Source organism: Candoia aspera, chromosome 5 (assembly GCF_035149785.1).
Source record: "Candoia aspera isolate rCanAsp1 chromosome 5, rCanAsp1.hap2, whole genome shotgun sequence".
Lineage (NCBI taxonomy): Eukaryota > Metazoa > Chordata > Lepidosauria > Squamata > Boidae > Candoia > Candoia aspera.
Window position 1 is genome coordinate 104,379,346 of NC_086157.1, and position 141,707 is coordinate 104,521,052.

The 141,707-nt window shown below is 41.4% G+C and overlaps 4 protein-coding genes across 4 annotated transcripts; 1 reads left to right on the top strand and 3 right to left on the bottom strand.

The window, feature by feature from the left end:
• Positions 1 to 7,361: 7,361 nt before the first annotated feature.
• On the bottom strand, positions 7,362 to 28,355 carry PANX1 (pannexin 1). The gene is made up of 5 exons (XM_063305878.1): positions 28,062 to 28,355; positions 15,526 to 15,665; positions 12,990 to 13,210; positions 10,250 to 10,920; positions 7,362 to 8,655 (listed from the first exon to the last, which is right to left on the bottom strand). Exons 1-5 carry the CDS (start codon positions 28,240 to 28,242, stop codon positions 8,567 to 8,569), a joined length of 1,302 nt encoding a protein of 433 aa, XP_063161948.1. The 5' UTR covers positions 28,243 to 28,355; the 3' UTR covers positions 7,362 to 8,566.
• Positions 28,313 to 57,641, bottom strand: HEPHL1 (hephaestin like 1). The gene is made up of 13 exons (XM_063304738.1): positions 57,472 to 57,641; positions 54,128 to 54,372; positions 51,770 to 51,982; positions 48,763 to 48,942; positions 47,539 to 47,793; positions 46,724 to 46,895; positions 44,261 to 44,400; positions 39,921 to 40,052; positions 38,450 to 38,556; positions 37,590 to 37,812; positions 36,275 to 36,414; positions 30,482 to 30,540; positions 28,313 to 28,775 (listed from the first exon to the last, which is right to left on the bottom strand). Exons 1-13 carry the CDS (start codon positions 57,639 to 57,641, stop codon positions 28,313 to 28,315), a joined length of 2,499 nt encoding a protein of 832 aa, XP_063160808.1.
• A 46,869-nt stretch (positions 57,642 to 104,510) lies between these two features.
• On the top strand, positions 104,511 to 114,377 carry VSTM5 (V-set and transmembrane domain containing 5). The gene is made up of 4 exons (XM_063305885.1): positions 104,511 to 104,826; positions 110,373 to 110,705; positions 111,535 to 111,672; positions 114,053 to 114,377. Exons 1-4 carry the CDS (start codon positions 104,736 to 104,738, stop codon positions 114,079 to 114,081), a joined length of 591 nt encoding a protein of 196 aa, XP_063161955.1. The 5' UTR covers positions 104,511 to 104,735; the 3' UTR covers positions 114,082 to 114,377.
• Positions 114,378 to 114,454: 77 nt separating this feature from the next.
• On the bottom strand, positions 114,455 to 130,346 carry LOC134499245 (mediator of RNA polymerase II transcription subunit 17). The gene is made up of 13 exons (XM_063305887.1): positions 130,072 to 130,346; positions 128,818 to 128,984; positions 128,007 to 128,226; positions 127,454 to 127,590; positions 127,274 to 127,358; positions 124,851 to 125,003; positions 124,381 to 124,511; positions 122,051 to 122,235; positions 121,361 to 121,498; positions 119,657 to 119,774; positions 118,725 to 118,884; positions 115,610 to 115,974; positions 114,455 to 115,489 (listed from the first exon to the last, which is right to left on the bottom strand). The coding sequence occupies exons 1-12, from the start codon at positions 130,307 to 130,309 to the stop codon at positions 115,766 to 115,768; spliced, it is 1,941 nt and encodes a 646-aa protein (XP_063161957.1). The 5' UTR covers positions 130,310 to 130,346; the 3' UTR covers positions 114,455 to 115,489; positions 115,610 to 115,765.
• Between the last annotated feature and the right edge of the window lie 11,361 nt (positions 130,347 to 141,707).

The window sequence follows — 141,707 nt, forward strand, 5'->3', positions numbered from 1 at the left end:
GAAGAAGCAAGATACGTACTGTGCTAGTTAGAAGTTTGTGAGCCCTTTTGAATTTTCAATATTTCTGTATAAATATGACCTAAAACGTGATCTATTCTCTATACAAGTCCCAAATAAACTAATGAATGAAAAACATTATACTTACTCATTTGTATTGAGGAAAATGATCCAAAGCTACATATTTGTGTGTGGCAAAAATATGTAAACCTTTGTTTTCAGTAACTGGTATACCCCCTTCGTCCCCCCCAGCAGCAATAATTGCAACTAAACATTTCCGATAACTGTTGATCAGTCCTGCACATCGGCTTGGAGGAATTTTAGCCCATTCCTCCTTACAGAACAGCTTCAACTCAGGGATGTTAATGGGCTTCCTCACATGAACTAGCCACTGCAGGTCCTTCCACAACATTTCTATAGGATTAAGGTCAGGACTTTGACTTGGCTATTCCAAAACATTAATTTTCTTCTATTTTAACCATTCCTTGGTCATACAACTTGTTTATTTTGGGTCATTGTCTTGCTGCATGACCCGCTTTCTCTTGAGCTTCAGTGCACAGACAGATACTCTGACATTTTCTGTAGAATTTGTTAGTACAGGTCAAAATTCATAGTTTCATCAATGATGGCAAGCTCTCCTGGTCCAGTAGCAGCAAAGCAGGCCCAAACCATGATACTGCCGCCATGTTTCACAGATGGGATAAGGATGCAGTGTTTGCCTTTCGCCAAACAAAATGCTTTTCTTGCAAGCCAAAAAGTTCTATTTTGGTCTCATCCATCCACAGAACATTCTTCCAATAGACTTATCCACATGATCTTTCACAAAGTAGATGGGCAGCAGTATTCTTTTTGGACAGTAGTGGCTTTTCCCTTGCAACCCTGCATTGCACACCGTTGATGTTCAGTGTTGTCCTGATGATGGTCTCATGAACACTGACATTCACCAATGCAAGACAGGAATTTAGTTCCTTAGACGTTACTGTGGGTTTCTTTGAGACTTCCCAGAGTATTACACGCCTTGCTCTAGGTGCGATCTTGGTTGGCTAACAAATGGTGTGGAATTGCCTCCATTTGTACATGATCTGCCTGCATTCAAACTCTTTGGAAATGGGTTTGTAACTTTTTCCAGCATGGTGGGCATCAACAACTGTTTTTCAGAGGTCATCAGAAATCTTTATTCAAGCCATGACACACTTCTACATTCCTATGTTGTGAAGATCAGACTTCAATAGTGAATACCCAGGATTCTGTTCTTTAAATAAGGCAGGACCTCCCACACCTGATTATTACCCCTTCCATTGAAACACCTGAGTCTAATTTCCCCTTCAGATGAACTGCTAATCCTAGAGGTTCACACACTTTGCCACACACAAATATGTAGCTTTGGATCAGTTTCTCAATAAATAATGTTTTTGACTCATTTGTTTAACTGGGTTCTCTTTATCTAGTTTTAGGACTTGTGTGGAGAACAGATCACATTTTAGGTCATATTTATGCAGAAATACTAAAAATTCAAAAGAGTTCACAAACTTCAAAGCACCATGATATAGCTGAGATCAAGGTGTTGGCAGAAAAGGATAATTGGGGGGTGGGGTAGGGGGAACAAATCATCAGTTCGTAAAAGAGAACTTGTACATTTTTCCTGCTAAATCTAACTTCTAAACCTTCTTCAGCTTGAGAGCAGTCTGGAGGTTGAAATCATGATTTGCAGTTACAAAGCTCTCCTTGTGTATTGCCATCACTTGATTCTTGGGCTGCAAAATGTCTTGACATCATGTGTATGTTCCTTCCGATAAACACTATAAATATTTCTGCACCCAGGTTCAACATCAGTGATTTCCTCTGCAGGAACCATTTGTCAGGGTGGTTTTCAAATGGGTATTTCGTTATATAAAGACAAAGTTTTAGTCGGTGCGCATCAGCCGTTTATGGACTGTTCATAAAGCCCAACCCTGTGTTGTGTTATAAATTAAAATCGAAACAATTGCAAGACCACCCTGATTTACTGGTGTACACAGTACAGCATTTGGGCCAGGAGCTACTTTGAGGATTGTTTGTGCCTGGATGAATGAGTGGAAATAGACATGTACCTTTCTTCAGAAAGGCTTATTTTTAGAAGCAGACCTTTTTGTTTTTCCTATCTGCCCCTTTCTTAGTCGGCAATCTGTCAAGAAAAGTGAGTTGTCTGGCTATTAGAATCACTTGCATTAGCTCTCAGCTTCTGTGTGCTGGTTTCCAGTGTTTTTTTCTGCTTCTCCCCCATATATATTATAGGAGACCTTCTGTGGTCGGAGATAGGCAACTTCTCCCTTGGAACCCACATGATCCCCAGAGCATCCTATGCTGTTGCCACCTTTGGTGGCTAATTTCAGAGTATGTGGCAAATTAAAAGGTCAACACTGATGTTTTAAGTTTCTGCAGGGCTTATTGCTTGCATTTCCACTTCTTAAAGGGCTCAAGTCCCTTACACAGACTAAGTGAATTATGTGTGAAGTGATCCACATTGAGGTTGGGTAGGGGAGGATAAAATCTCTAGGACAGTATCAATCACCTCTGGCCTATTTGCTAGTCATTACCACAATAACTCAGATTCCACACTGAGAAAGCAAAATATGTAATTTTTAGAATGTGAGAACTGGGCTAGTGGTGGACTTTCCATTTGTAGGACAGTAGCAAGTCAAACGATGCTGTTTGCTCACTTTTCGTGCACTCTGGACTTTACCAGCTACTTGCTAACATAGTCTGCTTAATTTAGACCAATGTAATCAGCGTATAGGATGCTTGGAGCATTTTCATTTTGTTGGAACAGTTCTGCCACACCTTTTTCTTCAAAGGAATTTGCATGATTCTTTTCCTCTTTAGTTTTATCTTCAAAACAACCCTGCAGGTATGAGAGGCTGAGAGAAAGTGACCTGGGCTCTCTGGGTTCCAAATACAAAGACGCTTGAGCTGGATCTTCCTGCCTTCCTGCAAAACCAACCGGCACAGGATCTCCTCCTGCTTGCTTCACCATCTTCTCTCCAAGTTAGGCATTTAGTTATGTCAGGGGAAGAAAGATTAACAGCGTTTTGGATGAATTGCCCCCCCATTATTATGGTCAGCATGCTTGTTCCATGTTTCCCCATTTTGTCCTTTCTGAAGGCAGAATAAGGCTCTGATTTCTACAATCATTTTCTTACTATAGAAAGAACAACAACTATTGCATTTCTGCTATTAGAAAGGCAGGCCAATTCCTCATATTACGTTTTTTCCCATCACCTGGAAAGGTAGCTGAAAGATTGGGAGCATTATTCTGCATTCAAATTATCATGAAAAGCCCTGGGCCGTCTAATTCCTTTTCTAAAATTATTATTAAAGAGCTGTCCAAAATGTAGAGAAGTACAAAAATGTAAAGTTGACTAAGTTTCAGTTTGCATTTTAGGTACATTTTAGTTTGGAATGTGTCAAATGGGACAGCTTGTGTTAAAATGTAGACTGATTTTTTTTTTCAGCCTTAGAAATGCCTGAATGGAAATTGATTGGGTCACCAATGGATTTCTGTCTTATTCCCCATAATTATTTCCCATTAAAAAAAATGCAAATACTCTTACAGAGAAGCAACATTTATTCATAAAAATATATTTGTTTTAGGCTCAATTCGGTTATAAATGTGATAAATTGAAAAGGCGTATCTTTAGGTTTTTGCCACTAACCTTTAGCAATGAATCCCATTAAAAAAAAAAAAAGGATAGCATATTCCACATCTTTTCTCAAACTGGATCGTTCTGTCCCTTTGCTGGTAAAGACTGTCCATCATCTCCAAGTTGCTTCAAGTTGGAAAAAACTGGTTTAGTGACCCTTGTTCCTCAAATCCTGATGAATCAATCAATAACTATATAAACCATGATCAGTTGTTTTCAGCTGTAACATTCTGACTTGTTTTAATAGTTTTCAGGCTGATCCATCATGGCAAGGAGCCCACATTGAGTGGTCTTTGGGTAGAAAAGTAGTATGAAGATTAGGAAGCACTGGATAGATTTATCAAGGCCCAGACATGAATGGGAAGTTAAAAACCATCCCCAAAAAGAGTGGTCGCAAACCATTTTTTTCCAAGAAAAGTGCATGGGCATGGCCATAAAGTCATTGAGAATCAAGCTTCCCTTGAAGGAGACCTTATTCCAGAAAGATAGCTGTCTACCCCCCACCCCATCTTTCCCTGCTATGCACTGCCATCTGGGAAGGCTGGACATAGCCTAGGACTTGTCCTTACTTCAGCAACGAAAGTATGGCATAAGAGAACTGACTACATTGTGTGATCTGAGATTGTGCCCACTGGTTGTGAGCAGGTCTGTGGTAGAAATGGGAGTGCCTCAGTGGGAGCATAGGGTCAGTTCATTCGTTCAAGAATGATCTCCTTTAGTGTGGTTCTCCAATGGTTTCAGACAAAGGTATTTCACAACATTTGCCTGAATCTATTAAGGGGGCAGAAAGGTACCAAGAGAATGCTGTCTTTTTACAGGAAGCCACCTCGCCCTCCCATGAAGTGTGGGTCTTTTCCCCTAGTTGCATGGATTGGGGAATTGAGCCGAAAACCTCTTAATGTTATGCCCTGAAGCTAATAATCACAGCTGCTTAAATATTTCTTGGAGGTTAGAGTAAATGCTGTGCGCAATGATACGAGAATGATGCCAATACAACTCAAATATTGTGAGGAGTTGTACTGAGCCAGTCAGAATAATTAAAACATCTTGGTATTATATAACAAGTTTATTACAGCCATGCTACACAGTTACGCTATTTCATCATTACCACATTATTACTCCCAAGTTCTCCTATCTCGCCCTACTTGGCCTGTCTTCCTGCAGGTATTCCATGCAAACCTCATCTGCTAAAATGAACATAACCCCATCATGCAGGAACAAACAAAACTACTTAACTGAACCTTTAGTCAAGTGCTTCCCAAGCTTTTTCCTTCACTGCCCAAACTGCTTATCCGAAAGTCTTGTTTACCCAATGTAGGTAAAACACTTCAATTTAATGTCCCTGTTGTGACTGGGTAATGAGTTCATGTGTCATTACCCAAAGAAAAACCACTTTTACCCAATTTTGGGTAATGTACCCAGGCTTGGGAAGCACTGCTTTAGTCTCTGTCAATCCTGCCAATTGCTGGTGCCATCTCTCCAAGTTAAACCAAGGTTCTCTTCAGGCACCTACAGACTTTTTAAACTGAATATATGGATACCGGAGTCAAATCTGTCTTTCCCCGTACAAAGCACTATTTCTCAACCATGGCATCTTGAAGATGTGTGGACTTCAACTCCCAGAATTCCCTACCTAGCATGGACTTCAACTCCCAGAATTGAAGCATGCTGGCTAGGGAATTCTGGGAGTTGAAGTCCACACACCTTCAAGTTGCCACAGTTGATAAACACTGGTTTACAGTAAGCTGTTTCCATCTTATATTATGTAAAGGAGAAGAAATGCAAAGACATTGTGCACTTTCTTTTAGTACTTTGTTTTTAATTAATATCACCCCTGAATGCTGAACAACTAGCAGAGTCAATTTTAATTCTATCATAGATTTCTGTCCAGTTCTGATAGAATCACTGACTTGAAAGGGCCGTGAAAAACCAGCAGCAGCTATTTTTCCAGAATGGTTTCTTTAATCTTCACAACCCTTTGAAATCTCTAGTTACTGGCAGCCTTGATAATAAAGAGCTGTTTTTAAAATTCTTTGCCAATAACTTCACACTTGCTCCTGATAATTATTGTGAGTATTCCTCCTCATGCTATATTACATCAAAGACATACACTATGATTTCAAGGCTAGTAATTGTGGTTATTTCTGCATAGATATGGAGAAGGCTATGATTTTGTACTGTCCATGTTTACTTCTGTACAAGTTCTGATTTTTGCCACTGTTTCTCTGAGAAGAAATGCAGATACAGGATTGCACCTGCTTTGAGTAGATGTGCAGAGACAGAGATAATGAACAGCTGTAGTTTTCTGTTTACAATTCTGCTAATAGGAGTTACCCACAATTTGTTCTTGAACTGAGATAATACAGCGCATTATCATGGCAGTCTCCAAGAAAATGGGATGTAGATGTTTTGACGATTTTGAAGTTATTTTGAAGTCTCATAAAACAATCCACATCACCCACCATCTGCAGGTGTCCCTCAGAATTATTCCTCTATTTGAATTCAGTCCTTGGTGGGAAGGGAAAAAACACTCTGATTCAGCCTGATCATCTCTTACGGAAAACTGACCTGTGACATCCTTGATTCATTCAGCCTCTGCCTTAAAAAGCAGAATTGATTACTTCCAAGGCATTTTTTTCTACTGTGAAACATGTTTTCCCTCTGACATTTTGTTGATAATCCCGTTTCTTGTAATATCAGCTTTGGCTAGGTCTATCCTCTAGACAAAGAGAACAATTTTGCTCCATCATTTATGGGATGGCCCTTTAAATATTTGAAAATGGGCATGATACATCTCAATCACTTCTTTTTTTATAAGGATACAAAAGTCCTTCAACCTTACCTTATAAGATTTGATCTCTGGGCCAGATCTCTTCACTGCTCCCCTGATGGAGTTAATAGTACTGTTGAAATTTCAAAAGATCAGCCTCAGAATACAATTTTCTTCAGAATATTGCAAGTTTAGGTAGATAGAATCTACTTGAGCACAGTGCATCCCTTCAATTAAGCTCTCAAAAAAAGCAGTATAATGGTGGTACTTTTATCCAGAAATGAGTTTGCCTTTGAAACAAAGGTGTGAAGTTATTCCACCCAAACAGCAGCCTGGGAAAGTTGGACAATATTTTCCCAGGGCAGAAAGGTGATATTGAAGGCTGCCTTTACAGGATCCTTTGAGAAGTACACTGAAATACCCTTTCCAGAAACAGATGGACAGTTCTTTGGCTTTTACATTTTCAACACTAAAGAATCTAGATAGTCGAAGGACTTTTTATCTGAGATACTTCATGTATGGATCCTATTCCTGCTTGTAGTACCTTCACAGCTCCTTTACATGAGTGGTCGCAGGGTTGTAAAGGAGGAATGGCTAGATTATACTGTATTTATCTGAAAGGCAGATTTGTTCCTATCCTTAATTTATCTTTAAAATGTTAGATCATCTTGGAATAGCTGACAATGCAGTAATAGAGCTTCCTTTTGCTGTGGAGGGCAAACTGGAGTGCAGGGGATCATCTGAAATTTGGAGTCATCTCCTTTTTGGCCACAAGAGATGACCTAGCCGATCTTGAAAAAGCTAAGCAGGGTTGCAGCTGGCTAGTACTTGCATGGGAGTATCAGATGGCTGTGTGCTTGATCTAGAAGTTAGAAAAACATCCCAGAAGGCAAACCACTTTGATCTTGTCAAGAAAACTGTTCATGGATTCATTAAGAATCAAGGAGACTTCTACCTTCTGCATATTTCATTCAGATAAAGACAGCATTTTGCTGGTGCATAAGTTGGTCTCCATAAGCCATTGAAAGAGCAACTTTTTGTAGGTTTTCTTGCAAAAATCAACCTACACTGTAGAAGAGTACAAAGCTGGTATTACTCCATTTGATTAGGCTACTCTCTACATGTCTTGGTCCAAGCTGCAAATATAGTCCTGCCAGTTCTAGCTGTTTAATAGTTTGGTTTCAAGAATATAGCAGTGAAGTATAGAAAAACCAGGCAGGCGCATACAGTATATCTGGAGATAAGGGAGCATTTCCATTTCTTTTGTATTCCATTCCACTATCCTGAAGCTACTAACTTTAAGATAGTTCTGTAAAGGGTGGTATTATCAGAATATATTGTATTGCATGTTGCATGGAAGCTGTGGGTTTTCAAAGGTTGTTGAAGTACCACTCCCAGCTTCTGATCCCAGCATGGTTAACAGCCGAGATAGTAGGAGTTCAGCCAGCTGTAGATAGTCACCGTTCTCCATCTCATGGATTGAACTGTACAATCTCATGGAAGATTGACACAACTGAGAAGTGTAACTGACACCTTTATCCATGGAGCTGCTTGTGGAGAATCTTGTTTGCTTCCGTAGTTTTATTCAAAGTGGTACAGGCCAAGGAACATAATATAAGGTATTTGACTTATTTACACAATGGGTATTTGTAATGACATTATTAGGTTTTCAACTGTTGTACTGATTGCTGTTCAATGGGTCAGTTATTTGGGGACCCAATCTGGATACTCTGTTATGGCTGAAGATACTGGATAATAATGAGCTGAGAAGAGATCAAATGACATCTGCACACTTGTGAAACCGATATGAAGTAGTCTACTTTGCTACTGCTTTTTCCTTCAAATTGACTACTCCCTCGATAGTCAGCATGTGAACTCCAGCCTTTCCCCCCTCACAGAATTGACATAGTTCATCCCATCAATGTACCTCTAGGCACAATATGCATGTAAACTGTAGACATGTAAACACAGACAGCTCAAATATTTTCAAATGATTATTTGCCCTTCCGTCCCAGTCCTTGTAAACTCAATGGGAAGGCCATGTGGTGTAATAGATATGGCTTTATGCCTGGGCAGTTAAGAACAGCTTTCGGCACTTGTCAACCATGAACTGAATCCATCAGCAAGGAGTATCTAGAAGCCTCTGGTGAAGTTTGCCATCTTTACTTGTTCCTTCTGAGTCATCAGGCAATTGTGGGTCAGCCAGATCTGTAGAAATGCCAAAAAGAGACTTTATATCCTTTTAATATAAGCACTAGCACAGAGTAGTCTGCTTTTATTTTATTTCAGAGCTCTGTAAGTATGACTAAAGAAAATCGAGTCCAGCTGAGATGTAATATCAATCCTGGAATATGTATGACTTGAGAAAGAAAGAGGACAGGTGACTAAGACCAATGTCAAGGTTGCTGATTAAATTGTAAGATATTTGATCCAGATTAAGTCAAGGTTAAGAGACAAAGAGGTAAATCTGTGTTTTTCAAACTTGGCAATTTTAAGATGTGTGGACATGCTGGCTGGGGAATTCTGGGAATTGAAGTCCACACATCTTAAAGTTGCCAAGTTTGAAAAACATTGATGTAAATCAATGGGTCTCAATTCATTCAATTAAATTAAGACACATTAATTTAAACCCACTAGAGTTGCCTTTGAACTCAGCAGGGTTTACTTCCACAAATTGTACAAAAGATTAGGCTTTCAATTAGGATATTTTTTATACATAAAGAAATATTTTATATTGTTTGTGCTTCTCCTAACACCACTGTATTCCATATGAATAAATGGTTAAGGGCATCTAAAAATATTAAAAAATAGTGCCCCCTTTTTAAAATATTGGATACTCACTAGTTAGAAATATTAGCAGATTGTAAAACATGTACCATTTGAAACCAAATTGGGAACCTGTCATGAGAACTATTGTCATTAGGAAAAGTTTATATCACACAATCATCACATCATATTTGTTTTTAATGAATAACCATCTGAAAAGTACAGATATGATCACAGACTTACATGAGATTTGTAAATATAAAAGCAGCCGAAATGTTCTATTATTAGAAAAGTGATCTTGTGGGAATCAAAAATAGAATATGCTTTTTAACAAAAATTTTCAACAAGCCATCATTTTTATTTTCCATTGTCTTGGTATTACATCAAAAGGATAGTCTGGGGCTAATTCAACATCAAAAAGGAAAGATGTTTGATCCAGAGCTTTAAATCCCAAACACTCTCATAAGCTACATTAATAAGTAGTGGTTCCTCTGTGAACTTGCTGACCTTTTGTCTTGTTGGAATTGTTTTATTCTTAGTATTTTTATTTATCTAATTTATCCCCGCCCATCTCCTCCCATTGGGGGACTCTGGGCGGTTTACAACAATCGATTTAAAACCATAACCATAAATACACAGAATAAAATACAGTAATAAATAATATAAATAGAGGTAAAAATAAAGAATCCAAGTGGTGAAGAATCTAAAACAGTCCAAGTGTGGGAGGAGTGGTCTATAGCAACCATCCCCATGTAGATCTATTCCCCTCTCCACCCCAAGCGAGGCGGCAGAGCCAGGTCTTCAGACTCCGCCGAAAGGCCAGGAGCGATGGGGCCAATCTCACCTCCGGGGGCAGCATGTTCCACAGGGCGGGAGCTACTGCGGAGAAGGCATGCTTCCTGGACCCCGCCAGATGAAATTATAGTATTTTAGTATAGTATTTTAACATTTATAAACCACTTGAGTATAGTTTACATGTAGCAACAAGTTGCAACCTACCCAAACAAAGAGACATACAAGCAAAGGGAGACATTACCTTTTAATTCTGCTGCATCGTTAGACATTTCCACTTCAGCCTTTTTTCTATACTCCTTGGGGATGGTGTTTGGCTTGGCATCCACAGCGTCCATTTTAATTGAGCCAAGGTTCCTCAGGAGCTGCAGTGCATCAAACCTCTCCCCACTGCCTTTGAGGCTCTCCAGAACCTTGAGGCACTTGTAAGATTTCAGCTCGCTCACATTTTCCTCAAGAAAGAGCAGGTAGAGGCTCATATCATTGTAGTGCTTTGCTTTGACTTTGAGGACGTCAAACGTCGGCAGAAGCTCATACACTTGCAGAATGTCTGAGCTCTGCCTGAATGGAATGAAGAAGGCGTAGATCACCAGTGGTGTGATGAGCACATACACAATGAAGTTGATATAGCTCAGCAGCTGGAAGATACCAACAGCAACCATTTTGCATTGAAATCGTTCTGGAATACTTGTGTCATTTTTTAGTATCCCAGTTTTGACATTGCAAACAAACTCATCCGTCATCGAGGAAAGACTGATATAATAACCCAGGAAGAGGCAAGCAAAGAGGATAATAATCAGTGTTAGCAAACGGCAAACAATGTACTTGATGATTAAGGTCTTGGAGCCCTTCTTGGTCTTCAGATACTGTTCCACAATAGGGTACTTAAAGTGGCTGTCAGAGATCTCCCATAAACTGGAAAACAAAAAGCCAGTTTCCAGGAGTGTTATATCAGGATTTCACTTGCTTTAGAAATGACGTAAACCAATACCCCAACATCCCCAGGTACCAGTCTTTCCCTCCTCCTCTTCCCTCCCGTTTCAACACATTTTTCAAAATTTGAAAAGAAAACTAAAAGTGGGGAATAATCAGCAATTCCTCATAACTTAAACACGATTAAAATAGTAATTCAGTGTAAAAGAAAATACTCAGAATAGTGCTTCTACAGTCATAAACTGTCATGAGTAAGGATGGAGAGCAGGGGGCTCCCTTCCAGGCTGTAAAGTGCATGCGTAGTACTGAGGAATTAGGTGGCCATTCAAAGAGACACAGATCGGGACCGCCTTAACCTTTGGGGTTTATATGTCTGAGTTTTTCCCACGCTTCTTCAGTTTGTTAGGATTCTCTGTTAAGTAGCAGCAATAAAACACTAGAGACCTACTCCTTGTCTCAGCATGGTTCCTGGCTGTTAGGACATAAACAGCTTGATAACTATTGTATATTACATGACTGGATCAAATCAGAAAACACAGCAACAGCAGTTTAGCTGAACCTCTGGATAAACAAATGTTTAAGTTGTGTGAGTCTGCTGTGGCACGCCTGACAGAGTTTTATGCCATCTGAAAGTTTAGCTCATTATGATGGCGTACACTTCTATAGGAGTGCTTATAATGAGGACTACTCAGAAATAGTTAGCATTCTGCTGTCAGCTGCCTTGGATTTAATTTGATCAAGGGATTAAAGAACATCAATCACTCTTTCTTATCCTCAAATACAGATACACCCCAAATGAGTAGGGAGGAGTGTTTTGAAACGGAAGATTAAAAATGTTCATAGAATGCACAAAGAAAATAGAGTCATTATCCACTTGGTAATTAACTGAAGTCAATGCGTGGAAGTCTCACTAAGGTTTTCTATTTCATACCTAAAGTAACACATGCTGACCTCAACACGAAGTTCCCTGAATGCATGGCCACTTCCCTTGTAGGGCAGAGGGCCAGTTTGTTGTGGCTGAAAAGTTGCAGTTCCTTAAAAAGGGAATGTAAGAGCAGAGTCCTCCTTTGTGGGGAGATGGGCAGTGGCAAAATTTAATAAATGTATGTATGTATGTATGTATGTGGTGGATTTTTTGTTTGTTTTGAGGCATACAGGTGATAAGGCTGGTGACATCATCAGAGTGGGTAGGCTTAACATTTGGGGGCAGCTGTGTGGTTTAAAGTAACAACCAAAGGGCCTGAAGCTGGGGGTGGTGGTGGTGGTCTGGTCTGTTTGATTTGGGGGAAGGGGCTAATGGGGCCAACAGATACTAAGACCCTCTGCAAGACTCAAGGCACTTGTTTTCTCCTTGGAATCCCTAAAAGTCCACCAACAATCTTAAAAAATATTGAAAACTTTGGCTTCACCCACTCCTTGCTGTTCTGAGGGGGATACAAAAGGGATGCCCATGACTCCCAGACTTATGACAGGACAAGTGGTCCTTGAGGTGGTAGCACACAGGATACATGGCACCTAAAAGAGCCATGATGGAGTCAGTCACAAAGCTTCTAGATCAGGGTTTCTCAACCAGGGTTCCGTGGAACCCTAGGATTCTGCAAGAGGTCCCTAGGGGTTCCCTGGGAGATAACAATTTATTTTTAAAAATATTTCAATTTTGGGCAACTTCATATTGAAAAGTTTCATTCTTTAGTTCAAGAACACTGTAAATGCATATATACAGGCCTACACATGAAATGAATATAATAATTTTGTAACGTCTGGCCTATATTTGAACCTGAATGTGCAGGGGTCCCCTGAGGCCTGAAAAATATTTCAAGGGTTCCTCCAGGGTCAAATAGTTGAGAAAGGCTGTTCTAGACGATACAGTATGTCCAATTCTATCCTTTTCTTCCAGGGCTAGTCCAAGACCTACTCAGCTACTTTACCATACTTGAAGCAAAAGTCTGATCCGGCTGGGTGATGATACATTAGCTTGTCCTCCAACAGAGGAGACAATGGTGGGTGGAGGTGGGTCTGAAGAAAACTGGAAAAGTGGCAAGAGATGTTACCTCTGTGCAATATTTTCAATGGCAGGCGGGGAGCTGGCTGTGTCTCTGGCATCACAGTTACGACAACTGTTTGCAGCTTTGATGGCTCTGTTATAAGCCTTGTCAAGTTCTTCCAAGATAAATTTCAGATCCGAAGACAGATGGGGTGCTGCGGTGAAACGCCAAAAGAGCCATGGCAGGTACAGCAAGATTGCAAGCAGCAGAAGGATGTATGGGAAAAACTGAAGGAGAAAATCAGGAGAGAGAATCTTAAATCAGGACTCAAATTCAGTCTGATACCATAAGAAACCCAAAATGTTCTGATGTCTTCAAGTTTGGAATGTACGCACGGACCATGATTTGGCCTCGAATTCTGGATACTGCAATCACAACATATCTGAACAACAGCAGACTAACTATCAAGTCGATATAACATGGTTGGTTTTTAGGGGTGAAGCTTATATGCAGTATACAGTATATTACAGAGTATATCTATCAGGAACTTAGAGTCTTCAGTCACTTTATGCAACTTGGCACCCTGTGTGTATATTTCATTTCCAAGAAAGGTGGCAGTTCAGACATGAAATTATAGGAGTTGCAGTCTAACTCATCTGGAGCTGCTAGATCAGGAAAATTTACTTTATAATCATCCTCCAGGGTAAGCATTAATATTTATGTACATTTTGTTAGATCTTTATCTTGCCCTGCATTCAGGAGCAAAAGCTGGTGTACATTCCTTTCTTCTCTCCATCTATTTTGCAATGAATTTTTATTTTGCAGTCATCAACAGTCTTGAGTGGCTAAGGTTCAATATTTATATTTAACCAGTTGCAACCTCTTCTGGACCAGGAGCCTTTGCTCACAGTCATTCATGCCTTAGTCACCTCTCCACTGGATTACTACAATGCGCTCTACATGGGGCTGGCCTTGAAGAATATTCAGAAATGATAACTGGTCTGGAATGCAGATGTTTAAGGAGTCTTGGGTGCTCCTTGTTGCACCAATAGAACACTGCTATTTTGGGAGCTGTACTGGTTAATAGCTGGCTTCTGGGTACAATTCAATATGCTGGCTATCATCTTTAAAGTCTAGCATGGTTCAACGTTTTCTCCCAATGACATCTATTCACCTAACAAGGCCAAATAGAGTGGGGCTCCCTTTGTGTCCCCTTGCTTAGCAATTGCCATCTACAGAGGCCACAGAAGCACACCTTCTCTATTACTGTCCCCTCCTTCGGAACAGCATCCTCTGGCCATTTGAACGTCTCCTTCCTCGTTGGCATTTAGAAAGTCTATAAAGTCTTCGAACAACCCTGGGAGCTTGAAAGAGGTGTTCATCCCTCCAGTAATGTTGTAAACTGTCCAGAGTCCCTCCAGTGGGAGGAGATGGGCAGTGACAAATTTGATTGGATGGATGGATGGATGGATGGATGGATGGAAGTGGTTTTAATGAGAGTGAACTGGAACTAGCGCCAAGGCCTTATGTTGCAATTTTATGGTTTTGATTTTTTTTTTTTAAAAATCTCTTTTATTTTAATCCAAGCTAAGGAGGGGGCATTGTGCACTGCTCAGAGTCCATTATGATTGGGCACGCTGTATGTGCTGTAAAATAAATAAAAATGTTTAAAATAAATGAAGTTTAATAATACCATTTTAAATACATTTTTAAAAGTGCATGTGAACAAAATGGGAATTAACTATTTATATTTATTTATATTTATATGCAGAGAGGCCTCAACAACAGTCCAACACATAGTGGCAGGATGTAAGATGCAAGCAGGAACAGCAAACACTGAATGGCTCAACCAAGTAGCTGGCATTGTGTACAGGAACATCTGCACAGCGTATGGGCTAGACCCTCCCAAGTCCAGATGGGAGATTCCACAGAAGGTCATGGAGAATGACAGGGCTAAGATCCTGTGGGACTTCCAGATCTAGACGGATAGGCAGGTACTGGCCAATCAACCAGACATCGTGGTAGAAGACAAGGACCAGAAGACAGCGGTGGTGATAGAGGTAGCAGTGCCAAGTGACAGCAACATCAGGAAGAAGAGTGTGAGAAGCTGGAGAAGTACCAGGGCCTGAAGGAGGAACTGGATAGGATGTGGAAAGTGAAGGCCAAAGTGGCCCCAGTGGTGGTAGGGTCCCTTGGGACTGACTCCCAAGCTGGGAGAGTGGATCCAACAGATCCCAGAAGCAACCTCAGAGCTCTCTGTCCAGAAGAGTGCAGTGCTAGGAACAGCCAAGATACTGTGCAGAACCCTCAAACTCCCAGGCCTCTGGTAGAGGACCCAAGGTTGAAGAAGACACATACCACCTATGGGGGTGAGAAGGGAATTTTTTAATTATATATAATAATAATACAGGAAATTAATATAGGATAGAGCAGTGTTTCTCAACCTTGACAACTCTAAGATGTGTAGACTTCAACTCCCAGAATTCCCCAGCCAGCATGGGATAGAGCATGTTTTGCTTCTCAGATTTTGGTTTCCAATAAGGAGAAAAAAGCAAAAGAGAGGAGAAGAAAATGAAACAGAGAATTATCTGGCTATACAAACTTTATGAAGCCAGAGTGGAAGATGCCCAGATTCGCTCTGGGACAACTGCTTTTGTTGAACTGCAGCCCAGCAGTAGGAATCCACATATGCAGCCTGACGCCAGGAAAATGCGCTTGGAGAAAAACAGCTCATCTGGGTACCTAGGAAACAAAGCAGAACGCATTGCCAAAAAAGAAGGTCACACAAGGCATAAAGTAAAGAATAAATATTTAGAATAATGTATATACGCAACAGAATCAATAGAAACATAGAATAGAATATGGCACATGGATATCATGTGCGCCTGAATTCTGGAATAATTCCTCATGGGGGCAGGGGGAGCGAATGCTCATGGGAATGCAGGATGCCTTGTCTTGCCCCCCCCAACTGTTTTTTATCCATTCAATCATGTCTGATTCTTGGAGACTGCCTGGACAAGTCCCAGCAGTTTTCTTGGCAAGGTTTTTCAGAAGTGGTTTGCCATTGTCTGCTTCCTAGGGCTGAGCGGGAGTGACTGGCCCAAGGTCACCAGCTGGCTTTGTGCCTAAGGCGGGACTAGAACTTACAGTCTCCCGGTTCCTAGCCTGATGCCTTAACCACTACACCAAACTGGCTCTCGTCTTGCCCCTAGCAGGCTTTTATTCTGGGTGGAGAATTCAATGCTATTAACCATGTATACGCTTATTCACCCAGGATCTGAAATCTACTACAGTCTGGTTATCACAAAGGTCAAAAAACTGGGTATGACACAGCAGATATTACTTTTATGGATGTACACCACCTAGCACCTTTCAAGGAAGCCATGTATCCAAAGGGGTGTGTGTGTGTATGTGTGTGTGTGTAAACTGAAGGAGAACCCATATGAAAGGAATGCAGACTCTCTCAGCCCAACAAGGTAAACCAGACTAGGAAACCAACACCATGTAGGTCAGGACTTTTATTGTACAAGCTATAGGAACAGAGCCTTGCAAGTCTGAATGTGCTTCCCCCTCCCTTACTTTATCTTCCTGTGAGGGGCTTGTCTGAAAAGTTTTCTCACATTATTTTCTTGGGCCGGGTTCACGCCCCTCTTATCTGTTGCCTTGGTAACGGCTCTTTCTCCTGTCCTTCAAGGCCATTCCCTATACAGATTCTTGAACTTGCCTCCTAAGCTGTTTGAGAAACAACAGGGATCCAGCATCACAGCTTCCTTACTTAAATCATGTTATTTTGCTTTCTATTTTCCTACTGTTCAAAGACCCAGCTAACTGGGAATTATGGGAATTGTAATCCAACACATCTGGAGACTTCCTGGATAGGGAAACACTTACATGTTTTAAAAAGATTAAATAATCACCAGTAAGCATTGTTTTTTCTCTACAATCCCTCCTTCTGCAGTACATAGTATTTCTGAGTTTACTAGGGTTGGCTGAATTCACATACATGCAGATTTGTTTACACATGAGAACTTCCATTTATCACTGTAAAGAGCAAATCGTAGCCTGCAATTTTAAATTGCAGTAAATAGCCAAGGGATGAATATTACATATTGCTACAGTGAGCAAAAAAGGAAGTTTAGAGGTTCTGTTGCAAACGATTAAAAGCAATTAATGAGTCACGTGAGTTGCCTTTCATTGCAAAGACAACTGTCGCGCTATAATCCAAATGGTCATGGATTGATCACAGACAACAGTAACTTTTTGCCTGAGCCCACAGGGGGTTAAAATAGACCTTGTCAAAATGGCACAGACCCAAGAGTTCCCTTCTTCCAAAAAGGCCGCATGGGGAAGGAGAAGAGAAGGGGGGCGTGTTATAGAGATGCGCTATAAAAGCTATGCTGTCATTCCAGGCATCAGCCCAAGAACTGAATGTGTGAGATGCCAAATACACAGCAATGCTCTTGCTCTATTAGGAAGAGGCGTAACATTTGAAAAACAACACTGAAATTGTGTACATGTAAGGGCGTAGCTTTCACGATTACTTCTGAGTCGCTACTCATCATGCATACACAATTTTAGAACAGCGCCAGTCATTCAGTTCAGCTGGTATTTCAAAAGACGGGTATCCCTTCTTTTTATTTTTCTGCAACATGGTTATGTTCAACCATCTTCTTATTTAGGACTGCAACGCAATTATAACCAAGCAGCATCACAGGTGAAGTGCAGGGTAAGTCAACAGAGATAGTTCCTTAATAAGAGGGGTTTTATTTAATTGTCTGGTGAGCTTATATATATAAGAGCAGTCCATGGCCAGTGCTGCTGCTGGAAAAAATAAGCCTTTTTTTGTTATTAAACTGAACACCTTTGTTAAAGAGGCACCAGAAGAAGGGCTACAACAGAAAACCTGAAGGCAAGGGTAGACTGAAACAAAAATAAGGTTCACCTTCAGGTATTTGTAACCCAAAGTGTTTATTATTTGAAAATTAAGAACTGATTCCTTGAATTGGGCCTGAATTCAATTCAGTGACAATGAAGTTTAAAATTGATGCAATATTCACAAATGTGGCTGTATCTGTGAGTATTTTGCTCACTCTATTTTGAATCCTTTGAAGCATTTATTTATTTATTACTTTGATTTATATAGCTGTCCATCCCAACCACATGACTCTGGGTGGCTTACAACAATTTTAAAAAAGAGACAAAAAGCAAATACAATCATAAACACACAAAAATGTTTACAAGCAATACAAATGAATTACCAAAATCCACAGCCAAAGCCTAAAAAACAATCTACATTCAACATAAACTACACATCCAGATCCCCACACCAGGTGGCACAGTGATGTCTTTAAAGCCTTGTGAAAGGGCAGTAGGTTCTTCCAATGGTCTTCAAGGGCAGCTCCAGATGAAGGATATTGTAGCAATCCAAGCAAAATATAAAGCATCATGGCTAGAGCATCTTTCTGACCTGAAACGGTCACAGCTATATGAAATATTCTTGGGTATTCAACATCACTAGGTCTCTTATGACCCTGATGGATGTATTAGTACCTCAGAAGATTTACCATCATCACCACATCTTTCACAATAAGAAACGAGATCTTTCATCCAGTCCATTGTTTTACTTCCTTACCAACTATAAGATTTGTGGACTTCAAATCCCAGAATTGTAGGCTAAACCAGTGTTTCTCAACCATGGCAATTTTAAGATGGGTGGACTGCAACTTCCAGAATTCCCCAGCCAGCATGACTGGCTGGGGAATTTTGGGAGACTCATCTTATAGTTGATAAGGTTGAGAAACACTGAGCAGACTTTTGATCTGAGCACCTGATTAAATGAAAAAGGAACCAATCAACTAAACAAGTTGGTCCATTCTTTTTAAAGCAATAACTTTATTACCTCAGTAACAACAAAGATTCTGACTTCCTCTTACCCTCAATAATCAGATCGTACCTTAAATAAGTTGGTTTACTCAAGAGTTAATCCCCCTAAATTTAGTGGGGCTTGCTTCTGAGCAAATGCGCCCAAGACTTTTGTGAATATCTAGCTTACCATCCTAAACTTATTAATAATCAAAAATTAATCATGAAGAGGAAAGAAGGGAAAACATTGGTTAACCAATATTTTTCCTTCTTCAAAACTATTATTTTTTAATTTTTTTAATACATCAGGGACCAGTCCCATAGGAGTTTCACAAAGGGAGGAATGACTTGATACCTAAAACAGGAAGATGCTGTCATAGTTAATCCTAGGCAATTACCTTTGTCATGAAGGTGTTTCTGTAGTTATTTTATAGTCGGATGAGGAACAGCTACCCTCTTAGCTTTGTCTCATACCTACAGGTGAGGTCACACAACCTTACTGAACTGGTTATTGACTCTCCCTTCTGCATGACCACCAGGATCATGTCCTCACTGCACCTGAAGACAGCAGTTTATCTTAGTGTGCATAGGCATTATGGCACACTGTTTTCACCTTAGATCTCTTAAGAATTTGCTGCCTCTGGGCATCTGTTCCCTTTGCTTAATGATAGAGCTGGCCCTGCCAAGAAACCATCACTCATTATAATCAATACAGAATAATGAAATGTAAAAGGAAGCTGCCACCTAAACAGTGATGTCTTTGCATATTATGCTTGAGCTACATCTACACATAACCCAAAAACTGGATGTAAACCATAATTTATCAAACAAACCTTAGGGGCCTAGTTCACACATAATACTACACCAAAAACAAGCAAACCACAGTATGGTTTAATATAATATGCAGACCCAATCTCTATGCATCTACCAAGACAAGCTACTGACCAACAATCCATTAGTACCACTTTTCCTGTTCTCATGTACAACATCTGTACTCTCAGAGAGTCCTCAGATGTTAACTCAGCAGAGCTATGCTGTATCTGACCAAAATATGATCCAATAATGGTCAACCAATGGCCAACTAGATGCCTCTTGGAAATGTGAATATGGTGGTTATATTTTGCATAATGGGATATATCAGAATTAGTATATCACAATAATACCCTCTAAGATACAATATGAAGTGTGGAACCTACAGATATGAAATGCAGAAAAGCTTCTAGTCACACAGCACGCAAAGGAAGAATGAATGCTAAAGAACTTGCTCAGAGATTGAATCAGAAATGAGGTAATTTGATGACAGACTAATTTCAAAGATGTCATAAAAATAGCACTAAAATGGAAATACACATGGGCAGAGCACATTGTACGTTTACCTGACAATAGATAGACATCGGTTGAAGTCATCACTTCAGATATCATAGTTTGTGATTTAAGTATGTTGTGAGAACCCAGCCATTGTCTTAGTATGTTGTGTGAACTATTCCACTAGAGTCATTAACTTTGTTGACTTGTCTGGGCAGAATATTTTATGTGACACACAGCAATTGTGCTTTGTTAAATCCTGTTCAGGGTGTTGTAGGAACACAGTCAAATGGTGTACAATGTACAATCTTCCATTTATCTCTGAATTGCAATTCCTAGCAACTCCAGACAGCAATCAATAGGAGAAATGCTGACAAACATCTGGAGGGCCATCTCATACCACCCACAGAATCATGCTGTACACCTTCCATGGTATTAAGTACCTATGTCACATCTGATAAGCTCTACTGACATCTAAGCCAATGCCAATTTGCAACACACACACACACACACACACACACACAATATGATAAACAAATACATCTCTATGGGCCATAAAACTGATAACCTAATTCCCCAAAGAGGTGGGATAATACAATCTATTGCATCCTCTGAGGATTCAGATGCTAAATAAAAACCAGAATGTCAAGCTCCAAAAAGTATGAGAATTAGGACAGGAAAAAGTAGGGGCAACATAACCCATTCAGGAGGACCAAGGCAGCTTTAGGGAGCTGGACTGTTGGAAAAAAAGTGGCATGTATAGCATTGCATAGCTGGAGAGCAACTTGATCTTTGTATTTCCCAGGATCTGGAATTTCAATCCTCCCTAGTGAAATATGAACTTCATCAGCTGTGAAAATTCATCATTCCCAATTCATGGAAAGTCCCAGTGCCTATTCTTAGTAGAGTTAAAGAAAGATCAGCTGCAGCTCCAAAAGAAATGCTGGACAGTTCTAGGGAGTTTCCACATTTCCACTATGCTTTGGCATGCGCATATATATACTGTATATAAATAATATGCTTCAATAGTGTTAGCAAAAGGTTTGCTAAGAGTTTTCAGCTGTGGAGACACACCCACTGGATCATCCATCGGCCAATCCATAACATGGTTTGTTTTCAGCTTGGCGTGATGTGTGAACCCCAAGAGGTAGATATGGAGTCCAGTTAAAAGTATATACTCATGGAAATAACATGCAAAGGTGTATAGATTAAGGACAATTGTTTCCAAATTAGGCAACATTACAAGCTGAAATGCATATATTAAGAATTGCAGTTCAGATGCATGCTAGCTTTAGTGCAAAATTAAAATAAAATTAACCCAACAGAGTCACAGAAATCAAGATATTTGGCCAGGATTACTATGGAGTGTTCCTTTTCAGAATTTCAGCTAGACAGCCATAGTTTTTCTAGATATTCCATATATATATATATATATATATATATTCCCTTTCCTTTTCGATTTTCTAATTAATTTAACAGCTTGCAGTGTTCTGTGACCACTGAGTATTCTCAAGTATCAATGAATTACTGGGCTAGTTTTCGTCCATTTTAAATGCCTCTCATTCAAGTTGCTGTTCTCCTGTAAAATTGGAACTGCTGGGACTTCATAATATTCCATATTTCTGAATGACTTTGCTCTATAAGATGAATATGATACATTTTCAACAGCGAAGTGATAGTTTTTCATATATCAAAAATCTAATGGGCAAATAAGTTACACCAGAAGACAAATCTTGAAAAACTAAGCAGAGTCAGATCTATTTAGTAGATAGACTGGAGACCACCAGGAAATACTAGAGGTATAGGTAGACTGGGAAGCTGAAGACAACTTCCCAGAAAGCAATCCAAGTTTGTCTTGTTTCCAGGAAAACTACAAGGATTATGTCCATGAAGTCACCAGGAGTGACTTACTTTAAACCAGAGTATTTAGAATGGACCTAAAAATCACATTAACTCAGAAGCTGAGTTTAAATCACTAGGTTAGGGATTTGCAAAGAACTGAATAAAAGAAGGAATTTCAGTGCTATACAAACAGGCCACTTTTCAAACCTTCACAGCAGTGTTTCTCAGCCTTGGCAGCTTGAAGATGTGTGAGCTTCAACTCTCAGAATTCCCCAGCCAGCTGGCTGGGGAATTCTGGGAGTTGAAGCCCACACATCTTCAAGCTGCCAAGGCTGAGAAACACTGCTCTACAGCTTAGCAGCTTCCTTTTTGTCCCCTGCAGCTCTTAAAATTATAGATGCTCCTCAAAATCAGAGACCAGCTTGCCTCTTTTAGAAACACCTGCTGCCTTCACGTCTTGGCCCAAAAATGACAATCCTGAGGGTACTGTGAGAAACACTTAAATACAGTGAAATCGCCCTTGGCGTGCATTTATACTTGCTTACTCATAAGCGGGCTGCTGGAGTCCTGGGATGGCTGAGATATTTACGTCCCCATGACATTTAGGGGAGGAGGGAGGATAGTGTCCTGGGTCTCGGTCAAATATTTTTGAATTTGGACAGCCAAGTGATGAGAACGGAAATGGGAGAAACTGAAATAGAGGGAACTAAGACTGATTCAGCATCTGATAATGAGCCTGCATATGAAAACATGTGTCATGGGCCTGCATATGAGAATGTGTGTATTTGTGCTGAAACCTGTGTTCAATGTCCTTGCCAGAAGTGATATACTTTTACTCAATGACATGTTCTTGTAATTTTTGAAAATAGCTGTATGCTTTATGATGCTTTCTTTGCTTGCTTTTGTAATCTCTGAACACAACTATACGTCTTGTGATTGATTTCCATGTATCCTTGAAGATAACTGTATGATTTGTGATTTGCTTGTATGAGCTTGACCTGGAGTAGGGATGCAGGAGACCAGCTGTGGCCAGTCTGATAAGGTGGGTCATGGCTTGGGCAGCTGACAGGACATACAAGATTGATACGTTATGGTAAGTTGGTTCTTGATCTGTTCCCAAAATTGCTGAAATTGCAAGAAACCAGCTGTGAGCTGACTGTATTTCTTTTGTCTCAAGATAGTATAAAACCAGGGGTCTGTGGCTTGCTTTGGGCACTTCCTCTTAGTGGAGAGTCTCCACGTATCTCAGAGCTCTGAAATGAAGTGGATATAAAAAGTCTGATTTTCGTCTTGGTGTTTTGTTCGCTTCGCACCAAGTCCCGAACCTGGCACCTTGGGTCTATTGGCTTGACCCAAACTCAAGTTACTGGTTTTTTCCTGGCTCCCCAGATCCGCTGACTAGAATATGGGCAAAAGTGAAGCATTTAGAATCCTGACATTTGTTTTGGGGATCAGAATGGAGCTCAAACCACTCTACTAAAACAAGCAAATCCTTCCTTCCTTCCTTTTCCCCAATATTTCTTCATTTCCACAGTATAATTTAGGGTATTTTATTGCTGCTGTTAACCGAACAATTAGCACCCAGAAATTCTTGAAAGTCACCCAGCAGTGAATATTTCTGCATAAATATGGCCTAAAATGTGATCTGTCCTCCACACAAGTCCTAAAACAAGATACAGAGAAACTCAGTGAAACAAATGAGTCAAAAATATAGTACTTGTTCATTTATTTATTGAGGAAAATGATCTGAAGCTACATATTTGTGGCCATATTTATGCAGAAATATTGAACATTCAAAAGGGTTCACAAATTTTAAGTACCACTGTATTTATGAAGCTCAGGATTTTTATCTGTTATTTTAAATTCTAGCCTTTCAGAACTGAAACATTCTTTTTTCTACTTTTCTTTTTCTTTTTTGCACTTTTAGTTTTTTCTTTTATTTCTCCCTTTCTTCTTTCTTGTTCTATTTTAGTATTCGTTCTTACTGTTGTTAAAACTTTCAAATGTGTGTGTGTATGTATATGTGTATGTGTGTGTGTGTGTGTGTGTGTGTATGTATGTATGTATGTGTATGTATGTATGTATATATATAAAAATAAAAGAATGGACCCTAAATTACTATAATTACAAGGAGAGTTCCACCCCATATCCACAGTGTAAAGCTCTTGGAAGAAAAATGAGACAAATAAATTTCAGTCTGTGAGCAGGTCTGGTTTATCAAAAGTCCCAAACTGAACTTCCCCACTTCTCTAAACAAGTCTGGAAAAATACTTGCTTGAAATTCTGTACCATTTCATCTCAGTCAATGTGGATAATTTTGAGGCAGATGAGCTCAGCATACAGGAGTTGTGTCTATTTCCAACCATAATAGCATAAACGCGTTGCACACCCTTAAAACCGAGCATCAAGTGGTAGTTCAGCAGCAATTAATAACAAGAAGACAGAAATAAATATTTTTCTCTTAAAAGTTTTCAAAGATGGAGCTACTCATACTTCTGGGAGGAAAGCATTCTATAAGTTAGACCAGTGTTTCTCAACCTTGGCAACTTTAAGAAGTGGGGACTTCACCTCCCAGAAGTCTCCAGCCAACATGCTGGCTAGGGAATTCTGGGAGTTGAAGCCCACGGATCTGAAGGCCAGATAATCATGTACAAATGCAGGTGATGTTTCTTGCATCCCCAAGCCATTTAACTCATAAAAACACTTTAACTTGGCCTTCAAAATGAACAAAATGCCTATGTAACAGCCTGTTTCTGAGTTGCTATATTTCTACAAGCTGCAGTTCTAAACCAGCTATTGTTCCTAAACCTCTTGTTTTGGGGCTACATTTGATCCCCGAATTCCTTTATTGAGGCCCTCACAGCCTATATCATGATGCTTGTCAAATGTAGTGGTGCGGTTTTTAAACAACTAGATACAGTAGAAAGCATATTAAAACTGCAGTGAAATTCTTAATTAGACTTAACTCGGAATAGGTTCGTGTATTGTGTTGTGCCACAATGGAGTCTGCTGCTTGTAACTTAGTGTGCAATGCACTGTGGCTTATAAACCATGGTTTATGACTTAGCACAGGGGTCAGCAACCTGCAACCTCAGGGCTACACGCAGTTTGTTCCTGAGGTGCTTATATCTCTTCTACAGTGACTGTTGAAACTGACGGTGAGTTCCTCTGATTTTGAAGTAGGAAACACATTTAAAGTTCACTGTGTGGCTCAAAGTAGAAACAATCAGATGATAATAAAAAACCTGCCCAAACTCTTTTCCCCAAATCCAGCCCAGTGTGATACGGTCCCAAATGCTTTGTGGCCCTCCATAGCCACAAATGTTAAGTGCAGCCCTTGTTCACCAAAAGATTTTCCACTCTTGCATTGTTTTAAACCAGCCAAATGTGGTTTTATGGTATGCAATTGAATTAAATTATTCAATTTAAAAATATGGTTGAACGAACCCTGATTTTTACACTTTGCAGCATTAGAGTCAGTCCTCCACCAACCCAAAAAATCTTACCCCTCCCTGGGCTCACCCATTTTGCATAATATTGTATTTATGACTTTTTAAAACAAATTTATCTGGCCACCCATCTACCTAAAGGCACTAAAAACCTGGCTTTGCCATTGAGCCTGGGGCTCTGGTAGGCGAGCCATGTGACAGCTAGCTTGAGTGGTTGTGAGCCTTCTCGGATGCTATTTTTATGTTATTTTTGTTGTTTTTAACTCTGGTTGTCTTTTACTGTTTTTATTCTGTTTTAATTGTGAGCCTCCCAGAGTCATATATATGACATGGACAGCGAAGGAAGGGAGGAAGGGAGGAAGGGAGGAAGGAAGGAATCAAAATATAACCAAACTCTATGAATACCTTACGAAAGAAAACAGAGTCAAGGCTAAAAATAACATCTGCAACATATAAACCACATCCACACTAGAAATCTATCAACACCCCAGCCCTAGTCCTTGGGTCACTGTTCCTTGCCCTTTTTTGTTGTTGTTAATTCTGTTCCTTGGCTTCTCCAAAAACGGTGGCCTCTAGTCATCCTAATATTCTATTCAACGTAAATTTCTAATATTCTATCTGATGTAAAGTATGCTCAAGTAACCCAGCCTGATCCAGGCTAAACCTGGATATAATCATACCATGTGTCAAGGGTGATGTTCACCTCCTCAAGACAGGATAACTGTAAGGCAGGCAGGCCCCTGACAGATGCCCCTGACTGATAATTTCTTTAATGCAGGAAGCATTTTTGCAAAAAGGCCTCCCCCTACAACAACAATTAGAATCAGCAGTAATAGTAAGAACAAAAACATCCTGCTTATCAAAGTCCAACACACAATTACAGGTAACTTATCAGCAGTCTAATAAAACCCCTCTTATGGGAAAACCACAAATTGGAAGGAGACCTTAAAGAATCTGTGCAAGCTTGTAAATATGACATCTGGTATACTTTGGTATCAATAGAAAAGTGGGGCCACTGCTAAAAAGGCCTGTCCCACTAATCCAGCTGCCTGTTCTCACAGGCAATGCGTAAGAAGGTGGCTCCACATTGAGCATCTTAGAGTCACTGAGTTTCAACATTAGAATTGCACAGATCAGGGTTTCTCAACCTCAGCAACTTTAAGATGTGTGGACTTCAACTCCCAGAATTCCCCAGCCAGCCATACTCATGCTAGCTGGGGAATTCTGCGGGTTGAAGTCCACACATCTTAAAGTTGCTGAGGTTGAGAAACACTAGCATAGATAATGAAGGTGACATTATGAATGTATGCTAGTAAATGCAAACCATGCACCATTTATTTATTTAGATGTATGGGCAGAAGGAAAGACTCTAGGTGGCTTACACAGTCTAAACAGCATAAAAAATACAATATAAATTCCATTTTTTTCACGGTATTAGGACTCTTCTTCCTCTGCTCACAAAGAAGGGAGAGTCTATTCTCAAATCACTCCTGCTACAACTTAGCTTTGTGCCATCTCAGAGAGAGCTAAGCTTTTCTTCTCAAAACATGTCTGATTAGCTTACACTAATTAACCCAAAGTAATCACCTCATTATCCGCAAGCAAGTCTCCCTGTTTATAATGGGACTTCTGTCTTAACAAACCTGCTTAAGACTGCAAGGTTTGGCTACCATCCTCTGCTCTAGAGATTTATTTATTTATCTATCTATTTACTTAATCCCAACAGACCCTAGCAGGTCTTCAGGCAAGTATTAGACTTAATATTAAGTTAGCATAGCTTTACATTCTTACAGTGTTTTATAAATTTTAATATTACTTATGTCCTTCCATAGTTCGCTCCTAGTTATTTGTAGCAGCTAGATTATACATTGTAAAATTAATTGTAATTTTTTTGGATTCTCTTGCATTTTAATTCCTGTACTCTGTAATTTTACCTTAATAATTTTAACTTTACCTTTTCTTATTCTATCAACATAATTTTTTATTTTTTATTTCTACTTTAGAGGAACTGCTACCTGATTAGTTCTATGCTGGTCTAGGACAGAAATGAAACCGATTGATTGATACTGACTTAATCAGTTTAAATAGCCACCCATCTCACATCCGTGGCTCTAGGCGGCTTACCATAAAAAGGAATAAAAACGGAATAAAATACATACAGTACAAAAAATAAAGACACGCGGCAGCAGCCGAGTAGCCTAAATGGGAAACGGGTTTCGACCGAAGGGCCAGAATGAGTCCTACCGATCCGGCTGGGTGTCACAGTCCGCCCTCCCCCCCCCCACCCCAAGAACTGGGGCTGAGGGTGACCAAGGCTCAGAATGGAGTCAGCAGCAGCCCGGGGGGGGGGGGGGGAGACGGAGGGGACTCTGCGGGACGCAACCCCAAACGCCTCTTGCTCCCCGCGGGCTCTAAGGCAGGCCTGTTGAACCGAAGTGGGGACCACCGGAACGCTCCGGGCTCTGCTGAATGGGTGGCGGCCCCTTCCCGCGGGGAGAGAGCGCTCGCCCGTCCTCAAAGGCATGCCACCGCCGCCGCCGCCGCCGCCGCCGCCAACAAAGCGGGGAGCGGTCAGGCCCCCGCTGCCCAGCCCGGCCTTTCCAGCGAAGCGGGCGTCGTGCCCCCGCCCAGGTCGAGCCTCGCGGGAGGGCAGACGCGCCCCGCGGCCGCCGCCGCTTACCGATGGAGATCTCCTGCGCGAAGGCGAGCGAGATGAGGAGGAGCGGCAGCCCGACGGCGATGCAGGTGACCAGCTTGTCGAGGGCCAGCTCCAGCCGCAGCCCCTTGTACCTGGTCTCCGACGGCTCCTTCAGCAAGAAGTCCGAGAAGACGTACTCGGTGGCGATGTGCGCGATGGCCATGGTCGCAGCGGCGAGGACGGCGACCCGCCGGGGGCACCTCGCGCGCAGGCTGGCCCGCTCGTCCCGCCGCTCAGCCGGGCAGCATCTCTAACTCCGGCCGCCGCGTCCCGGCCCCTGGCCAGGGGGTGGCCGCCTGCCGCCACGGAGTCCCCGCCCGCCAAGAAAGCCAGACTGGCCGGCCGGGAGGGGCGCCGCGGGCAGTCTTTGTTTGGCGCCCTCTCCGAAGGCGGCAGAGCATTGGCGGGGAGGGAGAGACACCCCCGCCTCCTCCCTGCCGGCCTTTGTCACGGAGAGGCGGGGCCTGGCGAGGTGGGGGCGGGGCCGTGGGGTTCCGAGAAGCGGAGGCGGGGAAGGGGAAGCTGGGGCCTGAGCTCGCGGGGGGGGGGGGGAGGCCACGCCCCTGAAGCCCGCAGGGGGCCCTCGGACCTTTTCCGCGGGCGATACTGAACGCACTCTCGGCCGTCGGACCTTTCGCGGGATGTCTTCGAGCAGCTGGGGGCCGGCGTTTGTCCAGCAGGCTGCAGTTCAGGTTCCTGCACGGGGCGAGTGCGTGCGTGCGTGTGGACTCTGTGACCTAAGTGGCTCCTTCCAACTGTATGGTTGTGTTCACCAAGTAAGAGACACCGGGGATGCATTTGTCCGACCTGCGAAATTGGGCTAGTGCACCATCTGGGCGATCTTGGCAGAGCAAGGTCGCTCCTGGTTGGATGGGAGACCACCAGGAAATCCCGGGGGACTAAACTAGATTGGGAGATTAAAAAAAACCCCACATCCTAGAGGAAGAAGGCATGCTAGTTGTGTACTGTAGTCTGGCCAAGAAAACTACCAAAACCTGCCCATTAGGTCACGAGCAGCTGAGTTTAGGAGCCATTACCTACCGACTGGCTTAGTTTGTGGTTCAGGGCAAAGCCAGGAAATGGATTAATTCAATATCCCAATGTTAGATGGCATTTGTGTTTTTGAAACATGGGCTGCAAAACTTGTTTGCCCAAAGACCATTCAATCCAGAGTGTATTGTTGATGCTATATTAGTAAATATGGTATTTTTATTTATTTATTTATTTATTAATCAAATTTATCACCGCCCATCTCCCAAAAGGGACTCTGGGCAGTTTACAATAAAACATAAATAAAAATATAAAACTGTAAAACACTATAATACATAATACAATAAATATAATAAAAACCTCGATGGCTAAAAGTTCTTTATGATTTGCAGGCAGAGCTGGGTCCTTCTAAGAAACTAACCATCCCCAGAATGGCTACTTGTGATATATCCAATTGTTTTGTCTTATTTAATCTAATTTAATGCACAAGTGAGAGCCCCTAGTTCAAGTGTGGATAAGAGTGATTTATTTTTTTTAAGACTCCCTAGTTACTTTCCCTAGATCTTCAAATTTAGCAAGACTTTCATTCTCCAGGCACTGTAAAATCTACTTGAAACGTTTTTTCCCCCCCTCCCTTTTGGTCACTTTTTTATCCTGTTTCTGTTTCTATTTTAAATGATTTAAATTTTGTGCTGGGTTCAAATGCTCTTGGGTGCCATCTGTGATGCAAACACACTAAAAGGGTGGGACATAAACGTTTATATTAACAAACCAATAAAATTATATTATGCAGTCAGGTAATGCCGCAAAAAAGTATTAAGCAATATGCAGTAGGTTAATAACTGCAACAATGACAGGAAATCTAGTCTGAAACTTAATTCAGAGTATAATGCCTATAGCTTGAAATAGTCCCGCCCTCGGCCCCTACTATGTGGGGTGCCGCAGGGTTCGGTGCTCTCCCCTTTCCTATTTAATACCTACAAGAGGCTGCTGGGTGAGCTCATCCGTTGCCACAGGGTGGGGTACCATCAGTATGCTGATGATACCCAGTTGTACATCTCTGCCCCTGGCAAATTAAGCAATGCCGTGGACGCCTTATCCTGGTGCCTGGGGGCTGTGCGGGTTTGGATAGGGAACAACAGGCTTCAGCTGAACCCTGGCAAGACTGAGTGGCTGTGATTGTTGGGGTCTATGGGCTACAAGGTTATGCCATCCTTGGTGCTGGATGGGGTGGCATTGCCCCAGACAGACCCGGTGCGCATAGGGGGTCCTCCTAGACTCACGACTCCTCCTTGAAGAGTGGGGGGGGCAGTCATGGCTGGGAGGGCCTTCGCACAGCTTCGTGTTGTGCGCCAGCTGCGTCCCTTCCTGGATCGGGAGGCTCTGCGTACTGTCGCTCATGCCTTATTCACCTCCAGATTGTAACACGCGCTACATGGAGCCGTCCTTGAAGAGTATCCGGAAGCTTCAGCTGGTGCGGAATACAGCGGCACGGGCAATTATGCGTGCTCCTAGAAGAGAACATATTACATCTCTGCTTCGCGAGCTGCACTGGCTGCCAGTTTGCTTCCAGGTCCAATTCAAGCTGCTGGTTTTGACCTTCAGAGCCCTTCGTGGCATGGGGCTGGGCTGTCTGAGGGACCGCCTCTCCCCGATTACATCAGCCTGTCCCATTAGATCTGGCAGGGAAGGCATGTTGTGGGTTCCACCCGCCAGGGACTTGCATTTGGTGGGTCCCAGGAGGCGGGCCTGCTCTGCGGTGGCTCCCTCCTTGTGGAACATTCTCCCCGCTGAAGTTAGGCTCGCTCCTTCCCTGCTATCGTTTAGGACGTCCCACAAGACCTGGTTATGTCGTCAGGCCTGGGGGTCGTTGGGAACAGGAGACAGTCTTAGATGGCTCTGCTGTGATTGATATTCTTGCTCTATCCGCAGGGTTGGAGTATTTTAATACACACGCACACACACACACACTTCTTTAAATAATTACTTTTATCTTTTTATAACAATTGCTTTTTACTTATTGCTGTTTTCATTTAATTGTTAGATGCCACCCAGAGTTTTATTTTATTTTATTGTTATATGCTACTCACCTTGTGTGAGATGGGCAGCCATATAGATGTGAGCAATAAATTTTAAAAAATACATTAAACTGCTTGAAGATACTAACTGCAGTGTAAAGAATTGTCTGATGCCTTACGAATATCAGTCTCTTTTTCTCTCCCCTCCTGAAGGTAAAATCAAGGCCATATGCCTGAGTTCAGCTCAGAACTTAATCTATAACTTCTCAAACCCTGGCTGTAAGGGTGCGATTTTAGCATAACCCCCTTATACTTAGTTATTTCAATTTTAGATCAAGTTAGTTTCAGTAGCCTGTTTACTGTTATCCATGACCTCAAGCCCTAATTGTTGCCATGCTAAGCCATAATTTGTTTGAACCATGGTCTGTTGAATAAGAAATAATAATTCGTTCACAGATAATGCTGATTTGCTGAGTCATATAAACTATGAATTACAAGCCCCGAGTGGCTTGGCTTTTACATCACACTAAGCCAAGTAACCAAGTAACCAAGTAACCAAGTAACCATAGTGTGATGTGTAAATCTAACCAAAGTCTGAACTGGAACAACTAGATATGATTAAGAAATCACAATAATCTCAGCAGTTTGGAAACCTTGTTAACATTTCTAATCACAGCAGCAAAGCAGGATAGAGAATTACTCTCTGTTTACACAACATACAAAGCCAACATCAAACAAAGTAAATTATGGCTTAAGGTAAAGTATGAACCAAAATTTAGATTGCCAAAAGCTTTTAGTAGATGCAAATACTGGATTAAATCCAACATTGGCTGGAAAAGACCTTTAGATTTAACCCCAAACCCATCCATATTTCCTAATAAATGTAAGGGAATGAATTAGGGCTATGTAGAGCTTCAATCTGGAGGTTAAATTTGAAGCTGATTCAGTCAGATCTTTGAATTACATCCACTTTCTGAAGTGGTCCAGGAAGTCACATCCAACTGGTAAATCAAAGCAGATGCATTGTTCCTGACATATTCAGAAAAATCAAGTTGGCTGAGTTTTCCAAATTACTGAGTTGGGCTATCAGTGCAGTTCAAATCAGCTTCTCAGTTTGCAGTTGATCCAAGTGCTTTTTAATTAATCAGTTTTAAATAATAACATTAAAACTCTATCATTTTTGGTATTATGTTTGATCATTATAACATTTTAGGGTTGTGGCAGGCATCTATCTGTAGAAGCCTAGCTGAAGTAATACAAGCTTTAGAAACAATGTACTTTGTTGTGGTAGTTTTCAGTGCTATGATAACATGTTGCACATTTCAACAGTTATAGATTCATCCAAAGTCTTGTAACAATGAGCGCATCTCTTTGCCCTGCTATATTTTAACAGCTCTGTGGATTTATGATGAAGGGGTAGGGGGACCTATAGCAGCCTGGTTGCTACACTTCGCAGAATGAAGATTTTGGGGGGTCCAGAGGTGGCCCTCTTGGACGGGACTTTGTCAAGAGCTTTCTGTGGGAAATGAGAAACGATCTGACTCTCTCAAGCCTGCCACCTGTAGCATATACTGTACAGCAACTCCTTGAGATATCAAAAAGCTGCTCACACATAAGATAGTATACATATTCACTGGGTTCAAAGAACATGCCAAGCCATTGCTCATTGAATCATTTGTGGAACGACCTACAATGTCTTGTTTCACATACCAAGGCTAGTGAGAAGCCATAGTTTACAGATCACAGTAGCTGAGTTTACATAATGTAGGAAGCCAAAGACTAACTCAACTACTATCGAGGTTTCAAGATTATGTTGTTATACCCTATAACAGCAGAGCTGCAGTAGTTCATGTAGTGTTTGTTTCCAGAACTTGGTTTACCTTCAAGGGCTGACATCAGTCTTGGAAGACTCAACACAACAGATGCCTGTGCCCCACAATTTCACACACCAGGTTCACCTGAAATTCCTGCACAAGCCCCATTCCCCATGATGTGCCACCAGTAGGAATAGACAGGAGGAAGAGTATAGTGATGGGAAGCAGAGTCCTCTTCCTCCTGGGATTCACTGACTCTTCAGTACCAGTCTCACGCAACTGGAAGGAAGGGGGGACTCTGTGTGGCAAGGCTTGTCCAATAACCCAGGGAGCTGCCACATGAGGGTGTGTGCCTGAGTCTGGAGTTGGTTCCCACAAAGCCTTTTCAGTATTTATTTGCATATGGGAGGGGAGAGAGAGTCTGATGCGGAGGTGGTCTGATGGAGATGGCCTTGAAGAAGGAACTCAACAACCATTATGTGAGCATCAGCTTAGCCCAGAAGGACAGGATGGGGTTAAGAAAAAAATCAAGATTGCCTCACCTTGATTCTCTTTAGTATAAAAGGGGATGGAAAGAATCTGTGCTAGGCTTTCAAGATTCTGTTAATATACCCCACAGCAATAAAGTTCCAGTAGTTCAGGCAGTTTCCTGGCCTGGTCTCCCTCAAAAGGCTGACAACTGCATTGCAGCTTAGCACGATCTATGAACTTAGCTACTGATTTTGTTCTTCTTGCTATCATCCTTAGTCAAATAAGATTTTGGAACATTACCAAAGTTTTCAAAAGTTGCTTACTACTAGAAATATTGCAGTAAATATATACATCCAAGATAAGGTATTCTTATACCAATTGGTCTCTCCCCAGCCATTATACAGTGTTCATAATCATTGTTACTTATCTTCTTTTAAAGAAATCAAGATGATAGTGGCACATGTGAAAATTGCAGACATTGGTTTGTCTTTATGAGAATGACTCTGTATAAATCTCAGGTTTATCCCCCCCTCACATCCCTGTTTATAAGAGCCTGTTTTCATTTTTGAAGTAATCATAGTTCCCTGTTCCATCAAATGTTATCGAAATTGTGTTCTCATTTTAGATGTGGTTAACTCAACAAACCATGATTCATCTTTAATTTCTGATCCTATTAACTAACAGCATTTTGAACAATAAATCATAATTTTCTGAAATGAAATATAGCAGAAACTGCCTGAAAAAATGGAAGTGGAAGCTTTTAGTCAGTTCCTCTGTTGAATAAGGGAAGAACCTGGGAACCCAAATCTTTTGTAGGCTCATCCCTATACTGGCCAAATATAATTTATTATGACATCTGAGCTGACTCATGGATATACTAACCAAGATTTGAAAAAATAGAAAGTTAAATTACATTGGGAAAATTACTGCTTTCTTTGGTAATTGACAAAATTCAGTTGGTAGCCAGTTCTTTTACTTGTCCCATGTATTCCTTCTACCTTCTTCCAAGGAAATCAGGAGGCAGCACATCTTTGCAGAATCCCAAACAAACCATCTTATGGCCAAGAATGTTAGGCCATTATATAAGAATACTGGTTTATTTCTGGCTTGTTTATATGCAGTAGGCCATGAAATCAAGGGCCTTAATGGGTTGCTGTGTTGGAACAGAACAAATCTCTTTCTTGCAGTCTTCTTGCAGAAAATGTTGAAAATGTGTAAATACATTTATGCTTCCAGGTTAAATGACTAAGACCAGTAGGCTTGGATTTGTACTTGTAAATAACATAAAGAGGTCATATTCAAATAACATTCTTCAGGTGTTTTCTACCTGCATGAACAATTATTTTGGATTCTGAGTTGAGTCTGAATCTTCTCCAGTCCTATTTACATCCAGTCCTATTTACATACTGTTTGGACTAGAAATAGTCTCTAGATGGGTTTGCAAACTCCCCTAAGTTAGCAGCTTAGTTTCACCCCAACCAAAATTCTGCTCAGAATTCGGTAGTAGCAGTTTGAGGGCTGTTTCTCACTTGTCTCTAATCACAGCATGAACATGCTCTAACTATCTCTTTTTTCTACTATGTCCTTGTGAGGTTGCCTTCATATCATCCCCAACCCACTCCTTAGACAACTTAAAGTCATCTTTAGCTGTTCCACTTTTAAGTTGTATTTTTCCATTTATTCCAACACAGTTTTGGCCATAGAAACCATCTAGCCTGCTTTATGAATGATATGCTAAGTGATGCAGTCAGAGGTTGGGATCGGCCTAGACTCTATTAGCCACTTTAGAGTATTGTGGGCAGCCCCCTCCACTCTGATCCCACTCCAGGTCTTTTGGCTTGAGCTGCAGAAGAGACCAGACACCTGGCTTCTGCAAAGGCATTGCCCAGCACTTGGGTGACCAGTGCTTTCCACAGCACTTCTTAGCTTTTACAGACTAGACTTATTTTTTGAACGTGGGTTTAGTGTTATTCAGAAAGAGCACTAGTCCTGTGCGAAGGTCAGTTTAAACCAGGAAAAAGAACTGAGTTCTTGACAGGGCAGGACTGGCTGCCATTTTGCCCCGGCTATTCTGGTTTTGGTGGCACTGGGTATCATGACGATTGGGCCTATGTAACAATAGCAATCACAACTTTGGGATTCCGTAAGTCTGCTCTAGCAGGCATGTTCTCCATGGCCATTTCATAGCTATTTCTGGATGCTGTGAGCCATGAAGTCAGAACTGGACTCCTTGGTTGCTTCTGCCAGTAGCACCAGACCCATGTTCAGAAACGGCTGCAAGGAACCAGGCACTGAGGAGGGGGTGTGAGGACTTCCGGGATTGCTCTCTCTCATTTTACCCCATGTCTTTTGCTGCACTTCTTACCGGTAGGTCAGATAAACATGTTTAGTGCTCCTTCAGAAGAACATTGTACCTTGATTTGAAAATAAGCCAACTCATAGCCATAGAGAGGGGTTGTGAAAAGCATCAGCTTCACCCTCCTTAGTGCCTGTCACCTGTTAGACAGCTTGACAGGTGGCTTAATCTGCTGTTTGTCTAAACTGTCCCTTCCCATATTAGGAAGAGAGCTTGGTGGTGGTTTTCCCAGTGGTAAGTGATGCCTGATAGGAATGGAAATGAAGGCAGGAGACTCCGTCAATCCCTTTTCTTTAGTTGGCTCACAATAAGTAAGGGCAACACCCTTTACCAGCCTTGATATTGTGGCTGAATAGGTAACAGCAGTGGGGACAGTCTGATTTATGCAATGATTAAAATTAAATATAAATGTTTTTATTTTATTTTATTTTATTTTGTCCTGGATCCACCAACTACTTTTGGGAGTATTGCCCTGAATATGTCACTTAAGCCAAAGGTGGCCCACCTTAGCATAGAAAAAATGACACAGCCCCGATTAACACCAACCTTGAAAATAAAGGTTTCTCCATGAAAATGGACAGTATGGACATCAGCTTCATTTCCCATTCCTATCAGGTACCAATTTGTGTTTTCTCCTTCATTCATTATAAGCCCGTGGAGATTATCAAAGATTTTTCCATTGATTGCTGAAAAAACATGTAAGGGACAGATTTGAAAGGAATGAATCACAGATTAAGATGTTCCTCTGTCACTTGAAACAAGGACATGCTATTCCAAAGGCCTGGCCTTGTTGAAATGATTGGTTTGGATTCAGAGAATCCTTTGCATGAGTAGAATTTCCAGTCTTCCCTGATTTCTCCATCCTTCCATGTATGGCCCCCAATATATTCTTGACCATTGCAAAAGATTCTTTGAGCACCTTTGGGGGATACACAGATGACCTCAGCTCCAATGGAAAATAGTGTTTCCCAAGGAGAAATTTAATTGTATGTCTTTGAAAAACCAAGCCTTCATTTCTAAGACCTAACTGCTAAGACAGCTCACTTATCAATGCATTTTGAAAGAAAGTAAAATGGGATTCATGGAGATCTTGCTTATGTGAATGTTTTCCAACTGAAACTGTTCCTGCCTATAGTGACTGAGGTGTTACACCATGGTTGCTTAATCATAGTTAATAAACCAGAGTTGGTTAGTATACATGGAGCCATAACTCACAGGAATGGGCTAGCTGAGGCCAAGCATTTGTTTGTGGCTCCAGGAGCTATCACATCACATCAGTTCCCATCATGTTAGAAACACAGGGAAATTGTAATATAAGCCCTGAAACAGACTACAGTTTAAAGGTAAAGAAAAAAAACCCAACACGATAAAAATTCCTCTGAAAAACCTACTGATGCTCACTTCCCTGGCTGAAAATCCTGGCCTTGCCAACTCTGCATGGTGATCCTTCTACTCAAATACTGTGTGGCTCCCAACCAAAAAAACAAAAAAATGACTCCTGCCATTCATCCTAGTTTGCAACCAGAGCAGCTACATTCACACAGCCTGTTCAGCCAAACCGAAGCAAAGCCCACAATAGTTTAGTGCAATCTATGAACTCATTAGTATATTAGGCTAGACCAGAAACTCTTTTCTCAAGCTTATTCTAAAGGACAGGGAACCCTTTTTAAATTCTCCTAAAGTTTATAGCAGTATAGTGGACCAACAAGCTACTAACACATTATTATTTTGAAAGCCTAAGTTGGCTTTTGCTTTCTGGAAATTGCACTGTCAGCTTATATGATGCAAAAACCTAAATAATTTATGAAGCATTATATTCTTTAAAAAGTAATTCTCTTACTCTGTATACTAAATCACATACCATGCATTTTGTTCCCTTCCATGAAATTACTGGTGCGGTTAAATTCTTCAGGATTTTTGCCCAGATAGCTTACAATGTTGTCATTTAAATACCAAGATTCATTTTTATCAAAAATGAAAAACAGAAGGATAAATTCGCGATCAACATCACTCCTCGAGCCCTCCTCATTTAATATCCCCTTCCTGCAAATTACAAGTGGTCCAATCAAACCACTATACAAATCCTGGAAATAACAGAAAAAAGAAAATAGGACAAAGAATGGGTTCCTTTACTAGATAGCAATATATATGTACACACACACACACACACACACAATCAAATGCAAGACTTTTAAAATAAGTATGAGCATGATCTCTTGCCAAAAAATGAATTTGGGATATGTTCACACGTGCAAGTTTTACATTGATGCTAAAAGTTGCTAAATCTCATGCTTTGCTGACCTTGATGAGAAAAGCTGGAGGGTAGCTACTGTAAAAACTCTTTCTATACCTGATGCATATCTTCCTGAAAATAGTTCAGTACCAATACATTCAGAAAATACGGAAATCTGTAGTGGGAACCATGGAGGGACATGGATGGAGAGGAATAAAAAATATCAAAATGGCAGCTGCAACCATATACAGTAATTAAAGCCCCACCTTTTCTTTTACATACATTATGCATGGGCCCACCATCTTTTTAAACATATCTTCTCTCCCCCCACTCCCACTCAATGGACACTCTTGAATCCATAACTTTTCCCTTAATCATTCAAGGTTATCCTAAGAAATATGATCTTTCCCCAACTTCTTAGATGTTAGACAAACTCAGAGAAAGAACAGATAACCCCATACACATGCAATTTATGGTATTTCATTTACCTTTACAAAATGCACTGTTGAATAATAAGCCCAGGAAATACAGTTAGGATCAGAAACACCAGGACCTGATCTTTCTGGAATTCTCCATTGGTAAATGCTTATTTCTCCTGCATGCAAACATTTATGTTTAAGAAAAAGGAGTTTGAGGAGAAAAGGAAGTTAAAATAAAGTTTGTCAGCATCCAAAATTTGATGAAAATGGATCCAACTTGGTAAGTTGGTAGAATACCTACTACTTTTTTAAAAAGTGTGACTTGCCTCTAATTCCCAAGATTAGAAATATTTGATAAAATCTGCAAAGTGCCAAAATTCCACTTTAAAGCACAGATACTCAAAGTATAGGCAATTTAAGGTATGGCTAGCAATCCACTAAAGACTTTTTAATTGATTTTTAAGTGACTCAAAGTTGTTTTCAGACCAAACTAAATTGCTTCAGCGTGGTTTGTTGAACAGGCTACAATTGGATGGGTTCACATCACACTAACCCAAGATCAGTCAAGTCACATTATAGTTTTTCATGATATGTAAGTCCATTTAATAGTGCAATCCTATGCATTTGGAAGGAAGCTCAATGGATTCTGATAGGAGTTACTCTCTTAAATGGAATTGGATAAAGAGTGCCAATTCAGTTGAAACAATTTTGCATTACAATTATACTGGGAGGTATTGATTTGAGAACTGTTGTGTTTTCAGATTAACTCCACTAGTTTTAGATAGTTCAGTGCTTCTGATGATAATATACCTGCACGTAGTACAGTTTCACTGTGATCTTTGCACTTGGCTGAATTGCCACCAGAATGTTTACTAAGGTGCTGGAACAATGAAGGTTCACTATTTTGCTTGTAGCTCAGGAGCTGCACAGTAGTACCAATCACATTCTAAAATGCCTTATATTAAAAAGCTTTCAAGTAATTAATAACATTCTGAATTAAGAGTTAAGGATTTCTTAACATCCAGCTAGGTAGCAACACCTAACAACTTTGGTTGATCTCAAAAAGCTAAGTAGGATCAAACCTTAGGGCTGTGCAATCCTTTGGATTTGGTCTCCAAATCAGACTTTGGAGTGTGCAAGAGCATGAACACAGCACCTGCTTGCAACATCTTAAAGCAGCCATGCATTGCCCTGGGTTTTGCATGGCAACCCTCCTCTCCTGCTGCATCAGCTTGGGAAAAGTCAAAGCTGCAGAGCTGGTGCTATAGGCTCCTCTGCAGTTTTGGGAGAATAAATTCAAAGCACTGTAGAGCTGTACTAGTTAATACTTGGATGAAAGACAGGAAGGAAATCCCCAGTTTGTATGTTGGATAGGAAAGTTGAAAAAACTTCTGGGAAGAAGGCGGTGAGAAACCTCTTCCATTCTGTGGCTAAAGGAACTAGAAAGACACGGACATGGAATCATGGAGTCAAATCCAACTCAAAGGACTTGCTTGAAAGTAGGCAGGATTGTGTCTCCGACTCTGATCCATCACTGTACCTGGCATGGTAATGTGAGCGTTAATTCCAGCATCTTCTTGTACCCCATGTGCTGATACTGAATAGGGCCTATTGGCTTTGTTCTTAAATATAATTACTACTAAGTCACCAACTTCTGCATGAATGAAAGGCCCTAAGGCAAAACAAGAAAAACAGTGAGTATTTTTTGAGAAATATACAATGCTAAAATGCAGGGAATGGCAAGTACTCTCATCTCATTCTAAAGAATGTAGTAAGAAATTAATTGCCCAATAATAAAAAAAAATCACAATAATCCATGCACCAGTATCCTGTTCTATGGGTTTTTTAGTGGGGAAGGTGTTAAAATAAAAGCTGCTGTCAATCTCTCATGAATGTTCTATTAGGCTACAAAACAGATCCTTCGCTCTAAAGGCTGACTCTGCATAAAGATACTTCAGTTAATGTCAACAGCATATTTAAAATAATGAAACACTGTGTTAAAAATCAACGGGACATCCAGCCTGATCTGCCAGAATTTCCCCATGTCAAAGGGTGCTGACATGCTGCTCCATCTCCTGGTGAGATGCATAATTTGCTAATTTCTTCATATGGGACAAAACTCATGCAGAGAAGATGCCTGTAGGTGGCAGTTTGGAAAGGAGATAACTATGAATTTTGAGAGTATCTGTTCCCATAATTGACCTTCATTGGTTGCTGCCTGTGCTGCATCCCTCACTGAACAGGAGGAAATTTATAGGACCCAAAAAAGGGAAGTAATTTGTTATAGAAAAAAATGTTAGACAAATTTACTGTTACCAGATGTGGCAGATGGCTTTAAAAGGGGAGGATAGGAAGAGCATTGATGCTTTTGAACTTTGGTGTTGGAGAAGACTTCTGAGAATACCATGGACAGTCAGGGAAACAAACAAATGGATCATCAAACAAATTAAGCCAGAGTCTCACTAGATGTACAAATAACAAGGCTCAAATTAACCTACTTTGGACACATTATGCTCTCTAGAGAAGACTCTAATGCTGGGAAAGGTTGAAGAGAAGAAGACAACCAGCAGCAAGTTGGATGGACTCAGTTACAGTAGAAATGAGTGCATTGTTGGAAGACCTGAAAGACCAGGTTAGGAACAGATAATCAGGGAGAAAATCTATGTGGTTGCTAAGAGTCGACACTGACTTGATAGCACATAATCAGACAAATTCACAGATGAGAAAACTATCAATGCTCATTAATTTTGATTACTGTATACTGCTTCTAGAATCAGAGATAGCATGTTCTAAATATCAGATGTAGGAAGCAACAGTAAAAGAATTTCATAGTGTCTTCTTATAACAACCCTGGATACATTTGCATCACGTTGGTCTAAGGTCTAATTAAGACCTGATCAGACAGCAATTCTATATTCTGCCTGCTACTTTACATCTCAGGTTGAACAAAGTAGAGATTGATCTAATAATACTTAACATACCCCTAAAGCTTTCAAGGTTTCAAAGATTTCATCTGCATTGTCTAGCTGCAATCTATACGGCAACAAGGAATGGAAAATAGGGATTATGTGGCACTGACGTTAAGAGCCAACAGTTTGCCCAGGGATAGAGTCAAGATTTGAACTGAGGGACCTTTCAGATTTGTAGTCTCCTAGCCACTGCACCACATCAAGTCTACAAATGCTTGCTTGTTTAAATAAGCTATACTCCTACCATTTTTGCTGCCTACATGATAGATAGATAGATAGATAGATAGATAGATAGATAGATAGATAGATAGATAGATAGATAGATAAGGACAAAGTAGTATACAGTAAAGTCCTTGTTGCTCTCGGGAGCAATGCTGAAAAATCTATCTCTAAGTCTTAAAAGTTGCTGTTCAGAAACAGCCATGGCTGGTCCATCAGATGGAACATAAATTAGGACTGGGATTCTCAACCAGGGTTCCGTGGAACCCTAGGGTCCTGTGAGAGATCACTAAGGGTTCCCTGGGAGATCACAATTTATTTAAAAAATTATTTCAAATTCCGGCAACTTCACATTAAAGAGGTAAGTTTCATTCTTTATTTTTAGTTTAAGAACACTGTTAATGCAGATATACAGGCCTACCCATGAAACAAATATAATAATTTTGTAACTTCTGGCCTGTATTTGAGCCTGAATGTGCAGGGTTTCCCCAAGGCCTGAAAAATGTTTCAAGGGTTCCTCCAGGGTCAAAAGGTTGAGAAAGGCTGGACTAGGAGGTGCTGAAAACAGTGACACTTGCCCGTGTCTTCTCCTTGACAAACTACTGAAATTCACTCTACTTGGGGCTGCCCTTGAAGAAAGTTGACTGGTTGATATTTCTTTATTACTTGGATTTTAACACTGATCTGCAGTTTTTAAAATGATGTACGATACTTCACTTATGTAAAACCAATGAAATACTGAAAAATTTTGTTGCATTTTGTCCTATTTAATTCTATTATTTTTGTAAATTCCCTGTTTATTCACTTTGGGGAAGGAATTGCTTCCTTTTTTTCCTTTTTGTCTTCTTTTTTTTTCCTTTCTCAAAGTATTCTCTTATGTCGCTTGGTCGCCATTTTATATTTATATATTTTATATTTTTAAAGTATATGGTGGGTTTTGTTTTTGTTTACTGTTCGTTTTTTATGCTGCACGTTGGCCAGAAGCACATTGTTTGACTCAGGCAGCCTTATAAATCTAAAAAATAAATAATAAAAATGTAATTTTAAAATTTGACGACTGGGAGGGAATCAGGGTAGTAGAATAACACCAAGGTTGGGGGAGCTGCACTGTTTGCTGGTCGGCTTCTAGGCCCTACTCAAGGTGCTGGCCATTACTTATAAAACCCTTTAGGGCTCAGTTCCTCGCTATCTTTTGGACTCTTTACTTAGGTGGAATCTGTCCACTCAATATATGCCAACTAGGGCAGATCTCTGCAGTTTCCCATCCCCCAAGAAGTTGGGATGGGAGCCTGGAGGATGGTCTTCTTGGTAGCAGTCACTCACACTGGAACAGCTTGTCCCCCAAGGTCAAGATGACCTCAGTTTGCTCAGGAAGGTGATGAAAACTGTGCTGTTCCACAGAGCCTTTGATGAGGAGAATTCTCATTAGGCAAACAGGCTGATTGTATAAACAGAAAAGATACACACAGACACATACAGTGCAGCCAGTATAGCCAGAGTTGTATCACTGAACAGTTAGCATTTACCTTTGATCACTAGGTTTTTCCATTTTCCTTCTTTCTCTATTTATATGCCAAGTCAGGTGACACATGTTGTTATAAATAAGGGAGTGTCAATCATATCACCGCCCAGGATAAGACAGGTGGCTGCTCTAAACTTTCCAAAGGAAGAATGTGATCATTCATTCATTCATTCATTCACTGCATTTCTGTCTAGCATCTCTCTGGTTGCTCACGATGGTTTATGTGGGAAGGATGTTTTCTCCTCGTTTTTATTTATTTATTTATTTGATTTTTATCCTGCCTTTATTATTTTTATAAGTAACTCAAGGCGGGGAACATACCTAATACTCCCTCCTCCTCCTATTTTCTCCTAAAGCAACAATTTTACAGGGTAGGTGGAACTGAGAGGGAATGGCCCAGGCTCTTCAAGCAAATGGGAACTTGAACCTGCTCTGGGTTGCATACAATACAATAATTATCTTATTAATGGGTACGTTGAGCTTCAAGAAGAGAAGGCTGAGAGGAGACATGATGGCCATCTTCCAGTATATGAAAGGCTGTCATAGGCAAGAGGGTGTGGATTTATTTTCCATAGTGCCTGAGGTTAGAAGAAGAATCAGTGGGTAGAAGTTCTACAAGGAAGGTTCAAACTTAAAAGAAGGAAGGATTTCCTGAAGGTGAGAGCTATTAAGCAGAAGAACATGTTATCTCCTGAAATCATGGAGGCTCTATCACTGGAGCTTTTGAAGCAAAAGTTGGTTACCCATTTTTCTGGGATGTTTTGAGGATTCTGCCTTGGGCAGAGGCTTGGACCAGAAAAGTCCAAAGTACTTTCCAGACTTATGATTCTATGATAATGGCATTGCAGGGTTACTTCTTTCAGGACAGTAAATGGGACACCTGAACTGCAGAACACTGGTGGGGAATGCTGCCCTGCAGAAAGAGGAGCTATGAGACAGACAAAATAGGAAGGAAATGGAAGCTGTTTGGAGTGGAGGGCCAAGACAATTTGGAGTGGAGGACCAAGCCATTTCCCACCCTTTTACATTGATGTTATACTCCTAAGCACACATACCTAGGAATAAATGTATCTGAAATCAGAAGGGATTTCCTTGGCAAGGTGAAGGTTTTGCAATTGTTTTAAAATCATGTATCAAAAATATGCCTCGTGGTTTATCCAAGTTCCTCACCTAGAATTTGTAGGTGTTCTTCTTTTAAGGTTCTTTTTTTGTGCTCCATAAATTTTTCATTTTTGTGTTCTCTATAAACTACCTTCTTGTACTTCGAACCTATCATATCTTCACTTTGGCTCACAAATATATGTCCATAACTTGAAAACAAGAAAAAAGTATAACAATGTTCATAACTCTGGACCCATACCATGTTTTATAAAGAAGCTGTCCAGAATTAGTCATCTATTTGTATCCCTTCTCTGTGTCCCCACTATTTCTTTCATTTATTTCCTTACCCAAAAATCAGTTTGGTGGGGAAAGACATAATAGATATAAAAAGTCATTTGACTGGCTCTGGAAGATTCCTCGGTCTTGGATAGTAAAGGACATCATCTCTGAGTCCCATCAAATCCAAGAGGTAATTCTGCTCATTTTCAAAACCATCCCAGTTCAAACTGAACCTGTCCTCAATCTCGCTGCAATTCCTTACCTATCCCTTAACCATTCAAAAGCAATTCCACAACTCCCTCCCCATTTACGAGAGAAAAAAAAGCAGCAACAGCATTTTGGCCACCTTCCATGATCAAGAGAGGGAAGGAAGGAGTAATTCTACCCTCTTTTCAGTTCATGGCATTCCAGTGATGGAGGAAATTATTTTATTCTCCTCAAGATGGATGGCAAACAGTAGCATAAACTCATATACAGTCCTATGCTTCTCCCACAGCATCTAATTCTACCCTAAGTTTTTACATCATGATGAAAACCTCTCTTGCATTACTCTCCAGATGTGTATTTTTCATACCATGCATACTTTTCTAAACCCAGCTTGTACATCTGGCAATTCTCGCTCCATGAACTGCTGAAGTCTACCTTGCAGGATCTTGAGCATTACCTTACTGACATGTGAAATGAGTGCCACTGTTCGATAGTTTGAACATTCTTTAGTGTTTCCCTTTTTTGGTATGGGGATATAAGTTGATTTTTTCCAGTCTGATGGCCATTCTTGTGTTTTCCAAATTTGCTGGCATATAGCATGCATGACCTTGACAGCATCATCTTGCAAGATTTTGAACAGTTCAGCTGGGATGCCGTCGTCTCCTGCTGCCTTGCTATTAGCAATGCTTCTTAAGGCCCACTCGACCTCACTCTTCAGGATGTCTGGCTCTAGCTCACTGACCACATCGTCAAAGCTATCCCCAATATTGTTATCCTTCCTATACAGGTCTTCTGTATATTCTTGCCACCTTTTCTTGATCTCTTCTTCTTCTGTTAGGTCCTTGCCATCTTTGTTTTTGATCATATCCATTTTTGCCTGGAATTTACCTCCGATGGTTCTAATTTTCTGGAAGAGGTCTCTTGTCCTTCCTATTCTATTGTCTTCTTCCACTTCCGCACATTGCTTGTTTAAAAATAATTCCTTATCTCTTCTGGCTAACCTCTGGAATTTTGCATTTAATTGGGCATATCTCCCCCTATCACTGTTGCCTTTTGCTTTCCTTCTTTCTTGGGCTACTTCTAGTGTCTCAGCAGACAGCCATTTTGCCTTCTTGGTTTTCTCTTTCTTTGGGATGTATTTTGTTGCCACCTCCTGAACAATGCTGCCAACTTCTGTCCATAGTTCTTCCGAGACCCTATCTCCTAAGTCCAGTCCCTTAAATCTATTCTTCACCTCCACTGCATATTCCTTAGGAATATTAGTGAGCTCATATCTAGCTGATCTGTGGGTCTTCCCTAATCTCTTTAGTCTGATCCTAAATTGTGCAAGAAGAAGTTCGTGATCTGAACTACAGTCAGCTCCAGGCCTTGTTTTTACCGACTGTATAGATGTCCGCCACCTTTGGCTGCAAAGGATGTAATCAATCTGATTTCGGTGTTGTCCATCTGGTGAAGTCCATGTATAAAGCCGTCTCTTAGGTTGTTGGAAGAGAGTGTTTGTTATGCAGAGTGAATTGTCTTGGCAAAATTCTATCAGCCTATGTCCTGCTTCATTTTGTTCTCCCAGGCCATGCTTACCTGTAATTCCAGGTGTCATTTGACTGCCCACCTTAGCATTCCAGTCTCCCGTGATGAAAATAACATCTCTTTTAGGCATGTTGTCCAGTAGGTGCTGCAGATCCTCATAGAACTGCTCTACTTCAGCTTCTTCAGCATTTGTGGTTGGGGCGTATATTTGGTATAACCTGGTGTACTTGATTATTAACCCCCCAACTAACCAAATAGGTTATGTCCTAGGTTTGCAGGACATAGTAAACCATTAAAATAATCTGAAGTTAAAACTAATCAAATATTGCACGTTATGAAAATGCAGCTAGCTCGCTCTGTGAGTTCTGCCAACACAGTTATGTGGACTAAGTAAATTAACATGAAAGTTCCAGGCTCTTACGAAGTGACTTGCAACTTATGCTAATGAGAGGGGGGAAACATATTAATAAAAGATGAGGGGAAAGGGGGGGATTGAATAAATTAATAAATGATGCTGACCTGTCAGTGGCATTTAAAGGTTGTCCAGTGAATGCATTAATACCACCAGGCCCATAATCCCACATAATTCTTTCAGCAGCAATAAAATATTTTCTTTTCTGACCATTCCAGGAAGAGTGGCCCATAATGTTTTGACCACAGGACTTGATGCTATATAATCCTGCCATACCTCCTGCAGTGCAAAAAGGAAACATGAGAAGCTTTTAATCTCTTTTGGTCTAATCCCACAAAAGCTGTCTTTGTCCAAGATATTTATCACAGTCCGTTCAAGGCACATGTACACTGTTATCAGTTCCACTCCTGGGTCTCTCAAAACCAGTTCGTAAATGAACTGTGATCTTTTTTCAAATGTGCAGCCCTTGACATGCTGAGAATAAGGAGCAAAAATCACTACCTTGTCCTGAGCTGCCATTTGGCCTGCAGTAACAAAATTGGTTCTTCCCCCATGCACCCAAAAGGCTTCCCTACCAGTCCTTCCGTCATTATCCTTGTCTAAGAAACCACCTTAAGAAGAAAATTACTGGTAGAATTTGAGACTCTCCAACTGGAACCATGACAGAGATTTCTTCTTCTAACGGTCTTTCCTCCAGCATCTTCTAAGCACAAATCTCCAAGTGGACCCAAACACACTGATACAGGACTCAGGGTTGTTTAGCGATAGAGGTAAGGGTTAGAGCCTGGTTAGATTCAGGTCTGCCATGGATTTAGGATCTGCTTTGGCCCAGATGTGAAACCGAGAAAAGTTTCCACACTGCCTTATAACATGGCATGCATTTCTGAATACCTAGCATGCTGCTGTTTGTTGCATTGTATACCTTGCATGTGACGATCGGCTTGACAGTTTAAAAGCCATTTCCCAACATTCTCTGCAATCATTTCTGCTGTGATGAAGGTAGCAGGAAAGAGGCCAATGACATCTGTCCTATATCCTCTGTCAATTAGGGTGTGATCAAAGAAGTGCACAGAGTGAACTTCCAACTCACTCCCCATTCCAATCAAGAACCAAGACACCAAATCACCAGCACACATTTCCAGGCCAGGGATGTTTCCAAACATATATCCATTAATTGCTATAAATATATAATACAAAGAAAACGATCAATGGGTAGGAGAAATGGGAATGCAACAAAGCATTTGCTTTCCAAAACAAATCCTGAGAACATGCATGTAGCAATTTGTGTTTAAAAAAACACAGCATTTTGCAATGTTAGGTTAAAAGTCTAAAGGAAATGCCAATTTCCAGTGTGAAACTGATTGCCTTCTCTGGAATTAACTAATCAGAGGTTGGATGGCCATCTGTCTGGAATTCCATAGGTGCCTCTTGTGTTATTTGTTCAGTAAGTGGGAGACTGGATTGTAGCAGACAATGTCTGAGGTCCATTTCACCTCTTTTATTCCACCCTTGTGCACCACCTCATTCTTGGGAAGAGCAACAGGGGATTTCAAAGTATTATGTCTTCTAGACTAAAATACTATTCCTGCTGTTTAGTTATGTTAATCAAAGCAAAATTCTAAGGCCATAAACTGACTCTGCCCACATATACTGGTTATTGAATTAATTGAACCTTATCTGACATCAAAGTTCTCCTTAGTTCTGATATAGTCCTGTCATCTTTCACTCCCTTTGCTCTTGACCTCTGGTTCACTTCTTGGTCCTTTATGCATCCATGCGTGTTTGTATGACATCACACTAAGCTGCAGTTGATGAACATGGAGTTCTTAATAAACTATAAATGAATCTTACAGGCTTGAAAACCACCCTCCCCTAGTTTACCTAATCTCTCTTTTCCAGAGAAGATGCTGAAATGTCACCATTTGACTCAAGGTCAAGTATCAAGTGAGAAGCACAGCTTGAAATGAAACTCTGTTTCAACCTGTAAGCAATCTAAGCAGAAGGCCCTAATAATATTACTGAAATGTAACTTACCATTTCCAGGTTCTTACTTAAGAGAAGCTATAGCAGCCAGAAGTCACACTCCAAGCTAGTTATGGCTGTAAAAAAACAACTTACAATGGCAACAGTTATGGCAACGACTTACAAAGCATCATATTGCTCAACTGAAAATCTTCACCCTCTTTATCGACTGTGCTAGGATCTAAGCAAAAAGTGATTATATTCTCATCCAGGTACCAGCTGAGGTTTTCATCTATAATGCTGAACATCAGGGCAAAGCCTTTAGAGTGGACTGCTACTGAAGCTGAAGTATTGTCTAATAATCCTTTAAAACGAAATAGAGAAAATTATCTTAAGGAAATTTACTCGGAGAAGGAAATGAAAAAGTTATAAAGAAGCTGCTTCTGATCTTCTTAACAGCAGTAACAAGTACATTTATATTTTACCCCCTCTCTCTACAGTTGCAACATAATTTCCTTCTTTCCATAGTCTACCATTTCTAATCGTCAAACCCATAAGTCACAAGTTCATTTTTTTATTTTTTTTCAGCAAAAAGTCCATAAGGGGTTTCCAGTCACTAATAAATGTGGTTATTGTCCTATCTCTAATCAGACAAGTCAATTTTGCCATCTCTGCTAATTCTTTCATCTTCACCAGCCATTCCTCTGTTCTGGGTATTTCAGAGTGTTTCCATTTTTGTGCATATAACAATCTCACAGCATTTATCATATATAAAAACGATATTATCATAACACCCTTTTTAAAACTTTTCTTTAAAAATGCTCTGTAACACCTTGAAAGCCAGTGGGGTGTAGCAGTTAAGGCATCAGTCTAGAAACTGGGAGACCGGGAGTTCTAGTCCTGCCTTGGGCATGATGCCAGATGAGTAATCTTGGGCCAGTCACTCTTTCTCAGCCCTAGAAAGGAGACAATGGCAAAACACCTCTGAAAAATCTTGCCAGGAAAACTGCAGGGACTTGTCCAGGCAGTCTCCAAGAGAATGGATTAAAAAAAAAAACACCCTACATTTTATACAAAGAGCAGAAACATCTCAGTATTAAATTTTTAAAAAATGGTTAGTATTGGAAGGTGAGGAATAAAAACAGCTTCAAAGTGACAGGTGGAAGACATCAGGGAGGACAAAAGGAGATGCTACCTTTATAGGAAGTTCCATGCTTGGTGTTGACCTTTGAAGGAGGACCTTTCCATACTTACTCCTAACCATGAGACAAACATGCCTTGGCAACTTCCTTTTTCCACTGTGACCCCAGGATGCCTGCATCTTGTCCCCAGCCCATGAGTGAGACAGCCTTAAGTTGTCTTTAGCTGTATGGGTATTAAAATAATACTCCTCCCCTTATTCCAACACCATCCAATGGCAGAGTCAAAAAAAAATCTGCTAGGCTTTCTCAGGTTATATTTTGTTGAAGTATAGTCAGGTGGTGAGCAGTGGTGGGTACACAGGGACAAGACTTGAGGTGGGATCAGGATCAGCACCGAGGACAACACATGCTGGTTTAGTTTCTGGCCATCTTGAGCATAGGTGAAAAGCACTGCAACTCAGCAGAGGGAAAAGGTCCTGAAGTTGGTCTCTTCACATCTCACTGCCCACTTGTTGCTAATGAATTTGTTTGTTTGTTAAATTTATATGCTGCCTGACTCCCTGCGACTTTGGGCGATTTACAAAAATGTTTAAAAAAAGTAAACAAGAAAACAACATAAAACAATAAAGAGCAAAGATGGCAAAGATAACTAACCCAGATGGAAACAATGCAAAAGAAGAAAAGGAGGCTTTGAGCACACTTGTCAAAGGCCTGGGCAAAAATCCAGGACTTCAGGGCCTTTTAAAACACCAGTAGGATGTGAGTTGTTTGAATCTTGGAGGAAACCTCATTACAGAGGGCAGGTGCTGGTACAGAGAAGGTGCAGAGAAGGTCTCAATGGATGGCATTGTTTAACTGAAGGAACCCGGAGCACACCAATCCTGCCAGATCGGATTGGTTGGGCAGATCCTATGGGAGACAGGCAGTCCCTCAACTAACCAGGCCCTACGCCACATAGGGCTTTATCTGTAGCAACTGGCACCTTGAATAGCACCTGAAAGCAAACTGGCATCCACTGCAGCTCATGAAACAGAGACTTTACATGGGCATACCAAGGCTGCTGCATTCTGGGCCAGTTGAAGCTTCCAAATGGTCTTCAAGGACAGCACCATATAGAGTACATTGCAGTGAGTCCAGGAAGAACTCCAAATTGCGCACCATCCTTGAATGGGGAAGGGCCACCCCACTCAAAGTCATAGATGGAATATCCCCAGATCTGAGCAGTCCAAACACCCACAGCCACTCGGTCTTGTTAGGACTGAGTCGGGGATGGTTCATCCCCATCCAAACCTGCACAGCCTCCGGGCACTTGGCAGAACCTTGACAGCCTCACCTGGCCAGCCCAGGGTCAAAAGATATAATTAGGTGTCATCAATGTACTGTTGATACCCAACCCCAAACTTGCAGATGAACTCACCTGTGATGGACTTCAGTAACTTGGCTGGTTATCAGCAGTGGGTTAATTGGACCCACTGCTGGGGCACTTTCCAAGGAGGTGAGCAAGATAAGAGAAAACACAGTCTGGGACTGGAATGCAGGAAGAATAAAAGGTTCAGACAAGCACTGCCCTACCAAGTTATTTCCCCTGAGGTTAGGTAGAGTAGCTTTAGTCTGGCAAGATTCTGCCTATATGGTGTGAACAAATAAAGAACTGAAATTTGGCTGGATTGATCCTTTGTCATTCTTGGGCTGGGCCTGGCATCACCCAGCGGTTTCATGTAGATGTTGAAAAGCGGGGGAGAGAGAATAGAACCCTGTGGCATACCACAGAGGAAGGCCCTGAGGAACGATCTCTCCCTGCCTACCGACACCAACTGGAACCAGCCCTGGAGACAGGAAGAGAACCACAGTAAGACAGTGCCCCCAGTCCCCAACCCACAGCTCAAGCCAGCTCACAAGGACCCTATGGTTGGCAGTATCGAAAGCTGCCAAGAGATCAAGGAGCACAAGGATGGATACGTTTGCATGGCAGTTAGAACAGCGTCAAGTATTCTGATACTAAGCCATTTAGAGCCTCAGTAACCAAAGACAGTATTCTAAACGCTGTACCTTTCTTACAAACCAGCAATGGTCCAATTAACCCACTGCTGATATCTTTTGGGGTGTCAATATGTGAATGGTAAATCCAGGTCAGACATGGTGGATCAGCTGGAGTAGGTGCAAAATCATCAGTAACTGGCCACGTGTATGTGTAATTGGTCCCAGGGAGAACAAAGTCATCTACTTTGCTCTTTCCGCTTGTTCCATCACGATAAAGTGCCCCTGAAGCAGAGACAGAAAGAAGACAGTCTGAATCCACGATATTTTCCTTTAATGCCATAATAGCATTTCTTCTGTTTCCAAAGTTCAAAAGTACACCTGGATTCTTATGCCATTTAAAAAGGAGAGTGGTAGGATGTGGGAAAAAAAAATCTGGAAATACAGGTAGTCCTTGTTTATCAACAGTAATTGGGACCGGGAGTTCCGGTGCTAAGCAACATGGTTGTAAGGTGTGATGTCACATGACTATGCCAACTTATGACAGTACTTCCAGCATTCCCAGTTGCTATCGTTAGGCAAATCCCATGCAGTCTAAGGGTCCCACAGTCATATGGTTGCCATTTGCAATCTCCTGCCAGCTTCCCCATTGACTTTGCTTGTCAGAAGCCGGCAGTGAAGGTCGCCGGTGATCATGTGACCGCGGGACACTGCAATGTCATAATTGTGGGCTGGTTGCCAAATGCCCAAATCGTGATCACATGACCACAGGGACACTGACACGGCTGCAACTTCAAGGGCCAGTTGTAAGTAACCCTCATTCAGCACTGTTGTAACTTCAAATGGTCACTGAATGAGTGGACATTAAGCGAGGACCACCTGTAAAGCAATGGCCAAACATTTCTGTAATTCTGCCAAGAAAACAGCAGTCACAGCTCAATTCATCTTTCTTGTGGGTCAGTTGACTTGGGAGAACATTGCAGGTTCCAGAGATTAAAGGTGTTAAGATTGCAGAGATGAATACCCTGACAAAAAGAGGTCCATCTGGTTCCTTACATCCCTTTTAGTAGCTGCAAGGTCACTGCTTCACCCACCTCTTTCACAGAACTTGTTAAAGGTGCACAGACTATCACACATACAGTACACCTGTGATACATTGGGTTGGATGCTCTAATTCCCACAAGGGAGCTCTCTAAATCCTTCCCTTGCAATCCCTACTGTAATGTCCCACAATTTCCGGGGACAGCCTATTTGATTAATGTTGCTACCATCCACTGTTCTCCAGAGAAATCCTCTTTCAAAGCTGTAACTCTGAATGGGGTCATGCTGCTCAAGTGTTGGTTCATGACTTTAGGGTTCTCCCGGACTTTTGGCTCCTGCTGAAACAGCAAGTAGAAGCTATGGCCAGGGGAGCATTTGCTCAGTATTGGCTAATGCTCCAGATAATGACCCTATGTGGACCAAGATGTCCTGGCTTATGCCTTGATCACCATTCAGTTGGATTACTGAATTATATTCTATGTAGGGCTGGATTTGAGATGATTTTCAAGCTGCTGCTGATACAAAAGGCAGCAGCTAGACCCCTGATGGGACAACCCAATCAGGGTGGAATAACAACAGTTTAGAAGTTAACTGTATTGATTGCCAGTAGGCTTCCAGGCCCAATTCAAAGTGCTGGTGCATTGCCTTTAAATACCTTGCCAGAATCAAATCTGCCCATATGGTCCGGTCATAAAAGGAGAGCCTGTTGTGGGTCCCCCTCCTTGGGCAGTACAAGAGATGTAGACCAGGTGATAGGACTCCTCAGTTGTCCCCATTCTTTAGACTAACCTATCCCCAGAAGTACAGATGGTCCTTACCCTACAGATGTTTTGTAAACTATCCAAAGTAGTGGTTCCCTGACAAGGATTGATAGCCCATCCATGGCAATTGACTGTGATGGCTATATGGAACCCCCAAGCTCAGAAGCAATATTTGGGACAGCAAAAGCAGGAGAGGGCCATTGCCTTCATGCCCTGCTTGCTGAGAGAAGCAAGATGTTAGATTTTCCACATGATCTAGTTTTATCAAAGACTATTAGTCAGACTATTGAAAGCTTAATGCTCTGAAATAGTCTACAGTAGCTCTGAATCCCAAATGTCAGCAGCTATGAATGACTGATTTGTTTTTATGTTCTTTTAATGAACTCCTTGGAAGTACCTGGGTACTCATTGTGAGAATCAGAACGTTGGACGGGTCAAGAATACGGTCCAACACAGCAGGGATACTTTTATATATCTCAGCAGACTAACTGATGGGAGGGGCAGCCTTGAACCCAGGTCACTTCAGCCTAGTTCTATCACACTATTCCAACCACCTTAGTCACTCTAATAGTAATATTGGAAAATAACATCTGAAACAGTAAGACTGAAAAGAAATCATTTGTTTTACCTTCAGAGTCTTTCTTGTAAAAGACTCCATGCGGATGTACAGAATATGGCCAGGAACCAAAGTTTTTTAAATGAATAATAAAGGTGTCCCTTTCTTCAGCTATCAGCACTGGACCAAGAAAACCCAGCCAAGATGGTTTTGCAATCTCCTGAGAGTAGCACTCATCTGTGAACTGTCTGAAAATTGCCTTCTTGTAAACTTGTCCAATTCTGCCAGGTCCTCTTTTCATGGTCTTATTTGCTTCTCTACAATGAAAAGCAGGAAAACCAATTTTCAACCCATATTTCAATCATTATGGAAGATCAAAGTTCAAATGCTGTATCACTTCCACTCTCCAGAATATGGGGATTTTTAAAAAAATTCAACAAATTTGTATACCAATTTCAGCTTCATTAAAACAAAACAAAAAATCTAGGAATCTGAAATTCAGGTGTTACAGACCTGAAATCTAGGAATCTTGAATTCAGGTGTTACAGACCCCCTAACAAATAACCAGCAAAGAGAGAAGCAATATGCCACTTAATATAAATATGGGAGAAATGTGGGATGTGGATGAGTGTGACATGAATAGAGAGCTGGGGACAAAGTACCCCATGATGGAAAGTACCCAACGATGCTTTCACTTGAATGACCAGGGGCTCAGTTTGTTTCCAGAACAGATTGGGAGCTGCAACTGATAATACCCAATGGGAGAAAGAAGATATGTAGAACCTTGGAGCCATAAATTTAAGAAACAAATTAGTTGGATCTTGAATATGGACTCCCAATCTCATTTTTCTTCTGGTACAAGGTAGTTTCTCATCTACTTACATATAAGATTATAAATTTGATATTGGCAAGCATCCAAGTTGAGATTTAGAAGGGCTTAACCCACTTGACCTTCTAGAAGTCTGTTAAGACTTGGCTTTTTCCTCAGACATTAGGGCCAGGATTTAAGGTAGCCCAATATAGGTGTGTCTGTTGTGCAAGTATAGATTCTTTTTTCTCTGTTTCAATTATTTTCATTCTGTCTGCTTATGGGACTCTTTTGTACTATTTTTTTTGCAAATTGTCTGCCATCTAGAGTTATGTATTTAAGATCATATACATTTCCTAAATAAATAAACTTATTTGTCCACTGAATGTAAATTTGTCTATGCTAAACTAAAGGTACTGAAGAAAGCTAATAATAAAAAAGACAAACCAGAATTATTATTAAAATAAGCCACAAATAAATAAAAGTATATGATTCCATGAACAATAAACATCAGTGAAAAGCAGCTAGATTTGGTAAGCTTAATGGCTTTCAGTTGCACTGTTTTACAGTCTTTGTTAAGTCTTACCATGGGTTGTTGAAGTTAGCTGCTAGGAGAAACAAACCACCATTGTAAATTTAATGGTGGAAAAAAATAAACTTGGCAAGCCATTAGCTAAGGTATTGTTTACTGCTTGATTTTTCATCTAGTGTTAATCTTTGCTTATCTGGGTGTTGATTGCTGGTAAGAGGGTGTTCTGGTCATTTTGTTTTCTTTTTAGCTTTTTATCTTCTCTTTTGAGTGGTATGTAAATGTTGTTTACTTCTATGTGCCTGTGGATGGCTGACTTGTCTGAGTGCCAGGCTTCCAGGAATTCCCTTGTGGTTTTGGATTTGACTTTGTCTAGGATGCTCAGTTTTCCAGTTAAAACTACGGTTGAGTCTGTCCCTGTGTTGTGAGATTGAGGAGTTTCCATTGCGTCTTCTGACTGCTAGTTGGTGTTTGTGGGTGCGCTCTGCTAGTCTTCTGCCTGTCTGTCCTACATAGTGGCTGTCACAGTTCTTACGCTGTATGTTGTAGATGATGTATATGTCTCTATATATATCTGTATGTCTCTATATATGACAAGATAGAGATAGAGATGATACAGATAGAGATAGATATATTACATTTGTCCTTTAAAACCAAAGTCTCTTCTTAAGTTGTGCTTTACAGTGATTTTTTTTCCATTAAGGTAATCCACATTCAGGAGCATGTAAAATATCAAGGTTTCACAATGAAATCTGAAAATCCTAACAGATGCCACATAGAGAATCCTGCTTTTCCTACATTCTTCTGAAGAGAATTCTCCATGCAAGCATGGACTTATTCAGACTTCTGAACAAACTTGAGGTGGAAACTGCTACTATGACCATGCTTCTTCTGGGTAGGTGCATTATAGACAATTAGCTATCCATAAAGGATATTTTGCTTAGAAAAAAATCGAAGCAGGAATTTGTGTGGCTTCCTGTACATAATAGAATTGAATATTTATTTATCTATTTAACCTTTTTATATAGCTGCCCATCTACCAAAGGTACTCGTGGTGGTGAACAAATAATGTGAAAAGGTGCCTAAGAAGACCATTTAAAAGAAATTTTAAAAGCCTCTAATTATGAATGCAACACAGTGTCCATCTTAGCTGATTTTGAAAAACTAAGTAGTATCAAATCTGGTTAATGACTTGGATGAGGGACCACAAGGAAATCCTAAGGCTGTAGTAGACTAGACTGGGGAATCAAAACACATTCCAGAAGAAAATAATGGAAAACCCCACCTGTGTTCACACAGTCACCCGGAGTTGAGCACAAATTGAAAGAATCTTTAAAAGCGGTTTGCTTTATTATGCATTGATTAAAAGGCAAAATTAAGCCTCTCAAAAACTTTTCCAGCTGCACGGGGAGAAACATCCTATGTGTAATATGTTTTTCTTAGATATTCTCTGGGTAGATAGATAGCAAGGTCCTCAACACTGCAGACACAGAGAGCAACCAAACTGCTACAAAACAAGGCACTTAGACATTATGTTTTATGCACAGCACAGTCATGAGCATTTTTATTTAGAAAGAAAATTTTACTAATTAAAGTGGGCATAATAAATAGGCTTAGTCTACAGCCCTTTTGCTTATGATATAAACCCTTAATCTAGCTAGGTCCGCAGGGCAGTGGACATGCATTGAGTTTAATTTGGGGACTTACGTTGGGGTTCATACAGTTAGTATAACATCAACATTTATCTAATCTTGACTTACAAAACATTACATGTAGGAAATTCCTCCCATCTTTCAATCCTTTCTCAGGGAAATTTGCAACTTGTGTGTCATGGATCTGACTGACTGAAATCCAATATCACATTTCACAATTCCCCCACCCCAAAAACCAATCTCAGGATGAATGTTAAGGCTGCTTTAAAAATTGCCCGGGCACACTTTTGAAAGGATAGAAAGCCAAGAACTTGGAAGCTGGTAAGTCAACAGCTACATTTGGGTGATGAACACAATATATCCAAAGTGATGAAATAACTTTAAACAAAATCTTTGCCTCGCAACAGGAAACCCTGATTTGACTTACTTATCCTCAGAGAGGTTCTGTCCTGTGATCTGATTCTTCCTGGTTGGTGCATAATCCCAATTTTCTTCCACAATTCCAATATAGTAGATTCTGGTAGCTCCTTGGGCTAAAACTATAAACCACAGGATAATACAGATTAAAATGCTGGTGAGTGGTTTTACAGAAGGCATGTGTGTGCAGTTCAAGCGCATGCAGTTCAAGCCAGAGGGAGCAAAAGCACTTTCGCCTCTCCTGCTTACAAAAATTCCAGCTACTGGAGTCAAGCAGGGAAAAATGGGCAAAGCAACGCTCCTCCCATCCAATAATTTGGGTCTGATGAAGGACAGACCAGAAAACTTGAGCAAGCAGAGAGAGGCCTGGTGGTGTAGGGTTGCTATAGCAATGGGTTCCTTGCCAGGACTTGCAGGCCTCCTGTCCAAAATGGACTGGCTAAAATGAAGAAGTTTCCTGTCTGGATTTCCAGGTGTTTTGCCAGTCCTCAGTCCTTGATGAGAAGGCTAATGCTACAGTATTAGAATAATAAGACCAGTATTTGGTCTTACATTTGGCTCAGAGGTTGGGTACCCAAGAAATCCTTTCCCAACTGGGGGCCCTCCGTGCTAATTAGAAATTATGGTCCATTCCACCTGGAGAACACCAGCTGGAAAAAAAACTAAACTATGAGAACAAACAAATCCGTTTTAGAAGAAATGCAACCAGAATGTTCCCTAGAGGTGAAGATAACTAGGCTCAGACTCTCATATTTTGGGCACATCGTCAGGAAAGACCGATTGCTTGAAATGGACATCATATTTGGTAAAGTCGAGGGCCAGCAGAAAAGAGGAAGACCTTCAATGCGATGGATTGATACAATTACCGCAAAAATGGATGAAAACACTGGAACAGTCAGGCATATGGTGCAAGACTGAACAGCATTTTGTTCTGTTATACATAGGGTCGTCATGAGTCATAAACGACTCAATGGCAACTAACAACAACAACAACAATAACAACATGTTTTAGGATGCAGGTGGCCTTGTCTGTTTGCACTGAACATGGTGTCAGATTGTGAATTCTAAAACTATCAGGGCAAAATGGTCTCCTGCATTTTTTCCTATCAGTTCACAATCAATTTGATGTAAGAGAATTTGCTTTTGAAATTCTCATGGTGTACGGTGATGTTAGCCTTTTAATTGAGGTACAAGGTGGATTTGTGTATCTTTCATCATACAATCAGTTCTCCAGTGGCACAATATTCTTGGCTCCCCTCATTTCAATTAAATCCGAAGAAAATATACTTATTCTGGGAGATGTGGGTCAAGAGTCTTTGGAGTGGTGGAAAAATGTTTCACAGAAACCATCACAATTATTTGCATTCTCTCCCTCACCCAGCAATAAAGTAAGCACAAAAACAGCATTAAAAGAAGTTTAAAAGAATATCTTGTTAGGCATCAAGAGTCTTGTGATTGAGGCAGCATACACATTTGATAAGTAGATAAATCATTCTCAAGCACCCTGAGAGTAAGGAAGAAAAACAGAAGGTTCTTTTGGAAGAACACTTCTCAGAAAATGCAAAGACAGATTTTGCAATATATCAGTATATCAAAATCAGTTACATGTACAGTGAGGCCTCCAGTTAATGGCCTCCAGTTAATGGACTTCAAATATAATAGACCAAATTTTCATTTGGGCCTCACTCCCCAAATAATGGGCAAGTCCATTGTTTCAAAGTCAATCTGGACAACCAGTGTAATTTACATAATTAGCTTCAAGATTAATCAATATCTTTAGTTCAATTGCCTCAACTTTTTCATATTGACACAAATTACATTTAAAAAATGTCAACAATACCATGAGGCCAATGACATAAGTTGTGTCCGTTATGTAAATTTGGATATAACAGGCACTTGGGTTTAATGGAACTCCTTTAATGGTCTTAATTTAATTTAATTTAATTTTCACAGATGAAGATATTCTGATATGCACATAATGAAAGAACATTTCTGATTTGCTTCCTTGTATGAAATTAGATGTGCTTTACACACAGATCTTCATGTGAGTCATGAGACACAGTTTCACTCCATTCTTTTTCCTTCATTCCACTGGTTTCAGGTTCTCCTCCCCACCTCAAGCCAGTATCCCTAGTCCTCACTGACTTTTTTTTGGATCCAATCCTCTTAAGACTGTCCAGAATTCTGCAACTTTAGTTCCTTCTGCTCCTGGAAAACAAAATGATAATCCTTTCTTGTGCGTAAATGATGTCACTTTGCTATATAAGCAACAATGCTCATGGACTGAACACTGCTCAGGTCAGCCATATTAAAATAAAAGAGAGAAGCACCAAACGGTAAATCACTGTATGTAATATGGTAACTGTATCATCATTTATTGCCAGTAGTAAAACTTGTCAATGTAATTTTGTATTTTATACTATAATCTTTATGAGTGGGGTGAATGCTATATCAGCAATAACTACCTGCTAATTCAGCCCAATAATTCCAGCCTTAACGTTACCTAGGCTATGTTAATTGGTATTCATAAAAGTGTCTGCATACATATTTTAGTGCTAGTTGCCCAGTAGGATAATATTGCATCAATGCATATGGCAGAAAGATCCAAAAAATTTTTTAATGCAGCAAAAGATCTGTATTTTTTTTCCAGATGCTACCATATTAATGGTAAGCCACCCAAAGTCAAGAATGTGAGATGGGCAGCTATATATATTGAATGAATGAATGAATGAATGAATGAATGAATGAATGAATGAATGACAATAAATGAAGAATGGGATTCTATTCTAACAGCAAAACTGGATCCTTCCACTTAAGTGACTCACTTGATTGTCTGAAGTCATGCTATCTACATTTATGTACTTGCTACTACATTTATATTCTACTTTCAAATAAAGAAACAACTGGAGCAACTTATACAACATTCAGATAGAAGACTAATTAAAATACAGTCAATAATGCAAAAAATGGGGTTAAATATTTATTTTAAAAACCTGGGGAAATAAAAAAAAGTCAGCAATGGACAGCTAATCACCTCAAGAGATTTTCTTCCTTGTGGGCACTTGTTACATCTATATTGGAAAGATAATTATACTTATTTTTTGGCCACTAGACTTCATCATAATTCTGGGCAGTATGCAATATAAAACAAAGCAATACAAGCAGTACAAAAAGGAACGCACTATAGCCTCACAGGAAGTTAACTTTGTGGCCCATCCCAAAGTTTTTCTTCACTTATTTTATTTTACAGGGCTTATAATATGCCCCAGTCCCAAGGGACACTTGCAACTATCTATGGCAACCTCTTTTTTTTCTTATGTCCTCATAACATTGTCTTCATCTGTTCCTCAGCCCATACCTGAGGCAGCCTGCCTGCCTGCCTGCCTGCCTTCCTTATTTATTTCTCAAATTTCTGTCACCACCCATCTCTCCCGAAAAGGGACTCTTAAGTCATCCTTAACTATACAGGTGTTTAAATAACATTTTCCCCTGTTCCCTTCAAAGGTTTTACCATGGATGTGCTTCACAGACAAATTTTGTTAGTGACACAATAACCTGACCCCCTAAGGCAGTGTTTCTCAACCTTGGCAGCTTGAAGATGTGTGGACTTCAACTCCAGCATGGCTGGCTGGCTGGGGAATTCTGGGAGTTGAAGTCCACACATCTTCAAGCTGCCAAGGTTGAGAAACACTGCCCTAAGGGATGGGATGAGCTCTGAATTTACGGATCTCTTTATATTACTGCAGGCATATCCCATCCTCCACCCCTCCATAGTGAAGCAAAAGAGAGCAAGCCAGCTCTCTTTCTGCTATTTCATGGCACAGCTCCTCATGCCTGTCAGCTGTTGTTTGAGCTGCTTTTGAACACGGGTTTAGGGTTCCTTTAGAATAGCACTAAACCAATTTTCAGCCCCCTTTCAATACAGGTTTAGTACTCTTCTGGAATAGTTGGTATTTGCTGATAGCTGGGTTCCCTTGAACACACCTACAGAGGTGCTTATGCAAAACCAAAACTAGTTTTGACAGATGGCTGACACGAGAAAAGAATTATTGCAGCAGTGGAAATAAAGATTAATGGGACTGTAGATTAATTAAAGAGGGAGCTGAAAATTCTGGGGCCTGTAATCTCAACACATCTATATACTGTCAGGTTGTAGAAAACTGAGGTAAACATTAATCTCCAAAGTGTAATTGTGATAATCAAACTAGCTGACATGAGAAAAAAAAACCACTGGTTTCTTTCATTTTTCCCTCCCAATGAAGGAAAACTCCTAAAACTCGGCTTCTCCCACACCCCAGATCCAGCCCATAATAGGGAGAATAAATGGGGCATGTTTTCCTACTGGTTGGAGCCATTTGGTGGGAAGTGGGGGAAACAAAGCCAAGAGAAGCCACCAGTCCTTGTCCATAATGTGCCTTGTGCAATGTAAACATGAGCTGTTGTGCTTATGGCAGGACTGAGGGCATCAATGGGGCAGCAAATTTTCATACCCATTTTCTGGGCCTGGACTGGTGGAAACTCACCTATGAGGAGAGCTCCAAGCCAACGCTACAAGCATTTACTAATAGTAGCTCAAATAGCTATTTCCAGGATTAACTGATGAAGTTTAGAATTCATTCTCAAGCCTTTTGTATAAAAAAATCAGTGATGCTACCTGGTTTCTTCCATACTGCTGAAATGTAGTTTATAAACACCTTGAGGCAGGGATCTTGATGAGCTTCCACCTCCTGCTATTCTGTATCATGGTAATACAAACCTAACAAGTATTAATAATTGCATTTTTAATATAGATAAGCCAGCTCATACACTATGGAGCTACTTCCTTTGGTCAAACTTGTCTCTTTAGCTACAGTTATTCATGGCAAGTCTCAAATTTAGTAATTTTCTGACCCAAACTCCACACCTTCATCTTCCTGAAAGTCGTCTTTGTCTATTTAAGTATTTTCTTTTAATTTGCTCCACTGAATGACCACAACTTTTCCCAGTTTCAGCTAGTTCAGTCAAGGATAAAAAATGATGTTGATACTGTCTGAAATACAAGCTCTTCCATCATCAGTAGACTGTTGAAGATAATGGAGGGAGCTAGCTGACTAAATAGCCTACATACATCCCCCACACACAAACCTCCCCAAAAAACCTCTGCCTTCCAAAAGAGGGGAGGGACCTCTTGTCAAAAAAAGGAAACATCTTCTGTGGATGTGGTTCCAGGTTTGCAATTTGCTTACTTGGTGCCTCCAGATACTTTGTATGGCATAGCCAAAATATTTGGACAATCCCTACTGTGCTAGTTAAACGAACAGCTTAATTCACAGAGAAATTGTGTATATCAGATTAAAGCCACAGTCTTTTCTTCCTAGCATGCTAGTTAGCTTTGTAAATATAAGAATTATACATGTATATGTGTGTATATATGATCTCAGTTAGAATTCAGGGCAAGCCATCTAACATCACAGTGATCCAAATAGACGCCCCAACCACAGATGCTGAAGAAGCTGAAGTAGAGCAGTTCTATGAGGATCTGCAGCACCTGCTGGACAACATGACTAAAAGAGATGTTATTTTCATCACAGGAGACTGGAATGCTAAGGTGGGCAGTCAAATGACACCTGGAATTACAGGTAAGCATGGCCTGGGAGAACAAAACGAAGCAGGACATAGGCTGATAGAATTTTGCCAAGACAACTCACTCTGCATAACAAACACTCTCTTCCAACAACCTAAGAGATGGCTTTATACATGGACTTCACCAGATGGACAACACCGAAATCAGATTGACTACATCCTTTGCAGCCAAAGGTGGTGGACATCTATACAGTCGGTAAAAATAAGACCCAGAGCTGACTGTAGTTCAGATCACGAACTTCTTCTTGCACAATTTAGGATCAGACTAAAGAGATTAGGGAAGACCCACAGATCAGCTAGATATGAGCTCACTAATATTCCTAAGGAATATGCAGTGGAGGTGAAGAATAGATTTAAGGGACTGGACTTAGGAGATAGGGTCCCAGAAGAACTATGGACAGACGTCCGCAACCTTGTTCAGGAGGCGGCAACAAAATACATCCCAAAGAAAGAGAAAACCAAGAAGGCAAAATGGCTGTCTGCTGAGACACTAGAAGTAGCCCAAGAAAGAAGGAAAGCAAAAGGCAACAGTGGTAGGGGGAGATATGCCCAATTAAATGCAAAATTCCAGAGGTTAGCTAGAAGAGATAAGGAATTATTTTTAAACAAGCAATGCGCAGAAGTGGAAGAAGACAATAGAATAGGAAGGACAAGAGACCTCTTCCAGAAAATTAGAACCATCGGAGGTAAATTCCAGGCCAAAATGGGTATGATCAAAAACAAAGATGGCAAGGACCTAACAGAAGAAGAAGAGATCAAGAAAAGGTGGCAAGAATATACGGAAGACCTGTATAGGAAGGATAACAGTATCAGGGATAGCTTTGACAGTGTGGTCAGTGAGCTAGAGCCAGACATCCTGAAGAGTGAGGTTGAGTGGGCCTTAAGAAGCATTGCTAATAACAAGGCAGCAGGAGACGACGGCATCCCAGCTGAACTGTTCAAAATCTTGCAAGATGATGCTGTCAAGATCATGCATGCTATATGCCAGCAAATTTGGAAAACACAAGAATGGCCATCAGATTGGAAAAAATCAACTTATATCCCCATACCAAAAAAGGGAAACACTAAAGAATGTTCAAACTATCGAACAGTGGCACTCATTTCACATGCCAGTAAGGTAATGCTCAAGATCCTGCAAGGTAGACTTCAGCTATTCATGGAGCAAGAATTGCCAGATGTACAAGCTGGGTTTAGAAAAGGCAAAGGAACTCGGGACCAAATTGCCAATATCCGCTGGATAATGGAAAAAGCCAGGGAGTTTCAGAAAAACAGCTATTTCTGTTTTATTGACTATTCTAAAGCTCTTGATTGTGTGGACCATAACAAATTGTGGCAAGTTCTTAGTGGTATGGGGATACCAAGTCATCTTGTCTGCCTCCTGAGGAATCTGTATAATGACCAAGTAGCAACAGTAAGAACAGACCACGGAACAGCAGACTGGTTTAAGATTGGGAAAGGAGTACGGCAGGGTTGTATACTCTCACCCTACCTATTCAACTTGTATGCAGAACACATCATGCGACATGCTGGGCTTGAGGAATCCAAGGCTGGAGTTAAAATCACTGGAAGAAACATTAACAATCTCAGATATGCAGATGATACCACTTTGATGGCTGAAAGCAAAGAGGAACTGAGGAGCCTTATGATGAAGGTGAAAGAAGAAAGTGCAAAAGCTGGCTTGCAGCTAAACCTCAAAAAAACCAAGATTATGGCAACCAGCTTGATTGATTACTGGCAAATAGAGGGAGAAAGACTTTGTATTTCTAGGTGCAAAGATTACTGCAGATGCTGACTGCAGTCAGGAAATCAGAAGACGCTTAATCCTTGGGAGAAGAGCAATGACAAATCTCGGTAAAATAGTTAAGAGCAGAGACATCACACCGACAACAAAGGTCCGCATAGTTAAAGCAATGGTATTCCCTGTAGTAACATATGGCTGCAAGAGCTGGACCATAAGGAAGGCTGAGAGGAGGATCGATGCTTTGGAACTGTGGTGCTGTAGGAAAATTCTGAGAGTGCCTTGGACTGCAAGAAGATCCAACCAGTCCATCCTCCAGGAAATAAAGCCAGATTGCTCACTTGAGGGAATGATATTAAAGGCAAAACTGAAATACTTTGGCCACATAATGAGAAGACAGGACACCCTGGAGAAGATGCTGATGCTAGGGAGAGTGGAAGGCAAAAGGAAGAGGGGCCGACCAAGGGCAAGATGGATAGATGATATTCTAGAGGTGATGGACTCGTCCCTGGGGGAGCTGGGGGTGTTGACGACCGACAGGAAGCTCTGGCGTGGGCTGGTCCATGAAGTCACAAAGAGTCAGAAGTGACTGAACAAATAAACAACAAAAATGTGCGTACATGTATATGTTTGGAGTCCTTGGTGCTCTCTGAGCTTGGTTATTTGCTTGCAGATGTTTCATTATCTGACTCGGTAACATCATCAGTGGTTTTCTCCTTGGTAGTTCCTTGATTAGGGTATTGTTTTCTGCTTGACTGTTTGTCTGGTGTTAATCCCTGCTTAGCTGGGTGTTGGCTGCTGGAGGGGATGTGTTCTGGTCTTTTTGTTTCCTTCTTATTTTTTTGTTGTCTCATTTGAATGATGTGTAAATATGGCTTATTTCTATGTAATTTCTATTGTAATTTATGTAATTATGTAATTTATATCAGTGGCTGATTGATGTATGTTTATGTAAATTATTATGTAATTTATATTGATGGCTTATTTGTCTGAGTGCCAAGCTTCCAGGAATTCTCTAGCATTGTTGGATTTGGCTTGGTCTAGGATGCTCAGTTTCCCAGCTGAAACTATGGCTGAGTCTGTCCATGTGTGGTGAGATTAAGGAGTTTCCATCATGTCTTCTGACTGCCAGTTGGTGTTCGTGGATGTGTTCTGCTAGCCTTCTGCCTGTCTGCCATACACAGTGGCTGTCACAGTCCTTACCCTGCATGTTGTAGATGACTCCTGTTTTTTCTTCTTGGGCCACTGGGTCTTTTGGTTTACTTAGGATGTTTTGGAGGACTTTTGTTGGTTTGTGTGCTATGCTGATGCCGTGTGATTGTAATTGTCTGTTGGTTGTTTCTGAGATGTTTCTGATGTATGGCAGTGTTATCCTTTTCATAGCTTGTGTTGGTTGTGTGTAGTGGGTTGAGTGGTCAGGCACTTTTTGATAGAGTTGAGGGGGTATCCATTTTGCTGGAAGATGTTGTATCGGTGGTCTGTTTCCTTTTTCTGGTGTTCTGGGTTGCTGCAGTGTGTTTGTGCTCATCTGAATAAAGTTCTTATACAGCTCCTCTTGTGGGAGGTTGGGTTGTTGCTTTGGTTGTGGGGCATTTGGTTAGTGTGGGTTGTTTTTCATTAGACTTGTATTTCTAATTTGCCACCGTCACCAGTTCATACACTATTCTGTGCCATGGTAATACAAAACTAACAACTACAGTAGGTCCCTGGTTTAAGAACATCCTGGTTTACGGACAACTCCTAGTTAAGAACTTTATAATGCCATAAAGGCTATTATATTAGTAGTCTATAACATCAACCCGTCCCACCTGATCATGCAGAGAGGGCATGTTGCGGACCCCGTCTGTAAGAGAATTTCATCTGGCGGGGTCCAGGAGGCGGGCCTTCTCTGCAGTGGCGCCCGCCCTGTGGAACATTCTACCCTCTGAGGTGAGGCAGGCCCCTTCACTCCCGACCTTCCGGAGGGGCTTGAAGACCTGCCGCCTCGCCTGGGATGGGAAGGGCAATAGCTCTTCCTGGGGGTGGCTGGTGAGGTAGAGTTCTCCTGACGGAATGGAAATCTCCCACTTGGATTTTATATTTATATTTTTATTATTTTAATGTTGGTGATTTTATGATGTTAGGTTTTAAGGTGAATTTTATTGTAAACCACCCAGAGTCCCCCTTTTAGGGGGAGATGGGCGGTGATAGAAATGTGAATAATAAATAAATAAATATTAAAAATTCGAGTTAAGTACAATGTTTCAGGTTAAATACACAATACTACTTTGTGTATTATTATGTTTAAGATGTTTTAGTGTATTTGGAAGTATTTCTTAATTTTATATGCATAGAAATGTTAAATATATACTACATATTAGGACAAACATTTGACTAACTGATGCTAAAAAACTGTTCTGACTTACATAGAAATGTGACTTAAGGAACCCATTCTTAAACTGGGGACCTGCTGTATTAATAATTGCATTTTTAACATAAATAAGCCAAACTCCACACCTTAGTCTTCTTGAAAGTCATCTTTGTCCATTTAAGTATTTTCTTTTAATTTGCTCCATGAATAAGAGCTTTGTTTTGTCTGTTAGCACTGTTTCAGACTAACCAAAAGCTTATGCCTTTTAATAAAATTTGTCAGTTTGAAAAGATGACAGCAGACTCTTTTTGATCATTGTCATATGCTTATGGTTTTCATATTGACTTTGTTTGACGTATCACATCAAGCTATGGTCCATCAAGTAATTTTATTCAAGATTATAATAACAATAGTAAAAACTAATACAAACTAAAAGAAAGATAGAAAAATCAAAAGAGTAAAAGGTGCAAAGGGAAAAGAAAAAAAGAAAAGACATAAAAATAGAAAAAAGAAAGAAAAGTAAGAATATAATAAAGAAAAAAAAGTATATAAAGAAATGACTTCTAATCTTCATCACAACAAGTATAAATGATTTTAGTAACTTTTCACCTCTTCTGAAATTACAAGTGATCTCTTCTTCCCATATCCCATCTCTTATCTATAAACAAATCCATAAAGCATCATCATTTCAGTCCCTGTGTCAGCAAAAGTCCATTAAGGGTTACCAGAAATATCTATTTTATCCTTGATCAAATAAATCAACTTTATATTTCTTCATTTTACTTCTAACAATTTTAATCTTTAGTCCATTCAAATAATGTTGTAGAACTTGATTTCTTTTCATTTCTTCTTCATCCCTTCTCATGAGATTCTTCAAAGCTTTAACAAGTTTCTTTTGTAAGTCCAGTTTAGAAAAATTATGCACTCTCTTGGTTAATTGTTTGCATGTCCTTTTAAATTATTAAAACATCAGCTGGTTTCTCCTGTATGTCCAGTGTAACATCTTTTTCCATGTTATTACTGTAGCCTGTCATTTGTAAATCCACTTTCAATTCAATCTCTGTCTTTTCAAGTAAAACTTGTTCCTCTTCCATAACATCTTTTAGACAAAGTCTATCCACAGAGGCAGATATCACTGTTGACGTTGTAAATATTAACTTCTGACTCCACCTTTCAAAAGCGTATTTCAATATTTCCAGTGTTAGAATGTTTTGCTCCATTCTGTAACAGTCAGCTTTATGGGTTCTTGTCCTTTAATTGAAATCTTCAGTTCCCTCTAGTGTCCAATTTTTAAAACCTTGTGTTTTTTTAAAAAATTCAAAACAATTTGACTTTCCCACAGGAAAGATTCTTTATAATTAATTCCAAAATCTTATTTCAAATTTATCTGGACCCTTAATCCACGTATAACTTTCTAAAATCAAGGTCTTCATTCGCTTTTGCTGTTTACTTTTAATTTTTTTTTTTAAACAGTTGATTTTTTCTTTCATTAAGGATTGAAGACAGACTCACCTGGTGTTTTCAAACTTGTCAGTCTAAGGTTTATAATAGCTGAAAAGTAGTTAATAAGCAAACTATGAAAGTGATTAGAAAAGGAAGGATGCGAACTTAGTGTCCTTTCAAAGGCACCGACCACAGTTTGAGTAAGATGGCTATTCCCTCATCACCCAGTGCTGAAAACCTGTTGGAGACCACTGTCTCACAGTCTCTTCATGAGGAGCAACTGTCTGCAGCATTTGTGGGCAATCTCCCATCCTCTCCTTTGTCCAGAGAGGTTCGAAGAGCCAGTCTGCTCACCAGCAATTCATTCTTCCCCGCAGTTGTCATCTTCAGTCCATCATTTCTTCCTCTGGAAGTCTATAGTCAAACAAGCTATGGTTTGTTTAGTCATAATTGATTCAACAAACCTCAGAAGGCTTGCTTTGCACAAATTGTGGTTTGTTCAATAAACCACAGCTTAGAATAATGTGTAAACTGAGTCAATATTTCTTCCATCATAAGCTGCCCAGTAAAATGTGTTCAAAACTTACAGTACGGAACAATATTGAAATACAGACAGAATATAGCACAATCATTGAGTTGCAATCATCCTCAGCGATTATAATAAACACATTACTTAACACGGCAGTAGTAAAATAAAACTAGCAGAAAAGACTGTAACTGTTATGAGTACAGATGGTGAACAGGAGGGGGCCCCTATCCAGGGGGGAAAACGCATGCGTAGTTTAGAGGCTTTGAACTGTCCTTCAAAGAAACTCAGAGCAGATCTGCCTTGAGTTTTGGGGTTTATCTGTCAGGGGTTCCCATGCTCCTTCAGTTTGGTAGGATTTTCTGTTTACTTTTGTTGTTGTTTATTCATTCAGTCGCTTCCGACTCTTCGTGACTTCATGGACCAGCCCACGCCAGAGCTTCCTGTTGGTCGTCAACACCCCCAGCTCCCCCAGGGACGGGTCCGTCACCTCTAGAATATCATCCATCCACCTTGCCCTTGGTCGGTCCCTCTTCCTTTTGCCTTCCACTCTCCCTAGCATCAGCATCTTCTCCAGGGTGTCCTGTCTTCTCATTATGTGGCCAAAGTATTTCAGTTTTGCCTTTAATACCATTCCCTCAAGTGAGCAGTCTGGCTTTATTTCCTGGAGGATGGACTGGTTTGATCTTCTTGCAGTCCAAGGCACTCTCAGAATTTTCCTCCAACACCACAGTTCAAAAGCATCGATCTTCCTTCGCTCAGCCTTCCTTATGGTCCAGCTCTCGCAGCCTTATGTTACTACGGGGAACACCAATGCTTTAACAATGCGGACCTTTGTTGTCAGTGTGATGTCTCTGCTCTTAACTATTTTATCGAGATTTGTCATTGCTCTTCTCCCAAGGATTTAGCGTCTTCTGATTTCCTGACTGCAGTCAGCATCTGCAGTAATCTTCGCACCTAGAAATACAAAGTCTTTCACTGCTTCTACATTTTCTCCCTCTATGTGCCAGTTATCAATCAAGCTGGTTGCCATAACCTTGGCTTTTTTGAGGTTTAGCTGCAAGCCAGCTTTTGCACTTTCTTCTTTCACCTTCATCATAAGGCTCCTCAGTTCCTCTTCGCTTTCAGCCATCAAAGTGGTATCATCTGCATATCTGAGATTGTTAATGTTTCTTCCAGTGATAAAGTGTTTACATTAGCAGTTAATAAACACTAGAGACTAATTTCTTGTCTCAGTGTAGTTTTTTGCTGAAGTCAGGAGAGTAACATAGTCTTTAGACATGGTAGAGCAGAACCATTTTGGTCTCCCTCTCAGAAACCATTCAAAGTTGACCCATGGTTGTTCTCAATGCAACCGTGCTCAATATATGGAGAGCATCACATGATGCCATTCATGCACCTCCAACAGGAGGGTGCATTCAACCACTAGCTCCCCATCCATGCTCTGTGTTTAAAGCAACTCAACGTTTGCCATGGAGAAAGCTGCTGAAGTGGCCAAATGCCCAAGGACCTTAAAACAGCTGAGATATGATAGCATGAAACTACTGCGGATGAACCTCTGCAGGGCTAGGAGAAAGCTCAAGACCTAGGAGACAAGATGTGACAAGAGTTCTTCTCCACCACAAGCACTGCAATACTCATGTTAGAAAACCAGAGTCAATGCATTTCCTGTTGATTTACAAATAAACCACCTCAGCTGCTAAACAGAGAGAGTATTCACATGGGTGCAGAGCTGATTGGGTGCAGATATTTAAATAGTGCAGTCCCAACAGATTGTGGGAGTATTAAACCAGTTGGTATTAAGCAAGCAGATTGCTTAGTCTCCACTTAGAATAGCGTGGAGTATCTTCCTAGCCATATAAACTAGAGTTAACAACATGACATTTGCTCTGTACTATGATGGCTAGGAAACGTTTTAGAACTGGTATGATTCTCTGGCTTTGCTGTACCAACATAAAACAGAGCCCATGTGATCCTCTCTGAGGAGAGAACCACTAAAAGGACCTTTCTCTGTTTCACTTTTGTTTGAGGATTTAAAAAAAAGTGATGGCAAAATTTGTATGCAAGCCAGAAACTCTTCTGTGAAAGGGCAGATGGGGGATGAAAGGATAATAAACAATCTAAACCAGCTTAGCTTACTTAAGCACATGTGTAAATGATGAAGTGGTGGATCATGGACAAGCAACTTTTGGTAGTTTGAAATGATGTAACTTTTAAAAACAACACTACTTTAATGGCCACTATCATTAAAAGTGCATGAACCAGGATTTTTATACTGCCCATAGACTTCAGCAAGGCTGACATAATTTATAATTGTCTGGTGCCTTTCTCCAACATGATCCTCCTCTATCATTAAACCTCTATGAGACTGTTCAAAAATACTATAATTATATAATTCTTGTAAGTGGTTTAACAAACAATTGGTTAACCCACTTCTCAAGATGATCAAGTAATCGCTCTTCAGACAGGAACAGGGGACCCATGGACCTTCTAATATGATGGACTACTTCTCCTTTCATTGCTGACAGTTGGCCAAGTTGGCCAAGGTTGAGTCCAACAACTGGTGTCCAACAAAATTTAGATAGTCTAACTTCTTATCTTTATGATAGAGAATCATGGGTAAAAAACTGTGACCTTCCAGGTGTTACTGAACTACAAATCTTAGCATCTGTCATCATCACCTATACTGTTGGGAGTTGTAGTTCAAAAAGACCTGAAGAAGCATAAGTTTTCATAATTTAAATATATGAAAGCATAAAAGAAGTTGAACTTCAGCAATTAATTGGCTGAGTTGAAAGCTCATGCTCTTCCAGGTCAGTTACAGCCTACCTATGCTAAGCCTGACTAGCATTAACCTTTAAACTCTCTATTTTTAGACAGTGTATACTGTATCCTCTGTGGTATTTTTTAGTTACATTGACCACCAGGAGGCACTGACCACCAGGAGGCACCAGATAACACCTCAGGAGCAGGTGGCCAGATGGTATTGTATGGGTTGAGATTCAAACTTTCTACAGTGTTGGGAATTGAACTCACAGACCTTCACACTTTCAATGATTATTGTATATACAGTGCATTAGCTTTAGGAGCTATCCAGGTCCTGGTACTCAGTGGTTGCAGGAAGGAATATCTAGAAGTTCTATCTGAATGGAATATACAGTCCTTCTTCTCTTAAGCAATCAGAGCACAGAGGTGCAGATGTTATATGTCAACACCCCACCACAGGGTTTTGCATGACTTCCCCCCTTCCCCCCTTGGAGGGGGGGAATTTCTCTATTTTTTACACAATATATATCCTGTATGGTATTTTCCAGCATCACATGACCAGTTTCATCCTCATAACTTGATATGATATGAGTCCCAATAAGGACAAAATCAGTCTTGTGGTGCCTCCTGGTGGCAAATAGAATTGGTTTACAAAGAATTCCTATGGTCTTTAGATCATACATTTTCTCAGGCTTTGTTTTTATGTTCTAATTCCTTTCCAAAGAGTGATAGTACTGGGTCTTTACCCACTACTGAGTTATAATGCTTTCCACTCATCCTTCCATCAGAAGGAGTCTGGTGGCCCCTTTTCAGACTAACACATTTTGTTAAAAAGCATAAGCACACTTCATCAGATGCAATGGAGTGTTAGTCTGAAAAGGGGCCACCAGCTTCCTTCTGATTTTTGGCTAACATGGCTCTCCTCCTACAAGGACCACTCATCCTTGAATCAACAGACAACTATATTGAGATGACATTTTGTGCCCCCACTGCATTCTGCCTCAGTTGCCCCTATATCTGTCATAATCACTTTCCTGACTTCTCTCTAAGATTACAGGTGACAAAGCCTAACAGATTTTATATGCCTTAAGGCTGCTATTGGATGGTAACTGAATAAAGGGGAAAAGATTATATTACTATAAAAAAAGTCAAGCAAAGGATATCTGTTATAGGCTGAGGCTGAGATGAAAGGCAATGTCACGAAGAGCTTGGTAGGGAATGTGTCTGCAATGAGTAGGTACAAGTAGGTGGAAAAGAGATCCATAATGTGAACTGGAAAAATATTCCAAGTATCCTGGGGTCATTCTCTTGCCACCTACTCTCTGTCCTATTTTCTCCCAACTTCCATGTCTGCTTCCCCAATGGAGAAATTCTATTCTATTCTATTCTATTCTATTCTATTCTATTCTATTCTATTCTATTCTATTCTATTCTATTCATTCACAGAACCTATGGCCACTCCATTCTGCTACAACTCTGTGGCATACAAAATACAATTTTTAAAAAATGGAAGATTGAAACAAAGAAGGTCCAGGACAAAAAAACAACCACTATTCAAAAGCCCAGAACTCACACAAGAGGTCCATCACCCATTCAAACTGGGCTGGGGTTAGAGCCAAACTTTCTGGACTTGTTTAAATAGGGCCAGGGTGGAAGCTGTACAAATCCAGATGCTGGTGCCAATCTAGCCTGTTTTTGGTTTCTTTTTTGGTCTCATGGTATTCTGGGTGCTTGAATATTGGTTTTAAAAAAACATTGGTTGAAATATCAGTCTCACAATCTAGTGCTTTTAAGATGTGTCAGATGACAACCCCCATCATGCCTAGACAGCATAGCTTGGAATGATGGATGTTATAGTCCAATACCTCTGGAGAGTGCTAAGTTTAATAGCTGGCAATATAGATTTCTGCATTTTATAAGAGGTTACATAAGGTATGCCTATCAAACAGAAACTCTCTGTTGGTTTTGCTACCTTCATTTCTGAGAATCCTTCCTTTGTCTTGGACCCTCCAAATGGGTTAAGACTACAAATCCCAGAAATCCCAGCAGCATGCCAACAGGGAATTCTGGGAGTTATACTCCAACACATCTGAAGGTTGCCAGGTAGGTGAAGGCTATGATACAGATTCACAGGATTATAATTCTCAGCATTTCTTGAGAGAGGGAGATACTACCACAATTATCTTCCTGCTGAAACTTGGCAGTGTGGCAGATGGGTTTGAAGACATGTCTTATGTTCTTAAAGTCAATAAATGCACAGTTTAAAATTACCTATTTGCAAATATTATATAGCACTATTCATAAAAGAAGCCTATGTTCTCATCTCATTCATAATAGACCTTCTTGAGAAAAATCCAAATTGAAAGAGGATGTTGATTGGCATCATCCACAGGTCTTCCAAACAATGACAAAATGAGAGATGCTGGGAATAAGTACTGACCACCAATAATTACAGTGGCTTTTGTTTTTTTCTCCTTTGAAATGGCATAGGTATTTGCACTAGTGCTTTACCGCTGCTTTATTCCTGCAAATCTATTGTAATGACGAAACTTGAATGCTGCCAGTTCAAAATTCAATAATTGCTAATAATCTACCACAGTATCTCTCCTGGGAATCTTAAGATCTACATTCTCCAGATTCCCAGCACAAGCTTCTCAGTTCATGGGTACCTAAGTAGAACAAAGAATAAATTGCAATCTGTTAGCAGGTATGAACAGTCTGTACAAATCTTGGTACAAATTGTCGCCAAAAGTTTTGGACTTGAAGTCCAATGACTAATAGGGATGGTTGATGTTTATACACTTTGGGTCACAATGTGTCACTTCTGACACATTATTACAATAAAAAATATGCCCTCAAGTTGAATATGATTCTTAGGGGCTGCATCAATCAGCTTTCTTGACACTGTGGCAAGTATGTTTGTTTTCTTCCCAGTCCTGGACTTTGCAGATGGTCCCTCATCCAAGTACTAGCCAGGACCAACCCTGCTTAGCATCTGCGATCAGCCAAACTTCATTAGGTGCTACCCCTAACTCCACGGAGAAACCTTATTACATTTGAAGACTTTAAACCACCAAGACACTTCAGTAGCCTGTAATGTATAAAATCTAGTATGTAGCAATATTATAATAATGAAAGAGAAATATTGAAGAAAACCCTTCTACCTCCTATGATATAGTGAGAGATGATTTATTCTATTAGATAATATGTGTTGATTTAATATTTTAAACACTTAACTTTATCCATAGTAATTTTTGCCTTACAACAAAATTATAATGCTAAATATATTAAGGGCAAAAAGGCAATAGGTGGGTATAACCATGATTATACAATAGACATAAGTTGTTAAGTTCTTATGCAATAAGTATAACAATTATTACATTGCTTGCAAATGTGGCTGATTTAACTGACAAGTTCCTTCATTTGAATAAATATCTTCAAAAGAAACCATGAAAATTTGATGGTAAGGCTCAACAATTCAGTCAGGTCACAAAATTTGTAAAGCTATGCTACCTAATCATGTGAGTTGTTTAAAAGCAGCTGATTAATAGGCGCAAACTCTTTAAATGATTTAAATGCTTGACACCCTGTAGGCATGGTTGGAAAGCTTAAGAACATTTACCATTACAACACATCATCCAGAATATGTAGAAAATAACCCCTACAGTAATTTGTGTGTAAAATGTCCAAAATGGAAAGGTGATTCACATCATTGTCGATGGGGGTATCCAAAAAAAAAGTCAAGATGATGTCCACAATGATGCAATTCAAGCTTGAAACAGATGGAGCTTTGATAGCACTGTCACAGTTATTATCTTGATTTTTTGACCAAACCCTGCAGATATTCCTGATTGTTAGGGTGATTTTAGTAAGTACTTCCAATTCAGGTCAGTACAGAAGCTGGACCCAACCTTCTAAACTTCTACAAACTTCCCATCCCACTAATGCCAGTGTCCTGGCAAAATTCCATTTCAACCATAAAGGATGGGGAGTTGCCAGCACATTCGAATGTGGAAGACAAAACAGGCAAGGCACAACCTTCACGGCCAACCAAAACCCTCAGGATGCAGCAGGGCGCACAAGAAGAAGGCTACCAGAGTGTCTTGTGTTCACTCATTTGGACAAAAAAGGAGAAAATAAGCTTTTTTTTTAACGGTTATTTTCCTCCCATTCTTTATGCACATTATGCAACAGTGAGAAACAGAAATTGTGAAGAATCGCTCTTGGTTTGTGTATAATTCTTTTTATCATTTGTCACTTTCACTTACTGTTTATCAGTTATTATTGTTTTCTGTGGTTTTGTGCTCTCATCAGGAGAGATGATATTTCCTCATGTTTGGGCTTAATGTTGTCTTTTTACTATAGTACTGTTCAAAAATGCTTCTGTCCATTAACTAGACTTGATTTAAAGCTTCAGTGTATAGCTCCTGGTTATGGCCTGAAATTCACATCCAAAAGATGGTAAAACTTGGCAATTGCGCCTTTCCTTCACTTGTGTATAACGAAACTTACCCCCTAACATGAATAGCATGATGAGCATGTTTATAGGCATTATATATTGCATGCTACAATAATCACAGCAGTAGGAAACAGGTTGTTTTTTCTTTTCTATGTTCCTCTGTAAGTCCATGGACATTTTGTCAGAAAGAATAATTGTTTAGCTTCAGAGGAGCAAAATAGCAACATGGCAATTTAAAGATACTGAAAATGGGAGAGGGGAGGGGAGGGAAGGGTCTGCATTAGAATCAACATAGATATGTGGGAAGGGAGAATGAAAGCATCCATGTGTACAAACATAAGGGAAGTGCATGAAAGGTCAAGGGGCTAGTGAAGGGGGAACAGTCCCTCTATCTCCGTGTTTCTCAACCTTGGCAACTTTAAGCTGTGTGGACTTCAATTCCCAGAATTCCCCAGCCAGCGCATGCTGGCTGGGGAATCCTGGGAGTTGAAGTCCACACAGCTTAAAGTTGCCAAGGTTGAGAAACACTGCTCAATCTTCTGGTAGACTGGTCCACACAGGAGCCAACCAGCAAGGGTTGCCAACCCTGCATGGATGGGAAGGGCAAGAAGCAGAAGAACCAATCAGGTCTTGCAGTGGCCATAGTCCAGGCCGAGCATCAGTCCAGCTCCATTGCCAACCTGCTGCAATCTAGACTGAAATTTCTGGTGTTGGCTTAAAGAACAGCTGAAAGCAGCCCAGGAGACAAGCAGCTTAGTCTGCAGGGTGGCATTGCCCTAAGAATGAGGCAGGGTGCCACCCCTACTGATTAGTGGGAGGAGGGGAGACCTTCCACTGTGGGAAGTCATCTCTGACTGTGGTTCTTGCAGGAGCTGGCTGTTGTCTAGCTGTAATGGTCTGTGGGAATGACCTTGGGAGACAGGAGGGAGAGCCGCAGGCTGGACACTGGGTGTGTAAAAGATATCTCAGTCCACAGAAGGAGGCAGGGAAGCATTTCAGGAGGGACCTTCCCTAGTTTTCCAGAGAGTAAAAGAAATACTTTCAGTCTTGCAAGATTCTGTTAATGTAACCTTCTTGTACTTCTTGTCTGAACTACCTTGCTGTTTAGATAACAGCTATCTAAACTAGAGGCAAAAATCAAGATGGCACGCTCTCTCCAATCTACACTATGCTTACACTAACTGGACGGGCACTTGACCAACTGAATTCTCATCAGGGATAGGATATTTTCCTCTAATTTACCTGTGTTTTCTGCTTTTTCTTCTTCCTCTTCCTGTTTGGCTTCCTCTTCTCCACGTATTCACCAGGAATCAGGCTTATTTCAAGGAAAGGAAACTGGACGTTTGCTTTGCAGCATGCCAGCTTATCTCACCCTGCCCCCAATTAAAGAAATTTAAAAATGGAATACAAAACCACTGGATCTGGCCTGGTTTTTGTTGTTTATTCGTTTAGTCGCTTCCGACTCTTCGTGACTTCATGGACCAGCCCACGCCAGAGCTTCCTGTCAGTCGTCAACACCCCCAGCTCCCCCAGGGACGAGTCCGTCACCTCTAGAATATCATCCATCCATCTTGCCCTTGGTCGGCCCCTCTTCCTTTTGCCTTCCACTCTCCCTAGCATCAGCATCTTCTCCAGGGTGTCCTGTCTTCTCATTATGTGGCCAAAGTATTTCAGTTTTGCCTTTAATATCATTCCCTCAAGTGAGCAGTCTGGCTTTATTTCCTGGAGGATGGACTGGTTGGATCTTCTTGCAGTCCAAGGCACTCTCAGAAGTTTCCTCCAACACCACAGTTCAAAAGCATCGATCTTCCTTCGCTCAGCCTTCCTTATGGTCCAGCTCTCGCAGCCATATGTTACTACAGGGAACACCATTGCTTTAACTATGCGGACCTTTGTTGTCAGTCTGATGTCTCTGCTCTTAACTATTTTATCGAGATTTGTCATTGCTCTTCTCCCAAGGATTAAGCGTCTTCTGATTTCCTGACTGCAGTCAGCATCTGCAGTAATCTTTGCACCTAGGAATACAAAGTCTTTCACTGCTTCTACATTTTCTCCCTCTATTTGCCAGTTATCAATGAAGCTGGTTGCCATAATCTTGGTTTTTTTGAGGTTTAGCTGCAAGCCAGCTTTTGCAGTTTCTTCTTTCACCTTCATCATAAGGCTCCTCAGTTCCTTTTCGCTTTCAGCCATCAAAGTGGTATCATCTGCATATCTGAGATTGTTAATGTTTCTTCCAGAGATTTTAACTCCAGCCTTGGATTCCTCAAGGCCAGCTTGTTGCATGATGTGTTCTGCATACAAGTTGAATAGGTAGGGTGAGAGTATACAGCCCTGCCGTACTCCTTTCCCAATCTTAAACCAGTCTGTTGTTCCGTGGTCTGTTCTTACTGTTGCTACTTGGTCGTTATACAGATTCTTCAGGAGGCATACAAGATGACTTGGTATCCCCATACCGCTAAGAACTTGCCACAATTTGTTATGGTCCACACAGTCAAAGGCTTTAGAATAGTCAATAAAACAGAAATAGATGTTTTTCTGAAACTCCCTGGCTTTTTCCATTATCCAGCGGATATTGGCAATTTGGTCTCTAGTTCCTCTGCCTTTTCTAAACCCAGCTTGTACATCTGGCAATTCTTGCTCCATGAACTGCTGAAGTCTACCTTGCAGGATCTTGAGCATTACCTTACTGGCATGTGAAATGAGTGCCACTGTTCGATAGTTTGAACATTCTTTAGTGTTTCCCTTTTTTGGTATGGGGATATAAGTTGATTTTTTCCAGTCTGATGGCCATTCTTGTGTTTTCCAAATTTGCTGGCATATAGCATGCATTACCTTGACAGCATCATCTTGCAAGATTTTGAACAGTTCAGCTGGGATGCCGTCGTCTCCTGTTGCCTTGTTATTAGCAATGCTTCTTAAGGCCCACTCAACCTCACTCTTCAGGATGTCTGGCTCTAGCTCACCGACCACACCGTCAAAGCTATCCCCGATATTGTTATCCTTCCTATACAGGTCTTCTGTATATTCTTGCCACCTTTTCTTGATCTCTTCTTCTTCTGTTAGGTCCTTGCCATCTTTGTTTTTGATCATACCCATTTTGGCCTGGAATTTACCTCCAATGTTTCTAATTTTCTGGAAGAGGTCTCTTGTCCTTCCTATTCTATTGTCTTCTTCCACTTCCGCGCATTGCTTGTTTAAAAATAATTCCTTATCTCTTCTGGCTAACCTCTGGAATTTTGCATTTAATTGGGCATATCTCCCCCTATCACTGTTGCCTTTTGCTTTCCTTCTTTCTTGGGCTACTTCTAGTGTCTCAGCAGACAGCCATTTTGCCTTCTTGGTTTTCTCTTTCTTTGGGATGTATTTTGTTGCCGCCTCCTGAACAATGCTGCCAACTTCTGTCCAGAGTTCTTCCGGGACCCTATCTACTAAGTCCAGTCCCTTAAATCTATTCTTCACCTCCACTGCATATTCCTTAGGAATATTAGTGAGCTCATATCTAGCTGATCTGTGGGTCTTCCCTAATCTCTTTAGTCTGATCCTAAATCGTGCAAGAAGAAGTTCGTGATCTGAACTACAGTCAGCTCCAGGCCTTGTTTTTACCGACTGTACAGATGTCCGCCACCTTTGGCTGCAAAGGATGTAATCAATCTGATTTCGGTGTTGTCCATCTGGTGAAGTCCATGTATAAAGCCGTCTCTTAGGTTGTTGGAAGAGAGTGTTTGTTATGCAGAGTGAATTGTCTTGGCAAAATTCTATCAGCCTGTGTCCTGCTTCGTTTTGTTCTCCCAGGCCATACTTACCTGTAATTCGAGGTGTCATTTGACTGCCTACCTTAGCATTCCAGTCTCCTGTGATGAAAATAACATCTCTTTTAGGCGTGTTGTCCAGTAGGTGCTGCAGATCCTCATAGAACTGCTCTACTTCAGCTTCTTCAGCATTTGTGGTTGGGGCATATATTTGGATCACTGTGATGTTAGATGGCTTGCCCTGAATTCGAATTGAGATCATTCTGTCGTTTTTTGGGTTGTATCCAAGCACTGCTTTAGCCACTTTACGATTAATTATGAAGGCTACTCCATTTCTTCTGTGGTCCTCTTGTCCGCAGTAGTAGATCTGGTGGTCATTTGATGTGAAGTGGCCCATTCCAGTCCATTTCAGTTCACTGACGCCCAGAATGTCTATCTTTAATCTTGACATCTCACCAATAACCACATCCAATTTGCCCTGGCTCATAGATCTTACATTCCAGGTTCCGATGGTGTGTTGATCCTTAGAACATCGGATTCGCCGTTCACCACCAGCACCGTCGGCCGCTAGCCGTCCTTTCGGCTTTGAGCTAGCTGCGTCATCACGTCTGGGGCTAGTTGAGCTCATCCTCTGTTCCTCCCCAGTAGCATTTTGACCATCTTCCGACCTGGGTGTCTCATCTTCCGATGGTATACCGACATATCTCTGGTTGTACTGATCCATTTAGTTTTCACGGCAAGAATACGGAGGTGGGTTGCCATTACCTTCCCCAGGGATCGCATTTAGTCTGACCTCTCTGTCATGACCTTCCCGTCTTGGGTGGCCCTTCATGGTTTAGCTCATGGCATCATTGAGGTGCTCAAGCTCCAGCACCACGACAAGGTAACGATCCTTTGCTGAAGTCTGGCCTGGTAGGTGTCAAGAATTTGCTTGAATCTTGGGAAGTTAACTTCTACAATATAGTCATGAGTTAAGAGATTTCGCAAAATTTTCTTGATTTCTAAATTTTTCCAACCCTTCCCTCATTAAAATCTTCCTTTCCATACAAAAGAGTTTAAGCTTTTGTTTTTTTGGTTTAATCTTCATAGTTGTTGACATTCTTGGAAATATCTTAACCATAAGTCTCTCTCTGTAGTCATAGTGTCCTAAATTAATTTGTCTATTTCCACATGCCCTTGGATATGGTTGGACAAATTAGAAGGAAATAAATCTAATTCTCTTACGGTAACTCAACACTTCTTTGAATGTAATATGGTAGAACTGGGGAGGTATTAAAACTCAGTGGCTCATCTGAAAATGTATCTATCTACTTAGAAAAAAACAGAAAGTATGGTGTAATGAGCAATCTGTTTGCCTTCTTAAAATATTAAATATTGTAAAATTAGCCATTGCTGAAAGTTTTGTGGTTGTCTCTATTTCTCCCCCTATTTCTTAGTGCTGTTATTTCTAACAGAATGACACATGCTAAGTCATTCAGTAATCTGGTCAATAGTCTACAGAAACACAGAGTTTGAAGGAACCAATACAAGATCAAAGATCCACAACACAATGGGCAGCTGCAGCATCTCTGATGGATGGCCATCCAGCAATTACTTAAATAATTTCAACAAAGAAGAGTCTACCAGTTGCTGAGATGATCAATTGCAACATGATCAATCAAAAGTCATTGTCCCACTATGGATGGATGTATCAGTAAGAAAATGCAGGAGTTTTCCAAAAGGGAGGCAACTTTTTCGTTGCTATTGTTGTTAAGGAAAAGTTCCTGGGCCAAATGTAGCCCCTGAACCCATTTTTCTAGTCCCCAGAATGTCAACTGTACTGCCAGATTTCAGTTTCCTGCCATTCTAAGGTAGAAAAGGCATGAAAACTCTAAGTGTAAACCTTGAACATGTTTAACTGCAGCTCAATCCACAGGAAAGGTCACACAAGTCAAGATAGCAGTTGCGGTAGCAGGATCAAAGCCTTAGCATTGACTCATGTACAAAAGGAGTAAGGGCTATCCCCTGCCACAACACCATGTTGATTTTTTGGACCCTAATCCTGCAGACACCCTGCTTAGCAGAGTTTAAATAGCAAAACAAAACAAAAACCATAAACCATAAACACTTCTCACTGGAAAAACACAGTAAATCACAGTCCTTTCTCATAGTAAATCACAGGAAGTCTCTGCCAGGTTTATGTAAAATGGGCCCGGGTTCAACAGGGGGGTCACAGATGCCATCTTGACAATTTTTACTCCCCCAGTTGCCCCCATCATAGTCATTACAACTTCTCTGTCTTCCAAGAAAATGTATGTATGCAGAATTAGTATAAATCTAGAGTTTTCCTTCAAACAGGGTTGGATGGTTTCCCATTTCATTCTTAATTCTCAGTTTGTTGAGTAACAGGGAAAAACAAGGAAATGGAAGCCTAAATATTTGCACTGACCTTCTGCTTTAGACTGTCGTTTTGTGTGCAATCATTTCATGATCGACAGGGCGCGGTCAAAAAAGCAAGGAACATAAAAACAGGCTGAGATTCTATTGCACCATTGTGGCTGCCATCTTGACTTTCTTCATCCCATCCTGCAGACACCACTGTTGTAGAAGATAAATGGAGTGATGAGAACTCATCTAGTATTTTCCAAATGGAGAAATTTAGGAAATGGATCTTTCCTAACTCAAGCCATTGGTCCTTCTTCTTGTCTAGTGGTTACCTTACCCAGATCTTCTCCCCTTGCTCTCAGCCAGGGCTTTTCTCATCACCTGCTGAAGTTGCCAAAGATGGGCCTTCTGAAGGCAACAAGTATTCTATCCCTTTGCTGATGCACTTCTCCAGCATCGGGATTAAAAGCAAAGCTCTCCTGTTTCAAATTCATCACCATATCCTCTCTATGCTGATCCAAGATCTCTTAATGACATCACTCTTTTTAATTTCAAAAAGTGTCGTTGATTAAATGAAATGATTGCACACAAAACAGTCTAAAGCAGAAGGTCAGTGCAAATATTTAGGCTTCCATTTCCTTATTTTTCATCATTATTTAATATTTAAAGACACGAGAGATTGTTTTGTCCGAGGAAATCGGTGCCTTGACCACAAGGTTGTAGCTCTTCTGCATGGTTTGTACCAGTTCAGTGAGTCACTGCATTCAGTTGGATTCTTCTGGCAGGCTATGATCACTTGTTCACTCACTAGATCCATTTTCAGTCCATTCCTGAGATTATAAGAAAATGGCTTTGAATATCAGTGGCTTGGTAGCTTTGCTTTTATTTTATGCCCTGACTATAGCTACTGGAATATGAGCTTCCCAGAAAACCAAACAGAAGGAGCACCAGAAGCCCAATGAAATAGCCATAGTGGGAGGCAGGAACATGAACCTTTGGATTGGATTGTCCACAGCAACTGCTAAGTACAAAGGTTTCAGAATGATAGATAGCATCCATCACTCTTAAAATAAATGCAGGGCTGGTATGCCAACAGAAAACGAGCCAAAGCAAGGTTAGTCAAAACCCAGGGACTGGGACCAGCATACTTCTAATCATGAATGAACTAATCCTCCCCAGCTAACTTAAAGAACAACCTAAGTGGGCTTCAGTATGCTTAATCGCCATGGAATTTTGAAAAAAAAAACCCACGGGAAATCAAAGAATGTGCAATGGCTTTCTTGATCTCTTAAGGAAGGTAAGAATGGCTTGGCAAGCAGGAACAATGCAGTAAGAAAGAGGGAGAGAAATAGACGCAACCACAAAACTTACAGCAATTGCTAGTTTAATATTTTACAAATATTAATATTTAATATTTTAAGAAGGCAAACAGATTGCTCATTACATCTTAGCCTGCTGGGATGCTTTCCATCAATTTACCACACTTTCTGTTTTTTTTCTAAGTAGATAGATACATTTTCAGATGAACCACTGAGTTTTATACCTCCCCAACTCTACCATATAACACTCAAAGAAGTGTCTGAGTTGAGTTCCCCTAAGAGAATTAGATTTATTTCCTTCTCATAAGGTGGCAGGAGACACCATTACAATATTTTGTTGTAAATCACACTTCTTATTTGCAATGTTTGATCAGTCATCAAACACTGCAAACTTGGTTTGCTTTAGTAAAAGTAAATAGACCAAAGTAAAAAGATATCCCTGCCTACAGTCTTTTAGAAGAAATAAGGCAAGCGAAGAAGGATCTTGGCTAGAAAGGTTGAAGCAAATAAAGTCAAGAGGTATATTATATAAAAGTTAATGAATAAATAGGGAAGGATGGAAAATACACCAACAGAATTATGGTAGGCATCGTTCCCTGGACTTAATTGTTCCTGCAATTAATGTCCCATAAATTTTGATAATATCTTAATAAATCTCCTCCATTTCCAAGAACCAGTTAAAAGAGTTGGTGTTGCACTTTAAAGTCCTATAGGTTGTCTGATCTCTCTTCCATGGGCCATTTGTGGTCCTCGTACCCAGCTTTGCAAATCTCAGACTCAATAGCGATGGTGCTGCTACTTAAATTTGGCAGCAAACCACCACATCTTGACTATTTAAATGAGAATACTAAAATGGAAGCTATAAAATATAAGATTGGCATTACACCCCTATTTTTCTTTTTTTTAAAAAAAGCCTACCTCCTCCCCCAAATCCTTGCAAACCTAGCTTACTTCTGTGATATCATGGTGTCAGCAGCCCATCCCTATGGCTTCTGGCTTCAAAAATTAGTTTATAGAAGTATTTGCTCTATCCTTTTATGCTTTAGGATTATGTTCCAAAGCCCAATCTACAATCAATAAAATCAGGTATTAAAGAGAAGGTCTTTCATTCAATGACTCCTTCTGTATAAAACATACACACATAGCTGCCAAACCTAGAGGCCAATGCCATATGTGTTTATTTGGAAGGCTTTTACCACTTCCTTATGTTAACAAGATTTTATAGCATCTGCTGCTGATGTATGCTTGAAATTGTATTTAATTTCAGCTGGATTGTTTTTAAAATATACAATAGAACACTTTGGGAAGGCCATAGCTTTGAAAGGGAGCTAAGAATATTAAGTAAACAATTGGTGATTTAATAAATTGAAGGTTTACTGCTTCATAAGTAGGTTTAAAGCCGTATCCTAAGAATTTATGAAGCACATTTTTCTCTCTCTTGCTGCATGAAACATTACAAAACAGGTATTATCATATGCAGTGTTGCCCAGATCTTAATTAACCTTTACAGATCATAATTAAGAATTACTTCATAGTTATTTTCTAACTAATCCAGTTCCTCTGGTTGATGACCAAATAAGTAGCATTTTCCTAGTGTCCATATTGTTCATTCAATTGTCTAAAAAGAACTACACAGAAAATTACCAGTGACAGGAAAAACAACAGAATCAATAGAGATAATATATCCAAACACAGTCTGCTGAAGTAAGATTCTGATTTCAGAAACACGAATCGTTGTGGATGACAAAAATTGCATCACTTGAATGTAGGGCCATCCAACATATGCCAAAGAATTCTCAGCAGCAGCCATGTCCAGTGAAAATTTCCATGATTCTTGGTGGGAAGTCAAATCCATTAAAACAATATGTTTGCCTTATAATTATCCATCTATCTTTTATTCACCTCATTTCCCCTTTTCGTGGTTTCTTTCAGCAGCATGGGTTGGAGGAGCCTATATCAATGGCACGGCTGAAATTGTCTACCTTCCCTCAAGAGGACTGGCATGGGTTCAAGCTCCAGCAGGCTTTGCTTTGTCTCTCCTTGTTGGTAAAGGTTTTAAAATATTTGTTAATTAGCCGTGGGGGGACAGTTGAATGGACACCAGGTTAAAAAATCTCTGTCCAAGAGTTCCATGTTTAATTTCACCTCCACTTACCTGCCCCAGTTTGTGCTGTTATCAATGATCAGAAGCACAATTCCATTTAGTTGGAAAGTACATGAATTACTGCTCCCTCCAGTGGCTTACACCCTTAGCTCAGAATGATGGGATGTCTCCTTTGTTAATAAGTAAGGCTCATCCTGAGACCTTCCTCTTGCTCATCCTGAGACCTTCCTCTTGCTCATCCTGAGACCTTCCTCTTGCTCATCCTGAGACCTTCCTCTTGTGGTGTCCATGTCAATAATTCCCTTTCCCAGAACAGTTTTATAACCCGTATTGATGAGATAGTCTGATACTTTCTCCTCTGAGATTCCTTCCTCTGGTCTTACCATATACTGCTGAAAAAGGCATTATCCATTATCTGCATGTCAGAATCAAGACAGGCAGTTTCAGATCTCCTTTCCTCTCCGGTATCTCACTACACTCTCTCCTGTCAAGCACCGCACACTTATCAGATGTGTAGAAATTCAACTCACTTAATATCTCATGCTGGGCACAAACTCTTCTGTTCGTAGGTTACATAGGATTGTTAATACCTTTCTGTGTCTTAGAGCTTTTCCTGCACTGTTTCTCTGATATTGTTGTTGTTTATTCGTTTAGTCGCTTCTGACTCTTCATGACTTCATGGACAAGCCCACGCCAGAGCTTCCTGTCGGTCATCAACACCCCCAGCTCCCCCAGGGACGGGTCCATCACCTCTAGAATATCATCCATCCACCTGGCCCTTGGTCGGCCCCTCTTCCTTTTGCCTTCCACTCTCCCTAGCATCAGCATCTTCTCCAGGGTGTCCTGTCTTCTCATTATGTGGCCAAAGTATTTCAGTTTTGCCTTTAATATCATTCCCTCAAGTGAGCAGTCTGGCTTTATTTCCTGGAGGATGGACTGGTTTGATCTTCCTGCAGTCCAAGGCACTCTCAGAATTTTCCTCCAACACCACAGTTCAAAAGCATCGATCTTCCTTCTCTCAGCCTTCCTTAAGGTCCAGCTCTCGCAGCCATATGTTACTACGGGGAACCCCATTGCTTTAACTATGCGGACCTTTGTTGTCAGTGTGATGTCTCTGCTCTTAACTATTTTATCGAGATTTGTCATTGCTCTTCTCCCAAGGATTAAGCGTCTCCTGATTTCCTGACTGCAGTCAGCATCTGCACTAATCTTCGCACCTAGGAATACAAAGTCTTTCACTGCTTCTACATTTTCTCCCTCTATTTGCCAGTTATCAATCAAGCTGGTTGCCATAATCTTGGTTTTTTTGAGGTTTAGCTGCAAGCCAGCTTTTGCACTTTCTTCTTTCACCTTCATCATAAGGCTCCTCAGTTCCTCTTCACTTTCAGCCATCAAAGTGGTATCATCTGCATATCTGAGATTGTTAATGTTTCTTCCAGAGATTTTAACTCCAGCCTTGGATTCCTCAAGCCCAGCATATGGCATGATGTGTTCTGCATACAAGTTGAATAGGTAGGGTGAGAGTATACAGCCCTGCCGTACTCCTTTCCGAATATTAAACCAGTCCGTTGTTCCGTGGTGTGTTCTTACTGTTGCTACTTGGTCGTTATACAGATTCTTCAGGAGGCATACAAGATGACTTGGTATCCCCATACCACTAAGAACTTGCCACAATTTGTTATGGTCCACACAGTCAAAGGCTTTAGAATAGTCAATAAAACAGAAATAGATGTTTTTCTGAAACTCCCTGGCTTTTTCCATTATCCATCGGATATTGGCAATTTGGTCTCTAGTTCCTCTGCCTTTTCTACACCCAGCTTGTACATCTGGCAATTCTCGCTCCATGAACTGCTGAAGTCTACCTTGCAGGATCTTGAGCATTACCTTACTGGCATGTGAAATGAGTGCCACTGTTCGATAGTTTGAACATTCTTTAGTGTTTCCCTTTTTTGGTATGGGGATATAAGTTGATTTTTTCCAATCTGATGGCCATTCTTGTGTTTTCCAAATTTGCTGGCATATAGCATGCATTACCTTGACAGCATCATCTTGCAAGATTTTGAACAGTTCAGCTGGGATGCCGTCGTCTCCTGCTGCCTTGTTATTAGCAATGCTTCTTAAGGCCCACTCAACCTCACTCTTCAGGATGTCTGGCTCTAGCTCACTGACCACACCGTCAAAGCTATCCCCGATATTGTTGTCCTTCCTATACAGGCCTTCCGTATATTCTTGCCACCTTTCTTGATCTCTTCTTCTTCTGTTAGGTCCTTGCCATCTTTGTTTTTGATCATACCCATTTTTGCCTGGAATTTACCTCCCATGTTTCTAATTTTCTGGAAGAGGTCTCTTGTCCTTCCTATTCTATTGTCTTCTTCCACTTCCGCGCATTGCTTGTTTAAAAATAATTCCTTATCTCTTCTGGCTAGCCTCTGGAATTTTGCATTTAATTGGGCATATCTCCCCCTATCACTGTTGCCTTTTGCTTTCCTTCTTTCTTGGGCTACTTCTAGTGTCTCAGCAGACAGCCATTTTGCCTTCTTGGTTTTCTCTTTCTTTGGGATGTATTTTGTTGCCGCCTCCTGAACAATGTTGCGAACTTCTGTCCATAGTTCTTCCGGGACCCTATCTCCTAAGTCCAGTCCCTTAAATCTATTCTTCACCTCCACTGCATATTCCTTAGGAATATTAGTGAGCTCATATCTAGCTGATCTGTGGGTCTTCCCTAGTCTCTTTAGTCTGATCCTAAATTGTGCAAGAAGAAGTTCGTGATCTGAACTACAGTCAGCTCCGGGTCTTGTTTTTACCAACTGTATAGATGTCCGCCACCTTTGGCTGCAAAGGATGTAATCAATCTGATTTCGGTGTTGTCCATCTGGTGAAGTCCATGTATAAAGCTGTCTCTTAGGTTGTTGGAAGAGAGTGTTTGTTATGCAGAGTGACTTGTCTTTTCAAAATTCTATCGGCCTATGTCCTGCTTCATTTTGTTCTCCCAGGCCATGCTTACCTGTAATTCCAGGTGTCATTTGACTGCCCACCTTAGCATTCCAGTCTCCTGTGATGAAAATAACATCTCTTTTAGGCGTGTTGTCCAGTAGGTGCTGCAGATCCTCATAGAACTGCTCTACTTCAGCTTCTTCAGCATCTGTGGTTGGGGCGTCTATTTGGATCACTGTGATGTTAGATGGCTTGCCCTGAATTCAAATTGAGATCATTCTATCATTTTTTGGATTGTATCCAAGCACTGCTTTAGCCACTTTACTATTAATTATGAAGGCTACTCCATTTCTTCTGTGGTCCTCTTGTCCACAGTAGTAGATCTGGTGGTCATTTGATGTGAAGTGGCCCATTCCAGTCCATTTCAGTTCACTGACGTCCAGAATGTCTATCTTTAATCTTGGCATCTCACCAGTAACCACATCCAATTTGCCCTGGCTCATAGATCTTACATTCCAGGTTCCAGTGGTGTGTTGATCCTTAGAACATCGGATTCACCGTTTACCACCAGCACCATCGGCCGCTAGCTGTCCTTTTGGCTTTAGCTGCATCATCACGTCTGGGGCTAGTTGAACTCATCCTCTGTTCCTCCCCAGCAGCACTTTGACCATCTTCCGACCTGGGGGTCTCATCTTCCAATGGTATACCGACATATCTCTGGTTGTACTGATCCATTTAGTCTTCACGGCAAGAATACTGGGGTGGGTTGCCATTACCTTCCCCAGGGATCGCATTTAGTCTGACCTCTCTGTCATGACCTTCCCGTCTTGGGTGGCCCTTCACAGTTTAGCTCATGGCATCATTGAGGTGCTCAAGCTCCAGCACCACGACAAAGTAACAATCCTTTGCTGAAGATATACTCTGATATACTCTTAATTTTTGTTTTTACTCTTCTTTGTCTTGATTCTGTTCTGTTATTATTTGCATTTCCCATCATCAGTTACACTCCTGTTTTTGAAGAAATGTTGACAAAATGTATGTTCACCTCTTCCTATCAGTTCCTGAAAGGAAAAGGCAGGCAGTCGTAGACTGGTCCACAGAGTATCCAGCCAGCTGCCACAGAGACTTTCCTTAAATCAAGGATCACTACAGTATGACTTTTCTAGTATCTGCTGCAAGCTATGGGGCTTTACAGAGCTCATAGAATCACAGAGTTGGAAGGGACACTGGAGATCTTCTGCTTCAACCCCCAACCTAGGATCCTCAAACCATCCTAAACAAATAACTGTCCAATCTTTGTTTGGAAAGCTCCAATGATGGAGCACCCATGACTTAAGGAGGCAGATTCTTCCATTGCTTCATAGCTCTCATGTTTAGGAAATTCCTCCATATTTCAAGTTTGGATCTGTTTCTGTAAAGCTTCCACATGTTGGTTCTTGTCCTACTCTAGAGCACTATGGAGACTAAATCTACACCCTCTTCCCTGTGACTTCCCTTCAAGTATTGGAAGATGGCTATCATGTCTCCCCTTAACCTTCTCTTCTTTAGGCTAAACTGGGCCAGTTCTTTTTATCATTCTTCACAAGAATTATTTATTTAAATGTATTATAGCCATCCACTCCAGCAGAGTGATAGATTTTGTCTCCAGTAGATTAAGCCTCCAGGACCCGCCCCATCTTTGTTCATCATTGGGCATTTATAAAGGCAGCAGAGACAAATACTTGTGACGCTCAAGAGGTTAGCATACATTCAAAATCAATAAAAGCAACGTTAAACTGTTCTAGAATATATTTTGGCAGGATGGTGGGAAATAGAGGTAGTGAGAAGTGCTTGTGTGCAATATATTTTGGGATTACCATTTAGGGATACATAAATTGGCTCACGGTTGTATATTATGTGCATCCAGATGCTACTGAGAAATAGGTGGTATAGTGGTTAGAAGAGAAGAAGCCAACTTCCCTCCTAAAGCTCTGAGAAGTTTTGCTGTTGCAATTTAACAGAATAGTTTGCTGCCAACATTGGTGTTGCACCACCTGGAAATGGATTAGGAAAATGAAAAATGAAAAAAGATCATATACGTTTGCCACGTATCAATGAACTTACCCAAAATTTCAGAAATTGTTTTTATTAGTGAAAAAATGGATCAGAAATTACACACATCCACGCACGTGCATATCCCACATTTCACAAGGTTTCCACCTTCTTTGATGAGGCCTTGTGTGATATGGTGCAGGGATGGTAGTACCTCATGTGAAAATGCTGATGTGTCATCAAGTTTTAGCATTCTTGACAGAATCTACAAGCCTCAGAGGTGTAATCTCATGCTATTTGGTGATCCTGTGAAATTTCTATCATTTTTTAAAAACAACTTTGGGAAGATGCTTAAGCCACCATGAGGGTCATCATGGATAGCTGCCCAGAAACCTAGCCAGTGTGTGTATATTTTGGTATACATACTGTATATATCTTCAGCAAAGGATCGTTACCTTGTCGTGGTGATGGAGCTTGAGCACCTCAATGATGCCATGAGCTAAACCGTGAAGGGCCACCCAAGACGGGAAGGTCATGACAGAGAGGTCAGACTAAATGCGATCCCTGAGGAAGGTAATGGCAACCCACCTCAGTATTCTTGCCGTGAAAACTAAATGGATCAGTACAACCAGAGATATGTCGGTATACCATCGGAAGATGAGACCCCCAGGTCGGAAGATGGTCAAAATGCTACTGGGGAGGAACAGAGGATGAGCTCAACTAGCCCCAGACGTGATGACGCAGCTAGCTCAAAGCCGAAAGGACGGCTAGCGGCCGACGGTGCTGGTGGTGAACGGCGAATCCGATGTTCTAAGGATCAACACACCATCGGAACCTGGAATGTAAGATCTATGAGCCAGGGCAAATTGGATGTGGTTATTGGTGAGATGTCAAGATTAAAGATAGACATTCTGGGCGTCAGTGAACTGAAATGGACTGGAATGGGCCACTTCACATCAAATGACCACCAGATCTACTACTGCGGACAAGAGGACCACAGAAGAAATGGAGTAGCCTTCATAATTAATAGTAAAGTGGCTAAAGCAGTGCTTGGATACAACCCAAAAAACGATAGAATGATCTCAATTCGAATTCAGGGCAAGCCATCTAACATCACAGTGATCCAAATATACGCCCCAACCACAAATGCTGAAGAAGCTGAAGTAGAGCAGTTCTATGAGGATCTGCAGCACCTACTGGACAACACGCCTAAAAGAGATGTTATTTTCATCACAGGAGACTGGAATGCTAAGGTGGGCAGTCAAATGACACCTCGAATTACAGGTAAGTATGGCCTGGGAGAACAAAACGAAGCAGGACACAGGCTGATAGAATTTTGCCAAGACAATTCACTCTGCATAACAAACACTCTCTTCCAACAACCTAAGAGACGGCTTTATACATGGACTTCACCAGATGGACAACACCGAAATCAGATTGATTACATCCTTTGCAGCCAAAGGTGGCGGACATCTGTACAGTCGGTAAAAACAAGGCCTGGAGCTGACTGTAGTTCAGATCACGAACTTCTTCTTGCACAATTTAGGATCAGACTAAAGAGATTAGGGAAGACCCACAGATCAGCTAGATATGAGCTCACTAATATTCCTAAGGAATATGCAGTGGAGGTGAAGAATAGATTTAAGGGACTGGACTTAGTAGATAGGGTCCCGGAAGAACTCTGGACAGAAGTTGGCAGCATTGTTCAGGAGGCGGCAACAAAATACATCCCAAAGAAAGAGAAAACCAAGAAGGCAAAATGGCTGTCTGCTGAGACACTAGAAGTAGCCCAAGAAAGAAGGAAAGCAAAAGGCAACAGTGATAGGGGGAGATATGCCCAATTTAATGCAAAATTCCAGAGGTTAGCCAGAAGAGATAAGGAATTATTTTTAAACAAGCAATGCGCGGAAGTGGAAGAAGACAATAGAATAGGAAGGACAAGAGACCTCTTCCAGAAAATTAGAAACATTGGAGGTAAATTCCAGGCCAAAATGGGTATGATCAAAAACAAAGATGGCAAGGACCTAACAGAACAAGAAGAGATCAAGAAAAGGTGGCAAGAATATACAGAAAACCTGTATAGGAAGGATAACAATATCGGGGATAGCTTTGACGGTGTGGTCGGTGAGCTAGAGCCAGACATCCTGAAGAGTGAGGTTGAGTGGGCCTTAAGAAGCATTGCTAATAACAAGGCAACAGGAGACGACGGCATCCCAGCTGAACTGTTCAAAATCTTGCAAGATGATGCTGTCAAGGTAATGCATGCTATATGCCAGCAAATTTGGAAAACACAAGAATGGCCATCAGACTGGAAAAAATCAACTTATATCTCCATACCAAAAAAAGGAAACACTAAAGAATGTTCAAACTATCGAACAGTGGCACTCATTTCACATGCCAGTAAGGTAATGCTCAAGATCCTGCAAGGTAGACTTCAGCAGTTCATGGAGCGAGAATTGCCAGATGTACAAGCTGGGTTTAGAAAAGGCAGAGGAACTAGAGACCAAATTGCCAATATCCGCTGGATAATGGAAAAAGCCAGGGAGTTTCAGAAAAACATCTATTTCTGTTTTATTGACTATTCTAAAGCCTTTGACAGTGTGGACCATAACAAATTGTGGCAAGTTCTTAGTGGTATGGGGATACCAAGTCATCTTGTATGCCTCCTGAAGAATCTGTATAACGACCAAGTAGCAACAGTAAGAACAGACCACGGAACAACGGACTGGTTTAAGATTGGGAAAGGAGTACGGCAGGGCTGTATACTCTCACCCTACCTATTCAACTTGTATGCAGAACACATCATGCGACAAGCTGGGCTTGAGGAATCCAAGGCTGGAGTTAAAATCTCTGGAAGAAACATTAACAATCTCAGATATGCAGATGATACCACTTTGATGGCTGAAAGTGAAGAGGAACTGAGGAGCCTTATGATGAAGGTGAAAGAAGAAAGTGCAAAAGCTGGTTTGCAGCTAAACCTCAAAAAAACCAAGATTATGGCAACCAGCTTGATTGATAACTGGCAAATAGAGGGAGAAAATGTAGAAGCAGTGAAAGACTTTGTATTCCTAGGTGCAAAGATTACTGCAGATGCTGACTGCAGTCAGGAAATCAGAAGACGCTTAATCCTTGGAAGAAGAGCAATGACAAATCTCGATAAAATAGTTAAGAGCAGAGACATCACACTGACAACAAAGGCCCGCATAGTTAAAGCAATGGTGTTCCCTGTAGTAACATATGGCTGCGAGAGCTGGACCATAAGGAAGGCTGAGCGAAGGAAGATCGATGCTTTTGAACTGTGGTGTTGGAGGAAAATTCTGAGAGTGCCTTGGACTGCAAGAAGATCCAACCAGTCCATCCTCCAGGAAATAAAGCCAGACTGCTCACTTGAGGGAATGATATTAAAGGCAAAACTGAAATACTTTGGCCACATAATGAGAAGACAGGACACCCTGGAGAAGATGCTGATGCTAGGGAGAGTGGAAGGCAAAAGGAAGAGGGGTCGACCAAGGGCAAGATGGATGGATGATATTCTAGAGGTGACGGACTTGTCCCTGGGGGAGCTGGGGGTGTTGACGACCGACAGGAAGCTCTGGCGTGGGCTGGTCCATGAAGTCACGAAGAGTCGGAAGCGACTAAACGAATAAACAACAAACTGTATATATACGGTTACATTTATAACTATATATATTTCACAAGGTATATTCAGAGCAGCAGATAAGAAATAAAATATTAAAACCGCTATAACCAAACCAATAAAAAGAGATAAGAATGAACAGAATAACCATAATGGTATGTGAGAAAAACCTTGAGAGACAGGGTGAAGACATGCTGACTAGGGAACGGTCAGATAAGAGAGGGCATAGCCTGCAGCTGCATAATGGGAGAAGAAAGAGGCTCAGAAGGGACTTCCCCAGCTTCTCAGGATGTAAAGAAGATGGCGGGAGATTTGTACTTTCAGACTTTCAAGATTCTGTTAATGTAGCTTTATAATAAAGAGAATTAGTTTGTCTGGTTATGTTTCCTGTTTGGTCTATCTGGGAAGGCTGACAATAACTTACATCAAAAAGGGACTTCAGAGGCCATCTAGCCCAGATGCACCCTTTCAGAAATTAGACCCTTGGTTCATTAAGGGTCATCATGATAAACCCCCATCATCTGCAACTGTGCTTGGCAGTAAACAGACTGATTGAGTACTGAAGCAACCTTTGAAAATTGCATTTCTTATCCATTTTGTGAATGGTGACAGTGATGGAACTTGCTGAGATGGCTAAATTGACTTCTTTGATCAGAGAAAAAAACAGTATCTACATTTATTGCTGACTGGAAACCCCTTATGGACGTTTAGCGTGAAACAGAAAAAAAATGAACTTATGATTTGATGATTAAACAGAATAGATTATAGAAAGAAGCGAGTTATGTTGTAACCATAGAGTAAGAGGTAAACTTATAATTGTACTTACAGTATAACTGTGGTAAAGAAAATTGGAAGCTACTTCTTTGTATCTTTCTTTTCTGTTTTCTTTTACTTTCCCCCCCTTTCTTGCACTTCTCTTTGATTTCTTTTTCTTTCTTTCCTTTTTCTTTCTTTATATTAGTTTGTGTTAGTTTTTATATTCTTTTAAAATATCTTTAATAAAATTATATTTTTTTAAAAAAGAAAGAAAATTACACTTCTGTATTTCCTTTTTGAGACTAGAACCAGACAGACTATGGTCTCCCCACCCCAAATGAGAGAAACAAGTCCACCCTCGTACTTCCACTGGCTCTTCAGCATCTCTGCCCGATGTACATCTATTCCCAAATACTCAGACTCACAAGGGGTTGCTAAATGAAATCTGATTTATTAAGGAAATTAAGGCAGATACAGAGAAAGCTGAGAATGACCAAAAGCGCGCCATATACAAACTAAAAACCCTCGGCTCCAAACGTAATCCCTCCCCCCTACTAGCCATAGCAACCACCCCCCTCCCAGGTGCCAGCAACCGTTTTCTGCACATCCTGAGAAAGCAACCTTGAACACATGAGATAACCCAAATACATTCCAACCCGGCGGCCAACAGATAAGAACTTCCCAACGAGGAATTTTCCTCCCTTCTGAGATCAAACACGTATCTGGCTAATGACATGCGAAACGTTACGATGTACCAAGCACATTGAAACGGTGAACATGACATTGGGTGCCATAGCAGCTGCTGTGATGTCTTCTGGAGATTCTGCTTTGCTCTCAGCCAGTTCCATGTTTGCTCACAACATCTATAGGAAAATAATCTGGAAAAAAGGTAAGTGATTAATTTTTAATGTTTGTCTCACAAATGATACAGGAATGTTAAGGCACCAGGCTAGGAACTGGGAGACCAGGAGTTCTAGTTGGAGTTTTTAAAGGTTAATAAAAGAACTCCAAGCAGCTAACAACAATCTTGCAAAGTAGAAGCATGAACCAAAAAGAAACTTGCACATTAAGCTTAATTACGTTCAGAAAAGAATTCAGTCTTCACACAGTAGTTAGATGAAGAGAAAAAAAAAGGTAGCTTACATTTATTCAGTAGATTTGGATACAATCACCTTCACAGTAGAAAGCACTTATTCATCACTGGTTCTTTGTAGACACATTTCTATGTGGAATAGAAATGTTTGCATGCAAGTGAGATGAAATGACGAGAGCTGCATTCTGTAGCCCCTTCCTGCTTGCAGGTGTGCCCAAGAGGTAAAAAGGAGATTGTTAATCCCCAAACCCAAGGAGGAGGAGGAAGTGGAAATCAGGTGACCCATGTGACATCCCACAAGCACAATAGAGATGTGTTTACTAGAGAGACCCCCTTATGCTTATGAGACAATGCTGAGTTGACCCCTGATAATTCCAACACTAGTCCCACCTGAGGCATGAAGCCAGCTGGGGGACCTTGGGCCAGCCACTTTCTCTCAGCCCTAGGCAGCAGGCAATGGCAAACCACTTCTGAAAAACCTGCTAAGAAAACTGCAGAGGCTTGTCCAGGCAGTCCCCGAGAATTGGACACGATTGAATTGATTTTAAAAAATAGTCATATGTCTTTTGTATATGAGAGAATAGAGTTAAAAATGGTCATAACTGGGAGCATGAAGGATATGTTAAAACCCAAAATCTGCACAATGGCAGGCAAGACATCACATTCAAAGCCTTGCCTTGTACAAAAGGGGTGGGGCTTCTATCACGATACCACTTCCACTCTCATGTAGATTTTGGTCCTCCCCCTGTGGGCACCCATGGCTAGTTTGTTCATTATCCACCGATGCAATTGATCTAGTCATGGAGATTTAAACCCATTCAAAGTACAGAGGCACTCCATGACCATGACTCCATCAGCCTCAACTTTCCTTCCTATTCCGTTCTCCTGCTTTTCACAATTTCCTGGTGGAACCCTCACTTTTTAGTTGGGGGACACTGACCCACAAAGCAGCTCTGTCTTTTCTGTTTCCTGTTAGCATTTTGTTATCTTCCTTGATTCTTCTTTTTCTTTTTATTCTGAATGCAATTCAAGAAGTTCTTTGTATTTTCTCTAGCATTCTGACCTTTCCCTTTCCTGATGCCAACTTTTCTTTCCTGACCTATCCCTCTTTATACACACTACGGTTTGCCGTAAATGAACATTTTTATGAAGGAAAGAGGAATTCAAAAAAATTTAGAGCCATTCTTTTTCACGAGATTAGGGCCTACATGCAACATTCAGCCTGTTAATGAATTTGCATTTGTTTCAATTTGGACACAGTGTTTTTCCCAAAGGACTTTCCCTCCCTCCCTGTTTTTTTCACAGGCAACTGAGAAAGACGTCTTATGGGCAACGAGAGTTTCCATGGTGGTTTTTGGGACAATTTCAGCCGTTCTGGCTTTCTACTCCGATTCGATTTATGACCTCTGGTTCTTGGGTGAAGAGCTAGTATACACCCTCCTCTTTCCCCAGCTGTGTTGCGCTCTGTTTCTTCCCAGCACCAACACCTATGGCTCAGCAGTTGGGTTCTTCCTTGGATATCTTCTACAGCTATTGGCAGGGGAGCCATCCCTGAAGATACCCCCCGTGATCTGTTACCCAGGATGCTCAGTGGTAGAAGGTGTCTATGTTTAGCTCTTTCCTTTCAAAATAGTCACCATGCGGATCACGCTATTGACCATCTTCTCAGTTTCCCACCTGGCCAGCTTTATGTTTAAGAGCAAAATCCTTCCTGCTGAATGGGATGCCTGCCAAGTTATTATGGATGACAGAGTGCCTGTTCTCTTCTACTGGGGAGAAAGGCAGATGGATGATCAAAGAAATCTAGAATTGTGAGCAAGCAGAAGAAACAATTAGGGTGATATTTGACAATGTCATTCTCCTGTTAACACTGATTGAGGGAACCTCCTTTGATCAATGAAAGAAAGTTGTTCTTTTGGAAATTGGGCCAGAATTCAAAATTGTAGCAGCATCTTTGCTGTAATAGAACCACCACACTGGAACACTATCATTTCAGTAGCAGCTTTGATTTGGTATCTGAGCTCTTTTTATGCCAAAAACATTAATTTGGAGTGTTGTTAGGGAAGGGCTACTTACCGTTTTTACTGAGTATTTATTTTATATAATATTTCAGTTCCAAGGCTGCCTGACTCCATGGTTATCCTGTGATGCTTACAATTAAAAATTTAAAAGAAATGCAAGAGAAAATGACAGAGAATATCTTACTCTCCTTGGATCCCTGCAGTGAAATTATACAGAACTAGCAACGCTGATTACATAGCACATTTAACAACCCATTCTATGTTCACAGGGAGAATGCAGTTATCATCAGACCCCACTTTAGACTTCCCAAAGTCATCCAACAATTAAAAACTAAATACTAGGCTGCAAAGACCTTCATTCTTATCAACCTAGTCAGCTAAAACAATCTTACATTAATAAATGCATTGAACAAGTAGTACCTGCCATAATACATTGCCATGTACAGCATGCTAGATTCCCAAGTTGCTCCATTCCATTAGGGCCTTGCGTTGCTCTTGTGGATCTACCGACTTTGTATTTTAGACTCACCACATTGCTTTCCGTGATTGTTTCAGGTTTGCCCACCCCATTGCAGACATTTTTATGATGGAGCCTATAGTACTCCCTCAAGGTTCCAAATCAGCTATGGTCCCAAAACTTCCAGACCAGATATTCTGCTTCCATTGTCATTCCTGATAGAAAATCCAACCCCGCCCTTAATTTGCAATGTAACTTTCCAGATGCATATATTTTCCTTACAAATGATAGAGAATCTTCCATATCTATAAAACAATGGGAAGCACGTTGTTCTGCCATGCTCTTCTTCAAAATAATATAGCAATTTGGAGTCTTTGCTTAATGCTTATAAGCAGTGTTTCTCAACCTTGGCAACTTTAAGCTGTGTGGACTTCAACTCCCAGAATTCCCCAGCCAGCATTAAAGGCTGGCTGGGGAATTCTGGGAGTTGAAGTCCACACAGCTTAAAATTGCCAAGGTTGAGAAACACTGCGTATACTGTAAGTCTCATGGCTGACATCAGAGAGACCCTGTGTTTTATACATTTGCTCTGAACAATATATCAAAATTAATTGTATATAAAATCTGAAGTTTCAGCAGCCTACATAAGTGTGTCCTAGAATGATCCCCTGCAAGAATCTTCTGTAAAAGCACAATATGAAAAAGTTCCTTCTGCCAACAATGGGAAAAGGGGTTTCCTAAAGGCAAACAGTTTACTGTTAGCCTAATAAAATGTGTCTGAAAGCCAGAGATCATATTAAAAAGAAGAAAAATAATGGAAACTGCCATCCTTGGTAAAAGCTTTGAAATTTCTAATGCCTCATATGGCAGATAGGAGATTTTTGGCTCCTGCTAGTCTGATGCTCTTTTCTAAGTGCATTCTTAATTCCATTATTAATGACTTCAGATCCCAAAAGAAACTTTAAAAACCCACAGAATATAAAGATGGCAGAAAAACTGAAGTCCTAATAGCTAAAGAGGGAACATACAGAAGATGTGCACAGCTGGAAATATAGTTCCTATTTTTGTTTAATTCCATGTAACCAAAATAAAACAATAATGTAACAAAGGAAATATGAAAAAATATACAAAATATGTACACTGGATTAAAGCACCCATTCTTTCACAATTAATTAAAGTTCTTATTGTCAATATTCCTATAGCAGGCCAACTTTGAGGCATACCCTCTTTTTCATACACCATCCCAAGATGATACTTCCTTCTTAGAATTATAAAATTATATTTGATAATGATACCTTTCTGTAAGCTTCTTGGAGATTTTAAAGTTTAATCAGAGGCTTCAAGGAGTGAGGGCAGTCCCATAGTTTTCCCATCCTTGGTCAACATTTCACTTCTCCCTAATTCTGCCTTTTATTTATCTATCTATCCATCCATCCATCCATCCATCCATCCAATTTGTCCCTGCCCATCTCCTCCCATCGGGGGACTCTTTTAACATTTTTAACATTACCAAACTGCTTTTGGACCAGCAGAACAGGAAGAGTATTGAAAGTTTTGAATTTTGGTGTTGGAGAAGATTCCTGAGAATACTGAGGACAGCCAAGAAAACAAATTGATGGATGATTGAATAAATCAACGCAGAGTTCTCACTTGAGGCACACATGACCAGGCTCAAATTGTCCTACTTTGGACACATTATGTGAAGACCCAGCTCTCTGAAAAAAGGCTATAGTGTTGGGAAAGGTGGAAGGGAACAACCAGCAGCAAATTAGATAGACTCAGTTACAGTGGTGATGAGTGCATCATTGAAAGACCTGAAAGACCAAGTTAGGGACAGATCATCATGCAGAAAATTTATGTGGTTGCTATTTATTTGGTTGCTAAAAGTCAACAACCACTTGATGGCACATAATCAATCAAACTGCTTTTATCCCCAGCAGGATAGTGTGGGACATCTCATTTCCAATGTGCCCAAAGCACCTCTCCCTCATGAAGATGTGGACTTACACTCTGGCACGAGGGGCTGTTATTCCTTATGGAAAAGTGGATTGACAATCTGGAATGAGGGCTGGCAGATAGCCTGCATTCATAACACTTTTACTAACCTCATTGTCTCTGGCAGTTTTTCCGCACTTGCTCATATTCTATCATGCCAGTACGTAGCTGTCAGTCCTTTCAAAGCTTTCCAGCATTTTGTAACAGCTTGTTTTGCTGCCAGGAACAGATGTTCTATTAAGATTTTTATTGTACGACTGCAGAGTTTGCCCATGAAAGCTTTTTTAATACAGTGAATGAAGGTGTTGGTTTGAATTCTGATCCAGTAATATTCCTATTTCTGCAAATGCCGTTTCTCAGGATGGTGTTCACGGCCAAAGCAACACCCCTTGTGCAAATAACAAGGGTTATGATGGTAGAAGAATGAAAAGACGATTTGCACATCAGACCATCAAAGCCAAACGTTACCTATTGGCGTCCACTATGGGCTGAGGAGAGGAGCAGAAGGCTTCATCATCATGAAAGGGCTTTAAGAAATAGTTTGCAAAGCATCTTTCCGCAGAAGGTAGGCAGATGCCTGCACAGGAGCATTCATGGGGATGGAGATCCACAGGGTCAAAACAGTAGCTGTAACCAAGTGACTGAAGCCCACCACTCTTTTTATGATTCATTTTTTTCCCAGATACTTAAGAACAAGACCAGAAAAAAGAAAGAGGAAAGCGACTCCCCCCCACCAAAATAAAAAATAAAAATAAAGAAAAGGATTTACAAACTGTAAAATTAAAAATTTACAAAATACTAAGAAAAGAGAAAAACAATTCTATTATACTGCCAGTAATATTAAACTGCAAGGGACGCGGTGGCGTTGCGGGTTAAACCGCTGAGCTGCCGATCGGAAGGTCGGCGGTTCGAAACCGCGCGGCGGGGTGAGCTCCCGTTGTTAATCCCAGCTCCTGCTCACCTAGCAGTTCGAAAACATGCAAATGTGAGTAGATCAATAGGTACCGCTTCGGCGGGAAGGTAACGGCGTTCCGAGTCGTCATGCTGGCCACATGACCCGGAAGTGTCTATGACAACGCCGGCTCCATGGCTTAGAAACGGAGATGAGCACCGCCCCCTAGAGTCGGATTCGACTGGACTTTACGTCAAGGGAAATCTTTACCTTTAATATTAAACTAAGGGGACGCGGTGGCGCTGCGAGTTAAACCGCTGAGCTTGCCGATCGGAAGGTCAGCGCTTCGAATCCGTGTGACGGGGTGAGCTCCCGTTGCTAGTCCCAGCTCCTGCCAACCTAGCAGTTCGAAAACATGCAAATGTGAGTAGATTAATAGGTACCACTTCAGCGGGCAGGTAACGGCGTTCTGTTCAGTCATGCCGGCCACATGACCACGGAGGAAGTGTCTACGGACAACGCCGGCTCTTCAGCTTTGAAACGGAGATGAGCACCGTCCCTTAGAGTCGGACACGACTGGACTTAATGTCAAGGGAAACCTTTTACCTTTAATATTAAACTGGTCCAATATATAAAGCCACTCTTGTGTCAGTTTGGCACTTTAAACTCTATTATTAAAGCCAATCCAGAAATTAACAAAAACAGCCCAAATGGTAAGTATTAATAAGAATTTTTAAGTAATCTGAGACAGACTGATAATCAGGAAAATCTAGCACTTTAAAACCTTTGTTAAGAGAAACCCAAATGTTGGATATGGCAGAAGTCTATATGCAGAATTATAATCTATATATGGTTTCCAAATTAAGTTAAAATTAGTATCAGTCTTATTTTTAAATATGAAGTTATGCGTAACATTGATGCATACAGGTAGTCCTCGACTTACGACCACAATTGGGACCAGAACTTCTGTTGCTAAGCGATGTGGTCATTAAGTGAGTCACACCCAATTTTACAACCTATTTTGCCATGATTGTTAAGCTTCCCCCATTGACTTTGCTTGTTGGAAAACCCCTGGAAAGTCAATCACATGGCCCTGGGATGCTGCAACCGTCGTAAATACATGCCGGTTATCAAGCACTCAAATTTTGACCACATGACCACAAGGATGCTGCAACAGTCGTAAGTGTGAGGTTGGGTCACAAGTCACCTTTTCAGCACCACTGTAACTTCGAACTGTCATTAAATGAATGGTCTTAAGTCAAGAACTACCTGTACTCCCAAACTTAGTATCCAATTCTTTTTTAATATGCGTTGCGCAATTGCACACATGCAAAAAGGGGTGGAGTTTCAATTGCTCAGTTGCAGGCACCCACCATTTTTATCCTATTGATCCCATCCTGTGGATGCCACCAAGTGTGGCTGTGCCCTATTCCCAAGGCAAGAAAGGAAAGTTAACCCTCTCTTTGGGGTTTGGATAACACAACCTAACTCAGAAGAGGTAACTAATACTTAGTGTAGGACAGCGTTTCTTAAACATTTTGTGCTCAGGACCCCTTCCCACTTTCAGAAATTATGGAGGACCCTGAAAGAGCTTTTCTTTATATGGGTTATATTTATCATCTTTACTGAATTAAATTTAAAACTGACACATTTGTAGAATATTTATCTATTGAATCATGCAAAAATAACAATATGTTACATGATTTTTACATGATTACAATATTAACAGTATTATTTACAATAACAATATTATTTAATATTGTTAATATTAATATTTAACAATATTAAACCCATTAGACTTAAACCCAGAGTCCCTCTTTTGGGGGAGATGGGCAGTAGCAAAATTTGAATAATAAATAAATAAATAAATAAAATTAACGTAAACTATTTTTCATTAAAAAAAACCTATATTTTTTAACAAATTAAAAATGATAACAAGAAGAGTGACGTTTCAAAATTTTGCAAATATATTCAATATCTGGCAAATAATTTCATGGACCCCTAAAACGGTTTGCGGGGCCCCCAGGGGTCCTCGGACGTGTATTTTGAAACATCCTGACTTGAAAATGACTCCTCTTCTGGATTTGCGCCACCTCCTTCACCTTAAAGTACCCACTGAAACGTGGGAATGGGCTGGACGGGTCAGGTAAGTAGAGCCAGGGAGAAGATAATGAGTCACCCGATGCTGTGAATATATTTTGATTTTAAAATAAGCACTTTAAATCAAGTTGACCAACAAGTGGAGCTGTTTGAATCCGCTTGAGATGCCTGGGCCAAGTAGATAAGCGGGCTGTTCTCAAGTTTTTATCCCGCCGTTATTTTGCACAACTCAAGGGAGCGTACCTAATGTTCCCACCTCTATTTCCCTCACCAGAACAACCCTGTGAGGGAGGTTGGGCTGAGGGGCAGAGAGAGAAAGAGGCTGGCCCAAAGTCACCCAGCCGGCTCCCACGCCCAAGGGCAGGACACTAGGACTCCCGGCCTCCTCTTTCCACTTCAGCGCCTCCACCGCCGCGCCACACCGGCTCTCTTGCACACACACCCCGCTCTTCCCCCCATTCTTTCTCAGGTCGCCCACGGGCCCCACGGCTGGGCATCTCCTCCCAGGTGAATCCAGGGCGAGGAGAGAAGCCATCTTTCTCCTCGGCTCGGCCTGCCAGGCAGCCAAGCAGGCTGGGTGGCTCCTCGCTGGGCAGGGTGAGTGCTGCGTTCGGCTGGTCGCTGGCCCTCCGCCAGCCGCAGCATAAATCGACCGCAGGACGGGGCGGGCGTCGGCCGAGATGGGAGGCTGGCTCAGTCTCTCGGTTCAGCCGCTTCTCCGGGAAAGGAAGAGACGCGCCTGGGAACGCTCGTTGTATGGAGCCCCCTGCGCCGAAGACGGGCTTCTGGCATCTCCATGCCGACGCGGAGCAGCTCTTGGGAGAGGGGAGAAACCCGTGGCCTTCCCCGGCCCGCATCCTGCCGCGCGGGCCCCGAGGATCGGATGAATGAGCCCTAGCAGCGCTTCCCCGCTTTCTGATGAGGCCTCGTGACCGCCCGCAGCGCCGCCGACCGGGGGTCCGACTCGGTTTTGTGACTTTGTGCCTGGCTGCCGGGTGGGCTCTGCAAGGTGGGGGCCTCGCGCGCCTTTCCGTCCAGGCCTTTCTCTGGAGAAACCCCCTTCATGACCTGCCCCACCCCGCGCTCCCCAGGCGTCTTTTTCACCAGGACGCTGAACAGGTGTCGTTTCGCTCTTGCGCGGCGGGGCAGCGATGGGAAAGTGGCACCTGTTGCATTTCTGCCTGGCGTAGGATCAAAACCTGGGTCAGAGGAAAAGAATCTGGATTGTAAATACTGGGAATGGGTGTTACTGGCGGCTAGCTAAATCAGCAAGAGCAATATTGCTGGCTTATTATTTTATTGATTTGTAAAGCCACCCACCTCAATAAGGGACTCTGGGCGGTCACTAATTTTCAACGCACAAGCAGCTCTTAAAGGCTATGGAAATGAGTGGGTACAAATGCAAGCTTATCCTAGTTACAGTCCTGCCCCACCTTCTTTCCAATTTCTTCTCCTTCCCCTCCCTCCTTTCTTTGTGGTGAGATATCAGCGTTAGCTGTGTTGGGCAATGTGTAGCTCTGGGTAGGGCATATGTTTTATTTATTGCACTTGTTTGAATTTGGCATGGAAAGGAATACAAGCCAGGGAGTTGTGTTCATTTTGTTTGCTGGAATACAGTAATCCGGAGGAAAATTGGAATGCCATATCCCATGTTGGAAGATTAGTTGCAGAAAAGTTATTAGCACTATTTTGTGGGCAAAAGCTAGGATACAAAAGACTGATCTGGAGTTTTGCAGCTAAATTAGAGACATAGGATCTTTATGCACATCCCAGCTTCCTGTTTGCACTTCTCAGGCATGATAGACACCACTTGCTCAATCTTAAATCTCGATCACTAAAACATGGCTGTTCTGTTCCCATAACATGCTATGTCCAAACAAATGGAAATATATCACTTGTTACTAAGCTGCTAAGACATTGCCTGGGTTCGCACACCACTTTAGCCTAATCTAGCATCTTGTGCAAACCCAGGATGTTGAAAGCAAACTTAGATGCCTTCTAACAGAAGAATGGGCAGTTTTTCTTCAGTGAAGGCCACAGCTGCTCAGGGGGAACCTGTCAGCCCTCCCAGGTAAACCAGACAGGAAACACGACCAGATGAGCTAATTCCACTTCGTTGTAAGGCTGCATTAACAGAATCTTGCAAGTCTGAAAGTACAAATCTCCCGCCCTCCCTATTTACCACCTAACCAGTTAGGGCAGGCCCTTTCTAAGTTTCTTTCTCTGGCCATTACTCAATTGCGGGCTCCTCCCTCTTTTATCAAATCGTTCCCTAGGCAGCATCTCTCCCCCCCCTGCCCCCCAGCTCTTCCAAGGTCATTCTCACATTCCATTACAGAACCTGCCAGAGACTGGAGCTGAAGCAAGCAATGCAGAGGGATATCTTTGTGTGGAAGAAAAAATACAGTCAACAACCCCAATGGGGTGAAATCTTTTACTACTTAATTGTTGGATTTTCAGCTATGGAGGAGACCTTTTGTTCCAGCTGCTAGACTGAATTATCCAAAGTATCTTTGGCTGAGGGATTGAGTAGGTTTTGAGAGTTCTAGATCTCAATCTGCATACAAAGAAGTTGTTGGTAGTGTCATTTTTATTGTTCTTTGTTTCCAGACAAGATTAACCATGCAGGCTACTTTGATCACTCTGAAAGCCACATGGCCTGTACACACAGTGACCACATGTCCTTTATTTATAAAGGGCAGGCCTTTATTTCAAAAAACTGTCCTTTAGATTTGTTTAATTTAATTACTGATCTTCTTGGTTTAGCTCTTGAATGTTCCTTTGTAAAGCAAAATTATAAACATAAGCAAATAATTTTTTTTATCCTAACAAAACTCTCAGATTTGCTCCTTTTTCAGGTCTGTCCTTTATTTTTTTCACGCAAACATGGTCATTGTACCTATGCATGAATAAATAATAAGGCAGCATTGAAAATTAATGTCCATTGTGCTAATATAAGAAATACCTGGTGTTCCTGCCTTCTGTTTCCTGACCTCAAGTAAAAATAACTGCTGCTTTTAAATTATTTTAAGAACAGAGGCATAACTAGTTTTCCCGGTCACTGGCTGGCTGAATGAATGATATGGGGGGAGGAGAGGTGGGATTTTAGAGAGAGGCAATCTGCCCCTCTTCAAAAAGTCCTTTCTCCTGAGATCCTTCTGTTAGTCCATGCAAAGCAAAATGTCTTGTCCTTTTCTGCACAAATGCAAAACCTGCAGAGCAATTGTTGCATGAAGAAAACCATTACGTTTGCAGGTTTCCAAGCAGGCCTGTATGCCAATTCTGACCACTGCTTCCCCTTTCCCAAAGGAAAATAAAACATCTCTGCAAGCAGAATTTGCAAGATAGGAAGTATATCTAGAAGTTCAGCTGTCTATACCAAGGAGAGGGTTTTTTTTAGTGAAGGAATAGAAAAGGAATACTGTAATGCTGTGTTTCTCAACGTTGGAAGCTTGAAGATGTGTGGACTTTGATTTCCAGAATTCCCCAGCCAGCATTCTGGGAGGCAAAGTCCACACATCTTCAAGCTGCCAAGGTTGAGAAACACTGCTGTAGTGGTCTGTGAGAATAACCTTGAGAGACGGGGAGGAGCTGCGGCCTAGTCAACCATCATGCAAAAGGTCTCTCAGCCCACAGTCTTGGCAAGTTTCTGTTACTGTAACCTTATAATAAAGGTAGTGTTAGTAATATTATGGTTTGTGCTCTGGACTACCTCAAATTGCTGCCAAATACTTCCTTTAGTTTCCTTCCTCAGGGCCGCAACTAGGGTCTGTGTCACCTGGGGCAAACATGGATCCCATGCTCATTTTGGCGCCCCCCCCCCACCGCGCGGCACCCGGGGCGCATGCCCCGCTCCCCCCCCCCCAGTTGCAGCCCTGTCCTTCCTTTAGCAAAGGAATTGTTGTTATTTTCTGATAAACTAATTATGGTTGTTTGTGTATTTCTCTGCTTTGCTTTTTTTGCACTTGGTTCCTCAAAAGTACTGTCCTGCAATTAGAGGTAGAGATTGACAACCCATTTTTGCAGAGAACACAGCATTGAACAACGTGCCTTCCATGTTCTTTTCCTGTGCATCCTGCAGGTCCTCTGGCACGCAAACAAGTCATTAAGAGAAACTTCCTTTGTCTCAGTACTTAATCTGACAAGTCCATTTTCTCTAGAAACATAGTGATTTCTAATTTAAAAATGATTTAAATTTGAAACAATTTGTTCAGAGGGTGGAGTGAGAAATCACATCTGACAACTTCTGGAGCTATTTGTTCCATGATTTTATTTTATTTTTTAAATCATATGGCATAGCAGTTCGGTATTCATGCTGCTTTTTCTTGCTGGGAAATCCTTGTGAGGTCCAGCAGCCAGATGTGTAGACTATTTAGCCGTGACAAGTCACATTGCCCGGGCTGCACTGCAAGGAGGCTAGTCTACATTGCACCGAGTTGGGCTGAGAGAGAGGGACTGGCCAGAGGTCACCCAGCCGGCTTTCATGCCTAAGGCGGGACTAGAACTCAAACTCCTGGTTTCTAGCCCAGAACCTTAACCACTAGACCAAACTGGCTCTCTTTCCATGATGCACTACTTAAAAAAATCCCACAGAATTGATTTTCTTCCATAGTTATTCAATCCTCCTCACATTTACCAGAAACAACAGGATTTGCAGTCAGAAATCCACCAGTACAATATGCTCACAAAAATTAATTTTACTTTCATATCCAACCTTTCATATTCAGTCTTTCCTCTGACAGATGAAAGCAACATCAGTTAATTCATCTGTACAGAAAATCTTCTAATGGATATTAGCATGAGAGACTGGCTCTCCAGCAAGCCCTGTGTGTCAGTCTTTCCAGCTCCAGAGTTTTATTCCATTGCCCAAGCTCAGGAGGCATGCTAATCTGGCCCTTGTCAACTCCTGTACACAACCATCTTACCCTGAATAGGAAACTTAACGGCAGATTTCTCCAGGTCATTCCATGCCTGGAATTCCATTCCATTCCAATAGCCCTTATAAGTAGATCAAGGGTTTTCAAGTTGAGTTCAACTTCACAAAAATGTCCTTGTATTTTTCTTAGCAACAATACGGAAGTGCTTTACCATTACCTTCCTCTAGAATGTTTTTCAACTTCCCAGTCTAGGCTCCAGCCCTGAGATTTCCTAATCTCTTCCACCCAGATACTAACCAAGACCAACCCTGCTTAGTTGGGTATTGCCATGTCTAGCTAGATTCCAAAGAACTAAGCTAGTTGAGGTGGTTTCCTTACTTGCTGTTTACATTGCCACCTTTCTACCATGGCAACCCCTATTGTTTCGTTCTTTGATCAAACATTGCAGGCCTTTTCTTTTCTCCAGCTCAGAATTTAAATAGTCTTATGATGATCTTTCTGTTTTAGTTTTTCTTGTTTTAGCCAATAAGGTCCTATCAGAGCAATGAGGTATGAAGAAAAAAAACTCAATAGAACTTTACTGCTATTTTTCAGAGAAATTTGGTTGGGTAACCTGTTGCTGGATGTGACGTGTCCTGGGCTTGAAGGAAGGTTTTCTTTGGCATGATTGTGGCTATGTGGTTGAGTGATTATCCTCAGGTGTCATTATATCATTTATGCTTTTATTCATTATTTTTGCTTTGTTGGTTTTCACTCCTACATTAGCCAACCAAAGTCATAATTGCGAGATGGGCAGCTATATAAATCAATATACTGTAGTAAATAAATAAAAATAATTGGACCTTATCCAGGAAAATGCTTCAGGTGCCTGCATAGCAGATGTGATAGGACCTTTCCCACTTCAGCCCTTCCTTCCTGATGATCCACAGAGTAGCATAGGCTCCCTGCTCACTGGGTGGCCCTTTCTTTCCCCCAGTCAAGAGCCACAGGATAAAAACTTGATCATCCTTCATGCCTACACACAGGCATACACACAAGCACAGCTGCTGGCCTCCAATCAGTTCTTGTAGAGTTGTCAGTTGAGTTTCCAGGTTCTCCTGAAATGAAAAGCAGATGGTAATAGAGAATACCCTGGCACCTAAAGTTAGGGACTGGCCAGCAGGAGCCTAAAGTAGCCAGTGGTTGGGCAGAACCCATCCCTTGACAGTATCATCTACTGGAGTGCTTCTTAATCTCAGCCACTTTATGATGTGTATGTCGATGAAGATTCTCAGTCATATCAGCATGCTGGTTGGGGAATTCTGGGAGTTGAAGTCCACACATCTTAAAGTTGCTGAGATTGAGAAACCCTGATACTACATCATCAAGGAAGCATCATAGATTGTGTCCACAGCAAAAATTGTGTCTGGAAAAGAAAGACACTATAAAACTGGAACTGATGAAGATGACATTCTGTTTTCTCCATAGCAAGTTGGGGACAAGATGAAGGCAATGACTTGAAGACATAGTATATAAAATTGGTTGGTAGATACCTTCATACCGTGGTTAAAGGGATATGACAGGGGGCCTTTTAGTCCAAAAAAGAAATGGGAAAAACCTAAATGGGTCATCAGACCAACGGGGGGACATTCACTTGGTGAAATTTACTTTACAGTAATGCCTCTGTTTGATTTTTCAGCCCAAGGAGGAGAAATATCCTTACTAGTATCACAACCAAACATCAATAGTTCTGTGGCTGAGAACGTTTTGCTGTCAGTGGCCTATACTGGTGAGGCAAGCCCAGTGATTGAGTGGAAACACACATCAGCAAGTGGGACAACAAAAATAGCAGAATGGAAGCCTGGCATTTATGCCAACATATCCAGCAGTTACAAAGACAGAGTGAACATTTATGAAAATGGTTCTCTGCGGCTGCTGAAGGTGGATATTAAAGACTCGGGTTATTACTTAGTCACAGTGAGAGATGAGTTGGGAATCATCACATATGGCACCATCCTGTTGAATGTTTATGGTATGGAATGAAAGGATCTCATCTTTTCTCTAATGTCTGATGCCGATTTTTAGCAGATGTGAGCCCACTTCAGATTTATGAGCTTTACTTTCCTAATAGAACTTCAAAGTCCATCTATTGGAAGTAAGTTCCCAACATGATAGCTAGTAGACCAAAAGCTACTTTGCCAGGATGAGAAGAGAAGCCAAAGCCAACAATGACGGAGATGTCAGGAAGGAACTTAACAAAGAATTTCAGAGGTTCAGTTGCACTGTTGCAGTCACCATCTTGACTTTTTTGACTATACTGTGTGGACACCCCTGTCACTGACCTTCTCAAGATCAGGAGAGGGGCGGGGGAACTGAATTATATATTCCATACATGGGCAGGGCTTTGATCATTCCATGCCTGCCATTTTGCAGATTTTGACCTCCTCCTGCCGATGACCATAGGCAGGTACATAGAGACTAAGAAGGTTCTAGGAATTTCTGCCTCCCACTTGCACACAATATTATAACCCTAATATTAATCCATGACGGTATCTACAAAACCTGTACACTTCTAAGTAAAGCAAACAGCATGGGCCAACATATATATTCAAACCTAGCCCTTCTCTTGCTGTTTCTTTTCCTCCTGCACTTTTCTACTTGCAGAGAGAACACTACCCTGTAATTTTCTTAATTTTTTTTCTTGTTCCTTGAAGTCTTGGGAGGAAAAAGTGTGTGCATGCGTGCGTGTGAGGAAAAAGCAAGGAAGGCTGATAGCCAGAATTGCTTTTCCCAGCCACTTAAGTGTAGCCGATACATCTTTGTGGTCAAACCTTACTGCGTTACGTGTCTCCCTTCCTTAGAAATTCTATATGAAGACTTGTATTTTGTGGTCGTTGTCTTCACCTTTCTCACCGCTGTGTCCGCTGTTCTGATCTGCTTGATGTGGCTGTGCAAAAAATCTGTGTGCTTTCTGCAGACAGAGAGGCAGCAACTCAGAGGTAATGCTCATTTAACACCACAGACGCCTTTCCCAATGGGGGAAGGAAAATTCTTAGTCTTCTTGCTGGGTTTTGTTGTACTATAGTTTCCCATTCACATTTCTTACCTTCGCAGGATGCCTTTTAAAACGTTTGTGCACCTTTGAGTCAGTGTTCACTCCAGACAAGTCCCTGCAGTTTTCTTTGCAAGGTTTCAGAAATGGTTTGCCATTGCCTCCTTCCTAGGGGAGTGAAAGAAAGTGACTGGCCCAAGGTCACCCAGCTGGCTTTGTGCCTAAGGCTGGACTAGAACTCTCCTACTACGCCTGATTGGTTCTTGGGCTGAGAGAGAGGGACTGGCCCAAGGTCACCCAGCTGGCTTTGTGCCTAAGGCTGGACTAGAACTCCTGGTCTCCCAGTTTCTATCATTCTGTATTCTAAACTCCCAAGAGAATAGAGAGTAGATCTTGTTCTTGTATATCAGGGTTTTTCAAACTCTGTTTCAGAAAACCCTAGGGTTCTGTGAGAAGTTGATGGGTTCTGTGAGAGACTAAGTGGGAAGGGAGGGAGGGAGGGAAAGTTCACACAAACACAGCCAATTTTTAGCACTAGAGCTTTGCCTATTAATCAGGAGTCCCATGACTAAAAGGTCCATAGCCTGAGAAAGTTTGAAGATCCCTGTTCTATATGACACCCTTCCAGCATACTGTACTGAATTAACCCAATTACTTGCATTCATATAATGAATGAGCCAAAAATCAGGCAACCACATTTAAGCATAAATTAAAACCCCAAAACAAAGGGATTTGTGCCTCCCCCCACCAGTGTGTCCTCTTTAGCCAACTGAGCCCAAACAGCTGCCATTTTCAGTTTTCAGAAACTGGCATTTGTAATGTGCAAAAATATTTTCATTTCAAATGCTGGTTTCCACCCATTCAAAATGGTAGCCATTATGAGTAGAGCCAACACTGTACGCCTGTTGGTTGGTAGCCATGCATGGTGAGAATGAAAGGGCAATATGCTGGTTCATTAAACCAGAATTATTGCCACTTGCTTAGGAATCCCTCAAAAAGGTCATGCCTTGAACACTTAGGCAGAGCAAACATTCAGGTTAAGCTCCATTGAGCACTGACATGGTAGTAGGTGGCTTCAATGAAAAACAAAAACACCGACCATTTTAGATCCCTCATTTTCAAATATTTAAAATCTTTGGCAAGGTGTTCCTTGGGAATTGGAAAATGGGTATAAATAGGCTGCAGGGACATGTACAGGGAAGGTCAGAAAAGGTCAAGGTGAGAGTCCTAATTGGCTTTCCTGCAGACATCCCAGCAAGGCTGCTTTTAACTTAAAGCTGGAGTTTATTCTTCTGCACAAGGCAGTATTGTCTCATTATCAGCCTTCCCAGGTAGGCCAGTCAGGAAACATGACCAGATGAGCTAATTCTACTCTATTATAAGGCTACTTTAACTGAATCTTGCAAGTCTGAAAGTACAAATTTCCCGCCAACTCTTTTTACAGCCTGATCAGTTCGGGCAGATCCTTTCTAAGTTTTTTTCTGTGCCCGTTATGCAGGTGCGGGCTCCTCCCCCTTTTATCTGATCACTCCCTAGGCAGCCTCTCTTCCCCTTGTCTCTCAAGGTCATTCCCACATACCAGTACACTTAATACCCTGCATTATTTACTTTTCCGAAGAGTTCATCCGAAGACACTGGGATCTTTTCTGCCATGAGAATTAGGCCCAAGAATTGACCACCCTGTAAGATAATCCGATGTCCACTCCCAGCATTATAGAAACTGTTGCACTGAGAAAGTCTCTCTTCTGGAGCCCTCCTTTTCTAGCATGTTTGCCTCCCCCCCCCCCACTGCCTTTCTTCCTAAAGAGGTACACTCAATGGGAGAGGCCAGGTTTTCCATGTGGGAGACCCCTGAGAAGTTTGGAAAAGCCTTAACTTCATCCCTCCTCCCTCTTCGTTTCTTTCCTGCAGCCCTCTCTTAACAGAGCAGATAGAAAAATATAGCAGGAATGTACTAAACGAAAACAACACTGCGTTGTATATTCCATGTGGTTACGTATATGCAAGGTTTATGTTTTGAGCACAGAAGTGAATATAATGACTGACTTGGCTTCCACATTTAAAAAAAAATCTTCAGTAGTAAAGGCAGAAATTGAAGGCCTGATCTTAACTGAAAGAGGAGTTGGAATTAATATAGATTGGGAAATGGGTACAATCCAGTGGATAGCCAGTCCTGTCAACTCTAGTTCTCCATTCACTAATTTTCCATGCATTTCCACTACACTCAAGAAGTTAGTGTACAATCAGCCCAACTCAGTCTTTATTTCTGAATGCTCCCTTGCCATCTGATCCATTCTTAATCAACAATGTTTTCCTTTCATTTACAGTAAGCGAAACTGAAGAGACTGAGCTATAGACAATGGGGTGCTAGCTGTAGGATATTTAAAGACACAAATCAGTTTTCTACCTCAAGAAGAAACAAAGCATGAAAAACATGACAGTTGGTATATAAAAGACTGGACACACTGACTTTGTTAAATGATATTTTCTGAAGCAGAAAAAGCAAAGGTCCACGAAGGTGATCCAAAGAAGCTTCGGGAGATGCTCATATCATGATTTATAACGGACACATTTCAAAAAAAGACTCGCTGTTCCTACTATTTCAGCCACATATTCACAAGACACCTAATTTTTTCTGATAATATCAAGATAGTACGACTCAAGACAATGTGCCAGAAGCGTAGCCACCAAAACCTTGAATGCACACAGGTAGCAGAAGACCACATAGCTTTTAGAAAAGCTGCAATTCTTTATTAAATTATATTTGAAAATACATTATCATGGTTTTAGGTTCCAACTACTACCAACATCGAACAGTTACTGATGGAGTCTTAAAAAAAAAAAATTATTATCTGGAAATTTCTGGTATCACTAACTTCCAATATTTTATGATGGCAATATTAAACATTCCGTTTATTTTTGTATTTCCCCTCATTGCATCCTTATTACTAAGTTGTGGCAAGGCCAGTTTAGATATATGGCTGGGTTTGGATTTTAACCTAGACTTCTAACGTTTACTTCCATTCCTGTCTTGACATTTTACTTCCTAACTGTATATATCTTCGGACTGAAATCACATAAGACAGTCCCATTACTGTTAAAAACTTCATCCAGATGTAATAGGACTCTATTCATCTTTGGCTGCTGCAGATGTTTCAGGAGTGATACTGATTCATTATTTTAAAAAATTAGAAAATATATTTAATCAAATAGGAATAGAACCATTCTGTAGCACCAACATTTTCACTATAGCTAAGACGTCCCATGAAACCTCCTCCCAAATGGATGTATCAATTTTTAACTCAATAGCAGTTGCTCGTAAACTCTATGTAGATATTAGTCCTGAGTGGGTTGAATAAGTCTGCAAACTTTTTACTCTCATTTTTAGCAAATGGTTTTAAACATTACCCAAGCCTGTAAGTGATTTTTCAATAATGCCACTGTTTCTGCTCCTGAGCAAGCCAAACCAAGAATAGCTATGGCAAAATACTATTTTGATCCAAATAAAATTCTGGATTCCCCTTGTTAATATGATATTAACACATTTTTCAAAAGATGTAACCAAGCAAATTAAGTAACTGTACGAAACATAAATGTACAAAACATAAATGTAAATTTGATGTCCTTTGTACAAAGTATTTAATAAAACTTGAACTTAAGTAATGTGGCTAATTATTTCAAAAGTTCTCAGAGTTTAATTGAACATTCAGAATTTGCAGGACAGACTGTATACAGCATACAGCAGTGTTTCTCAGCCTTGGCAACTTTAAGATGTGTAGACTTCAACTCCCAGAATCCCCCAGGATGGCTGGCAGGGGAGTTCTGGGAGTTGAAGTCCACACATCTTAAAGTTGCGAAGGTTGAGAAACCCTGGCATACAGCACAGAGCATATGCAATAAAAGATGTAATCAAATAGCACTAAAGAGAAATCCATACAGTTGTCAGAAACATTGCTTTCTGGAATGTATGCCCTGTTCTCAAACATTCACTTTGTTTACGCTGGTCTCAGAATCATCATCCCCTTGGATTATCACTTTGTCTAGGAGCAAGGGGTCAGGGCAGCCATGAGGAGTTCCATTTTGTACACAAAGTTGCGCCCTTCCATTTTGTTCCACTGGACTTCCTTGAAGGGGCCACGCAGGTAGTTCCATTTATTGTCTTGCAACACATCACTTTTAGGGAGATCTTTGCACTGACATCGTGGGAATTGCACCATAATTTTGCTGCCACTTTCCGGACCATTACGTACTGCAGGAGGAGGGGAAAGCACATGTATGCATTTTACAACATAATTGCATTGGATGCCAGTTTGCTTCCCGGTCCAATTCAAGGTGTTGGTTATCACCTTTAAAGCCCTACATGGCATGGGGCCAGGCTACCTGAGGGACCGCCTCACCCCCATTGCATCGACCCATCCCACCCGGTCAGGCAGAGAGGGCATGCTGCGGATCCTGTCCATGAAAGACTGTTGATTGGCAGGGCCCAGGAAGAGAGCCCTCCCTGCGGTTGCCCCCGCCCTACTGAACACTCTTCCCCAAGAGGTGAGGCAAGCTGCCTCTCTCCCGGCCTTCCGGAAAGGGGTGAAGACCTGGTTCTGCCATCTTGCGTGGAGTGTGAGGAGGGGTAACCAACCCTGGGTGGTTAGCACCCTGAAGGCGCCCCCGTAAATTAAGACCATTTTAACACCCCTATCTTGGATTATATTTTTGTTTAAGTATATGGTTTTATTGTATTGTGTTTTAATGATTTTTTATCCTGGTTTTATTGTAAACCGCCCAGAGTTGCTCTTTGAGTGAGATGGGCAGTAGCTGAATTTGAAATATAACTAAATAAATAAATAACTGCTTTTAGACTGTTCTCTTTCAACCAAATCCTCTTTTAAAGTTTTAATTTTAGAACTGTTTGCTTTACTGTTGATTTTTAAATTATTTTTACTGTTCTTTTATAAACTGTTCTGGTTCCTCTGGGAAGAACATTGGTATAGAAAATTATACTACACTACAGCATCAACTACCATTACCACCACCACCTTTATGGATATGACTTGATTCTGCCTTCAAGGTAAAAAAAAACCAACCTATTTCCTGTCCAGGGCAGCCCAATACATTGCCACGTTTCAACCTTCAACCAGGAAGGGGTGGAAGACTGCCTCCTTTATTAAATATTTGGCTGCTTTTTGTTTTCTCTTCTTTCAGCATGCCTTTTATATTTAAACAGGAAAGCAACAATATCCAGGATCTAACCTGTCACAAGTATGGCAGAAATACATGCAAATTAAAATAAAGCCTTTCCTTTCCTCTGTGGGATAATTTCTGAACAGCAAAGACCACTAACCATCTCAGCAATTGGTTTTAAAATCACCTGAGATTCAGAAGAGCTATAGGACACTGTTCAGGAAACACCAGTCAAAGTTTCTCTGGGGCATACGGGAGTACGTGGGCAATTCCTTGGATCTTGGCCAATGCCAATCATGAAATGTGATAGAGACCCTAAGACTCATTACAGACATGATGTGGATATGGGATATTTAGTCTATTACCTGTACTTTCTACTTAGAAATACTGCTGAGCCACAGCTGTAGAAGATCATACACTTCCCAAGCAATTACACCAGGTTCCAATCTCCAGATACACCATGAACACAAACCTTCCTGTAATTTGGATTGCTGCTGCCAATCAGAAGACATTATGGAACCTGAGAGACCAAGCAGTTACAGCTTCCTACATTCTTCTTCTCTTGGCATTTCAACTCCTAATTAGGCTGCTCCAGATTGAACAGAACTAAATGGAAACACCTCCTAGGATTTAGATCTATGCCTAGTTGGGAGCAGAATAAGCAAGGAAGGACTAGAGGTAGTCCTCGACTTACGACCATTCGTTTAATGATGATCCGAAGTTATAACGGCCTCGGAATGGGTGCTTTGCAGCTTCTAAAGCACTTCTGAGCATCACAAAATGTTGTGGTCACATGATCGCATTTCAGGTGCTTGGCAACCAGCTCGCATTTACGACCGGTTGCAGCATCCCGCAATCACATTTTGTGACTTTTGCCATTTTCTGGCAAAAAACACCCATTGGGGAACTGGATTCACTTAATGACCACTGTAAAAATTGTCATAAAATCGAGTCTGTTCACGTGGTGACTCAAATTATCACCGCAACAACTTACAGTGGAAATTCTGGGCCCAATTGTGGTTGTAAGTTGAGGACTACCTGTATTCATTTTTCTAGGGCTGGGAAGAGCAACTTTCTACCCTGGCTCAGGGTCACCTCCTTTTTACTACATGATTCCTCTTGTTTCACACTTTCACCAATAAATACCTTCTTTATTTTGACTGCAACACCGCAAAAACGTATTTTGGGAGTTGGTACAGCTACAGACCACTGGGATTTATAGTCATAAATATTGGGCTGCAGGCTTAAAAAAATAATAGAACTAGGGAAAACCACAGGTAATGGGTAACTTTGCATATAATTTGTTTCCAGCATTTCTGGTTAAGTGTTTGGTTCAGATGTTCCTTCCTTCCCTTCCCTCCTTCCTTCTATGAAGCCTTCCCTGATTTGAAGATACACTAACTGGGGATTATGAGAACTGACATCCAACATATCTGATAATCACCAGGATGGGAAAGGCTGGCATTTATTTTATCAATATAAATATGTATATCCTGCTTTGCATCACTCAGGGTAGTTAACAACAATTAATTAACAACAATTAAAACCAATACAAGGTAGCATACTTGAAAGACAAATAAAAGTAGGAAAAAACAGCTTCAAAAAAAGATGGTTTCTGTAATAAAAGCATGCTGGCACAGTAATTAAAATAAAATATTAAATAAAAAATTATACTACTGGACCTAAAAGCTTTCAATATCATCCCTACAATTACAGAGTATGGCGCACTGACTATTTCACTTCCTGCAGCGGCAATTCCTTTTTGCTTAAGTGACACACAGGAAGGAACACAGTTCTCAACGAATTCAGCTGCTAAAACCTTACCTGAAATAGCATAGTCTCCATTTGGTGATGCTATGGTTATGGCAGATGCATTCCCAATGCTCTCTACTGGGCCCAGCCCCACGTGATTACTGAAACTGAGCACATGCCACCCCATAACTTTGGCCAGCTGCTGAACTGCAAGAATCTGATGTTGTGACATCTGGAATTTAAAAAAAGGGGAGAAAAAACATGGTGTGTTTTAGTTGTTTTATTTTTGTAGCTTCTGCTAACATTCCCTCAAAATGCCAAGCACTTATTTTGTGAGCTACACTAACATAAATAACTCTTGGTCATTTAGTTAACCTCTTTCATACTAATAATGGGATGAGGAAAAGAATAGTAATTCTTACTACTCTTTTCCCTTCCACCTCCGTGAGAAAACCAAAGAATAACAGCCATTAGCGTAACAACTCTAATGCGCTGGAGGAGCTAAACACGTTCCCAGTGAGATAATACAACTGAAGTCCAGTCTCAGTGCTTTTTGTGATCTGCTGTCAAATTATGGAGATTCTGTGTAAATAATAATAATAATAATAAAATTTTAATATTTTAATATTTAATTACTTTATAATTTAATATTTAATTTAATATTTAAAATATTAATGATGATAATATAATAACCCAATAAACCAGAATAAGTCAGATTTCTATGAATCTGCATTTTGAGTTGTTGCTGGTTCATGAATCCTGATTTATGAATCAAAACTCTGATAATGCATCAAAATATCAGAATCGCCTATTAGCATGAGCATACTTTGATAATGATCCACAAGATACGCTTTAGCACATGTGTGAACATGAGCACAGCATCTCTTTAACATGTCTAAGCAACTCGGAAAAAAGACATTGCTACCAACATGAGCCAGTTCTACTAAAAAAAAAATAGGTCCATGCAAACCGGAATGGGAAAAAAAAGTCTTTTTTTTTTTTACCTGAGAAAGAAGGAAATCTTGTAGCTCTTGCTCTTGATGGGACAGGGTGATCACTCTTCCGTCTCTGTGCACCACTCTAATCTGTTCAATGCCAATATTCAACTGCAGTTGAATGGACCTTTGAAAACCACAAGATACGGTTACAAGTGGAGTGGTACTAGATGGTGCTAAAGTCAAAAGCAAGTTTCCTTGCTCCATAATAAAAAAGTGTTCCCTTAAGCATAATGAACTTTCAATCAAAGTAAAGTACAGTTGTAATCAAAATTATTCAACCCCCATTGCAAATCAGGTTGATTGTCAAAACTACAGACTTTCAGCTGTTTGCAGTGAACAAATCAAACAAAAGCAATTGAAATAGCTCAACACAACGAATGCTTCAAGTGGTGTCCCCAAAGTCAACTGAAAATGCAACTTATCATGACTTCTCCCGTCTCAAAATTATTCAACCCCTTCATGGCAAGCATCTTCAGTACTTGGTAGAGGACCCTTTTGCTGTTATGACCTGCTGCAAACGAGATGCATAGCCAGACACCAGCTTCTGGCAGCGTTCCTGAGGAATCTTAGCCCATTCCTCATGATTAATGGCCTCCAATTCAGTAATATTCTTGGGTTTGCATGCTGCAACCGCCTTCTTCAAATCCCACCAGAGAGACGAAGGACATGCCTAGTAGGCAAAACCCTGTTGGAATAAAACTGCCTTTCCCAAGCAGTCACGTCTGCTTGATGGGACAAGATATCCCACAATGGTACTGCAATTGTTGAGAAAGTCTGTCCCTTGCTGTCATTAGCTGAATTTCCACTCTAGTGATGCTCAGGGAGTTGGCAAATGTGATCTCAGTCAGGAAGATATTCAAACTTCCAGATGCCAGCAAGTGACCACCCCAACTAAGGAACTATCAGTACAGATAGTCCTCGTTTAATTACTATTCTAGTGACAGTTCAGACTTAAGATGGTGCTGAAAAACTGACTTATGACCAGTCCCCACACTTACGACTGTCACAGCATCCCTGTGGTCACATGATCACGATTTGGGCACTTGGCAACCAGTTCACTTTTATGACTGTTGCAGCATCCTGTGGCCAGTAATCACTATTTGCATCTTCCCAGCTGGCTTCTGGCAAGCAAAATCAATGGAGAACAGCATGATTCGCTTAACGAACATGTAGTTCGCTTATTGCCTGCAGTGATTTGCTTAATGACCACTGCAAAAAAGATCATAAAATTGGGTCAGATTCACTTAAGGATGGCTTTGCTTAGCAACTGAAATTTTGATCCAAATTGTGGTCATTAAGTGAGGACTACTGCATGTCCGGGACGCGGTGGCGCTGCGGGTTAAACTGCTGAGCTGTCGATCGGAAGGTCGGCGGTTCGAAACCGCGCGGCGGGGTGAGCTCCCGTTGCTCGTCCCAGCTTCTGCACACCAAGCAGTTCGAAAACATGCAAATGTGAGTAGATTAATTGGTACCGCTTCGGCGGGAAGGTAACGGCGTTCCGTGAGTCATGCTGGCCACATGGCCCGGAAGTGTCCTATGGACAACGCCGGCTCCAAGGCTTTGAAACGGAGATGAGCACCGCCCCCTAGAGTCGGACACGACTGGACTTTACGTCAAGGGAAACCTTTACCTTTACCTTACTGCATGTCCACTGATTTCTTCTGCTAAAAGAAGGCAAGGTGTAAATGATGGTCCCTGTTTCACACTTACTTGCATATCTGCTCATAACCTTGGGAGGTGATGAGAACCTTGACGCTTGACTCGTAGACATCACTGATGTTGGACCAGTGGGCCTGAATCTGGGGATCCTCGATACGGCTGGCAAGACTGTCAATCGTTTGAGCGGTTCTAAAATGAGAAATAAAATCTCATCATTGGGTCTTAGTTTAGAAACACCCCACAAGGCCATCAAAACTGCCAGTTTTTTACTAACTGCATTTGCTCCTTAGCTGATACTCCCAAATCATTCCTTTCAATGCTCAATTCTTCATGGAGTGTGATGGAATGTGAGGGTGGCCTTGAAAGACAGGGGGAAGAGATGCTGCCTAGGAAACAGTCAGATAAAAGAGGGAGGTGTCCACAACTGAGTAACGGACAAAGAAAGAAACTTAGAAAGGGCCCACCCTAATTACTCTGGCAGTGAATATGGAGGGCAGGAGGTTCATACTTCAGACTTGCAAGGTTCTGTTAATGTAGCTTTATCATAAAATAGAATTAGCTTATCTCATCATGTTTCCTGTCTGGTTTACCTGGGAGGGCTGACACGGAGTGCCAGGCGTTCACTAGCTTGGCCGTGTATCAAGAAGGAACACAGTAGCAAAGAAACGGGGATCCGTTCAGACAGGAAACAGCAAATCACTGGCAGTGCAAGTGAAGAAGCCCCACCTAAGCGATTGTTACCTGCGCCTCAGAAAGATGTGCTTTGCCTGCTTTATGATCTTCTCCAGCAGCCCCTCACTGGGTTGCAAGGAGCTGATTTCATTCTTATCAAAAGCCTGAGGTCCTGCCAGTCTCATTCTTTTATGGCCGAAAGGAGCACTAGCTGGATGAGGCATCATGGTGGAGCTCAGGGTCTGCTTGTGAAACTGCAGGAGAAAAAGCAGCCTAGAGGGTACCATTCTAATGCCAAGGACCATCTCAGATGAGCTGCAGCCTTAACCATAATTGCATACAACAGGATCAAGTGGCGTTTACCATAAAAAGAAAACAGCAAGGAGATGCCTCTTCATTCATTCATTCATTCATTCATTCATTCAACTAACTTCTCGACCGCCCACCTCGTATGCATCTTCCCCTTAAGATGTGTATCCAAAGGTTTCCTTCCTTGAGACCAAAAAGGGAAGAGGAGAGTAGGTTGCAATTTGCCCACCCACCCCAGTTTATGTCCCTGGAGGTCACAGCTGCATTGCTGAAATCATAATAGCCTGATCTTTTCATTCCTAAAAGAGACCCTTCGCTAAACTTTGTGCATGAAGGCCTTACTCCAATCTTTTGTGCACCTTTATGTAGCCTCCTCTCCCGCAATCCTTTTCAATAACACCAAAATCCCCCCTTTTGTAACATTATCCCATTATTATATCTGCAAGCAAACAACCAAGCTCAGAGAGCACCAAGGACTCCACAGTTCAGCCTACAGATATTCTCTTCTATTGGAACTGAAGATAACCAGAAGTCAATTATTTTGGGCTGTTAAGACACAGAAACCCCAGCTGAATACAGTTACAATGGAAATGTTTCATCTATAATCTTTCATAATTTGTTACACAGTGGAATAAACTCTTATATATGATTATAGCAGCAAGATTTTTATATGCACAAAGATCCACAAATTCCTACAGTGGAGGAATGGATGATTAAACTGATGGAACTGGCCCAAATGGCCAAGTTAACAGTGTTGGTAAGAGAAAATACCATGTGTGGATTTGTCTCTATTTGGCAACCACCTTTAGACTATTTGCTTGTGTCAAAAAAAATGAAGTTTTGATTTTGGGTTTTGATGATTAAATGGTCTGATTTGATAGAAGTAATGTTACTAAGGTTTAACTAATGGTAAGAGATTATATTTGTAAATGCATTTATACCTGTATCGGAAAAGGTCGGAAGTCACCTTCCGTTTTTGTTTACTCCCTAATTCTGCACTTTTATACACTGAAAATTAATAAAGTTCTTTAAAACAAAAGGAATAAACTCTTAACTTCAGACAGCCCATAAAGTTATGCTAATACACAAAATTCCCAGCAATGAAAACGTCTGAGTTCTAGTGCCACTAATTATTTTAAACAGACACACCTCTCTGTCACTTTTAGGCCACATTCTCCAGTTCAATTAACCTTGCCCGAAAATCTGCTAAGCACCACAGAAACGTTCCTGCCCTGGAAATATTTCCCAGAGTGCGCTTATTGTTGCTTTGCCTAACCACCCTACAGTTCTGCAAACAGTAATATAGCTTAATTTTTAAAACAAATAAAGCACCGTGGTCAGAATATAAATACAGCCTAACACCCCACCCACAAAATCCCTATAAAATTGGATATACGGAAAATGTTTCATGATGTTATCTCTGGACTTGATCTTTAAGAGGCGGGATGGTTGGTGTCCTAAGCCTCTTGTTGGAGTGGCAGTGCTCTAGGCCAACTTGGTTCTTCTACCCTCGCCCTGGACCATTCAGCATTGCCAGATCCCTGGGCTGCTCTCAGGGGCCAGCACTCTTGGCCTCTCTCAAACGCTGGTTCTCTGGGCTGCTCTCAATTGCTCACTGCCCGGGATCACTGCTGAGGCCTTGGCTGAGCTCTCTGCTTTGTTCATGTTCCTCACCGCTCCATTCCAAATTCTGCCACTCTACTAATGTGACCCTTTTGGGCTTTTCCTATGTTCATTCTTCTTCTTTCTTAAGCTCTCTCCTTTCTTCCTTCAGCTTTACTGATGCCATCATGCACTCTGTTGCAATCAAGCTCTTTTTAAAGGGCCAGCTCAAAACCTTCGGGGGGGGGGGCTTAAAAGTAGAAGGGGATCAGAGGGGCATAAGCTGCTGCCGCACATCCATCCTTCCACATCCAATCTCGTAGCTGAGATAAAAACAGGCTGCTTTGAAGTCATGCCATGTCCAGCACTACAGGATGTTGCATTCTGAAGAACGTTTTGAACACGAAATATTTAGGTACCTCTAAAACCACACAATATTCAACGAAAAAGAGGAGAATCTGAAACTCTGCTGTAGTAAAGTTCTTCACCTCTCTGATCAGTTGGTGCAGATTATGTTCTAAAACATAAAGATCATCCTCTGGAGCTTGCCTCTCGGAGGGGGATTTTTGGGATTTCTTGTCTTCTGAGGAGTGGCACAAGGAAATGGATAGCTGCAAGCCTACAAAACGAAATGCAAAAAAAATGTAGGGGGTTTGTGCTGGCAACTGCAACTTGTAGTGTTATTTCATTCTAGTTGTCCTATACACAGCCACTGATTTCTTAAAGGTAAAAGTAAAAATAAAGGTAAAGGAAGGAAGGAAGGATCAATGGTTTGGTTAAGATCAGTCCATGTCACATATCTGAGCCACCCCTGTCTACATGGATAGAAAGAGAGCCAGAACAATGGACATAATTTGAACTAAGTAAAATGCCTCAAGTGCACTTTAGGAATTGTATTCATTTGTTCAAGCAAACAAGTGGATCAATTTCTCCTTTTCAATACTTTCTTAAATCTTACCTGGGAAGGGCTGGGAAATGATCTGGTTCTTCACAACAATGTGAGGAATTTGTGATTTGATTTGCACAGCTTCCCGAGAAAGCTGAGCAAATATTTCTTTGCATAAAAGAACGTTCTGTGCAGTCTCCAGCTTTGTTTGCCAATGCAGAGCCCCTGAATAAGAGAGAATAACTGTCCTTACAAGAAATCAGTAAAAACAGAAAATGAATTGCTCTGTTTATACAAACGTTCAAGGCATTAAGCAATCATGTTGACAAAGAAGGCTGACAAAATGCACAATGCTCTACAGAAAATCCAAACTACATCTAGTATATCATGAGGCGTGGGGAGGGGTAACCAACCCTGGGGGTGGTTAGCACCCTGATGATGCTCCCATACATTAATTTAAGTACTTTTTACCATCTATTCCCTTGGAATATATTATTCATTTAAGATTATTGTTTTTATTGCATTGCTTTATTGTATTTTAACTGGCATTTTATTGTTTTATTGTAAACTGCCCACAGTCGCTCTTTGAGATGGGTGGTGACTAAATTTGAAATATAAATAAATAAACATCACACTGCTGCTGAAGGGGGGAAGAATTGCTCAGCACTTAATAGCTGGGTTCATACAGTACATCATGCTCAACCATAAATCATGCCAAAGGCAAAGCCAAATAAATCACATTTAGCCCAATATGTGGACCAGCTGGTGTTATATACATATGCAAATCTTTGCACTGCAATGCGTAACAGAGATCGTGGATGAGTAAAGAACAGTTTTTCAAAAATGGATCATATAAGCAGCAAGTCCCCAAATGTGATGCCAAAAGCAGGATGTAACTCAAGACCATTATAAATACCCTTTGAAGAGGCTTAAAGAGCTTTCAGCCTCACCCTTTTCCCATCATATGTTCGGGATTTGCTGGTTATCACTAGCAAATTGCTAACTCAAATAATGTCTCAGACATTAGACATGTCCTACACATGTCTAGGCCTTCTAGAGACTGCTGAATGACACCTCTGAACATCTCCTGCTAGGACACCCGTGAAAGATACAAGCAGTCCTCGACTTATGACTGTTAGTTCAGCACTTGTCTAAGTTACAACAGTGCTGAACGAATGGCAGTTACGACTGGTCCTCGGAGTTATGGCTGTCCCAGCACTCCCGCGGTCACATGATCACAATCTGGGTGCTTGGCAACCTGTTCACACTTATGACCAGTTGCCAATCACCCTGCGATCACGTGATCGCCATTGGCGGCCGTCCCTGCCAGCTTCCCCAGAAAGACAACGGGGAAGCCAGCAGAGAAGGGGAAGCCAGCAGGGAAGGTCGCAAGTCGCTGGAGTAAGTCTCCCTCAGCCACACACCTTCCTCAGCTCCTCTGCGCTTCTGCTGCACCGGCCACTTGCGCATCCTCCCCGACCTGCGGGGTGCCTCTTGCATAGCACCACATCCCCTCCCCAACCCTCCCTGCACCCTCTCGCTCCCTCCCCCACCCAGCAGCAGCCACTTATCTGCCTCCTGGCCTGGGACTTGCAACTTCCTGCCAACTTCCCCACTCACTTTAGTTGTGGGAAGCTGGCAGAAAGTTGCCTTGTCTAACTACCATGGGGTTCAGTTAACAAAGACAACCAGGACTGCAGGGATTGCTGTCGCTGAGCGATGCAGTTGCACTTTATGACCGCATTGCTTAGAGATGGAAATTCTGGTCCCAATTGTCATCGTAAGTCAAGGACTACCTGTATTGGGAACTACAGTTCAGTAATGTTGAGACAGCCACAGAATCCTCACATATATTTTATTAGTAACTATTCGCAAAATAACATGGACAATTTGTGCAAATTGGTGGTATGAATTCAGCGTATTGTGTAAGTGTCTGGAACTGCCAAAATGGGTTTATCTTATCTAACTATTCTTATTACCTTTCTATACTTAACTATCTTATTAAATATTAAGTATCATTGATATTAACTAGGGTTCCACTTAGTCAAATCAAAATTCCACATGAATTAGGATTGTAATAATATGATTTGAAGAACAAACCAGCATAAAACTGATCACAGGTAACATCTATATTTAAACAGGAAATGCTCCCCAAACCAGGTTCCTGATTTCTAATAGTGAGTCTTCTCACACTAACCCCAAATGATACGGCAAAGATTTTCATAGGTGCCATTCACAAGCATTGTCATCTTCAAGGTATTTATTAAAATTGTTCTAAACAAGGAGGAGAGATGACAATATATTTGTCCTGTCCACTAAAGCAAAATACAAACATGCTTTTGTTAATCTTCACAGCAAGCATGCAAACACAAAATTCTTGTTCAAATTAGCATACAAAATATTTTTCCATGTCCCAAAAGCAGTAGCTGCTTTAAAACATCATTTTTCAAAGTACGCTTCTTTGAAATATAACAATTAACGTTCTGAAACAATACCTGGCTTAGATTTCAAAATAGGTCTTTTAAACAGATTGACTGTACCAAGGTCCCCTATATCTGGTGCTTGTTTCTGAATAGATACCTAAACATTTAGGGAAAAAAATCAGTTTTGAGTTCTGTTATTCTTTTCTAAGCATATTAACCAAATAAATACACAAACAAATAACCTTGACAAACCTTAATATAGGCAGAACCTTCCAAATCACTAGGAATCTGAACATCTAGAGGGCAGTAATCATCAGGAATCTTTTTATCCAGATCAATGTCTGTGTTTTTTATTACCTCAAATGTGCCATGATGAGGAAAGAGAGACCCTTTATAAATGAGAGAAGTTGCAACAGTCCTTTAAATTTTACATTACATAGATCTGAAATATCCAACACATGTTTGCACCTTTCCCTGTGTGCATATGGGCATAATTTTTAAAGCATCAAATACCCCTTCAAAGAAATTTGTCTTGGATTTGAGCAAATCCATATAATCTCTAAAGGGATAAGGAATTATTAATCAAGCAAAAATACAATCAGAGCAAAACATATTGGTTTTCGCTTTCTTCAGCAGTTATCTTAAGATGAGAGCTGAGCATTTTTAAAAATATTAATATTTTTCTGCAGGCATGCACCCACATATCTCCACCAACAGGTACACAATACCTATGTTATGTATATATAAACATCAGCACAGTAAGCAACAGCACAGAAATTATCCCCTGCTTGAGAGCTGGGTTCACCTGCACTCTTGTAGCTCAAATCTCCAAGGATTTTATCTCCCACTTTTCTCAGCTTCCAGTGCTGTCTCAACCTGAGCAATTCTGAGTTGAAATCTCTTTGCCGCTTATTTTCTTGGTTCTCAGCAACAGATTTAGATAACCTTTCTGCTCCTTTCAGAAGAATCTGGGCTGCCCCAGCTAAGGACTTTTTCTTGGAGATCATTTGGAAAACCTGAGGATTCTAGAAACGAAGAAAGAACTCAGAACCGAAATCAATTTAAATGCAGTTTGCTCTGCTGCTAATAGATTGGAAGGATATTTCTATATTTACATTAATGGGAATGGCTGAAGTAATCTGACATTATTTGTTTAATGCAGAAGTATGAAACCGGGTGCTTCTGCATTAAACATGAGCATGGCTAATGGAAAGAGACTGTGAAATTTATAGTCCTCAAACACCAGGAAGGCACAAAGTTATCTAGCCCTGATTTAGGATTTATCCGGAGTGAGGACCCTTGCTTGTTGATACCACAATTATTATTATTCCCACTACTATTATTATTTAAATTTATATGCTGCCCGACTCCCAATGAGTCTGGGTGGTTACAGATAAAAAATGTTAAAAACCAGAACCGCCCCCACCAACAAGACATGAAGAATGAATATGGGAAGGGACAAAAAACTGGACAAGAACCAAAGGAATAAATTCACATAGTCCAAAGAGGGGGCTTCACCCACCCTTGCCAAAGGTCTGGGCGGTATCTTTACAAGCCAAGATTTAGAAACTTGGAACAAACATTTGAACAGAGTAAGGAAAAATTATGCCTAGTACCTGCTTCTGAGAAAGTGGTTCTTGTACAACTGGATCTAGAGTCATAAATTTTTTATCTTTGATTATGCTGAGAACATCATAAAGAACACACATCTCTGTCAAAGCACTCCTTAAGTTATTCCTCACTGAATCCCAAGGCCAAAGAGAAGGCTGAAATTTTATCAGGCCTGAAAAACATAAACACAGGAGAAAAACAAGACTAAACTATTACTGGAATTTCTAAAAGCAGCATTCCTTTCTTAAATCAATGCAACTATAATCCTGGAATATAAAAAGCTCTGGAATTACACTCCTTATTTCCATTTCAAACGTCCAAGCTTCCCAAAGGCAAGAGGAATTAAAAAACAGTCAAATAGCAAACCCAAAGAGAATTCCTTAGAAAGAAAGATTGTCCTTTTCTTAAAAAAAATATTTTTTGGACATACATTGAAAGAAAAGAGGATGACAACCAGCAGCAAGGTGGACGGACTCAGTTACAGTGGCGGTGGGGGTGCCATTGGCAGAGCTGAAGGACCAGGTTAGGGATAGATCATCATGGAGAAAATCTATGAGGCCACTAAGAGTGGACACTGACTTGACTGCACTCAATCAATCAATCAATCAAGGACATACATGCAGATCACACATGAGAACAATGGGGCTCAATAATCCTGGATCATACAAAAGTGTAATGCACAGAAAGACACAACAATGACCCAGAATATGTTAGTACTGAGCTTTCTTGCACAATGGAAAGGGTTGGACTAAATGATCTTTGTGACTTTTTCCAACTACATTTAATACTCCCTTGGTGCAGCTCTGAAAGGCAGCACTTCAGGTCAGGATTAAAGGAACTCTAGTTAAACCCACCTAAAATGTCTCCTTTTAGTGGTAGTTAAAACCTGGTGTTTTTTGTGGTCCTCCCCCTCAAGCTGGTGGTATTACTTTATCCTGTACAGGGTTCCTTTTGTATTTTATTCTGTTTTCAGTTTGTCAAGCCAGCAGGGTCATCTGGCAGCTGGGTGGCTTAAAAATCTGATAATTAAATAAAGTTAAGGAAAGCTACTCCTAAGCAAGATCATGGGACAACTGTCTTCAAGCCGAGATGGACTTGGTGAGTGCCTCCATGCAATGTTCTTGGCAGCGTTACGGAGGTTTTTTAACTTCCCAGCGCTGAGATCTCTGGTGGTCTCCCATCCAAGCACCGACCAGGTTCGACCCTATTTAGCTTCCCTGCTGAGACGCCTCTCTCCTGCTTCTCGCCCTTCCCCTCACCTTCCTCCTCCTCCTCCTCCCCGCCGGGCCAGTCGCGACTCTCGCCGGCCGGTGCGGGCTCGTCCTCTTCGGAACCGGAGCTGCCTTGGCTGAAATCGATGCGCTGCGCCAGGCGGGCCAGGTTCTGCGACATGGAGAGCGGCTGCAGGTACGTCTCACTCCCGTCGAGGCCCACCTCCTGCACATGCTTCTCGCAGGCCGACTCGATGCTGATCCGCACCGCCCGAAGCCCCGACATCGTCCTTCCTAGGCGGCTCCGCAGCGTCCCGGATCGAGCATGCGCGAAAGAAACTACGGGGAGACAAGCGGAAAAACGCGGTTGCAAAAGAGAGCACCTTCGGCCCCTAGCGGCCAGCAGGAGAAGGCTGTGCCTTCGGGTCTCTTCGGAGGAGCTCGAGGTTCTGCAGGGGCGGGGAGGAGACGGACCCGAGTGTGCGCGTATCGCCGAACGGCACGGGTTAATATAGTGCAATCCTAAACCTACTCACAAATAAGGCCGCTGAATTAAGCTACCTGCAACCATTGCCTTTGGAACTCGACGGGAATTACCAGTGGATAGTAGGTGCACATCAGATTGCACAGTGACTACCCATCTAGAAATTCCTCTGCTAGGGTCAGCCCAACTGTGACATAAGCAATAGAGCAGTGTTGCTCAATCTTGGCAACTTTTAAGATGTGTGGACTTCAACTCCCAGAATTCCCCAACCAGCAATGCTGGCTGGGGAATTCTGGGAGTTGAAGTTCACACATCTTTTTTTTTTTAATAATACATTTTATTAGGATTCAAGAAGTCCACACATCTTAAAGTTGCCAAGGTTGAGCAACAAGTTGCCAAGCGTGAGCAACATTGCAATAGAAAAACAATGCTTTCCCTCTCAAAAAACAGCAACAGTTTAATGAACTCCTAATGAACATCAATATTCTAGAGGTGACGGATTTGTCCCTGGGGGAGCTGGGGGTGTTGACAACCCACAGGAAGCTCTGGCGTGGGCTGGTCCATGAAGTCACGAAGAGTCGGAAGCGACTAAACGAATAAACAACAACAAATGAACATCAACTTAATCAGTTATCAATGCTTGGATTAACTGAGAAAGATGTCAGCCCTGCTGAAAAGAGGTTCAGATTTTAAGTTAGGAATTTAATGTTGCTTTTGGCATGAGGTCTTGATCTCTGTACACCCCCCGACCCCAAAAATATCTTCCCCTTCAGAGAGAAGCGGGTGCCAAACGTGGGTAAATTGTTCTCACAAAAAGCATTGGAGGGAACCCTACATTTACAGCTTCTCTTAAATTTTATTAGTGTTTGATATAGTTCTGCCATTCTGCATCTAATCTGGTAAAATGCTTTTCCTTGTTGGACTGGGTCAGTGTTTCTCAATCTTGGCAACTTTAAGATGTGTGGACTTCAACTCCCAGAATTCCCCTGCCAGCATTCCCCATTCCCCAGGATGGCTAGCAGGGGAATTCTGGGTGTTGAAGTCCACACATCTTAAAACTGCCAAGGTTGAGAAACACTGGAATGGTGCCTTCCCCTTCATGAAGACTGATTTTTTTTTTTTAAAGTTGGATTTCTTTGTTTATACTATCTTTTGTAAATAACTGGAGCTGCACACCTGCAGAGAAATCACCCTGTGGGGATTCAGTCACTCATCTCTTTCCCCTTCCCACAAATTAGCCGGCAATCTGTGTTCCAAAGGCAGACTTCGTCAGCACTGGGTTAAAGTTTGGGGGTGAGATTCTTCTCAAATCCCTCACCCCCAACCTCTCTTAATGAGCAGGACTTCATGTTTCTGTACTGTACTTGACTTGGAAGCATATTAAGGACTTTTCCCCTCACAAGAACAAATACAAAGAATGTGGCACTGCAATTGGTCCAATTTATTTATAGGATCAACCTCCTGATCAGTTTTACGTCAGTGAAATTACAGCAAAGTTCACAATTCTGACTTCTTCTTACCTGTATCTCATGAGATTGACTAAAAGGAAGTCTTAATGTCAGATTCTCAATTTAAAGGCTGAGACAAAATTCCTTAGAGCACTGACATTCACCCTGGCTTGGTTCACGCCATTGTATTAAGCCACAGATCGCTTATCCATTGTTTACAATTAGCTTGGTTCATACAACAAACTAGGTAGCAGCATGCAGCTCCTTGGATGATCTCAAAAATCTACTGCAAGCAGAGGCTGAACTGGTTAGTACTTGCATGGGATTCTGCCAAGAAATATCAGGGCTGTAGGCTAAGCTATGAAATAAAAAAGAACACTGTCTAAGGACTGTCTAGGGTTAACAGACTTGAATCTTGGGAGAGCCGTAGGTTTCCCCAACCAGATTGCAGCTGAAAACTAGGTGCTAATGAGGGAAGGAATGGGAGCCAATGACCAAAAAAGTAATATTTAAGTAAAAATTGGGCTCCTCATTTTGTTTGTTTTGCAATCAGCCTGAATGTGCTACATTTCCAGTCTGAAAATTGATTGTGCCATTTTTTATTTCGAAGTGTCAGCCAAACAAATGCTACATTCAGGTGGTGATTAGATGAGTTTGCAATTGACCTTAGTTAAAAGCAAATTTCGTTAGCTCTTTTGATTTTCTGCTCCTTAATTAAAACCAGCTTCCTGGGCTGGCTCGACATTAATCCCGACCCACCATATGCGTCTCCTTTGGTCCGTCAATCCAAAAGAGGAACTCATCAGGCACAAAATACCCCAGATATTCTACAGTGTCTGGCATTGTGTCCTTATGGTAGTGCCCCCCTTTACCATGGTGGCTAAAACAGTGGGTGTGCTCCACACACAGATCAAAACCCTGAGAATAAGCCAAGAACCCATCAGTTCCTGCCTGTGGGGCTGGCCACAAGCAGCCAACATTTCCTCCAGTTCAGGTACATCACACACAAAGCTGTGTTATTTTGGCAACAAGGTAGTCCTTGTTTAGCTACCGTCTCAATTAGCATTCGCAGTTACAATGGTATGAAAAAGTAACTTTAGGACCAAGCCTTGCATTTATGACCTTTGCAGGTCTATAAAACAAAGGAAACCTGAAGTAAGATCATAAGCACTGTTGTGGTTTCACTTAGTGACCGTTTGTTCAACAACCACTGCCAGTCCCAATTGTGGTTGCTAAACAAGGACTACCTGTGTATCTTTGGGTGAAATGTGTCATACCAAAGCTGCACTAGTAAGAGACAATCTTGCTATTTCCAAGTCTTTGGTGTATGTCATGGAATTCAAAGCAAGAGGAGAGGATGAGATTTCAAATCATGATCATTTTGCACCCCAGGCCAATATGTTGGGATGTCACTTGAGAAACAGCAGATGCATCTTTAGCCCATCTCAGTAGAAATGACTTACTGGATCTTGAGAAATGATCACAGGCTGGCAAATAAGTGGTGCTTTCATTTCAAAAAACTTCAGCCAATTGTTCAGTTCCTGGACAGTTTTCAGGGGGCAGGCTGAAAATTCAGAGGGCTGTAATTTAAAAAAATGTGGCTATACTTGAATGAAGAAAAACACAATCATCAGACTCCATTTCCCTCCTCTCCAAATACAAAAATCACACACGTTTTGCTTTCACACAATTCCTCATCCCTCATATATCTTAACTTCTTTTAAAATGTAAGCCAACAAATTCTCCAGCCTGGACGAACAATTAACACACCCTTTTTCCTAAAGTCTTTGCATAGTTTTCTCATGCTCACATATTGTCAATTTGTCCAGAAAGCTGTCATAATGCAGTTTTGGGGTAACATTTCCCAATTCTGTCCTTCAGCAGGGAGGGGGAATTAAAAAAAAAAAAATCTAACCTGAATATGAAAAAAGAAATCTAGGGAAGATTAAGGACTGAGGCTTTATTGTTCTTTAAGGACAATAAGAGAGGAAAGAAAAGAGATCAGTTCTCATATAAATGAAAGAGGTACTTTTCAGTACACAGGAATGGCACAAACAGGATCAAAATGATATCAAACTGTATGTAACACAAGTTTAGCTTTGGGGGCCATTGTGGCCGTGTTTACAGATTGGGGGATCTCAGAGAAAAGGGGATGTCACTGTTCACCCAGCTCTCATGTCATGCAATTGCCCCCCAAGAGAAGTTTGCCAAGGGACAAAACAATGGATGGATGGATGGATGGATGGAAGGAAAGAGCAAATCCTTGGATAAACTCCAGGCTGAGAAAAGGGCATTGCTCCGAAATCCAAGGAATGCGAGGACAAACCTGAATATTCCCACTACTTCAAGGATGCTGGGGCAATTCTGTGACCAAGAAACCCACAGGAGACAAAGTGTCCCCTGTTGCGACGCCAAGCAGAAGAGGTGGGCTTCGCAGTCCAAGACTTAAGCCAAGTTGACTTAAGCACCAAAAGAAGAGATAGGAAGGGCAGAGACCCAACAATTAAGAAAATAAATAAAGGACGCGCCGCGCCTCACCTGGCTGAGGACGGGCGCTCCCTGCCCCTTTGCAAAGCATAGAAACGGAGAGGCCAGGTTGGAAAGCAAGTCACTCAGGCACGGGGGAAAGCTTGGTGCACCTTCCTTAGGATGCAAACTCTGGACTGGAGGTTGGGGCTTTTTTTTCTCCGCCCCCCCCCCACACTTTTCCCCTCCCCATCACCCACCCACTCCCGCCCCCTTTTGCTTGGGAGTTGTTGCTGCTCCTGCCCTGCTCAATGGAAGCGGCAGGAGCCGGGAAAAAGGCGGCCTCGGACTGGGATTCGACACAACGAATTGCAGCGCAGGCAGAAGCGCTCTGCCCTTTCGCTCGCTTTGCCGGTACCTCACCCTTCTGAAGGTCCAGGGAGAAGGAAACAGGCGAGCGGGCCTGCTCATTGGCTCCCTTTAGAAGGTTGCTCCTCTGCCGCGTGGCTTTCTGGGATGTAGAGTTTCGAGGGGCGGCTCGCCAGGCAAGCTAACTAAGGGTTCCTGAGCGGTCTGAAAACTACAGCGCCCATCAAGCTCCGCGCCGCGCAACCTCAGAGGGAGAAAACACCACAAAGACGGGGGCTGAGGGAGAGCCTTCTGCTCTGAGAAGGGGGCCCGCTCTTCGAGCGGCCATATTAACCCAAGCGATGACGGCGGGCGGGAGTGATAGACTTTGCGGTGGGACTCCCAAAGAGCGGCGAAGAGGCCCTGGGAAGCCGTGTTTCGTAGGTCGGTGCAGGAGGAAAAGGGGGTGGGTGTGCTGACTGGCTTCCCCCAGTCAGGAGGAAAAAGCGCGTTTGGCCTTCGCCGGCGGGTGCGAGGCCAAAACTCCTCAATTGCGTTTCGCAATTCCTTCCTCCCTTCCCTTCCAAGGTTCTGAGAGAGAGGCGCGCGCGGGGTTCCCAGGGAGGGGCTGGCGCGTTGCTATGGCAGCCCGTGGCCGGGTCACGGATGCGGGTCTTGCCTCATCGCCTTCTTAGGGCTTCCAGGCGCCCGTCCGTTCGCGGAGGGGTCGGTGTGGCGCAGCGATGCGTGGCTCGTTCTGTGCGGAGCAGAAGAACGAAGGCGCGGCGCACCGCGATCGATCCAGGGCGCTCTCCTCCTCAGCGCAGTCGTGCGGGGCGCGGCTGTGGATGATGAGATGTGGAGCAATCAGGGAGTTGTAGCTCCCTTTTTCTGTATCTGAGCCTACCTCGCTGGGTTGTTGTGATGGGAGCCTTGAGCTGCTGCAGAAAAGGGGGATACAAAGGAAATAAATGAAGAAGTATTTATTTACGGTGGCCCTTTATAGACCAGCCCAACTTGTAGTTGCAATTCTGGGTAGTAAATCTAGGAAAAAAACCTAATAATTATTATTCAAATTTTGCTACTGCCCATCTCCCCCTAAAGAGGGACTCTGGCAGTTTACAATAAAATTAAGACTATAATAATAAACAATTAAGATCTTATAAAAACAATTTACAAATATAAAATACAATATAAATAAGTATAAAATCCAAGAGGTTAAAAATTCTGATCAGGTGGGAGGGGGTCTAAGGCACGAACCAACCCCATGAACGGTTGCCCACCTTCCCGCCCCACGTGAGACAGCAGAACCAGGTTTTCAGGGCCCTCCTGAAGGTTGGAAGTGAAGGCTCCTGCTTCACCTCTGGGGGCAAGATGTTCCAAAGGGGTAATTATTAATTATTATTATTATTCATGGCTCCCTTGAATTAGGTAAAGGTAAAGGTTTCCCTTGACATTAAGTCCAGTTGTGTCTGACTCTAGGGGGCAGTGCTCATCTCAGTTTCAAAGCCAAAGAGCCGGTGTTTGTCCGTAGACAGTTCCGTGGTCATGTGGCTGGCATGACTACACGGAACGCCATTACCTGCCAGCGGTACCTATTAATCTACTCACATTTGCATGTTTTCGAACTGCTAGGTTGACAGGAGCTGGGACTAGCAATGGGAGCTCACCCCGTCACGCGGATTCGAACCGCCGACCGTCCGATCGGCAAGCTCAGCAGCTCAGCGGTTTAACCCGCAGCGCCACCATGTCCCTTGAATTATATGAAGTTAAATTAAGAACTTTTTAATATCTCCATCTTGGATTTTATATCTATATTTAAATATACTGTTTTTATTGTATTTTAACCTTAACCTTATTTATTTTCTATCCTGCCTTTATTATTTTTAAAAATAACTCAAGGTGGTGAACATACCTAATACTCCTTCCGCCTCCTATTTTCCCCACAACAACAACCCTGTGGGGTGAGTTGGGCTGAGAGAGACTGACTGGCCCAAGGTCACAATGAATGAATTCATTGAAAGAAAGAAAAGCAGAAAAGCACCTGGGTGCAATCTAACCCAATCTTATGGTTGTGATAAGAAAAATGTCATTGATGGGCTCACCCAGCCTCTAGGCCCCAGGCTAGAAGGAACGTCCAGGTCTTCAGGGGCTGTATTTTTATTTATTTACTTATAATCAATTTGTATAGCCACCCATCTTAACCAGACTCAGGAAATGCCAGCAGGGCCAGGACCCAAATCGGTCTCAATCACTTTCTAAATTAACTGTTATGGAATGTCCAAAAGAACCATAGCATTTATTCAAGGCCAAGCTTGGAATAAAAAAGAAACTCAGCAAGAGTCGTGAAATGCTGCTGAGAGTGTTCTGGATTATGGTGGGGATTAAAATAAACAAAAATGGATTTTTAAATGGCTGTCCAAGACAGTGAATTGGGAGAATCTAGAACTCATCTACATTTCCTGGGATTAAATTTTTGCTGAATTTCATGAGGTTTTTTTCTGCATCAATATATACAGTATTGTAGTTTTATTATGGCAGTGAGTGAGATATACTCAATTTGTTGAGTCATTTGCAGCTCTCAGTGATCATGATTCCATCTGATTTTGTGGAAAACTAACCTGAGATGGATCTAGTTTATGGGCGGATAGGAGAAATCCTGGGACTGTTGGGCTCAGCTGGGAAGTTGAAAAAAATCCCATAAGAAGGCAGTTACAAATCTTTTTCCTAGTTCTGCATGAATGCTTGCATGAAAGTTAGAGCTTGTTCCAAGGAAGGCTTGATAATGCTAACAAACTCTGTAATGCTTATTAACAAATATTTAAAGCTTTATCTGGCAGTCACAAATGACAAGGACTTAAATACAGGAAAGTAAGTGGAAACTATCAAAATACTATAGTAACTTGTGGCATTTTTACTCAGACTGTAAATCCTTTTGATTACAATAGAAGGTCTTTGACGTAATCTTTTTTTTTTTTTTAATCTGATGAACTAAATTACAGAATTTTAATATGTATTTGTTTACATTTTTCCCTGCAGGATGTTCACCATTTTGGAGATTACCAAAGGCGTTTTACATTCCTTTTGAGCAGTTAACCTTGTCTGAAATCCTTGTATTAAACAAGATAGGTAATTGTCCAGGTTATATGGGAAACACAAGGATCTCTCTTCTGCTAGAGTGGTAAAAGGAAAAAGTTGTGCATTCCTATAATTGTGAGCTGAACACAATGGATAAACACTCTTGCAATCTCATGCCTCTTTATCCTAAAATAATGTATTCCAAACTGTATTCTAAACAGAACCATATAGTAAAACCCCAAATAACTTCAGAATTATTCTGAGCTGCTGGGTCTCAGAAAGCTCCTTCCTGGATAAATTAGCCTTTTCCCCCCCCAGAAAATTGACTGAATATTGGCACCTCTCCATAAACATTTCTTAATCCATTTTTCACCATTGGAGCCCAATTCTGGGAGTGGCAATTCTGCCGTATCTGGAGGAATGCCAGGTTAGAAAAAGCTGATTCAAGCCTTATGCAAGTATTTAAAGAATGTTTTTTTGGCTTGAAGAGTGGAGGAGATGAGAGAGCATACTCTAGCCTGCTATGAAGCAGAGCTTCCCTTAAACTGACAGCCTTCAGGTGGAGTTTTTAATGCATTCCTCTGAAGGCAGTTAAAATCTCCTTGTGCCTTCCTGGTCAATTTGGATGAATGGATACTGAGAGAAACAAAATGGGATGTGCTCCATGTTTTATATCAGTGTTTCTCAACCTCAGCAACTTTAATATGTGTGGACTTCAAGTCCCTGGACTCCCCAGCCAGCCATTCCCCATGTTTTATACCATGCATTTTTTAAAATTGTTTCCATTAGACCTTTAGCCCTAAAAGCAAGCTTGCAAAAGAACCAGAATGGGCAGCATGTCTGCAAACTACTCTTTGGATAGTCTGAAGCATTGGGGCAGGAAAGGCGAAAGTAGTGTCTGAAACTTTTCAGAGTTAAAATTTCCTTACACCTCTGCAAGAGTAAGACATGAGTGGAACACATCGTATTAAATGTTTAGATTTGCATTCTCTTTCAGGCACTACGAGAGCGGAAGGTGTGACATGCGACTTCCATGGCACCTTCTCTCTGGGACAGTCATGCTCCGCAGTTTGTACAAGTTGAGACTGATCTGCCATTCCTGAACAGTGAATCCAGACGGGGTGAAATTATGCTTCCCAGCCTTTGGGAACTTTGATCTAGCAAGTTGTGACCATAGTGTAAAATTACCATGGAGTAAATCATATTTTTGGACCTGTTCTTTCTAGAGAGAGTGCACGTGGAGTATGTTTATTCTACATCCTATTCTAGATAGTGTCAGGCTTTATTAACTCTTGACAAAAAAAATATTTATTTAAGGCTTGGGAGTCTGACTGGGTTATCATGTTCCCCTCTGGGTGAAAAGAACATTCTGTTTCTCTACTGATTAAATCTTGCCTTGGGCCTCTGCCATTCCCTTCCTAGGTGAGAATGGTAAGTATTTGAAAAGGCTAAGCAATGGTTGGTTTTGTTTTTATGAAGAGGAAGGTCAATAATTTGCTGCCTGGAGTGGCTAAAATACCAGCGGTAGATACCACTGCGATCCCAAACATGGGGGTGTTGCACGCATTACATCTTACGGGAATATTAAAAATGATGTGGTTCAGTTAAAGAGGGATTGGGGTTGCTCACTCTGCTGTAAAAATCACCTTCACCAAACTTCCACTGATCCACTGAGGGTTGAATATCTATCTACCTATCTGTCAACAAATTTATATTTTTTGCCTGTGAAAGTGCCTTTAAGAGCCAGATGCTGATCAAGGTAAACCGGTATGGATGTTTGCAAGTCTGTAATGTCTTTGGGGATTTGGGGGTTGAGCTCTTTCTAAAATCCTCTTACCTGGCATCTTTCAAATTTGGAATGTCAGGGACAGGACTGGTAATTGTCTATGTGTCAGGCATGTTCTGTATTGCCGAGTTGGTTCATCTGCCCCCTGGGAGAGTGCCAAGTGAAAAGGGTAATCCTCTGCCCTCCTGAGCCTACAGTCACAGTTGCTGCTTAGGAAAGAAGGATAAAGTGAGAAGGAAGGAGCAGGGGATGGGGTTTCTTGCAAGTTGACTCCTGAGGCCTGGAACAAAATCTTCCTAAGCGTTTGGGTTTATTCAACTTCTCCACGATGGGAGTGGTGCCCCGAGAGATGAGGAAGCTTTCCCAACCCTGGAAAGTGCAGAAATTGTGTTCTGCTGATGCAGGTTCAGGGCTTGGCCACACACATTCCTTACTCCTGTTGATAAGCAACTTTAAAAAAAAAACTTGTAAAATGCATGTCAAGAGAATGCAGCAGCATTTGAGGAAAAGTATATCACCCCAACCTGGTCCTGTGTTGGTCTTTCAGTTATAGTTGTATAACAGAGATCATCTGGGAGGTGTCTTAGCCTGAGGTGGACATACTGGTGGTTGGAGAAACAAACAGCACGCCTAAGGATTTCCGTTCAGTCTGTTTATTTGGACTTGCTTTAAGGCTGCATCTGGGCTGCAGCCTTACGCAGCATCTGTAAACGAGTTATTGAGACAGTCATTTTTTGTTGGACCTGGTTTCTTCTCACCTGCCACCCAGGGACACATGTACATACATACATACATACATTAGCTGAGGTCCTCTGTTGTGAGCATAATTCATTAGCAGTCTTCTGAAATGTTGTGGGGAGGGATTTCTACATTTTGTAGCACTGTTGGGTTTTATGTCATGGGCGCTGAGGAGCTGTTGAACATAAATTTCTTTTCTTACAGGTTCCAGATTTTTTTTTTTAATTTAACGTTGCCTGCTTGACTGATAGACTTCCTCAGCCCGAGCAGTCCCATGCTACTTACCTGCTTGAATGTTGTGAGAGTTCACCAGGGCTAAAGAGATCAATAGTTTCCCATCGCCCCTTAGAGGGAAATGCGGGTGCTGTGATTTAATCCTCATCCAGTGGGGTGTTTACCAAGAGGCTGGATTTCTATAGAGCAAGCTTCGCTTAATTGCAGCATTTCTTAACCCATGCAGCTTTAATCATTTTGCCACCTGCAATATCATCCTGTTCTGATAGCATTCTCTGTACCTGCATACATCCATCTACAGCAGGCCCCAAGGAACTCTTTGTGGCAGCAATGTATTTGTGATAAAAATGCATCTACACTAGGTTGTAATAAGAATGGAAGCTTAGGCCAGGCTTGCAGGACCTGCTTTGTTTCCTGCTGGGATCACAAAAGGCTGGTGTGAGCCAGGTTCAAAGAACATACACACTTGGATGTCCCTCTGCAATTAAGGGGCTTGAATTTGGTTAGTTGCTCCAATTTGCCAAACCTTTAGCTGCCCACTTACCCTTGCCACTAAATTATTAGGGCATGAATAATTGAGCACATTCCTCATCAAAAGCTGTACCATTCATTCAAATACCTTTGACCACAGCTAATAACAGCAGGTAAATGTGGCTGATGCCAAGAAAACAAGGCTAGTGTTTGGATGGGAGGCCATCAGGAAATGCAGATTAGCTTGGGAAAGATGTTGCCAAGAAAACTACATAGAAGTATCCATGAAGTCACCCAATGTTAAACTTCAGTAAGGCTTAACATCAGGTTTCTTTAGGAGCAAGCTAATAATGCTGGTGAGCCAACAAAAACATTGCCTTGGGAGATACGGATGGTAGACATCTTGAGTGTGTTGCTTGTAGAGAGATTGCAAGTTTAAAGAGCTGAGGCCAGCACTGATGTAAGCCCAGCAGCTGGTGGGTTTTATGTGCTGATTGCTGGCTGGGTTGAAGTTTTGCACAGTGCAGACTTCTCTGTTGGCCAGCATTGCTTGACTGCCATTTCTCCGGAGACTGGCAGTGAATAATTTCTATTTCTCTGCTGCCTGGTGTTTGAGCAAGAACTGCCTGCA

Coding starts and splice junctions, on each gene's coding strand:
- HEPHL1 (XM_063304738.1), bottom strand. CDS start 57,641: ATGCCTTCTGTAAAACCACTCACCAGCATTTTAATCTGTATTATCCTG. Junction 46,896..47,538: donor AGCCGATCGTCACATGCAAG/GTATACAATGCA, acceptor TTTGCACTGCAG/GAGGTATGGCAGGATTATAT. Junction 30,541..36,274: donor GAGAAACCTTTATTTTCAAG/GTTGGTGTTAAT, acceptor ATTCCGCACCAG/CTGAAGCTTCCGGATACTCT.
- VSTM5 (XM_063305885.1), top strand. CDS start 104,736: ATGAGGCCTCGTGACCGCCCGCAGCGCCGCCGACCGGGGGTCCGACTC. Junction 104,827..110,372: donor TGCCGGGTGGGCTCTGCAAG/GTGGGGGCCTCG, acceptor TTGATTTTTCAG/CCCAAGGAGGAGAAATATCC. Junction 111,673..114,052: donor AGAGAGGCAGCAACTCAGAG/GTAATGCTCATT, acceptor TTTCATTTACAG/TAAGCGAAACTGAAGAGACT.
- PANX1 (XM_063305878.1), bottom strand. CDS start 28,242: ATGGCCATCGCGCACATCGCCACCGAGTACGTCTTCTCGGACTTCTTG. Junction 13,211..15,525: donor TTCCACTCTGGCTTCATAAA/GTTTGTATAGCC, acceptor TTTCTCCTTCAG/TTTTTCCCATACATCCTTCT. Junction 8,656..10,249: donor CGATGCAGCAGAATTAAAAG/GTAATGTCTCCC, acceptor GCATTTCTACAG/ATCTGGCTGACCCACAATTG.
- LOC134499245 (XM_063305887.1), bottom strand. CDS start 130,309: ATGTCGGGGCTTCGGGCGGTGCGGATCAGCATCGAGTCGGCCTGCGAG. Junction 128,985..130,071: donor GGAGGAGGAGGAGGAGGAAG/GTGAGGGGAAGG, acceptor TATGTTTTTCAG/GCCTGATAAAATTTCAGCCT. Junction 115,975..118,724: donor TGGAGACTATGCTATTTCAG/GTAAGGTTTTAG, acceptor CTCCTCCTGCAG/TACGTAATGGTCCGGAAAGT.